Source organism: Phycodurus eques, chromosome 17, assembly GCF_024500275.1.
Source record: "Phycodurus eques isolate BA_2022a chromosome 17, UOR_Pequ_1.1, whole genome shotgun sequence".
NCBI lineage: Eukaryota > Metazoa > Chordata > Actinopteri > Syngnathiformes > Syngnathidae > Phycodurus > Phycodurus eques.
In genome coordinates this window covers 21,676,774-21,799,922 of record NC_084541.1, presented here as the reverse complement: position 1 = coordinate 21,799,922, position 123,149 = coordinate 21,676,774, and the positions used below count along the sequence as shown (strand labels likewise).

At 49.0% G+C, this 123,149-nt stretch overlaps 10 protein-coding genes across 39 annotated transcripts; 4 read left to right on the top strand and 6 right to left on the bottom strand.

Moving 5' to 3' along the window:
- Positions 1 to 3,066: 3,066 nt before the first annotated feature.
- LOC133416255 (protein NipSnap homolog 2-like) lies at positions 3,067 to 10,423 on the bottom strand. The gene is made up of 10 exons (XM_061703044.1): positions 10,079 to 10,423; positions 8,798 to 8,922; positions 8,675 to 8,720; positions 8,504 to 8,598; positions 8,129 to 8,199; positions 6,017 to 6,157; positions 5,889 to 5,920; positions 4,587 to 4,681; positions 4,430 to 4,513; positions 3,067 to 3,579 (listed from the first exon to the last, which is right to left on the bottom strand). Exons 1-10 carry the CDS (start codon positions 10,177 to 10,179, stop codon positions 3,515 to 3,517), a joined length of 855 nt encoding a protein of 284 aa, XP_061559028.1. The 5' UTR covers positions 10,180 to 10,423; the 3' UTR covers positions 3,067 to 3,514.
- Positions 10,424 to 10,717: 294 nt separating this feature from the next.
- mrps17 (mitochondrial ribosomal protein S17) lies at positions 10,718 to 12,900 on the bottom strand. The gene is made up of 3 exons (XM_061702583.1): positions 12,152 to 12,900; positions 11,813 to 11,954; positions 10,718 to 11,470 (listed from the first exon to the last, which is right to left on the bottom strand). Exons 2-3 carry the CDS (start codon positions 11,933 to 11,935, stop codon positions 11,189 to 11,191), a joined length of 405 nt encoding a protein of 134 aa, XP_061558567.1. The 5' UTR covers positions 11,936 to 11,954; positions 12,152 to 12,900; the 3' UTR covers positions 10,718 to 11,188.
- A 16,116-nt stretch (positions 12,901 to 29,016) lies between these two features.
- LOC133416404 (uncharacterized PE-PGRS family protein PE_PGRS54-like) lies at positions 29,017 to 49,290 on the top strand. The gene is given in 56 exon segments (XM_061703254.1): positions 29,017 to 29,022; positions 29,142 to 29,144; positions 29,247 to 29,427; positions 30,974 to 31,029; positions 31,220 to 31,379; positions 33,920 to 34,078; positions 34,178 to 34,255; positions 34,331 to 34,351; positions 34,492 to 34,743; positions 34,835 to 34,923; positions 34,991 to 35,113; positions 35,175 to 35,323; positions 35,365 to 35,519; positions 35,610 to 35,657; positions 35,751 to 35,813; positions 35,895 to 35,924; positions 36,047 to 36,109; positions 36,192 to 36,236; positions 36,328 to 36,594; positions 36,717 to 36,752; positions 36,927 to 37,193; positions 37,277 to 37,309; positions 37,382 to 37,726; positions 37,811 to 37,840; positions 37,927 to 38,091; positions 38,246 to 38,422; positions 38,506 to 38,538; positions 38,630 to 38,956; positions 39,150 to 39,185; positions 39,288 to 39,386; positions 39,464 to 39,505; positions 39,602 to 39,649; positions 39,840 to 39,893; positions 40,115 to 40,210; positions 40,404 to 40,424; positions 40,499 to 40,525; positions 40,603 to 40,647; positions 40,743 to 40,934; positions 41,028 to 41,312; positions 41,406 to 41,453; positions 42,226 to 42,273; positions 42,365 to 42,637; positions 42,734 to 42,772; positions 42,895 to 43,125; positions 43,242 to 43,280; positions 43,366 to 43,413; positions 43,496 to 43,857; positions 43,860 to 43,899; positions 43,974 to 44,237; positions 44,315 to 44,884; positions 44,986 to 45,240; positions 45,332 to 45,394; positions 45,667 to 45,717; positions 46,100 to 46,123; positions 47,442 to 47,507; positions 48,495 to 49,290. Coding segments are annotated over 56 exon segments (6,768 nt in total). The 3' UTR covers positions 48,536 to 49,290.
- Positions 49,291 to 51,394: 2,104 nt separating this feature from the next.
- Positions 51,395 to 59,488, top strand: LOC133415802 (LIM domain kinase 1-like). 4 transcript variants are annotated; one of them, XM_061702213.1, is made up of 16 exons: positions 51,395 to 51,563; positions 51,685 to 51,758; positions 53,210 to 53,348; positions 54,903 to 55,012; positions 55,087 to 55,254; positions 55,324 to 55,429; positions 55,513 to 55,760; positions 55,834 to 56,008; positions 56,085 to 56,171; positions 56,230 to 56,361; positions 56,734 to 56,793; positions 56,868 to 56,933; positions 57,027 to 57,213; positions 58,530 to 58,585; positions 58,778 to 58,935; positions 59,005 to 59,488. In XM_061702213.1, the coding sequence occupies exons 2-16, from the start codon at positions 51,715 to 51,717 to the stop codon at positions 59,468 to 59,470; spliced, it is 2,202 nt and encodes a 733-aa protein (XP_061558197.1). In that variant the 5' UTR covers positions 51,395 to 51,563; positions 51,685 to 51,714; the 3' UTR covers positions 59,471 to 59,488. The 4 variants fall into 4 exon arrangements, with proteins under 4 accessions (XP_061558197.1, XP_061558196.1, XP_061558199.1 ...); XM_061702212.1 differs by having other exon boundaries at positions 51,395 to 51,574; XM_061702215.1 differs by having other exon boundaries at positions 51,395 to 51,758; positions 55,840 to 56,008.
- Positions 59,489 to 61,675: 2,187 nt separating this feature from the next.
- LOC133415803 (septin-5-like) lies at positions 61,676 to 69,999 on the top strand. Of its 16 annotated transcripts, XM_061702232.1 has the most exons (12): positions 61,676 to 61,858; positions 62,051 to 62,311; positions 63,724 to 63,820; positions 63,893 to 63,979; positions 64,370 to 64,493; positions 64,566 to 64,700; positions 65,436 to 65,553; positions 65,689 to 65,793; positions 65,856 to 65,952; positions 66,863 to 67,025; positions 67,095 to 67,197; positions 68,797 to 69,348. In XM_061702232.1, the coding sequence occupies exons 1-12, from the start codon at positions 61,676 to 61,678 to the stop codon at positions 69,097 to 69,099; spliced, it is 1,776 nt and encodes a 591-aa protein (XP_061558216.1). In that variant the 3' UTR covers positions 69,100 to 69,348. The 16 variants fall into 16 exon arrangements, with proteins under 16 accessions (XP_061558216.1, XP_061558215.1, XP_061558201.1 ...); XM_061702231.1 differs by lacking the exons at positions 65,436 to 65,553; positions 65,856 to 65,952; positions 68,797 to 69,348 and adding exons at positions 63,435 to 63,632; positions 69,763 to 69,999; XM_061702217.1 differs by lacking the exons at positions 65,436 to 65,553; positions 65,856 to 65,952 and adding an exon at positions 63,435 to 63,632 and having other exon boundaries at positions 68,876 to 69,348.
- LOC133415804 (max-binding protein MNT-like) lies at positions 68,986 to 77,138 on the bottom strand. 5 transcript variants are annotated; one of them, XM_061702234.1, is made up of 6 exons: positions 76,757 to 77,138; positions 74,319 to 74,859; positions 73,192 to 73,233; positions 71,930 to 72,041; positions 71,205 to 71,397; positions 68,986 to 70,661 (listed from the first exon to the last, which is right to left on the bottom strand). In XM_061702234.1, the coding sequence occupies exons 1-6, from the start codon at positions 76,878 to 76,880 to the stop codon at positions 70,132 to 70,134; spliced, it is 1,542 nt and encodes a 513-aa protein (XP_061558218.1). In that variant the 5' UTR covers positions 76,881 to 77,138; the 3' UTR covers positions 68,986 to 70,131. The 5 variants fall into 5 exon arrangements, with proteins under 5 accessions (XP_061558218.1, XP_061558217.1, XP_061558220.1 ...); XM_061702233.1 differs by having other exon boundaries at positions 68,986 to 70,641; positions 76,757 to 77,134; XM_061702236.1 differs by having other exon boundaries at positions 68,986 to 70,641; positions 74,367 to 74,859; positions 76,757 to 77,133.
- Positions 77,139 to 80,711: 3,573 nt separating this feature from the next.
- LOC133415655 (lissencephaly-1 homolog A-like) lies at positions 80,712 to 100,325 on the bottom strand. Of its 6 annotated transcripts, XM_061701875.1 has the most exons (11): positions 100,206 to 100,325; positions 95,731 to 95,911; positions 88,391 to 88,475; positions 86,770 to 86,844; positions 86,500 to 86,706; positions 86,076 to 86,244; positions 85,903 to 86,005; positions 84,313 to 84,541; positions 84,108 to 84,209; positions 82,470 to 82,626; positions 80,712 to 81,536 (listed from the first exon to the last, which is right to left on the bottom strand). In XM_061701875.1, the coding sequence occupies exons 2-11, from the start codon at positions 95,760 to 95,762 to the stop codon at positions 81,463 to 81,465; spliced, it is 1,233 nt and encodes a 410-aa protein (XP_061557859.1). In that variant the 5' UTR covers positions 95,763 to 95,911; positions 100,206 to 100,325; the 3' UTR covers positions 80,712 to 81,462. The 6 variants fall into 6 exon arrangements, with proteins under 6 accessions (XP_061557859.1, XP_061557855.1, XP_061557858.1 ...); XM_061701871.1 differs by lacking the exon at positions 80,712 to 81,536 and adding an exon at positions 99,613 to 99,676 and having other exon boundaries at positions 82,533 to 84,209; XM_061701874.1 differs by lacking the exons at positions 80,712 to 81,536; positions 100,206 to 100,325 and adding exons at positions 99,613 to 99,676; positions 99,747 to 100,152 and having other exon boundaries at positions 82,533 to 84,209.
- A 2,568-nt stretch (positions 100,326 to 102,893) lies between these two features.
- LOC133416179 (coiled-coil domain-containing 92B-like) lies at positions 102,894 to 105,422 on the bottom strand. Its single transcript, XM_061702910.1, has 4 exons — positions 105,202 to 105,422; positions 104,938 to 105,112; positions 104,266 to 104,313; positions 102,894 to 103,585 (listed from the first exon to the last, which is right to left on the bottom strand). The coding sequence occupies exons 2-4, from the start codon at positions 105,068 to 105,070 to the stop codon at positions 102,951 to 102,953; spliced, it is 816 nt and encodes a 271-aa protein (XP_061558894.1). The 5' UTR covers positions 105,071 to 105,112; positions 105,202 to 105,422; the 3' UTR covers positions 102,894 to 102,950.
- A 1,379-nt stretch (positions 105,423 to 106,801) lies between these two features.
- LOC133416403 (F-box only protein 40-like) lies at positions 106,802 to 113,580 on the top strand. The gene is given in 8 exon segments (XM_061703252.1): positions 106,802 to 106,828; positions 107,679 to 107,917; positions 107,961 to 108,204; positions 108,269 to 108,543; positions 112,225 to 112,356; positions 112,669 to 112,787; positions 112,790 to 112,925; positions 113,421 to 113,580. Coding segments are annotated over 8 exon segments (1,332 nt in total).
- A 218-nt stretch (positions 113,581 to 113,798) lies between these two features.
- liat1 (ligand of ATE1) lies at positions 113,799 to 119,248 on the bottom strand. 3 transcript variants are annotated; one of them, XR_009770191.1, is made up of 4 exons: positions 118,762 to 119,248; positions 116,288 to 118,039; positions 116,140 to 116,197; positions 115,781 to 116,048 (listed from the first exon to the last, which is right to left on the bottom strand). XR_009770191.1 is itself a non-coding variant. In XM_061702471.1 (2 exons), exons 1-2 carry the CDS (start codon positions 118,877 to 118,879, stop codon positions 117,663 to 117,665), a joined length of 495 nt encoding a protein of 164 aa, XP_061558455.1. In that variant the 5' UTR covers positions 118,880 to 119,248; the 3' UTR covers positions 116,204 to 117,662. The 3 variants fall into 3 exon arrangements, 1 of the variants encoding a protein (XP_061558455.1); XR_009770192.1 differs by lacking the exons at positions 115,781 to 116,048; positions 116,140 to 116,197; positions 116,288 to 118,039 and adding exons at positions 113,799 to 114,284; positions 114,406 to 114,563; XM_061702471.1 differs by lacking the exons at positions 115,781 to 116,048; positions 116,140 to 116,197 and having other exon boundaries at positions 116,204 to 118,039.
- Positions 119,249 to 123,149: the final 3,901 nt, after the last annotated feature.

Below are 123,149 nucleotides of genomic sequence, written 5' to 3'. Positions count from 1 at the left end.
TTTTGATTATGTTAGCAGAAGCAGTAGTGCTCGTGACGGATGTAGGGTGTGGGTTAGTTCTAAGAATTCCGACAGCATGGGAACGCAACACGTGTGAAATGAACGAGCTTTATTTTATTTGACAGTATTTCATTACATGAAGGCAAACAAGCAGACACATGCTTCCATGAAAACAGAAAAAAAGACAAATCTATTCTCTTTCCATTTTTACAGGAAAAAAAACAATAAAATACCCTTTTTAGCCTTTTAAATGAAAACAAATCACCATCCACCCATTTTCCATACTGCTTACCCTCACTAGGGTCGCGGGTGTGCTGGAGCCTAGCTCAGCTAAGTCCAGGTGAGAGGCAGGGTACCCCCTGAACTGGTCGCCAGCCAACGGCAGGGCACAAATAGACAAACAACCATTCACACATTCATTTAACCTAGCATGCGTGTTTTGGCCATGTGGGAGGAAAGCCACGCAGGCACGGGGAGAACATTGCAAACTCCAGCCAGGTGAGGCCGGATTTGAACCCGTGACCTCAGAACTGGGAGGGCAGACGTGCTAACCAGTCAGTCACCGTGCCGCCCAATGAATGATTTTGAACCTATATTTGAACCTAACCTGTTTTGATGAACGATTTTATGATGACTTAATACTCTTGATTTAATGAGCTTCCTTCCTTCCATTTTCTGAGCCGCTTCTCCTCACGCGGGTCGCGGGCGTGCCGGAGCCCATCCCAGCTATCATCGGGCAGGAGGCGGGGTCCACCCCGAACCGGTCGCCGGCCAATCGCAGGGCACATCGGAACAAGCAACCCTTCGCACTCACATTCACACCTTGGGGCAATCGAGAGACGTCAATTAACCTACCTTGCATGTTTTTGGGATGTGGGAGGAAACCGGGATTTAAGGAGCTTTTGAAATGAATTAATGCACTTGACTTTTTTTACTTTGGTTGTTCCGACCCTAACTTCAAACTTTTCACTCTATACACTCCCATCATTTGAGTTCTTACTCTTGGTATTTTAAAGATTTTTGTACCTTTCAAACTGTAGTAGCAAAAGTTTAAAGTAAGTAAGCATACTTACTTTAAACTTTTTTCAATAATTATTGTTCAGATTTTTTTTATTAGCCTTATACATTGTAATAAATTTCAATCAACTAAATCATAGCATTTCAGTACCTTGTATTTTATAAATAATGCTTTAGTGGGATGTCTGTGGCGACTGTTACGAATGATTGTAATGTCTTAGTTTCGTAGGTTTACTGACAAATTGAAGAAAGTTTCACTTGTATAAACAAAAAGTGAGAATGCATGTTGTGAGGCAAGTGTCATTATAGGGCTGCCCCATTACGGCCAAAATAATAATCACAATTTGTTGTTTGATCACGATAATTCCTCGTCAGGGAAAAATCCGTTTTTATTGCACTTCATTTTAACAAGCAATATATTTGTAAGTCTTCAGTTCAAAATGAATCTTTCAATAAGAAGGAATGAAAAAAATATGAAATATGCTATTACACAGTGCAAACACGAATTGCAACTTCATGGAGGCCAATAGGGCGGCACGGTGACCGACTGGTTAGAGCGTCAGCCTCACAGTTCTGAGGACCCGGGTTCAATCCCCGGCCCCGACTGTGTGGAGTTTCCATGTTCTCCCCGTGCCTGCGTGGGTTTTCTCCGGGCACTCCGGTTTCCTCCCACATCCCAAAAACATGCCTAAATTGGAGACTCTAAATTACCCGTAGGTGTGACTGTGAGTGCTGAGAGACTGTCCCCGTCGTCACTGTCAAGGAAGGGCACGTCTCCGTTGTTCTGCTTGACCGTTGGTCAGTCGTGCACGCTCACGAACTGCAAAGAACACGACACTTGGGATTTCCTCCCCACGTTTTTATGAATGAAAACAGCGATTGTACATCGTGGGTGCATCTCCAAACATTGAACGCAACAACCCGGAAGTTGCTGTCACGCGCGGGGAGGAGCGGCGACTTAGCCTCGGCGGCGAGCTTGACTCCAACTGCCCTGCGTCAACCGTCGAGACCTTCGAGTTCCTGGCAATTACAGTCTCTCGGGAGGTGAAGTGGAGAACAACATCAACTCCGTCCTTAAAAAGGCCCAGCGGAGGATGTACTCCCTTGCGGCTTCTGCGGAAGCACGACCTGCCACGGGAGCCGTTGAGGCCGTTCTACACAGCGGTCACTCGAATCGGTTCTGTGTTCATCCATCGCAGTCTGGTTTGGTGCTGCCACAAAAAAGGACAAACTCCGACTGGAACGGACAATTTGGACTAGCGGAATAGGCGCTACCCAACAATGCAAACTAAAACGAGCAGACATTCCAACAGCTTCTCCCCTCTTGCCATGAACTCCTTAATCAGTTACAATTCCATTGTAACTTGCTGGCAATTTTGTCTTGAGATTGCAGTCACATCTCTGTCGGGCCAATTCTACGTTCCGTATTTGTGCACTCGCTGTAGCGGTCTCGCCACGCTGCACTATTTGCATATGTGTTGTTGACCAATACTGGCCACTCATGTGCTTGACAAGTATCTGCACCATTTGCATAATCGACGTTGTTCCAAATTGTTGCACTACTAGTCACTTTAAACTGCTTTGCACAACGGTCACTGTACCACATTATTGCTTTCGGAGTCATTTCAAACCGCTCTAAATTGGTATCAGCATTACCGGTAACCTTTCATTGCTGAGTGACTCTCCGTACTGTTGTACTAGAGCGGCTCCAACGAGAGGAGACGCATTCCTTGTGTTTTTGAAATGCTTGGCAAATAAAGATGATTTTGATTGTGAGCGCCGTGCCAGAGCTTAATGAAGCCTTAACCATGCGTTCGCCCCCCACCGGTGACTGGCTGACTGGCTGACTCGGTTGCTGGCACTGCCGCAAATGAAGCACTTTCCATACGCAGCAGTGCCCGCATTTGAAATGTAACCCTCCGAAACAAATACATAAATCGCAGCCGATCGGGCATATTTAATCTTGGCAGTCAAAATCACCATCACAACTTGATCGTGCGGCGCTATGTCCTTATTTCAGTTATTTGCTGTGAAATAATACAAGTAGTCTGTTCATTAGAAGTTTAATGTCATTATGTACAACAATGTCATTCAAGCACAGATTCTGTCAACATTTACCACAGTGCCACGTTCCTCCAGTCAGGAAGTGCTAACAGCCCCGCCGCCCGATTAGCAGTTCATTTAAGTCATTAAAAACACAAACAGACCTGCTCAAACCATCGTCAGAAAATAAACAACATGCAACTTTTTGAAGCTTCAACCTGTTTAACAGAAAAACTAAGAAGAGCATCACCATGAAAACCAAACTGGGACTTATAACATATTATTCTCCCGTTTTTGATTACTCGTTGCAAAAACCAATCAAGGTGAATCGGTAAACATTTCTGTCAGCTGAGGTCTTCCTCCGTGATGAAGGCGATGATGCTCACATGTCATAAGCTCACACTCAAAGCAAATTCAAGCAGAACATCCTCCCGGTGCCACAGGGTCACACGGCTTACTTTAAGGGCGAACTCTTCAAGGGAATCATGACTCGAGATTCCATGTGCTGAATGAGCGGCACTGCAGGAACCCAAACGCCACCACAGAATACATACTGTTAGCGCTACTTCAAACTTCAAATGTGCATCATGCACACGGAAGAAACATTAAATACAAAGTCAATGTGCTACATAAATATGTACAGAAGTTGAAAATATCGTGTAAATATGCAACATGAGATCCAAAGGACATTAAATGTGATTTCAATTTGCTACAATTCGAGATTAGATGCAGCGATCGCTCATTTATCGTGTCTCAGCGAATGAGAAAAGAGTTGTCTGGCTGTTAACGGTCACTTTTGCATGTTTAATGAGGGTGTCAGTTAAGAATGTGCTTGTGTTTATTGGATTTTGTTACCCTTTGTTCAATAAAGCGGTTGAAAGTGAACCAGCGGCTGCGTCTATATTCCTTCTATCCTAACCACCTGCCGAGGGACTACAAGTGGTTGTAAGTAGTGGTGGTATTAAATTAGCTAACGATTTTTACTTCAGCGTAGACGTGCCGTTGTATAACTTTACAGATGTGCTTTGCAATTGGCTCATAACATTTGGGCTTCTCTCATTAAGTGTGAAGTAATCCCAAACTTTGAACATCCTGTCCTTTACACACGCTTTCCTCTTGGCTCACGCATCTTGATCTGCAGTAAGAGTCCATGTGTAAAAATAATCACCGTCATATAGCTAATAATCCATGATATGATTAAAACGATTTAAAAAAAAAATAAAAAGTGCAACGCAGTGAAGCGGCAAAACGTGAACGGCAATGTAGCGAGTGACGACCGTATGTGGTCAACTGTCAACATGCGAGCCGTACAGACGTGAAATATGTTGCGAAGACGGTCCGATGGCAACGGGGTCATATGCCGACCTACCTGTGTAGTAAACGACCTCGTCCCAGCCTTCTCGCTGCCAGGCTGCGTTTCGAATGTTTTCTCTGGACTGAAGATCTTTGTAGGCTGTAAGGTGAGAGAGGATCAGAACACCAAAATGTGATCCAATCAGGTCAAGACAAAGTTGCACTGCGCTTACCCCATAAGTGGTGAACTTGGTACAAACTTCCGATCTGCGAGAAGAACCCTCCGACGGCTTCCTGGTTCTGCTGCCGAATCTCGATGGCGCGCGCCCTGCGGACACGAGCGGAACACACGGTCATGCCGTGCTAACCATCGCGGCGCTCCGCTCAACTCCACTAGTTCAAGTTGATTCGCAGACGCCCAATCACGTGGGAACATCCAACCCCGCTGATGCTCATCCTCCTCATCATCATCATCATCATGACGACTTTGATTCCAACAAGTGCACATATCAACTTAGCCGAGGTGGGCAAAATATGGCCCGCGGGCCACGAAAAAGGGCAGCAGGGAATTATCAAGAGTCCTGGAATATATATATATATATACACTCAATGACTTTTCTAAAATTGGTTCTCTTTAAGTCATTAGTTAATTGATTTTTTTTGTAAATAAAATACAATCTCATTTTATTAAATAATTGGTTAATTGATTATAATTTGTGAATTATTCATTACAGATAACCCAAAAAAATAATAATTTGTTGCCATGAAAAACAGCTACTTTACATGCACCACATACTCGGGCGTTATTATTTTAATAAATCGAATAAATCTGTTGCTTATTTTTTTTAGACTATCAATGACTGGGGGAAAAAATCCATCCCTTTATTCAAAAACAGGAAATTGTCAAGTTGACAGTGCATAAAATTCACGAACATAAATTGATTATGATACAGTTGCTGTTTTGGTCCGTAACATCTGTCAGAAAATTGCCAAAAATGATGATTGTTTTCCAAAGTAAAAGCAGATGTTTGCAAATGTCGTATTTTGAAAAAAAAAAAAAAACACAAAGATGAGTCTGCTTTCATTGAGGACAACACAAATCGGAAAAGATTTACTGTTGAGAGGCTGAAATTCCGAGCATTTGGACAATTTTAAGTTAAACAAGGTCTTTCAACGAGTCGATTAGTTGATTAATCGCTGCACCTCTACTACATACACATGTTAACTTCTGCCTGTCCTTCTGTTTGTTTTAAAAATCCAAAGTTTGCCCACCTCGCACAATCCCAATGAATGCGTGTGCGTTGGTTTTTAAATTGTCAGTCACATATCACATGACAATTAAGTGATGTCAGTTATGCTCATTTCATTTATTATGCTTATTTTATTTCATTCAGTCATGCAGAGATTGTGATGTAAAAATACCATGGACTCAAACATCTGCTACAATCTGCAAAAGTAATTCAAAAAACATCAAATATTCATCACCCCATCAGAAGTTGCCGAACTGCGGACGAAGGTGGGGGGGAAGGACTCACCAGTAGTTGCCCCACTCGATCATGGTGCCGGGCTGCAATACAAGCAAACCAAAGCGGCAACGCGTCAAGTCAAGCGAGGCGTGTTGGGAAAGAAGGGAGGAGGGGGCGGGGCATGAACAGGAAGTTACCCTGAGCTGGTACGATCGCAGCTCGTAGATGTTGGGCCCCGCGCGGGGGGCCGGCTCGTTCCAGAAGCTGAACTCCAGCAGCAGCTGATTCCTGCGCGACAACAACATCTTCCCGCGCTCCCGCCTGTACTCGCAAAACATCTGGCCACGCACGCACACAAGAATCAACACCATCAACATGAACAACACAAGGTGGCTGACGCAAGGGCTGTGTCGGAAATCGTTCACTTACTCCCTACTCCGGGTCGCACGACTTCGTGCGCTGTATAGTGAACACATTCGTTACAGCTTTCGGACACCGCATGCCGCTCTGTTTATGACGTCACAGCTATCGCACATTAGCGACGTCGTTTGTTGCAGCGGTAATGACAAAAAATGCATGTCATTAAAACTAGATGATTTTAATAATATACATTGCCATAAAAATGCCATGTTACATTTATATGAAAAATTCTCCCATCAAGTCCCGCTATTCTTTCTCTGAAAATGCAATGCATGATTGGTATATCACGACTCAGTGAGGGACCATCGGTTGTTCACTACTTTTTGCAAAGCTTCGTGGGAAATTTGGAGTGCACTATAAAGGGCATTTAATTTGTTTTTTGTTTTTAAGCATTCGGACACCACTACAAAATGTCATAAGCGCTATTCGGGAGTGATTTCGGACACAGCCAAGGTCCGTGTCGGGAATCCCTCTCTACCCACTATATAGTGAGTCGGCCATTTTGTAGTGTTGTAGGAACGTGTCGTGAGTAGAGCTTACCGGCGCTATCGTGACCTCGATGCATCCCAGTATACGTCACTATACTGGAGTGCTACGAACGAATCGGCAATCATTCGGACTGACTCGCAAATCCAAACGAAAAAACTAATCCCAAACCACAATTTTTGCATTCAAATCAAAACGAGCCGAAGAATAAAACACTGCTTACTTTATTCTAACAAGTGCTGCAATGCTGCCCGCAGGTGTCGCCATTTTGACTTGATGCCCATCACTTCTGCGCATGTAGACATTGCAGCTTCAGAGATCTCCATAAAGTTTGCTTAAAAAACCCCACAACAACAAAACAGCTTTCCACTGAAGGACGTTTGCGCTTAGCCTCGCTCTCCGTTGAGCTGCACGTATAACACGGAAGCGCCACATCGGAAGCCAAAAAGGAGCCATGGCTGGAGAAGGCAAGCGCGCCACAGCGGCCGATTTAATGGGAGAAACTTGATCCAACACAGCGTGAAGCTTGAGTGACTTGCTCGTCAGCAGGCTAAGTAGCAGCAAGCTAGCTGGAAAGGCGACAGCTCGGTCCGGTCTGCCAGGATTTATGGCGCTGACAACGAGCGCAAACCAGACCCGGCCGGGATTGGGCCCGTGGCCAACATACGGCAAGGGATCCTGGTTAAAGGAAGCCATTTTAAAGCATTTTGGAATAGTACACGGAGTAACGATTCAATTGTGATTTGCTAGTCGTTCGTACTGTAAAGACGATGAGTGATTGGGATTTTAGGGGCCGAGTTTGACCGCTACTATACTGTACAGGGATTTTGAGATTTTTAGTGAAATATCCATCCATTTACAATATCGCTTATCCTCACTAGGGTCGTGGGCTGACTCTGGGGGAGAGCCGGGGTACACGCTCAACTGGTCGCCAGCCAATCGCAGGGCATATAGAAACAGACAACCATTTGCCCTCACATTCACACCTACGGGCAATCTAGAGTCTTCAATTAACCTCGCACGCATGTTTTTGGAATGTGGGAGGAAAGCGAAGTACCCGGAGAAAGCCCAGGCAGGCACGGGGAGAACATGCAAATTCCACACAGGCGAAGCCGAATTTTAACCCGCAACCTCAGAACTGTCAGGCAGATGTGGTAACCAGACGTCCACCATGCCGCTTTCATAAAAAAAAAAAAAATTTGGTCCACGATATCAAAATCCCTATATAGTGATCAGGGAGTATTCCATTAATTGTTTGAGCTCTAGAGTCAAATGTATAGTCCACAATGTAAAAATCCTTGTTTAGTGATGAGTAGGGAATGAGTGAATGACCCCCAACACAGCCAAAGTGCCATTCTTGTACAAGTGTGGTATTCCCAGTGATCAACAGGTGGCGCCCTTACCTTATTCTGCCTGAGTTTGCTCATGACTTCTGTGAGCGCCGGGTACCCTCCACGATATCTCCACAAGTGGACTACAACAGGCAATGGGAACGTTCCACATTACGAGAATTCAGCAAACTCTGCCAAATACTGATTCCGATTTGTAGTAAATACGATGTATTTTCAGACCAATTTATTTATTTATTTACATCGTTATTATGGGATGTTAAAAGTACAATTTGAGTATTGACAAAAACTAAATCCCCCCTGCCTCAGTACAATTCAGTTGTATTTTTTAGTGTGATACCTAGTGTACAAGGTTTGAGAAGCACTGCACTATATTGTTCATTATTGCATAACGTGAGTGCGTGTGTCACAAGAGCGTTGGAGTCTGACCTGCCTGGTCCTGTTCTCCGTACCACGTGTTCCAGGTTCCTACAAGCTCACAAGGGTATTCCGGGTCCGCATGAATGGAAGTCAACACACCCTCACTATACACACACACACACACACACAGTTAAGGAGAGGTGATCAGATGTGTGTGACAAGATGAATAAAGCGCGTCACCAAAGTTGGTTGTAGTCATCCAGACACTCGGGCTTCACGTTGTGAACTGCAAGAGTGACGCAAAAAAAGTTTTCATGGAAAGCTTCAGAGGAATGTCGACATTGCGCACAGCGTGACGCTCACACTGGATCTTGTACAGGTTGCTGTCTTCCTTCTTAGCCAGCAGGTGAGAGTGGGCGTCCTTGCGCGGGTCCACCTTCCTGACAAACAGAGATTTGAACCAGCTATCCTGGAACCCCGACAAGCTCCTAGGAGACAAACGCGCAACACATGATATTTAGACCTCGTGCAAAAACAACTCTCCAGAAATAACACCATACTCCACATACACAAGCAATGAGTCTATTACGGAATAGAGTTCTTTATTGTCCACCAAGGTGGAACATTGTCTTTGCTCACCAACACAGAAGACAATGCAGTTATTGAATACATAAAACTTATAATAAACACACTAAAAACAGATGTAAAAGATATTGCAAATAGGAATAAAGGTAAAGGTGGAATAAGATCGAGTAAAAACATCATCTTGGAGCAGTTCAAGACAGTAACTGTGGATTGGTCACTTTGCTGAGTTCTGGATTACGATGGCCTTTCATTTTAATTCCTTTGTTTGGCCAGTGGAGCTCTGTAGCGCCTCCTGGACTTCAGAAGCGCCAACTCGAGGAGGAAAACGTCGCCGTCCCGGCCATCACTGCAAGTTTTCTGGGGGTTTGCCATAACAAGCACGGCGACGAAATGTTACGAACACGCTCGCCAGTCACTTATTTACCATCGTAGTTCTCATACATAAGCAGCTTGTATATTATTCAACACCGTACTCCTCATACACAAGCTGCTTGTTTATTCCTGCATAGTGACAAGCAGCTTTAGAAGCTATAAATAGACTACTTATTTAAGGGAAGGTCTAAACAAAACAGTTAGTACAGAGGTTAGCACTAGTCCACCTCCTTTATTATCTTAGAGAAGCTAAGTTACGTGTCTATGTAGTCCCCTTTACTGCTTTAACAAGCGACCCGTGAAAAACAACTTTGTGTTCGAGCAGCAGCTCGCTGGGAGCCGTTCAGCGCATCGCTCCACACAAGTTGACGTTTCACTTCCATATTTTGACCTTGAATGCGCTTTGTCAGTCACACTAACTTTGGTGCTACTTCTCCACATGACAAGTACAAAAAAAGGAAATGTTCTTCAAGGAGGAAAACTACAGCTTGATTGTGACGTTTAAATAGCAAGAGGCGAGTTAGCAAGCACGACGTCGCCAGCCTACGTACGTTAGCCTTAGCTACCGAGACTAGCGTTAGCTTAGCCACCTAGCACGCCGGAGTTTAACATTGATGCGGGGGCGCAGCGGAAATAACTCAGTTTGTGTGACGGCCGCGACCGAGTTGGGGGTCGACGGAAACTCGCCTGACAGAAACACCAAGCTGTCCGCTGGTGGCGACGGATTGTTGCGATAGCTTGACACCAGCCAACCACTTGGGCGCCGTGCGAAGGACTCGCGCCGCCATCTTGCTTCAGGAAGACGCCGGCGTACGGACGGAAGCCCGCCAGGACCGAAAAGTACTCTTACCTTGCTCCAGAGGCCCAATTATTCCTGAATAGTTACACGTTCTACTTGTGAACGGGTTCGGAAATGCAATATGACGCCCTAAATCTGTTCGGATAGTCAGCGCGCCGCTCTCTCGGGTGCCGGAGCGCACTCTTGCCCCCCCGACTGAGGGAACAGAGCGGCCGCTCTGTCAGGCAGGACAAGGTGTTTACAGGCAGAATGACACATTCAATATGGCGGACGCACTGACGTATCCCTGCCAATGGCGAACACGCCCGTTCGTAAATTCATAGAAAATGGAGCGCGCCCTCTCTCTCTCTGAACACTGCGGACTCAGAGCGCAACGAGAAGAGAGTCAAATTTAATTTCAGGACGAGCGTACCCCGAGTGCGCGTGTTCGGCAACATTCCAATAACGCTCTCCTAAATTTAAAGCACACAATCATCGCACATAATTAACATACAAACATTTATCACAAATCTGAAGTGTCAAACAGGCAAACTTGACAGTAAAGTTTATTTGTATGATAAACTTGGGATTGAATTCTAATAATTAGGACATGAAAATACAGGATGTACAGAATATTGTTAAAGATTACATATTGAACCTGTAACCATGCCATAGAAATACTTTCCAAACACCCTGTAGAAGGGCAGTACGGCGATCTTCGTGATTGGCACATCTGCCTCACAGTTTTGAGGTTCCGAGTTCAGAAAGTGTGGCGTTGGCGCGTTCTCCCCACGCTCAAGTGGTTTTTCTCCGGGTAGTCCCGCATTCTCCCACATTCCAAAATTGTGCGACGCTGGCGATGGGTGTGAATTGTGAACGCTTGTATGTGCACTGCGATTGGCTGGCAACCAGTCCCGGCTGCATCCCACCTCTCACCCAAAGTCAGCCGGGATGGACTCCAGCTCACCACAGACCCAAGCGAGGCTAACGCACGTACGAATATAGAAGTAATGATAACGTTAACGTGACGCGTCCGCCGAGATGTTCAAGCTTTGCACTTTCTGAGCCAAAGTCACGTGACCGCCGTGAAGGTCGTCCAGCGGCTCCAGGAAGTCGGCGCCGGCGACCCGCTTCCCCGTCAGCGGGTCCACCACCCGACCCACCTTGTAGACCACCCGGGCCAGCTCGTGTTTGACGTGTTTGGAGCGCGGCTCGGCCAGAGCCTGGAGCAGCACCACGTCGCCCGCCGTGCACTGCTGCAGCGCGTCATGAGCGAAGTACGTCTTCCTCCGGTTGTAGTACTGCCAGGGAGGAAGCAAAGTACAGCCAGCAGCGCTCACGCTTGTTTCACGAGAAAAGAGCTATCGTCACCTCACTGTGCTGTCTGGTAACGCCGGCGTCGTGTAAATGATATCAACCTTTGACGTTTTACACACATACCCAATTCATGTGTTCGTACAAGACTCAAGAAGCTCGATTGATCCTTTTACAGTCGTGTACAAATAAGAAGGACTCTGCTGCGTCACAGTGAGAGCCGCTTCGAAAATCCGCAGCCTTTCAAGTCGTTTAATACGTTTTCCCCAATATTACAACCAGCTCGCCGTCAGTCCGGTGCACGTATGCCACCGTTTGTGTGTGCTCACCTTGAGCAGGTAGGGGTCGAGCACGAGCCTGGTGACGCGCACCTTTGCCGTCTTGCTCATCTTGGTTCCGATGACTCTGCCAATGATCCACTTGGCGTGGACGGACGCCTGCTTCGCGGACATTTGTCCTATTCTTCGTCTACTAAAGTGAACCAAGAGAAGAGGCACCTTCGATCAATAGTCGCTTCGCATTCACACAGCGCTAATGCTAAGCTAAGACCTCTGCGCCTTCATCTGCAGCGAGGCTAACGTTAGCTTCAGCTCAGGGACGAATTTGTGTGGTCACGTGATGGAGACTACCGCGTGCACGCCAACGTGTGATGTTAAGAACAAACGTACGGTTGAAGTGAACACGTTCAAAATGAAAAGGTCACAGACATCCGGAACGTGCTCCTGCTCTTCTTCACGCTGCCAGACGCGGCCTCGGTTGATGACGTCATTACGGCAAAGGAAGAGGGACGAACTCATTTCAACGATGTTACAAATACAGCAAACGTATAGACTAAAAACTAAAGAAAAAAATAGCCACTCAGTACAAAGCGTGTCTCAATAACGACGAGAAAATATATCCAAGAGGTAACGAACTTCCTGCTTGGCTGACAGAAGGGAGCGAGCGACGCGCGAATCGCCAAATGTTTGCCATTTAAGGCAGGCAGCGCTAACACAACTTCTTTCTTTCTTTCCCGATGACTTCACTCGTGGAATCACGTCATCAAGCACACGCCGACTCTTATTATGATTACTATTATCATTATTATCATCACACTGCTGCCTTGTATCAAATACTCCAATATTTATGCGCCAATAATCTCCCGTCTGAGACACGGTGCAAATATTTGCGCAGCGTGTGACGTTCCACATGTATGTTATGTTTCTAATGACAACACGCTAAGCTCCTTATCATGTCTGCTACAATAACAACTTTTCCTTCTTTTTATTTGTCGTCACGTTACAAGATGAAGGCGGCGGCGGCGGCGGCGGCGTCTCCTGGGAACTTAGTGGCGACCGGCTGGGAATGTTTTCTCAACACATCAAAAAGTGAGGATAACCGTCGAAAAAACCCTCGTGGAATGCAGATGATTTTGTGAAAGTTTCACGTTTCAGTCTTGGTTCATTTACAATCGCGACGCCCCACTGTTGTGCTTTGCTCTGATTGGCTGGCTGAAGTCATATGATTCTCCTGCTTTATAGGGCGTCTGGGTTATTTGGACTTCACTTGACGTTACCAAATATGGTTCCTATTAATGTCTGCATTCTGCTTTGTGTGTGAGGAGGGGGCGGGGCTTAGCGCCAAACAAGAGGAAACACGTGAAGTCAATCAAACATCAGTGGAGAGCTGAAGAACAAAGCAAGAATACGTTTGAGAGCTTCCCGACACCCAAATTGAGGGCAGCGCAGTGACCAGTGCTTCGCATATGTGCCTCCAGGTTCCAAGTTAGCATGTTGCCTCTGGGCGCAAATTGATTTTTTTTTTTTTTGCTTCACTGAACCCCAACAAATTGTCCATAGGTCAGTTTGTTTTGATGGTGACCAGGGTCCACTAGCTGGCGACCATTCCAGGGTGTACGTCGCCTTTCCCCCGACTTCAGCTGGGATAGACGCCGGCGCGGCCGCAAGGTGCGACACCTCCGGCATTGTGCTGCATGATGAAAGGGCGCTTTTTACAGCGGCCCTTTATTGTGGGCAGCCAAAGGCGCACCTGTGCCGTAATCGTCGCTATCCGATCGGCATCCTGATGTGGCGCACATGTGAGGTGGAGGGATCGTCTCGGCAAAGGACAAGCGCTCATGAGCACGGATACTTGCGACAAATATTTGGGAGAAAGTCCTTTTGAGCAACCAGTCTGGCAACCAGTTCAGGGTTTTTCGGAAGAGTCAGGACTCTCGAGAGCGACTAATGTGGTTTGGTTGGCCTAATTTCTGAACGGTGCTGCAAAAAAAAGAAAAAAACAAACCAAAACAAAGTGTGGACAGGTTTCCAGCCATTTGAGGAAGAAAAACCATTTTCTACGACTTGAAAGCGGACACACGATGGGTTTCATCATTGCGGTCTCAGAGGTAGTGAAGAGCGGGAACCCTCCGTCTGATTGGCCGCGTGCGTGTCCGCGCGCACCTACGTTTGAAACGGCGGCGCTCGCGTACACGAGCCACTTTTTTTCTGACAGCGAGCCGGTAGCTGCACAGTTACAGAAAATTGAGCGGCACAAATGGAATCGGTTCGCCACCGCAACGATGTGGGAACATTTTGGATTGGAGCAAGATGAAAGCGGCCATCCCGTTAACGGCAACGAGCTGCTTTGGCGAATTTGTGTGAAGTCGCAACAAAGACAACACAACTTAAAACCTCAAAGTGACCAAATCCATTTGGAACACAACAGCAAAACAACAAACAACACCGTGCGACATTTCCCGTTTCCCGTCAGCTTGCAATTGCGGAAGCCTTTGGCTAACAATGCAAATCCCAACGTGGCGCCCGTACGCTTTACATTTCTACAGCAACGGGCTACTCGCTATTGTAAGCGGTTGCAGCCACTGAAAGCAGCGTTTAAAGAAAGGCTGCGGACTTTTGAAAAGTCGTGCAAATCTTGAATCAAAATACGTTGCTTTGATCTACTTATCCGCTTTCTGAGCCGCTTCTCCTCACAAGGGTGGCGGGAGTGCCGGAGCCTATCCCAGCTATCGACTTATGTCGTTATTAATCTTGCTACTCGGCACTTTTTCTCAACCAATTGGAAACTTGATTGGCAGTCTATTGCCTGTTAAGGCATTAATGACAGTTTATAACGTATTTTATTGATTGCTCTCCGTTACAATGTTTGCATTGACGGGTGAGGGGGTCCGGCTTGCGTAGGCGTCCCGCATGGGACGAGGGCGCCGCAGTTTTCATAGTGCATACGAAGCAGACGGCATGAGAAGGAAAACCGTGATGAGAACATGAGCGGAAGAATAGAAGGATGGATGATGAAGGATAAAAAGATGGAAGTTTAGAAGAAGGACAGAAGCCGATGCCCACTTCAGCCTCTTGAAATATCAGAACGATGGCAGCAATATTTTGGGATTTTATGGACGTTCAAGCGTTTTCCTCGGAAGAGGACTGTCCCGGCGTGCGTGCTCCGCCCACACAAAAATATGCATAATATACATTACATATATGTACATTCTTAAAAAAAAATAGATAGAGAGAGAGACAGAGAGAGTATATAGGCCCACCAATCATTTCAGTTCAGAATCAGAATCAGAATCAGAATGTATGTCCCAAAAAAAGAACACACGAGGAATTGGCGTCCGGTCGTCGGAGCCGCTCGAGTACGACGACAGACGGTCCGTTGACAGAGAACGCTTTGGAGACAGAAAGACATTGAGGAGAAAAAAAAACAGTCGCTGAGCAATAAAGTTTTGCTCCAATCAAAAAGCTGCAGATGAAATGTTTAGCTGGTCCAACGTCTTTGGCTCCTCCTCTTCCCGGTAAACAAGCGCGTTCAAAGTCAGCACGTTCACACCTAAGAAGAAATACGTCCCGAAAAGTAAGCCGCTTGCGTTGAGATGCGGAGGCCTCGGGGCCACGGGATGATGTCATCGGCCTGGCTTCATCCCGTCCCAGTGAGGCACACAGGAAGTGAAAAGTCAAGAGAACAGGTGGACAAAAGTATTGGGACGCACAGCGGAAGTGAAAATTCACGTGGCTTCATCCGATCCCACTGAGACAAAAAGGAAGTGAAAAGTCAAGAAGATGAGGACAAAAATATTGAGGGAGTGAAAAGTGAAGTGCGGCAACGTGGAGTTCACACAAAGTTCAAAGTGCGACCGACTGATGGAACGGTCGAGAGGCCCCCCCATCCCGGTGTTTGACGTGTTGTGGTGCGGATCAGCGCCAGCCCGTGTTGAAGCGGGCGGGTCAAAGGCCACAATGTGTTAGCGCTTCGCTCGACTCAAACATCAAGTCAGGAGGGATCGGGGGATATTCTCGAGCTGTGACATCACCGCTTGCCCCCAAACGTCCCGAGGTCAGGTGTAAGGTGACCCGCCGCATTTACTCGGTCACCTCTTTTCTTTGTCTTTATCTTTGGCAAACACAAACACGATGTCACGGCGGCGCCGGGGGCCGGTCCTTTCAAGCTCGCAAATGACCAGTCAGCAAAAACAAGAGGCCGACAGAATGAAAAACATATTTCGATGCACTACGCTGGACACGCCCACATGCGGTACACGCGTCTCTCTGACACACACGCACGCACGCACACACACAATCAACACACGTTCGAGTGCATTTGAATGGGAAAGTGTCTCCAAACGTTTGACTGCATGAAATGCTCGTGACGATTATGGATTCATGTCCTGCATCGGCTCTTATTATTTGATACAAACACTGGACGACACGTCCAAACAATGCTCAACAATATCAGAATGAAATTCAACATGTTGTTATGAGCCCATAGAAAATAAACGTAAAGTTGATTAGCTTTCCGAAAGTCACGTGACACTTTGGATATTTCCATGCAGCCGCCATCAAAACGCATCAGCTGCGCCTGCAAAACTTCAAGTCCAAATTAGCAGTCGTCCACTCTTACTTTCGACACGGCCAAAAGTCTTCAACGTGCGCGACGTGTTCATCTATTTAAAAATCATAAAGTATGCTCATAAGTGTATGAGAATCTGTATGCTCATACGTTTCTCAACGTGTACGTATGCAAGTGGAGACATGAATAAAAGTGATCGTCGACATTGAAAGTATGTTGAGTGTTCTGTTAAAGCGTCCACACACACACACACACACACACACACACTTTACTGTAGCATAGCTTTGCTTTTAGCAGTCGTTATTGAGTATTTGCTGGAAACACACACACACACACACAACATGCTATACAGTGTGTGTGTTGTTGCGTATGACTTCATCCAACATTACTGGACAAGTGACTCATGTCTGCTACGGGACTTTTAAAATATCACACACAGTTGTCAACTTCGACAAGCTGACATTTGATTGAATGGTCGATTCATCTTTTGTAACGGCCAAAATCAAAAGAAAGTTCAGCGCAACGCATCTTTGTCCGCAGCGGAAATTATAATCCCAACAATCGAACGGCTGCCGTGCGGGACGACGACGAGACAGAACCTGTCAACTTCTCATTCGGTTCCACGTGACTGACAAAAGTCTCGATGCCTGTATGGATCATAAACGGCATCTAAAAAAATATAGAATGTACATGCATGTTTACGTCACATGGAGACTTTACAAACTGGAGTCGAATGTCCAGTGGCCCTGCTTCACATTTTCACTGGCAGCCGCCGCACAAAACCAAATATTGTGCAGACGAGCTTGACCCCCACCGCACACCGCCCCTGCCAAACAACCCCCCGACCCCCACACGCGCTTCATAACGTGAACGTGTTTACCGAGCGTGTCGTCATTCTGCGCCACGGCCGGCGTTGTTCGCACACGGACGAGCACACACGCCTGCGCTTGCGCCACCCCAGTCAGCAGGCTCTTCGACATAAAGCGCCACTTGTCACATACAAAGATGCCACACAAGAAAACGAATTATTTGCGAAAAGGATTTCGAGGGAGGCGGCACGGTAGACGACTGGTTAGCACGTCTGCCTCACAGTTCTGAGGTTGCGGGTTCAAATCCGGGCCCGCCTGTGCGGAGTTTGCATGTTCTCCCCGTGCCTGCGTGGCTTTTCTCCGGGCACTCCGGTTTCCTCCCAGATCCCCAAAACATGCACGCGAGGGCAATTGAAGACTCTAAATTGCCCGTAGGTGTGAATGTGAGTGCAAATGGTTCTTTGTTTCTATGTGCCCTGCGATGGGCCGGCGACCGGTTCAGGGCGTACCCCGCTTCTCGCCCAAAGACAGCTGGGACGCCCGCGAGGAGAAGCGCTACGGAAGATGAACAAATGAATGAATGATTGCAAGGGCCTGCCTGAAATGATTGCTGCTGCCATCTTTAGTTTCTGACACACAAACCCACACGCATCAGCGTCACGGTGTGGCCAAGCAGCAGAGAGCGACCGTGAAGGCTCCTCAGAAGATTGCGGGTGCGGCCTCCCCACCACCGACGACGTCTCCAGCGGCAGGGAAACCGCATCATCGAAGACTCGAGCCGCTCTCGGGCGGGAGGCTACGGAGCATCCGGTGCACAACCACCAGGCTGAGGAACAACTTCTTTCTGGAAGTTTTTCGATAGAAACCGTTTCTTACTTTTTAAAAAAAAAAAAAAAGGCAAACTGTCTCTATTAAAATGCAGATTTCCAACCCTAAGCGAGATGATTTGTCAAGTCATGTAGTTCAACTCAGTCAAGTCATTTGACTCAAGTCTCTGAAATTTGGATTATTCAATTACATGGATATAAAACATACAAATGGGAATTGAAAGAAAATTTGGATACATGGAATTTCAATATTTACATGAAAATGGTACTGTATGAACAATAGGGATCAGGATAGATATTTTTCCCGTTTTTTTCATTTTAGATTTGAAGCGCGGACGTAATTTAATATTCTTAAGTTCCGGTGTTAGTTCATTCCATGATTGAGTTCCTTTTATTGAAATAGGCTACGGTGCAATTTTTAGATCTATATTTTACATTTTGAGTTTTTAGATTGCGCAAGCAACAGCAGAGGAATACAAATCAAAATAGCCAGTGAAAGGTAGCTCCAAAGTATTGTTTCTTGTTAACAAAGTACTCAAGTAAAATGTTGCGTTAAAAGAACTCAATAAAAAGGAGACGTACAGTTTCTCTCCGAAACGACAGGTAAACGTATGGCTTGACTTCCCGCGTGCGTTGATGCGTTCGCGCAGCAGAGGGCCATCTTGCCGGCTCCGATAAGCGCGAGAATGTTTTGCTACGAGATACGCCGACGCCGACGACGATAACGCTCCAAACGTCGCCGTCAGATAAGCAAGCGCGCAAAAAAACATCGCTTTCGATTTCAGGCCTCGGCATTGAATTCGTCATCGCAGCTGTGGGACGCGCACGGGCACGCGCACGCGCACGCGCACACACACACCGTTGTCATGCGTCTTGTTGTTGCATGCTGGATTGTTGTGAGTTATTGTTGTTACCGCGTGCATTGTCATCAAGCGTCCGAGGGGTTCTCACGGCCGGCCGGCGCCAACAAAAACGTCGATAACAGCTGCGAAGAGTAACAAACGCACGACCGAGCGGTCGCCACCCGCGAATTCCAACTCACATGGTAAATGGTAAATGGACTGCACATCTCTAGCGCTTTATCTGCGCCATCACAGTGCCCAAAGCGCTTTACATTCGCCCATTCATTCGTCCACATCTGATTCGGATGACCTCCCGGACGCCCCCCCGGTGAGGAGACCCCGCGGGACGACTACGTCCTTCGGGAACGCCTCGGGATCCCCCCGGAAGAGCTGGACGAAGTGGCCGGGGAGTCCCCGCTAAAGCTACCGCCCCCGCGACCCGACCTCGGATAAGCGGTAGAAAATGGATGGATGGATTCTTCCATACACCAATGGGCTGCTGCTGCTGCTGCCCACGCGAGGCGCTGCCGGGCCCACTGGGGGCAAATTAGGGTTCGGTGTCTGGCCCAAAGACCCTCGGACATGCAGACAGCGGGAGCCGGGATTCCAACCGACGACCCTTCGGTCACCGGACGACCCGCTCTGTCTACTGAGCCGCCGCCGGCCACATCCGCAAAAAAAGCCCTCTAAAATCCTTCATAACAAATACAGTTGAGGTGGAACAATAGATCAGTTTAATCAACAACTCATCGATTATCAAATTAATCAACAACTATTTTGTGGATCGATTAATCGTTCGGAGACCTTGTTCAAATTGAAATTTTCAAGATTTTCACCTCTCAGCAGGAATATTCTCCGATTTCTGTCGTCCTCCATGGAAACAGATTGCTTATCTTTGTGTTTTTTCAAAATAAGACATTTGCTAAATCATCTGCTTTTACGTTGGAAAGCAATCATCATCAAGTTATGCTTGCGCATTTTCCTGTCTGCTGTTGTGCTGCTTTACTCGTATTTGAAGGCGTTTTTGGAGCAGACTTTCTTTCGGCGATATCACACCAAAACACTCTCCAAAAAGGCAAGACGCAAAAAACTAAATTCCTCTGTAACCCGTCATCCAGTTTTTCAAATTCTTGCTGCTTGTACACAGGATGACGTGGCCGTTTTGGGCAAATATTTTCACGTTGCAGATTCTCGCAGTTGGGGAGTTGGGAAAGATGAACGATTTAATCATTCGTCATTCCAGACTCTTCCAACGCTACAAAGGGATTTTAGGTCGATGTTTTAAGAAAATCCACTCTATAAAAATGCACAGCATAACACAGTTTGCAATCATTCATCATTCCTTACTCCCAAATTACTAGAAAGGGATTTTTAGTGGACCTTTTAAGGGAATATCTAGGTCCCCAAGATGAAGACCCAAATCCAGAATCTCAGAAGTGGAAGCAGACATGCTAACCACTGCCCCCCCCCCTCTGCAAATACATGACGACTCTTGTCAATACTGCATATACTGTAAATACTGTTTTCTAACAGCGGTGAGCTCACCAAGTGATGCGTGAATACACGAACGAATTTCGGAATGATGTCGTTGCTCGCGTCATCGTTTGGTCTCTTGTCGGCTTCTCCGGTGCGACGGTCAACATTTGCTCAGGAAATTTTAAAGAAGAAACGCACCTGAACAACAACACAACCCACCTCATCTTATAACTCCCGTTCAACAACATTTTCACAATGTTACACAATGCAGGGCAGCACGGCGCCGTAGTGGGTAGCAAAAGTGCCCCACAGTTCTGGAGTTCAGGGTTCAAGATTTTTTTCCCCCCTCGGTTGCTTGAATTTTCCCTCCTACGTTCCAAAAATCGGTTGAGCTTCATTGTCCATAGATTGGACTGGGGACCAGTCCATCGTTTGTCTATATGTGCTCTGCCGCAGACTGGCGACCAGTCCAGGGTGTCGCCTGGGATAGGCCCCAGCTCACTCTCATGCAACCCTAAAGAAGAAGCGGAAAGAATCCATTGCATGGTAAAAGCCGAAGTGGAAATATCATGAAAAGTGCTCATTCAATTTTGGAAGTAACATTTCAACATTCGCGTGTCGTGAAAGTGTAAAAATAAGTTATCACCGTCATCATCACAATGTGTAAGCCGAGCGTATTTTTGCTGCAAATGTTGTCGGCCTGGGGAGCGAGCGCTCGTTTGTTTGACTTGGCTTATGATCGTTGTTGCCAGCATGTTGCTGAGCTCCCGCCCGCAGCGTGATGGATGTTGTTGCTCGAATCGAGCTCATTACGGCCGCCGTGAATCATGAGACTTTCCAGTGTGCGTAATGGCGTCCTATCCGATGTCAGTCTGCTTGTAAAACGCGCCACTCGAGCTGCGTTTCCTGTTGCGGCGAACCCGCCGCCGGGTCGCTCGCCACCGGCCGCAGGTGGGCTTGATTGACACTTTCAGCACCTGCACAAATGAATGGACAGACTCATAAACACGTCAAAGTTGACTCACAAGACAGAAACACACACACACACACAAACAGAAACGCTGACTCACGCGCTGTCAAGGCGCACGTGAGCAAACCCTGCCGGGGAGCAGCCCCAATACCCCCCAAAAACACCAAGAACACCACCGCAAAGCAAGAAGACAAATGACACCTGGCAACACGTGACCACACGTGACAACGCGACAACACACGATGACACGTGACAACGCATACCAAAACGTGGCAACGCACGACGCCAGATGACAACGTCTTGATACGTGACTACATACGACGATATGTGACAACACATTGCAACGCGTGACAGTATGTGATGACGCGTGACAAAACACAAGTCAGAACATGTGAGGACACATGACGAGGTGATGGCACGTGACAATACGTGATGTCACATCATGACAATATAGAACAACGTGACGACAACTGACAAAACATGACAACACGTACAACAGACGCAGAATGAAAAGTGACAAAATGGGAAGAAAAATGATAGCAACTAAGCCTATGCGATGACTCAACATGTGACGAAACATAACGCGATGACACGTGACAACACACCACAAAACGAAACATGTCACAGCGTGTGATGACACATGACAATACAACAATATTTCACCACACGTGAAGATACACGACAATATGTGACAACACGTTACAACACGTGACGCTGGAGTCGAATTGTTGAAAGACATGGTAAAATCCAAAGAAAAAGCAAAAGCCAGGGGAGGAGTTCCTACTTTGATGTGGTAGGCGCGAAGTGGGAACAAGTTGGCGTTTTGTTGTGGTGAGGAATGCGACACCGTCCCAAAGCCAGCAGACGTTAGCTCTGCTTTAAGACGCGGGGGCAGCCCCCCATCTCGCACCGCCTGCCCGCCACGTATCGCCCCCCCCCCCCCCCCCACCGGGCAAGCGCGATGCTACGAGTGCACGTCCGGAAAAACATGCGCGCACGGCGCTACAGGAAATGCGCCGCTTGGCGCAATAACGCCGACGTGGGCAAAAAGTGCGCCAACGCGTCTCCACTTGATAGCACGTCCCGCCCGCTCGGCATGCGGCCGTCCGTGTGGCATGCACGTAATCATTGGCCTTCAGTTGTTATCGGGGGAATTTCTTGCAAACGTTCTTGCCAAGAAATGTCGGCGTTGCTCGCGGATCCTTCCCATGACTCATTAGGACCCCCGCTGAACAGCCCCCCCCGCCCGCCCCAGAGGGTTGAAACAACAGGCAATCGAGCAGTCAGCCTTACATAAACACTGAACACAGACATCATCCATCATCATGTCAACACTAATACAGCCTCAAATGTTTTCTGACACCACTGCAATCAATTAATCAGTCGATCGAGCTGTCAATCACCTCGAGGCCGGCCTCCACGTGGACACGTTGGAAGGACAGTCCCCAAACATCGGAGGGAATCGGGAATAAATCGACTGCGTTCACAATTATTCACTCATTCCCGACTCAGCAATGACCAAATCATTTAGTTGACTCCTAAAATAGTTTTGGAAGCCTGTTCGGGCGCTACTAATGACATCATTGCTCTCGCGTAATTACAACGCAGATGGTGGACCTTCCATTATAAATATTCAACAAATAAATACATGATAATAGTGCGGTATTGTATATTTTCCAAAGTTTGCACTTTCTGCCCATCCGTGTTGTGACGTGTTGCTCCACTTACATTTTGGCACCACGATTCATGAATATGCCGACGAGCAAACAAAACCCGAGAAACGGAAGAGCTGTGCCCGTGCAATGCAACATGGGATCTATTTGATTTGATTTGACCCCAGCCTATCTTGGCTCTCTGCTTACCATGCATACCACCACCCGCACTTAACCTTCCAGCAGTTTTATCAACCTCTTTATTCACACACTACTACTACACTACTTTTGGTCCATCTCTTCCATTTTCTGCTCAAAACAACTGGAAAACTCCACAACAAATATTCAAACTCACCTCATTCATCCCAATATCAGCGTTTAAAGTTAGTGATGGATACTGTATGTGATCGCTGCACCTGTTTTTAGAGTCTACTTGAGTTGTGGTATTTTGCGGCTGCAGACATTTTCGATGGGAGACAGGTCTGGTACCCGCACTCTTTTACTACGAAGCCACGCTGTTGTAACACGTGCAGAATGCGGTTTGGCATTGTCTTGCTGAAATAAGCAGGGGCGTCCGTGAAAAAGACGTCGCTTGGATGGCGGCATATGTTTCTCCAAAACCTGTTTGTACCTTTCAGCATTAATGGTGCCTTCACAGATGTGTAAGTGACCCATGCCATTGGCACTAACACAGCCTCATACCATCACAGATGCAGGCTTTTGAACTTTGCCTCCATAACAGCCCGGATGGTTCTTTTCCTCTTTGGCCCGGAGGACACGACGTCCACAAGTTCCAAAAACAATTTGAAATGCGGATTCGTCGGACCACAGAACACTTTTCCACTTTGCGTCGGTCCATCTTCGATGAGCTCGGGCCCAGAGAAGCCGGCGGCGTTTCTGGGTGTTGTTGATGAATGGCTTTTGCTTTGCATAGTAGAGTTTCAAGTTGCACTTACGGATGTAGCGCCGAACTGTATTTAGTGACATTGGTTTTCTGAAGTGTTCCTGAGCCCGTGCGGTGATATCCTTTACACATCGATGTCGGTTTTTTGATGCAGTGCCGCCTGAGGGATCGAAGGTCACGGGCATTCAATGTTGGTTTTCGGTCTTGCCGTTTACATGCAGAGATTTCTCCAGATTCTCTGAACCTTTTGATGATATTCTGGACCGTAGATGATGAAATCCCTCAATTCCTTGCAATTGTACGTTGAAGAACATTGTCCTTTAACTGTTGGACTATTTTCTCACACACTTGTTGACAAAGAGGTGAACCTCGCCCCACCTTTGCTTGTGAATGACTGAGCAATTCAGGGAAGCTCCTTTTCTACCCAACCATGGCCCCCACCTGTTCACCTGTGGGATGTTCCAAACAGGTGTTGGATGAGCATTCCTCAACTTTCTCACTCTTTTTTGCCACCTGTGCCAGCACGTGTTGCAGCCATCAAAATCTAAGTTCATGATTATTTGCTAAAAACAATCAAGTTTATCAGTTTGAACATTAAATATCTTGTCTTTGTAGTGTATTCAATAAAATATAGGTTGAACATGATTTGCAAATCATTGTATGTTCTCCCCGTGCCTGCGTGGGTTTTCTCCTCCGTCCCACATCCCAAAAACATGCATGAATTGGAGACTCTAAATTGCCCGTGGGCATGACTGTGAGTGCGAATGGTTGTTTGTTCCTATGTGCCCTGCGATTGGCTGGCAACCAGTCCAGGGCGTACCCCGCCTCCTGCCCGATGACAGCTGGGATAGGCTCCAGCACCCCCGCGACCCGCGTGAGGAGAAGCGGCTCAGAAAATGGATGGATGGATGGATGTATTCTGTTTTTATTCATGGTTAACACAATGTCCCGACTTCATTGGAATTGGGGTTGTACCTTACAGCATGAATGGTGCCTTCACAGATGTGCAGGTTACCCATGCCATGGGCCCTAACACACCCCCATACCATCACAGATGCTGGTTTCTTTCCAGCTTTGCGCTGATAACAATCCGGATGGTCCGTTTCCTCTATGGCCCGGAGGACACCACGTCCATGATTTCCAAAAACAACCTGAAATGTGGACTAGTCAGACCTCACACTTTTCCACTTTGCGTCTGCAGTCCATCTCAGATGAGCTCGGGCCCAGAGAAGCCGGCCGGGGGCGTTTCTACCTGTTGTCGATATGTGGCTTTCGCTTTGCCTGGTAGAGTTTTAACTTGCATTTGAAGATGTAGTGACCAACTGTGTGAACCGACGATGGTTTTCCGAAGTGTTCCTGAGCCCACGTGCAGGCAATATCCTTTACACAATCATGCCGGTTTTTAATGCAGCCCCGCCGAAGGCTCGAAGGTCACGAGCATTCAATGTTGGTTTTCGGCCTTGTCCCTACGTGCAGAGATTTCTCCAGATTTTCTCGGACTCTTTTGATGATATTTTGGAGCATAGTTGATGAAATCCCTGAATTTCTTGCAATTGTACATTGAGAAATGCTGTTCTTCAACCGCTGGACTATTTGCTCACGCAGTTGTTGACAAAGTGGTGAACCTCATCCCAACTGAGCCTTTCGGGATGCTCCTTTTATACCCAAACATGGCACTCAGCTGTTTCCAATTAACTTATGATTGTTCCAAACAGGTGTTTTTTTTTTTTGAGCGTTCCTCAACTTTCCCAGTCTTTTGTTGCGCCTGTCCCAGCTTTTTTGGAACATGTTGCAGGCATGAAATGCAAAATGAGAAAATATTTTCATAAAATAAATAAATAAAATAACATTCATCAGTTTGAACATTAAATATCTTGTCTTTGTAGTGTATTCAATTGAATAAAGGTGGAAAAGAATTTGCAAATCATTTGATTGTGTTTTTATTTACATTTTACACAATGTCCTAACGTCATTGGAATTGGGGTTTGTATTCGTATTTGCTTTTATTTTGCTTTGTGTTATTTTGCTGTGTAGTGCCAGGTCGCCATTGCAAATGAGAATATCTTCTCAATTGCCCTAGGTTAAATAAATAAACAATGACAACAATTTCAAGGAAGCATCGTTGTTGACTACTTTTCTAGATGCATTGTGGGATACACTGAGGGAATTGCAGCCTGAGGCGGAACCTCATGTGACCAAACCGGAAGAAAGGTTATCAGATCAGATATCAGTATCAGATGCTGACAGTACGATAACCTTGAGCAAAAATACCGCAGGTATCGGGGTATTTCAATTCCAGCTCGAAAATCGATTATTTTGAAAGATTTGGGAAAATAGAACTCACTTTTTTTTTTGCACTGAACATGATCTATTTTATTTGTAAACACAATATAGAATATTTGATACCTTAATAAACATGTTCCCATGTTTAGTTTAGATAAATACATTTTCACTCTTAGTAAATCACAATGTTCCATCAGTGGTGAGCTATTTTTAGAACAGACCCACAGTCTACCCATGTGGTGCTTGGGGGCTACCTGGGGATCCCTGCTTCTACAGAGTGCTAAAAGAAATATATAAAATACATAAGCAAAAATAAGTATTTATAATTCAACCTTTCACTATTTCAGGGCTTTTAGTCTGCATATCGACAGGAAGCGGAGCGGCCGTAGCCGCGGTGCGGCCGACGCAACCTGGAACACGCTCGAGACTGTAGAGATGATGGTGGACTTCAGGAGGCATCCTTCGCCACAGCTGCCCCTCACGCTGTCCAGCTGCCTTGTGTCAACCGTCGAGACTTTCGAGAGTAGCGCCGCTGCTCCTTCACATCGAGAGGAGCCAGATGAGGTGGCCGGGGCATCCGATTCGGACGCCTCCCCGGTGAGGTGCTCCGGGCACGTCCCTCCGGGAGGAGACCCCGGGGACGACCCGGGACACGCCGGAGAGACTACGTCCTTCGGCCGGCCCGGGAACGCCTCGTGATCCACCCGGAAGAGCCGGATGAAGTGGCCGGGGAGAGGGAAGTCTGGGCGTCCCCGCTAAAGCTACTGATCCCGCGACCCGACCTCGGATAAGCGGTAGAAAATGGATGGATGGATGGATGGAAGGACCTGAAGTGGGCGATCAATATCAACTCCGTCCTCAAAAAGGCCCAGCAGAGGATGTAGTTCCTGCGGCTTCTGAGGAAGCACGGCCTGCCACGGGAGCTGCTGAGGCAGTTCTACACAGCGGTCATCGAATCGCTCCTGTGTTCTTCCATCGCAGTCTGGTTTGGTGCTGCTACAAAAAAGGACAAACTCCGACTACGACGGACAATCAAAACTGTCGGTACCCCCCTACCCGCCCTTGAGGACTTGCACGATGCCAGAACTAAGACAAGAGCGTGCAAAATCCTCTCGGACCCACCGCATCCCGGTCACCGGCTCTTCCGGCTCCTTCCCTCAGGTAGGCGCTACCGATCAATGCAAACTAGAACTAGCCGACATTCCGACAGCGTCTTCCCTCTTGCCATCAACCTCTTAAACAGCTAACCTAAAATTGCATTGCAACATGCTGCCAATTTTTTGTCGTGAGTTTGTTGTCACATTTGTGTCGGGCCAATCATACATCACTCGTGCACTCACTGTGGTAGTCTCGCCACGCTGCACTATTTGCATATCTGTCGTTGACCGATACTGGCCACTCGTGTGCCTGAGTAGCATCTGCACCATTTGCACAATCGACTGAGGAGTATCTGCACCATTTGCACAATCAACAGTGTCCCAGATGATCGCACTACTCGTCACTTTAAACCGCATCCGCTCCTTGAAGTCTCGGCGCCCTTTGCACAATGCTCATTGCACCGGACTCTTGCTATATTAGTCCTTCAAACCGCTCTAAGTGCTACAGGACTCTGCATCCTTTTGCACAATTGTCCCCAAATTGTTTTTTTTAAAGATTTTGTACCGGCATTACCAGATAACTAACTGCTCAGTGACTGTTTTTTTTTCCTCAATGTCTTTCTGTCAATTGACCGTCTGTCGTCGTACTCGAGCGGCTCCGACTACCGGAGACAAATTCCTTGTGTGTTTTTTGGACATACTTGGCAAAATAAAGATGATTCTGATTCTGATGAAGGTCAAAGAGGCTGATTGTTTAGTGCGTGACAGTCTCATCTTTGCAAGCAGCCAATCATATTGCAACTCCCCCAAAAAGCAAATGACCGCAAAATGACAGTGTGGTGGTATGCCAAACCTTGACTTTTCAAAACCCCCGCATATCTTCAACACGGTAATCGGCCCATGCTTAAATACTTGTACAGGATACCATTTTTGTCCACAAATAGGATATGATATATGTAAAGACTGGTAGCTCTTGAAGGCAAGGCAAGGCAAATGTATTAATATAGCACATTTCATAGACAAGTTAACTCAATGTGCTTTACATGATTGAAAGCATTTAAAAGCAGAGCAAAAAGACATTTTAAAACAAAGTCAAGAAAATGAAAAGACAGCTTGCTAAAATTACAACAACAGAAATGCACATCGAAGAAATGGAAAAGATCTAAAATGCTCAATTCTAAGCGTGAGGAAAAAGAAAAGTGACACTTGGGGCTGACTCGACTTCAGTTGGCAACTTCTTCCATTTGTGTGCAGCATACCAGCCAAATGCTGCTTCACCATTTTCGCTTTGGACTCTGTACTCCACTATCTGATCTGAGTCTGCAGATCTCAGAGCCCTACTGGGTTTATATTGAACTCAGGACGTAAACCATTAGCGGAACTTGAAAGTCTATTCTCAAGCTGACTGTGAGCCAGTGGAGAGACTTTCGAATTGGAGTAGTATGTTCTGACCTCTTTCTTCGGGTGCGAACCTGAGCTGAAGCGTTCTGAATGAGCTGCAACTGTTTAACGCTCTTTTTTTTTGGGGGGGGGGGGGGGGGTCTAGTCACAACAGACGTCTCGTGTAAAACAAAAGACATCGTAGACGTCGAATATTTCGACAGGTGCTTTGTCCCGCTCTCCCGCCATAGGGCTCCGCCGGTCGCCCGAATCGAACGGAAGTGCTTGGTTTTATTTTGCCGAACGGGGAATTTGCTTGCGTGTAACCCCCTCGGGGATGACCTATACTCGCTACGCGTCCAAACAACTCGACACCATCGCCAATGTACTACATTCGGGGACCGTATAGTAAGTAGGGAGGGATCCCCGACACAGTCATGAAGGAGATATGGAGGTAAGAAATCATAAATAGCTGAGTCCCTGTGGAGAGTCTAAATGTGTGCGTGGAGCTGAAGGCCACAATAGTGTCGCTTGTGTGAGAAATTGTGTGTTTTGTGCGCATGTTGTTTTCAGACGGTGACAAACAGCAAAGCAGGATGGAAAGCGAACAAGTGGAAGCGGGTCACTTCCTCCGTGGCACCACGAGTTTGTTATTTGCAAGCTTTTACGACACAATAGCCACCCACGAATGCCCGCTCTGTGGCCCTCGCGCCATCTTTCAAACGTCGCCGCATCCCGCCACGCTTCTGCGAGGACGCACGCACACGCTCGCTGTCATACGTCAACACGCACACGCGTGAAGGCCACAACATGCAGCGCACACGTGCAGCTGACGCGTTGACGCCGTCGACTGGCGCAGGTGTGACTGCGATGATGTCACACTCGCTCGGGGAGGTGAGCACAGTGGAAAGCTGCGCGCACACACACAGAATGTTCCCGCTACACAAAGTGTGTTTCTGCATGTGAATGCTTTCACTGTTTGTTAAGTGTTGCTGAATGGGGTCATTCTTTGGACTTTTTACACACAACAAGAAAATAAATGTAGCCACATGACAAGAGCTGCCAAAAATGACAGTCTGTCAAAATGCTGCGCCTGCTCGGATCGGCCACTTCAACTTGTTAGGCCCCTGAAATGTCCACTCAAAATCCCTTCTATCCCTTCATGAGTCCAGGAATCCAAAAATGGACAGCGATTGGTGAGAAAAGCAGTCGAAGAGCTTGTGTACTTTCCTAAACAATGATGAATTTATTTGTTATGGAGGATTTTCCAGGCGTTTGAAGCGCTCATTGCACGGGTTTTAGAAACGTCCACAACGATGGCAGCCACTCGTCACGTTGCTGAGAAACTCATGCTAAAAGCAGCATAGCAATGTCCACATCAAAGTCCTTTTGTTGACAAAAAAAAAGGCTGGAGAACAACTCGACAGCGCGAATGAAAATGGAACGGCCCATTTGCTTGAGTTTTCCTTCCCCATAGAGAAATGCCAAAGTTACACAACCAAAAAGTCCAAAAAGTAGCACCTCCTAGTAAGTGTCCAATGTTTCCACTTTATCTGGGGACTGCTATGATATTATTACATTTTCTTTGGTGACATCATCTGATGACATCGGAAGGTCGTAATGTTTAAACGCGCACGTTTACACACACACGCGAGCGGAACATGCATATGGCTGCGAGCGAGCAATACGTTTTCGTTTCCTTTCTTCTGGTGAGCGCGGCCGTGTTTCAGCACATAACTATGCGCTGACGTCAACACAAAATAGGAGACACAAACTGATCGCACACCAAGTATGGCGGCTCAGGTGGCAAGCGCACACACGCGCGCGCAATGGCGTGTACACGTTGTGCTTGACTAAAGTCACTCAGTCAAGTCACATGACCTCACCATTTGCCCTTGAGCTCAATCAACGCATTTGAGCCGACACGATGGATAATATCGTCATCACCCTCACCCTCACCTCATCCTTCATCCCACAAGAACACGACACGATCAAAAGTCCGACGTGTGTCCGTCTGTCCGTCTGCTTCCGATGGGGCATTTATTCACCGAACCTTTTCTACAGCTGAATTCGAGCGACAGAAGCGGGGTACGCCCCGGACTGGTCGCCGCTCGACGTCAGGGCCTTTAACGTACAGAGTAGACACACAGTGGACTGGTTGCCAGTTTAGTCCTCGAGGACGCTAACGCGCTAACATGTTTTGGGAATGTGGGAGGAAGCACGGAAGGTTTGGATTGTGAGGCAGACCCGTTGAGCACAACTCCGCCGTGCTTGCGGCCCTCAGCGCAGACAGGATGGAACAAAGGCTGCTTTGCGAGGTGTCATTTACTTGAACGGCTCGGTCCGTCCGTCCGTCCATTATGGTTGTGCTCCTCAAGCCCTCAATTTGCGTCTCTTTCCCTCAGACCGACCCGCCCCCGACTCGGCTCTCCATGTTCTCAACGTGGTCGGCAGCAAAGAGGCAAATAAATGCGTGCAATGTTTGCGTGCTTTACTGAGGTGATCCAATGTGTTTTCTCTGCTTGTCTATCTTGGTCTGAGAGACTGCGGTCCAATTAAAGAGTCCCCCCCCCCCCCCCCCCGACGGTCGGCCCCAATTATGAGCCCCCCCGGCCCCCGACGCGCACGCCCACCCACCGCTCTCCGCAAAGGCCCGCTGGAAGCTCGGAGGGATAAAACGGGCTCGCGCGGAGCGGCCCAGGACATTTGGGAGCAGGATGGCAGGAGGGACGTGGAGTTCGTACCTCAGCGGCATCGCCCTCGGCCCGGTCCTCGTCCTCCTCGCGTTGTGCGGGCCCACGCTGCAAGGAGGTGAGTCGCCGGCACGTCACACCCTCCGCAGCAAACCCGCAACACGACACAACTCGACATTTTCACCTCCGGTGGCGTCGTCGCACGCAACGCTGCCGACTAGTCTCGCTGCTTTTCTTCACATCTGCAAATATCGCATGCACGGTTTCGTATTCTCTACATTCGAGTTGCAACAATTAATTGATTATCAAATTCATCAACTATTTTGATCATCGATGAATCATTTAAAGACCTCGTTCAACTTAAAATTGTCCAAATCCTTGAAATGTCAGCCTGTCAATATTAAATCTTCTGAAAACAAATGAAAGCGAGCGGATTATCTTTATAACCTTTGCTGTTTTTTTGGTGTCTCATTTGCTTTTACTTCGGAAAACAATCATCATCGTTTTTGCAGATTTGCTGACAGATTTTATGGCCCAAACCAGGAACTGAATCACGATCAATTTATGTTTGTGCATCTTCTGCACTGTCAATTTCAAATCATTTCCTGTTTTTGAATAAAGAGATGGAAATTAAAACATGTTTTATCCAATGTTCTAAATCTAAAATAGAATTGACAGGTGAATCGATTATTACAATAAGGATTGGTTGCAGCATGTACAATATGCCCGACGCCCATCACATCTGCGTATCGCTGGCATCGGGTGAAATGTCGCATCTCCAAACGTTTCCCTTTTCAGGAAGGCCAAAAAGTGTCGAGCCGTTCAAATTGCGTCATCGTCAAAGAGGGCAACATTTTCAACACTTTCCATTGGTCAATCCTGGAGACTGACCAATGGAATCGATTTGTGGAAAAAGATGAAACGGAGAGAATTTACCCCTCCGTAGGTTTCCGCCCGACAGTGACGACATTTCATATTTCTTATTCATATAGCGCCGGCACGCACACCGCTGCTCTTCTTCTGCTCCGTCTCATTGCCGGATGTTGTCATTATGTCAAAGGATCTTTGTTATGCTTTTAATATTCTTATTCTTGGGTGCTGCTACTGTCCGCTTCGCAGCTGGAAATTGGGGTCGTTAACGGCTTATTCTCTTTTATTTGCTTCTATTCTGAGATGAGAGCCGAAGATGACGAGCTTGTCAAATATTCTTTGCGTTACAAATGTCACGCCGTGTGTTTTGGTTTGGGTTGGTTTCATGTTTTCCTGCGTTCCATCTTTTTCATGTGTTATGTGCTCATTTCGTCCTGGTGTCCACCTCGTGTTCTGGGGTCTCGTCAGCCTTCCGCTTCGTGTCGCTCGACCGCTCGCTCCATTGCACTCCTCTCCAATCTGGACTTCATACGGACTTCGCACTGCTGCGTCGTGTGTAAATCATCTTGCGGACATTTGTTTTGGCTTTGATTTTCCTCAGTGTGCGTGCATGTACGTCTGTGCGTGCTTGTGCGCGTTTGACTTCTTGTCACTTTTCTTGGCCTTCGGGGCACTTGTGATTGAGCCCGAAGAATTCTGCCTAGCAACGAGCACATGGCAAGGCGGGCCAGAGGAAATCCACACTGGCTGCAAGATTCACTTTTGCCTTCAATAATGAATAATGCATGATTTGCCTTATCATCATTCAATTCATAATTGCTTGGAGTGAACTGATCACATGATGTTTGCTGCAAGCAAATATTTTAAATGTTTTGGTGGGAGGAGTCGAGGGGTCCAGCAGCGTCTCGGTCGGTGGGCACGTATAAATGCAACAATGCATGACGTTACAATGAGATTAGTAATTCACATTCTTTAGGAATCCCAACACACTGCCAATTTGGTTTTCCTTCTCCAATTGTACATTTCCTTTTATAGCCAACTTTCTATTTATGGACCTCAGTTTTCATCCAACACAACACAACACAACACAACACGGCACTCTCAATTCACAGCAGAGGGAAAACATGTGTTCTGGATCAGGGGGCTTTTTGCATTCGGACCACTCAAGGCTTGTTTCTCACACACACACACACACACACACACACACACACACACACACACACACACGCGCACATAAAAATCAAACCTTGTTGATTCTCGGTGTTTACAAACTGGTACTTACCAACGAAAGGGTTGGCGCTTGCAAAGTCATTAAGGACCGACGAGTCCGTCCATCCGTCCGTTTTCTGAGCCGCTTCTCCTCGCTGGGGTCGCGGGCGTGCCGGAGGCCATCCCAGCTATCATCGGGCAGGAGGCGGGGTACGCCCTGAAACGGTCGCCAGCCAATCGCAGGGCACATACAAACGAACAACACATTCACACCTACGGGCAATCTAGAGTCTTCAATTAACCTCGCACGCATGTTTTTGGGATGTGGGAGGAAACCGGAGCGCCCGCAGAAAACCCACGCAGGCACGGGGAGAACATGCAAACTCCACACAGGCGGGGCCGGGGATTGAACCCCGGTCCTCAGAACTGTGAGGCAGACGCTCTAACCAGTCGTGCCGCCGACCTTTCTAGAGGGAAGGAACTAACTTCCAGAAAAGAAGTTCTTGAGCCAGACTTGAACCCAGTAGCAGAAAACTCCTAAGTCATCTAAGTCGACTCCAAAATGGACTCGGTGTGCAGGTGTGATCTTACCTGCTGGTGCTGGAGGAGCAGCTGGAACTGGCGCAGGTGCTGGAACTGGACTGGGTCAGGATGGAGCAGGAATTGGATTCAGACCAGGTGGAGCAGGCACTGGATTCGGTCCTGGTGGCGGAGGCTTCGGACAAGGTGGTGCAGGAGGTCGGTGCTGTTGGTTTTATTAGAAAACAAAAAGAAAAACCTTGTCTTCAGTATCGACATTCACTCTACCTCTTCACCCGGCTGGCTTTGTCGGTCAAGGACCAGGAGGGCTCCACCCCGGCACCTACAGTCCAGGCAGTGGTGGAGTGGGAGGTGTGCCTGGAGGTTTTGGGGCTGGTATGACAAATGTATATTTTATATGGTGCAATTTTCTAAGATTCATATTTTAATAGTTTAAACCACTTCTCACAGGTGTGAAGCCTCCTAAAACAGGTAAGACTTTCTGGTCCTGCTTGTGAGCAGTATTCGATCGCTACAAGTCAATAATATTATGTATGTATGTATGTATGAATGTAGTAAATTCCATGTATTCATACATGGCACTATTTTCAAACTTGCCTATGGTGGCCAAGGAGGAGTGGCTGGAGGCTTTGGACCAGGACAAGCAACTGCGGGTGGAGGGCTGGTTCCAGGTGGACTTGGGTCAGAAGGTCTTGGAGGCTATGGAACTGGACTCGGGGGACCCTTTGCCGCCGGTTTGGGTCAAGGAGGTGTGGTCGGAGCACTGGGATCGCAAGGCGCCGGTTTGGGTCAAGGAGGTGTGGTCGGAGCACTGGGATCGCAAGGCACCGGTCAAGGAATTGGAACGGGCCTCGTACCTGGAGGTTAGTTCAGCGCTATTTTCACGTCATCACAAGGAGGCAATGCCATCACGTTGAATGGAAAGTAAATCCGTTTTTGTTTTGTTTTGTTCAGGTGGCTTTGGAGGAGGTTACGGCCAAGCCGGCAGTAGGCAGTACCCAGGACTTGGTGGAACTGGACCCAAACCTCCAAAATCAGGTTACCTGATCAGTCACGTATGTTCACCGTATCAAAAGATGGAAAATGACTCTGATTGTGCTAACAGGTTACGGCCCAAGGGGGACAGGATTCGGACCTGGTGGTGCAGGGGTCGGACCAGGGGGTGCTCAAGATAGGCCTGAGAGAACCGGATTTGGACCTGGGGGTGCTGGATTTGGAGCTGGGGGTGGTGGGGTTGGGCCTGGAGGTGCAGGATTTGGTCCTGGGGCTGCAGGAGTTGGGGCTGGGGGTGCAGGAGTTGGCCCTGTGGGTGGTGGGGTTGGGCCTGGAGGTGCAGGATTTGGTCCTGGGGCTGCAGGAGTTGGGGCTGGGGGTGCAGGATTTGGCCCTGTGGGTGCTGGGGTTGGGCTCGGAGGTGCAGGATTTGGTCCCGGGGCTGCAGGGGTTGGGCCAGGAGGTGCAGGTGTTTGGCCTGGGGGTACAAGATTTGGACCTGGGGGTGCTGGATTTGGGCCTGGGGGTGCAGGGCTTGGGCCTGGAGGTGCAGGATTTGGACCAGGGAGTGCAGGATTTGGGCCTGGGGGCGTAGGTGTCGGGTCTGGTGGAAAGAGTGGTGGCAAAGCATCAAAACAACTTCCAGGTAAGGTCCTTTCGAAGACAACCCGTTATTTTGTCAAATTTGTGAGTTGTCGGGCCTTGGTTGCTAATACTGGGCTATGCGCTCATACAGGTGTCGGGGTTCCTGGACTGTATCAGGGTGGATTTGTTCCAAGTCAAGGTATGTAAAAAGACACGCACACCAGATTTTTCTCTGTCAAATCATTGAGACAAAAACTAACAAAGACATTTTTTTTTCATTTCCCTTGGTTAGATTTTGGAAGCCGAGGTGTGGTCCCTGGAGTGCCCACTGGAACTGGACTTGGGCCTCAGACAGGTGTGGACTCAAGACTTGAGATATGAAATCGCTCTGCAGCGCATAGCTTTACAAATTCGAGTGTTGCCTTCTACCTTGCAGGTGGCGGGGTACTCGGCCAAGGAGCAGACAGTAAGTGAGACCATCCTTTAAAACGGCAACCAAGAATCAAATTATGGCATTATCCAGATATAAAGTTCTCAAATAAAAAGTTCCCCAGCACGCCTCAGTCAAAAATGGATTTCTCTCTTAAGACGGTCGAGGACAGCAGCTGCCAGGGGTTTTTCGTGGTTATCCTCTCATATCACCAAAGTCAGGTAACTCAAGTCTGAGTTAGAATCATATTAGCGAATGGTTATTTATGACAGACAGAACTAGAATGTGCTTTTACTTTATCAGGAACAGGGAAGTCGAAAGGTCCAGCCAAAGCAGCAGCCAAGTATGGTAAAGGCACTTTATTTTGATTTCATGCCAAATGTCTCACAGCATTATCCTAAAGAATAAATGCTTGAGATAACCTCATTGTGTCCACTAGGTGGAGCTGGAGCAGGCGCTCTTGGTCAAGGTGGTGTTGGACTGCCTGGAGGAGGAGCAGGTCTCCCTGGATTTGGAGGTGGAGCCGGAACAATAGGTGGACCTGGAGCTGTTCCTGGATTTGTAGGAGGAGCTGGAACAGCCGGCGGACCAGGAGCTGTTCCCGGATATGGGGGTGGAGCTGGAACAGCCGGTGGACTAGGAGCTGTTCCTGGATATGGCGGTGGACCAGGAGCTGTTCCTGGATATGGCGGTGGAGCTGGAACAGGTAGCCTAACAGGTTTAAGTGTGTTTCCCCCGTGTTGTTTTATAAAGCAAAGCATTCATCATAAATGAATGTTTTTTTTAAGGGAGTGAAGTCCATCAATCTATCAATGTTTTGTGCCCTAGGTTACGGTCCTGGCTCAGGCAAAGCACTCAAATACGGTGAGACACATCAGAATCAGAATCATCTTTATTTGCCAAGTATGACCAAAAAAAAAAACACAAGGAATTTGTCATTTGACATTCACCATAAGTTTGCATGCTGTGACTTTAACCACCTTAAACAACCCAAGTCTGAGATTGCGGAGGACAGACTCCCAAAAATATTATGTCCAGGTCAGCCTGGCGGTGTCGGCACTGGCGCAACTGGAGGCCTTGGTGGACCGGGAGGAAGAGCTGGCGTTGGCACAGGTGGCCGTGGATATGGTCCAGGTGGTGCCGGATATGGTCCAGGTGGTGCCGGATATGGCCCAGGCTCTACTGGAACTGGGTTAGGTGGTCCTGGCAGTGGACCTGTTGGAGGAGGGTATGGGCCAGGTAGTACTGGTATTGGACCAGGAAGAGGTGGGACAGGACTAGGAGGAACTGGAACAGGATCTGGGGGTAATTATGACTCAAAATGTCTGTTTCAATAACTCAAGATGCAGGTCGATATGTGTTCAACTTGGATTATCTTCGTATTTCAGGATACGATGCCAATGCCAAAGCCCGTAAATATGGTAAGACGAGTCATGTCATTCAAAACGTATCGAAAGTTGCATTTACTACAAGAACAAAATATCTCCTGATAGGCATGTTCAGTGGAGCACTGGGCAGTCAAGGAATAAGTACTGGAGGACTTGTACCGGGTAGTGCTGCCACAGGATATGGACCAGGAGGAGTTGGACCTGGTGGTGCTGCAGCAGGGTTTGGTCCAGGAGGAGTCAGACCTAGTGGTGCAGGTAAAAGTTACGGACCAGGAGGCGCAATTGGACCTGAAGGCGGTGGTACAGGTTTTGGACCAGGAAGAGGAATTGTGCCTAATGGAGTGGGTACTGGCTATGGACCAGGGGCAGGAGTTGGGCCAGGAGCTGCTGGCACTGGATTTGGACCAGGGGCAGGAGTTGGGCCTGGAAGTACTGGATATGGACCAGGAGGTATGAAAAATTATTAAGATTTACTAAGTGAGGTCCAATGACTAATGTGGCACTCTGAGATGTTGATTTGTCTTACTTTTTCAGGTTATGCTGGTGCCAAAGCCCGCAAATATGGTAAGCGACACACAATTTTCAATACTTACAATTATACAAAACAAAATATGGTTAATTTTAGGTCTTAATGTAAACTTTGGGTGCAGGAGGACTCGGTGTTGGAACAGGCCTTGGAGCAGGAGGATTCCAAGGACGAGGTGCTGGAGAAGCAGTTGGACGAGCCGGTGCAGGACTAGGGGCAAGTGGACAGCCTGGTTCTGGTGTTGGAACTGGGGGACAACCTGGTGGTTTTGGACCAAGCGGTGCCGGAGGTATAAGAAGCTGGAAAACCTGGTTCAATTATTCATGTTTAATAATTAGTGCTGCTGCCTGTTATATTTAACTATTAATAATATCATGAACATTCATCTTACAAGTTCTCCTGGTGGTGCCAAGTCTCTCATATATAGTACCTCCCATTTTCAGGTCTTCTTGGTGGTGGAGGAGGTCCTGGGTCAGGCGGAGATGGAAGACAAGGGGGAGCACTAGGGACTGGTGGAACTGGATATGGACCTGGTGGTTACAGCCCTGGGGTAGCCCCTGGAACCGGTTTTGGACCAGGGGGAGGCTACGGTGCAGGGACAGGGACTGGATATGGACCAGGTTCCTATGACTTTATGGAGCTATACTATAGCTCAAAATCTAAATTCTAACTGTGACTGAACTAAACAACATGTCATTCACAGGTTATGGAGCTGGCTCAAAAGCTGCCAAATTTGGTACAAATATTATCTTCCTTGACTTAATTAAACATCCTGATATTCTTGTCCTAGCTCCAGTCCTCTTAAATGATCTGTGTGATCGGTGCAGGTCAAGGTGGAGGACTTGGAGCAGGAACCGGACAAGGCGGAGTCGGTGGTGGGGTACTTGGAGGCGGAGCCGGACAAGATGGAGTTGGCGGTGGGGTCCTTGGAGTAGGAACCGGACAAGGCGGAGTCGGTGGTGGGGTACTTGGAGGCGGAGCCGGACAAGATGGAGTTGGCGGTGGGGTCCTTGGAGTAGGAACCGGACAAGGCAGAGTCGGTGGTGGGGTACTTGGAGGCGGAGCCGGACGCGGTGGCGTTGGTGTCCTTGGAGTAGGTACCGGACAAGGTGGAGTCGGTGGTGAGCTACTTGGAGGCGGTGTCGGACAAGGTGGTGGGTTGTTTTTGATTATAGATATTTTTTCTCATTGATCATTATTTCTTGTAACTGGTGGAGACAGACCAAGCTAGACCTTTAACAACCTCTAGTGTCAATAGAAAGAATGACAGCAACCTCGACTTGCATTTACCTAACATACAGATAACAAACACACAAACACCGACCACTTGGTGTTTTGTCTTTTCAGGTTATGGTACTGCTGGATCCAAGGCAGACAAATATGGTAAGACATTGGGTAGGTTTTAAGTCAAGTATTCAGTCATTGAAAGGAGCACATTTGGTGGTAAATTAAGTGCAATCATTTTGTTAACCTGTGTGTCACCAGGACCAGGAAGTGGCACTGGTGCTCCAGTCAATGGCACCGGTGTCTACATGAACGGAACCAGCACAGGTGGTACTGCTCGCACAACAACTGGACCCGGCGGTAAGGTTCTGTCTGTGTGAATATATGATGAAATGTTATGTGAGGTTAGTCAGTAATCCAAATATGTGCTGGGTTAGGTCGAGGCGTTGCACGCGGAACACTGGCCCCACTAGCAGAAGGTATCTACATGTGACACACAACACAACTATAAGTTTTAGTCATTCTTCTAGGAGCATCTTTGTACAACTGTGACATATTGGTTATTATTGATGCAGGGGGAACTCGCACTGATGTCGGACAGGACGGAAAAGACTTTGATGGAGGTGCGTGTCCAAAAAAGAAGGAGCGAGAAGGAAAAAATAAGCTTAGATAGATTCAATCAAAATGAGAAAAATGAATTAAAATTCACACACATACTGCAATGCATTCTATTCTGGTTTTCAGCTATCAATGTAATCATCGCATTTTTATTAAGACCAACAGTTTTAATTGTAACAATCCGTCCTATTCCAGGTGAGGATGGTCCGGGCGGTGTGATAGAGGGCTCTGGCATTGCTGCAGGAGAAGGTGTGTTGAAATGTAACCTCGTTTTGTAGAGATACAACATTGCATTGTAAAGTCTGCAGATCCACAGCCTTCAAACACTAATCAAGGGGGTCACACTAATATTGAAACAAGGAAAATCATTTAAAATCATTTGTTTTGACTGAGTGAAAGTAGTTTTACATGTGAAACAATGTGTGCTGTTGGATAAAAGTGTGCACATGAATACACCGCTATTGCAACAGGAGTCAGCGGGAGGGTCGGTGGGAGACCATTTGGTGCAGGAGGTGATGGAGATGGTCTGAGAGGGACCGAAATTCCTATCCTTGGAGGAAGACCAGGTAATTGTTACACATTTAAAATTTTTCTTTGAAGAATCATGTCTGTTTACACTGTTGTTGTTGTTTTCTGAAACGGGTCTTGGTGGGGCTCCTCTTCCAGGTCAGTGTTCACATTAAAGATTGTGCTTGTTTGTCTTGGTGGTCTATGTCTTACGTGTGCCTGCGTGGTTGTTGTTATTGTGATGTCTTACAGGATCCACAGGAGCTGCACCCGGTAAGTTGACAACATTTGAAAAGATCACACAAAGCCTGCATGAAATTTCTATTTCTTATCTTCTCCCACTGCAGCTGGAAGAGGACCTGTCCACCCAACTGGTATGACTTTAGAGAGTCCAGTGTACTTACTATTAGACATCGCAACCAGAAGAAACTGCCAGGTCTATTATTTGCAGGGGCAAGTGGAGTCCTACCAGGTGCCAAACCTCTCAAACCACCAGGTGAACCACTGCCACTTTTGAAATTGACTGTTCCTACACCTTTTAATTTCCAATCATTAATAAACCTCAGCTGGTCTTCTGTGCTTTACCTGAAGGAGTCCCGAGAGGCGATACACCTGGTGAAGTAGAGGAAGAAGCACGTCCTGATGGAGGGACAGATGGCCGACGTAGGACAGGAGGAAGACGGACGGGAGTAGAAGGTGGTCCAACCAGTGCAGGACCAGTAGGAAGGGTTGGAGCAGGAGGAACGGCTCCAGCAGTAGGGGCAACACCAAAACCATCCAAAGGTGCCTCCTATGCCATTTCAATTTCTACATGAGATCTTTCGAACACAGGAACAACATTTACAAGCAAACCAAATCCGATGATTTTCAATACAGCATACAATCCGGATGGCACTAAAGGTGGAGCTTTACCTGGTGGCGCAGGAGGTAGTCCCGGGGTAGTTGGAGGAGGTCCAGGAGGATTTGGAACGGGACCTACGATAATTGGAGGAGGTACAGGAGGAGTTGGGACCGGACCTGGTGTTGTTGGAGGAGGTCCAGGAGGAGTCGGGACTGGACTTGGCGGAATTGGGAGCGGGACTGGCGTATTTGGAGGAGGTCCAGGAGGAGTCGGGACCGGGTCTGGCGGAGTAGGAACAGGTCTCGCAAAACCTGGAAAAAGTGAGCTTCTTAAAAACTGCTCTTTGAACCATGTGACACAATGAAGCCAAAACTGTAAAAATATTTCTACATTTCACCCCTCATCTATTGTAGGTTATGTTGCTGGTGGAGCTAGAGTTTTACCAGTTGGTGGAATGCCAAGTACGTTTTATAAGTCGATTAAAGTGACAGATTTTTATTTTTTTATTTTATTTTATTTTATTTTTTATTTTTATTTTTTTAAACTGCAGTCTCAGGCCCGGTAAACATTGGGCTTTTTTTGTTCCAAATTTGCCCCTTCTCGTCTAACCGCGTCAAACGCTAGACTGTCTTTTATCTTATAATATTATCCTATGAGATCATCTGAGGTATGGGGGCCAACAATCTTAAATATTGAACGCGTTACACCAAAACTCTTCATATGTGGGGAAAGCCGAAGACTCCCGAGTCATGACGCCGTCAATTGTGACATAAAACGGAATGTAGCCAATCAAAGCAGTGCCCTGAGTGAGGAACAACGAAGCGGCTGTAAATGAAAACAAACATGTCCTACCCTTTGTCGTTTTTGTGTTCCCCAGACGGCAAGAAGTATTTTCCAAAGCAAGTCTTTCTATTCATCTACACCACTTTCGCCTCCATTCCCTTCCGCAACACTTGGCAAAGATCAGCGCATACCCGGAAGTGTCTGCGCTTCCTCGTTTTTGTGACATGACGTGTGATCACGCGAGAATTCCAGATCGACGTCGAAATGGAATCTTTGTGTGTCTGGTGTTATGTGTTGAGATTATCGGAGCAAATCACACACAATATGACCAAAACTGTTCAATGCCTGATTTTTTATCTTTATGTGTTGGGTCTGTCACAGATTTAAAATCTTTTAAAATAAGCGAAATCCTTATGCGTGTACCAGTCCTTACCCTTTCCTTCGTCTCAGGTCTAGGCTTCCCGAATGGAGCTGGTGTAGGACAAGGAGGAAAACCAGGTAAAAGTACTTCCCTGAGGACTTTCTTTCTTCTCTGTGAAAGAATTTCATCCAATAATGAATGTTTTTCTTTTTTTTTTTTTACGATCAGCATATGGGAATTTCGGAGCAGGAAGCCAAGGTGGGGTTGGACCTGGTGGCTATGGTGGTCCTGGAGGTGTTAGTGCTGTTCCAAGAGTTGGGGCTGGGACAGGTGTCGTTGGAGGAGGTCAAGGAGGATTTGGGACTGGAATTGGTGGAATTGGTGGAATTGGAGGAGGTCCAACCGGAGTCGGGACCGGGACAGGTGTATTTGGAGGAGGTCCGGAAGGAGTCAGGACTGGGCCTGGCGGTGTAGGAACAGGTCTCACGAAACCTGGAAAAAGTGAGCTGCTTAAAAACTGGTCTATGAAATGTGTGAAAAGTACACAGTGAAGCCAATGTGGTAAAAATATTTATTCATTTCATACATCAATCGTAGGTTATGGTGCTGGTGGAACTGGCGTTTTACCAGGTGGAGGTATGCCAATTACATTTTACGAGCAGAATAAAACGACAGACGTTTTTCAGAAAAAGTGCAGTCTAACTCGTTCCTCTCTCTCATAATGAATGTCTTTTTTTTTTTTTTTTCTCAACGATCAGCATATGGGAATTTCGGTCAAGTAAGCCGAGGTGGGAGTGGACCTGGTGGTCCAGGAGGTGTTGGTCCTGGTCCAGGAGGAGTTGGGACAGGAACAGGTGTAATTGGAGGAGGTCAAAGACGATTTGGGACTGGCCCTGGTGCAGTCGGAGGAGGTCCAGGAGGAGTCGGAACCGGTCCTGGTGGCATGGTGCCTGGTGGAGTGGGAACAGGTCTCACAAAACCTGGAAAAAGTGAGATGCTTCAAAACAAATGAACCGTATGAAACGTACACAATGAAAACTGGTCTATGAAATGTAAAGCCAATGTTGCAAAAAGATTTCTTCAGTTCAACCGTTATACATCCTAGGTTACGGTGCTGGTGGAGGTGGAGTTTTACCATTTAGAGGTACAGCAATTACATTTTACTTCCAGAACAAAGAAACAGACTACATTTTTAAAAAAGTGCAGTGTAACTCTTTTCTCTGTCTCAGGTCTGCGCTTCCCGAATGGAGCTGGTGTAGGACAAGGAGAAAAACCAGGTAAAAGTACAGTACTTTCTTTGAGGACTTTCTTGCTTCCTGTGTGGTACAATTTCATCAAAAGAAATTTTCTTCCTATTAGCATATAGGACTTTCGGTGCAGGAGGCCAAGGTGGGGTTAGGCCTGGTGGCTATGGTGGTGTTGGTGCCGATCCTGGAGGTGTTGGTGCTGGTCCTGGAAGCTATGGTACTGGGCTTGGAGGTTATGGTGGTGGACCTGGAAGCTATGGTGCTAAGACAGGAGGCAGGGGTGAGGGAGGTAGTCCCGGTGGAACTGGGACCTTTGGAGTTGGAGCTGCTGGAGCTGGTCTTGGGGGTTTGGGAGGAGGACCAGGTTATGGTGGTGGTGGTGCCGGTGGACTGGGGGGATATGGTGGTAAGATAATATTTCTGAAAACAAGTTTCTATGTCTTAAGTAAAAGTTATATTGATATACTATGTTCTCTTATTCAGGTTCAAGGTATGGAGCTACAAAGCCATCAAAAAGTACGCTGACAATGACAAACATCCAGTCAGGCCTTTACCTCGAGAACTTTAACAGAAACATTGTTTATATGTAGGCTATGGGGCAGGAAGTGGCGGTAACAACCTTGGGCCTGGTGGCTATGGAACTGGAGCAGGTGGAGCCAGTTCCCGTTCAGGAGATTTCGGACCGGGTGGCACCAGGCCTGGAGTATATGGGCCTGGCACGGCAGGAGCAAGTTTGGGTGGTGTTGGAACTTGGACAGGTGGTTATGGACCAGGTGGTGGTGCCACAGGACCTGGAAGCTATGGGACTGGTGGAACAGGTCAAGGACTGGACATGAGGAAGGCCCCTAAATCTGGTATGATGACAACATCTTACTCTGACATTAAAAATGAAAAGTTTATACATTCATTGCCTTTTCTCTCCGTATGATAGGCTATGGATCGCCCTCGCTGGGAGTAGCTGGCTATGGCACTGGTGGCTTTGGACCAGGCGTTTCTGGCACAGGAACAGGTGGATTTGGACCAAGTGGTGGCTTCAGACCGGATGCTGCTGGCACAAGAACAGGTGGCAATGGTCTCGGCGGTGATGGCACGGGAACTGGTGGGTTTGCACCTGGAGGTGGTTTCAGACAAGGTGGTGCTGGCAAAGAAGGCTTAGTACCAGGCAGTGCTGGCACAGGAACAGGTGGCTTTGGACCTGTTGGTAGTTTTGGACCAGGTGGTACAGGCACTGGAACAGGTGTAGTCCTACCAGGCGGTGCTACCATGGGCACGGGAGGCTTCACACCAGGTGCTCCTGGCACGGGAGCTGGCAGATTTGGACCAGGAGGTGCTGGAACAGGTGGCTTTGGTCCAGGTGGTGTGGGCAGAGGAACAGGTGGTTTTGGACCCGGTGGAGGCGGCGCAGGAGCAGGTGGCTTCGGTCCAGGAGGTGCCGGCCCAGGAGCAGGTGGTTTCGGACCAGGTGGCCAAACATTCGGCAAAAGAAAAGCCCTGACACCAGGTGCGCAAAGATTACATTGTGGACACGCAATCACGACAACAATAGACACTTGTACCAAATGCTAATATTTCATCTCGAACTGCATGCATGTTTCCCAACAGGGGGTGCTGTTTCCAATGGAGTCGAACCTGGTGTCTATGGCCCAGGGGGATACGGCCCAGGGGCAACAGGGACGGGCTCTTTCGGCTACGGCCCAGGGGGTGCCGGACTTGGAGGCTATGGTCCAGGAGGGGTTGGAAGCGAACCGGCAGCAAGTGGCTCTGTTGGATATGGACCTGGTGGACAAGTGATTGGAGCAAGGAAACCTGCTAAATCAGGTTACGGATCATCCTTAGGAGGAGCGGGCTACGGACCAGGTAAACAAAATAAGAACTGAACTAAGCTGTTCTGAATTGTTTCCTAATCCAACAATCCGCCAGTGTCCAGCTAAACGCGATCTGTGCTCAGCAGGCGGTGCTGTCCGGGGTCTCGCAGGTGCAGGAATCGGGGGACTCAACGGAGGGGGTCAAGGTGAGTCTCGTTCTCATAAGGGTCTACTTTCAATGCAATGCACAAATATGCAAAAAAAGATAAGGACAAAGAAAATTGATGACTATGAATCAGGTGCTCTGGGAGTAGTTGGAGGACTGAGCAGCTTACCAGCTTTGTTTAAATGGACCACTTTACACAATTCAAAGCAGCAATGATTAAAATAAAAAAAATAAGATGAATGAATGAATGAAATACAATCATATTTTGAGATTTGACAAATAAAAAAATCAAACGTGAGTCTGTTTCTCCAGCAGGGGGTGCTATGAACAGATTTGGTGGACCAACTGCTGGAGGTTATCCTGGTAAACTTGCTTCATCTTGTCTCATGTATTTTCTTTTCTTCGGAAATCTTTTTGAAATGACACGCGAAGGAGAGGCACACCTTCAAATTATCCTACGGCCATTCTCAAAAAGACTGCACTTCCTGGCTGTTCGGTACTGTCAAGTTCCCGTCCAATCCAAAAGGGACTTCTATATCATATTTACCCAATCAGCACTATATTGATTCATTGTTGTGTGATTATATGATATAAATCGCCCAATAATAAATCAATGCAGTCTTGATATGGCACTTCAACGTTTGCAATAGTTCCCAGGTGAAGACGCTGCACTGCTAAGAAAAAGAATGCATCACATGTTTGCTCGCATCGGCGTGACTTAATCCTTCCTGTTTTTGTCCCGTAGGATACACGGGTGCCGGACAAAAATGTAAGATATTCCACTGCGCCTCTGGAATGTGCATGGTTCAGTCCAACAACTCCAGCTCTTAATCATCTTCTGAGGACATGTTGGACATTTGGATGCTTCCAACTTTGTGGGAACAAACCTTTCTGTTTCCGTTGCGCAAAGTAACATCACTACAAAATCTTCTCCAATGTCTTCCTTGAAAGTTTGTCTTGAAATCCTCACTTCAAAGTCTAACCCTGGTTTGAAACCCCAGGATGTGTTTGAAAAACCTCATTTGAATCCCTATTCCTGTCTTGAAACCCAAGTTTGAAACCCTAAGCGCATCTTGACACCTTAAGACTTGTTTGAAACTGTAATTTGAAACCTGAAGGCTTTTCTGAAACCCTGACCGTAAGCCTGTCATGAAACCTAAAGACTAACTTGAAAAACCTAATTTAAAACCCTAACCCAGTCTTGATTTTTATTTGAATTATTTCAAGGATAGCCCCTTGAGATGCATCATCTCGTTTTCGAGGGGGACCTTAAGACTTGTTTTGAAAGCCGAACCCTAACTCCGGCTCGAAACCCTGAGACTTATTTGAAAGCCCGATTTCAAACCCCAACTCTAAACTGACCTCTAAACCTGTAATTTGATCCTTGTTTAAAACCGCCAGTAGAGTTAAATATAGGGGGGTTTACATGGCGCTTTCTTTTCCAATTAGAATCGGTTTAGAAGCCCAAATGGAAGGAAAACGCTCCATGTAAACACCTCAATCGGAGTAAACGGGCCGAATCCCAATGGAATCTCATTCGGTTTCACAAGGGTGGAACATTCCTTTTGCCAGATCGATCAGAAGTAAGTTTTCGTCATGTAACCGTGACGTCATCGTTTAGGCGCGTCGTCACTACGGCGACCGGAGCTGGTATGCCACGGAGATCTCGCTTTGAACTGCTTGTAACTTGTTTCTAGCGGTTGTTTTACCAAAGGTGTAAAAACAATCCCAACTCCTGCGTCGAATAGACGACGGACCTCGAATAAATGACGTGACGTCTAAGTCGACGTGCGCGTGTCACACGGCTGCTGCGATTCAACGTAGCGCACGTATACACCCGATCGGAATAGATGGCGTCACGTGGAAACCGTCGACCGGAGATCTTCGATGGGAATGACAAAAAGTCTCCACGTAAACCGGCTATTGTTAGAGCTGCCGGGGGGAGGGGGACTATTGACTTGTTGTCGGTGTCGCGATACCTTTGCCCACATGGCGGCGTGGACTGTTATTACCGCACATGCTGCTGTTGCGACAACCCCTTGAGAATGAAAGTGTTGAGCTGTGCCCTTTTTCCACGTGTGCTGCAGCGAGCGCGCAGAAGGCGGCCAAGTACGCAGCCATGCAGAACTTCTTGGGAGGCGGAGCCTACAGAGGTACCGATCACACGCTCGCGACACCAGCGCTTCTCAAACCGGGGTTCTGCTGGCCACCGATCCCCGTCTGACTTTGGGCGAGAGGCGCAGTACACCCCGAACTGGTCGCCAGCCAATCGCAGGGCACATATAGACAAACAAGCATTCGCACTCACATTCATTTTAGAGTTTTCAATTACCCTAGCATGCATGTTTTTGAAATGTGGAAGAACACCAGAGTACCCGGAGAAAACCCACACCATTCGGCACACAGGGAGAACATACAAACTCCACAAGGGAAGGTCGGATTTGAACCTGGGACCTCAGAACTGAGTCACCGATGGTGTAGTGGTCAACTCGCCTGACTTTGGTTCAGTTCCCACTCCGTGACGGTGTGATTGGTCGTCGTGTCTAGATGTGCCCTGCGACCGACCGGCGGCCGGTTCGGGGTGTAGTCCGCCTTTCGCCTGAAGTCAGCTGATGTGCTAACCGGTGGGCCACTGTGCCCCCCTGCACTCCACAATGTTTTACTCGTCAACACCTTAAATAAATCGTTTTGGTTTGTAGCTCATTGAACTATAACTACAGCTCAGATTTCAAGATCCTTTTCTGGGTTGTTACAGTATATAGGCAAGTCCAACTTTAGAGTTGCACACCTTCAGTGTTGTACCATGTTGGGGCGCAACATGCTGGGCAACACCAAGTTCTCCTGGAAAAGATACAGTAAGAAGAAAAGGCAAAGAAGGTCCCCTGTGAATGTCAGTAATAGTTCCTACAGAGAAGAGAGAATACAGTATATGCCCAGGAGTATTTTTGTATGTTTGTGTTTTCAAGTAGCAGTGGTTTTAGGGTTTATTATTGCCGTCACCGTGATGCTAATGAATCTAAATTCGCGCGTCGATGGCGTTTCGCGTCACGTTAGCATTAAGCTAACGTACGCGGTGTACATACATGTGGTAGTTGTGTATCCACGGGTCGGTCGCGTGTGCGTGTGCTCTGTTGTCCTAGGCGGCTGTCAGGGTAAATACTGCGGCCGGAGGAGGAAGTGAGAGCGCGGCAGACAGGACGTGACCTCATTGCGACGACAGCGGCGCTACATCGATCCCAGACTCGACACGTCCTACCTTCCGTCGGAGCTTCGGCACATCCGGCAGACGTCGGCGGTTTCCTCAAGCCAGACAAAATACTCATTTAGAGAAACGTTGAGAAGCACTGAAGCCAAGAAGAAATATTTCTGTCTGTAACACGTATGCGTACGTGCACACTGCTGATGTCGCTGTGAACCTCGGCCAAGGAAATGCCTTGGAGGAGGTCATCGTGCTGAAGACTCATCTTACCTTTGACACTGCTGGTGAGGATGTGAGCTGAACATTTTACACATAAACAACACACAGTAAATGTGAGGTAATACTATTCCATACATACAACACCTGGTAAATCTAAGATAATAATATACATTGCATTCAACACACTCTGAGGTAATCATGTACAGTAACATTCGAGAACACCACAGGAGCCATCATGAGAGTGTGCGCGCGCGCGCGTGTGTGTTTTCAGTCGACTGTGCATCGATGTTAGTGTGTATTAGTCTTAAGTTATAGTGACAAAGAGCAGGAGAACATTCTGGAACTTTTGCTTCCTCCAATGCTGATGTTGTTTTTTGGGGGGGAATAAGAATGGTGCATCTTGCGTCACGACTTCATCATGTAGCTTTTTGTTTTGTTCTGTCGAAACATTGTCATGTTCAGTGCCAGCAAAATGGTGCGCTTTTGTATGCGGCGCTTTCCAATTAAACTATCGACTCATGAACAGACTGCAGCACGTATGTTATTTTACCACACGTTGACAAAAAGTCCAAAAACAAAACATCTGCACTGTGTAATTTCCAATCCTATCCAACCCGCTCGCTCCTCGAGAGAACCTCAACATCTTCATTTGCTCTGCTTCCTGTCGTCTCTAATCCGTCCATCATGGCTGGCCTCACCACCGCCTTCGAAACTTCACCCTAGCAGAGACTCTTCTGTCACATAACACACCCGACACCTTCCTCCACCCGTTCCAACCTGCTTGGACCCGTTTCTTCACTTCCTGACCACGCTCCCCATTGCTCTGGACGGTTGACCCCAATTATTTCAAGTCCTCCACCCTTGTCCTCTCTTCTCCCTGTAGTCTCACTCTTCCCCCTCCAACCCTCTCATTCATGCACGTATATTCTGTTTTACTTCGGCTTGTCTTCATTCCTCTCCTTTCCAGTGCATGCCTCCACCTTTCTAACTGTTCCTCCACCTGCAGATCACAATGTCATCTGCAAACCTCACGGTCCACGGGGGTTCCAGTCTAACCTCATCTGTCAGCCTATCCATCTCCACTACAAACAGGAAGGGGCTCATGGCGGATCCCTGATGCACTCCAACCTCCACCTTAAAACTCCTCTCTCACACCTACAGCACACCTCACCACTGTTCTGCTGCCCTCATACATGTCCCGTAATGGTCAAAGATACAGAACTTCTCGTCCACTCTAGACTTCCTCAGGCGGTACCTCGGTTCCTCTCTGGGTACTCTGTCAAAAGCTTTCTCAAGATCTACAAAGACAACGCAGCTACTTCTGAGCTTCTCTGTACTTCTCCATTAAAAGCCTCAAGGCAACTAACGCATCTGTGGTACTCTTTCTCGGCATGAAACCATACTGTTGCTTGCAAATACTCACTTCTGTCCTGAGTCTAGCCTCCACGACTCTTTCCCATAACTTCATCATGCGGCTCATCGACATTGTTCCTCTATAGGTACCAGGTCTAATGTGCACGAGAGCTATTCTCAAACACGGCCGTTCATCAACGCTAGCATGAGTGCTGTGAACAAGCTAACGTTAGCCATGGCTGTTACGTTGGTAGCATGATTGATTTGTATTACAGTTAAACTATAACACTAAATGTGAACTGTTTAAAGATTTGGGGAACGTGCACTCACTTGAAAACTAAAAAGTGGTGATAAACCTTCCTGTTGAACAGAAATGTTGCTAATTCCGTGTCACTTCTGAATCCACTCGGCTGCCTGTGGCCCCTCCACCTGTGAACGGCAGCTTCTACGTTCATCATTGGTTTCTCTCGGGATCTGTCTAATTCCTTCTTTTTCACTTTTGTTGCAAACCGGAAGTGGGTATTCCATAATAGTTCGAGCAAAGCTCCTGAAGATCAAGGAAACAAGTCAGTGAGAGACTGCTGGGGCGGGCCCGCGAACGCACCGCAAATGATTGACACCTCACAGGTCACGGCTTCTATCTCTGATTGGTTGTTGTTCCTCGGGCGTGCGGTTTCTTAAAAATCAAATTAAAGGTATAAGGTGAGGCCAGAGAGGGATGATTTTTTTTTCACAGATCATTTTACTCATGTAGCTACTACTGTCAGGTTACTGACAGTTTAACAAATTTGCCAAAACGTTTTGGGTTTTTTTTTTTTTTTTAAATTGCAAACTCCTCCCCTAACATCCATCCATCCATTTTCCATTCCGCTTATCCTCACAAGGGGTCGCGGGTGTGCTGGCGGCCATCTCAACCGACTCTGGGCGAGAAGCGGGGTACATCCTGAACTGGTCGCCAGCCAGTCGCGGGGCACATATAAACCACCATTGGCACTCACATTCACACCGATTGCGAATTGAGAGCCTTCAATGAACCCAGCACGCATGTGTTTGGAACCCACGACCTCAGAACTGTGACGCAGATGTGCTGACCTGTCAGCCACCCTCCAACATGTAAAAGTTTTATTAGTTTGGACTTGTTTGCGTTTATGACGAATTTGTGTGGGTGATGAAAAGAATTCTTGGCTTGAGACTAAAAACACACGCGCACACACACACACACACAAGCATGCACGGACGCACTCGCAACCACAAGGCAGTTGCATGTGACTTCCTGAAAGAAAGCTCCAGATGAGACTTGACTTTTTGGAAGTGGATCCTGAACAGGACGTAACAGTACCAGGAAGGCGGAGTCTCAGTTCTATACCGGGACACGTCCGACAGAGGAAGAGCCGCCATCTGGTGTCAGCGGGTCACTTCTTTTTTTTCTACCACTCACGTTAGTAGGAGGTCGGCACACTCACGCGCACGCACGTGCACACGCACACACACAAGCAACCTGCGTGAGCTAGCACGAGATGTTCCACATGAGCCGCTTCTTCTTCTTCTGACAACTTCAGCGGGACAATCGTTAACGGGATTCTACGAGAATGTCTCGGCGGGACCAAAGGTTTCAACGGGGGATGAAAGGACGGTAAGAGATGGCGTCATTTGTCGGCTGAGGCGCCATGTGCAACTTAGCCTGGCGCAACAATGCGCAACTTAGCCTGGCGCAACAATGCAAACAAGCTGCAAAACAACACGCGCGCGCAGGCGCACCCACACACCCTTACTTCCTGAATTTGGCAAGTCGACATCTCTACTTTTGACTTTAAAGAGCGTTTAGAAGTACAGGCTGTCCAAAAACTGTCTCACAAAAGCAATAGATGTGATATTTTAATGGGATTTTCTCTGCCTTCGCGGCCGAGGCGGGAGAGGAAACGAGGCGGACCCGCACAGGAAGCGCTTTGTGCTGCTTCACGGATAAGCCGCCCAAACTCTTTCATGCTGGACATCGCGTATCGTTCTCCAATGTTCGCTCACACCCGCAATGGACCCAGTGAGGCGCACGCACACACACCTAACATACATACGGAAGAAGGTCTTCTTTCTGCGAATCGCAGGCTGAGCAATCGTTTCGCATGATCAAAACGTTGTTCGTATTTGCCATGATTTATGCGCGCGCGCTCCTATATTTGGACATGTGACCATTCATTTTGGAACTGACAATATCAACGGGCAGCTTGTTGAACAAGGCCCATCCATTTTCGAGGACACTTGTCCTTATTAGGGGCGCGGGTGAGCCGGAACCTACCCAGGCTGATTTTGGGGCGAGAGGCGGGGGTACAAACCGGACTTGTCGCCAGTCAAGGTCAGGGCACTGATAGAAGCACCCACTATGGACATTTTGTTGCTCTCCACCGAAGCTAAGAAATGTGGGAGGTTGCTGGCATACCCTGACAAAACCCACACAACCACAGAGAGAACATGCAGAGTCCACACTGGAAAGGCCAGAGACCAGTTTCTCACCGCAAATCTTCTAACCGTGAGACTGACCTGCTATCCGCTAGGACACTGTGCTGCGTTTCCGTAAATAATGAAAAATCATTTAGAGCAGGGAGTCAAACTCATTTCGTATTTCATCGTAATTGTGGTTTCGCTCGGACGGCCGTCATGAGCGCGAACACCTATACGGTAAATGTACAATTGCCTCGTGTTATTACATATGCACACAAAAAAAAGATGAATAACTATATTTGAAACCAGAAGCCAGTGAAAAGTTGTGAATTCAGTTTATTTTGAAACGCGGACTGGTAGCAAACATGTTTGCAATCAACGTGACATGAAAGGGAAGACGATTTGCAATGTTGTTATTTTAGCAAGAAACATGAAGTCGACGCACTTGATTTGCTTTCGCGGGCCACATAAATGGATGTGGCGGGCCGAATGTGGCCCCCGGGCCCTGACTTTGACACCTGTGATTTAGAGCATGTATCGGGCCACGGATCACGATGTACCTGAAACTGTAAAGACTGTCTGGGTTTGACTTTGTCTCTCACTGATGAAGCTTTGCAATCGCTGACACTTCTGCCCCCTGGTGTGCAGGTGCTGGGAATGCAGCTGCACCCTGTCTCACTGGTACTACGAGCGAGAGGGACAACTGTTCTGCAAGAAGCACTACTGGCGGCGTTATGGCGAGAACTGTCAGGGCTGCGACGAGACGCTCCAACCGGGACTCGTCATGGTGACCTCATCGTTTCCGTTTCTATTTCCTGACATTGCGGGACTGTAAGATCAAGCCGACTCACTGTCGACACAACTGAGAAGTTATTCGTGTGCATTTAGCATAACAAAAGGCAGCCCGAAGCCAATTTCTTAGCGAGAGTACTTGGCGTGACTTCCTGAGGTTGACTAAAAGCGCGTTTGTATTGTTAAGTCGGGGAAGAACGTATTATGAAAAGCTCCTGACAATGCGGCACCGTTAAGCCTTGATGCAGGAATTGTCACGAGGGGGTACGCTGCGGCGGGGCGGGGCGGAAAAGAAGGGGAATCGCAGAAGCTTTTACATTAGATAACCTTATATTAGTCCCGCAATGGGGAAATGTACATCATTTCAGTCGAAAAGGAATAGCAAGCATGGAGGACACAGAAACGTGGGCTTCCCGTTGTACGTGGTCCAGCACATCAACACAGCCTACGTGAACCTGCGCACGGCGCGGTTCACGCAGTGCCCCACAAATCAAGCGAGTCTGAGACCGAGTCCGGTGCCGGCGCTGCCAGCCACCGCTCCGTAAACAGCGGCAGGCTCGCGTCCCCAAAGTCCCTCCCGTCTCAGCGCCGCTAGCCCGGATCCGACATAACCCGTATCAACAGACGCGAGGACGGGCCCACGGGGTCTCCTCCCTGCTCGAAGCTCCGTCCCGGCACGATATCCCAGTCTTGTCCTCCTCGGTCCCCGGGGAACGCCGAGTCACCTTCCAGGGGCCGCGGCAGTGCTAGCACGGAGCGCCGAAAGACTGCAAACAGCAGTCGTGGCTCCGAGCCGGCACCGATTGCGCGTCCGCGTCCGCGTCCCCGCCCGCGCCCAGACAGCGGAGAAAAACACACCGAGGCTCCGAAACACAAACAAACAAACAAACAAACAGCAGCGCCGGCCGTTGATCAAAGAGTAATTGGAAAAAGGCAAACAGAGGTACCGGAAATGGTGAAATGGTAAATGGACTGCACTTCTATAGCGCTTTATCGACACCATCGCAGTGCCCAGAGCGCTTTACAAAGCCTCACATTTACCCCCTCACGCACACACACGTTCATACACCAATGGGCCACTGCTGCCACGCAAGGCGCTGCCAGGCCCACCGTCTCGCCCGAGGACACTTCGACATGCGGACGGACAGTCGTAGCCGGGATCCCGACCGGTGACCTTTCGGTCACCGGACGACCCGCTCGACCTACTGAGCCACGGCCGCCCCCGTTGCATAGGGTAGCAGAAACAGAATCAGAGTCAGATTCATCTTTCTCGGCCAAGTATGTTAGAAGCATACGACGAATTTGAATTCCGAAACGATAGTCCAAAAAACTGAGAAACTAAGACGGGAGAGACACGAACAGGAGACAGGAACACTAAAGTAAACCGAGGTTAAAACCCGATACCAAAAGAGAATAACTCATTATAAATCCTGCATAGCAACTAAAACACGACAGAAATGCATGTCAAGAACCCATCTGACCATGACCTCCATCAACGTCACACTGTAAGAGTCCACCTGTAGAAAAAAAACACTGCATGTGCTGACAGGTCGCTGGAGAGCAGAAGTACCACCCTGAATGCTTCACATGTATAAAGTGCCAGCTGTTCATTGGAGATGGAGACAGTTACACACTTGTGGAGCATTCCCAACTCTTCTGGTAAGCCAACATCTTTCCATCTTCCAGGTCTTTTTCAGTTCCTTTGGTGTGTTGAGTGGACGTTTGTCTCGCAGCGGTCAATGTTTCAGTCAGCGTGCAGCATCATCACCTTCATCGCCACCCGTCAAGAGCCCCCACACGGTGGCGCTGGTGTCACTTCCTCCGCAGGCAAAAGGCCATCGAGGTCTGATGGTGGCCACTGAACCCGGCCAAGGAAGCGGCCCTCTGGTTACCGTGACTGCGTGAGTCAAACGTGCGTAGACCTCCTGAACTTCAGTCTTTTACTTCCATCCTTCATCATCCTCCTTCAGGATAAACTCGGACGTCCTTGGTCCTGACCTGCTGTCTTCGGTCCACATTGGAGACAATATCCTGGAGGTCAACGGCATTCCCGTCCACAACGTTTGCCCAGACGAGGTTGTTGATGGATAAAGGAACGATCCGTGAGCGATAAATCAGACAAAGTGAAGCCGACCTAAGGCTAAACTTGCTTCCTTTAGGTAGACCAGGTGATCCAGGACACAAGCAGACCGCTGCAGCTGACCGTTGAACACAATCCACAGTCCAATACTTCCACCAAGGTCCATCAAGACCTCACCCGTGTCTGTGAAGAAGTGCCTTCGACACACATGCTCCCGAACCTGGCGGAGGAGCCTGGCTTAGAGGTGGAGATGCTGGAACCAATCACAATGAGTCTCTCCTCGCCTCAGCACCGAGGAACCATGGGAATGCGATCCCGAAACATCCTGTAACGTTAGCTCCCGACTGTCTATGATTCTCCAAAGCCACCTTTTCGGGCTAAGTTACTCTTCCTCTGTCAGGCGCAGCTGCAGCATCGAAAAGTCTTCCTTGTCGCTCCTATCTCAAAAGAAAGACATGGTGCGCTCCGAATCTCTGCGTGCCGACCCCGGAGATCGAACCCATCGCATATTCAGGCCTTCGGACCTCGTCCACGGAGAGGTGCTCGGCAGAGGCTTCTTCGGACAGGCCGTCAAGGTGGCGCCGTATTCTCACGATCGTGCCAGACCGTTCTGGACGACCTGTACACTTTGATCTTCGTGTCGCTGTCCAGGTGACACATCGGGAGACAGGAGAGGTGATGGTGATGAAAGAGTTGATACGTTTTGATGAGGAGACGCACAAGACTTTCCTGAAGGAGGTAAGAGAAGCTACATGTTCTTCAGTGATTGTTCACTGATCTTCCGTCTGGTCTTCAGGTGAAGGTGATGCGCTGTTTGGATCATCCCAACGTCCTCAAGTTCATCGGACTCTTTTACAAGGACAAGCACATACACTTTGTGTCCGAGTACATCCAGGGAGGAACGCTGAGAGAAACCATCTCCAAAATGGTACAGCAGCGTTTTCTGCGCGACGCACACTCTTAGACGTTTCCGCAAGGTCCGCTTCAACTCGTCACGGTAGGATTAGGAATTGAATATCATGTAGGCAGGATGGCCCACTCTTTGGTAACCCAACAGAAGGTACCGACAACGGGAGGGAATAACTTTGACAATAGAGGCACGCCCAAAAACAACAACACACAAAACAATGACATACCATTCCGAAGCAAACTATGGGATGCTGAATACCCTGTTGACTTGTGTTGTGTCACTTCCATTTCTGTACCAGCGTGTAGGTTAAGTTTATCTGGCGATGGGTGATGGGTGATGGTGGTGGAACGCATGCTAATGCTAACATTGAGCTCCAACTGGCTGTTTTAGGACAATAACTTCTCATGGAACATCAGAGTGAGTTATGCCAAAGACATTTCAGCTGGAATGGTGAGTCATTATGCACTATAAGACATCTGTGACAATAAGATCATATCACCTTATGTAATATCTCTCCTCGTTAGGCTTATTTACACTCCATGAACGTCATCCACAGAGATTTAAACTCACACAACTGCCTGGTCAAAGAGGTAAACTCACCGATCTAGTTGTTTGCGCTAAGGTAAAGAAAACTTGTGTTTTGGATCATTTCAAATTACAAGGGTGTCTTTTACCTCATTTAGAATCAGTCCGTTGTAGTGGCAGATTTTGGACTCGCTCGTTTGGTGACCGCAGAGAGGAATCGCAGCAGAACTTCTTCTCTAGAGCGACCCCCAAAGGGAACGCTGTCGGACCTCCGCAAACCGGACCGCAGGAAGCGCTACACGGTGGTCGGAAACCCCTACTGGATGGCCCCGGAGATGATCAACGGTGACTCTTGAGGATGGAAGGATACGTGAACAACTGTGAAATAGGGCGTTGCCTTGAGATACGAGGGACCCCGCTTAAGAGTTTTTCGAGATACGACCCGTCGATCGGCCGAGATTTTGCTTTGACTCGCGAGCCCGAACTTGAGTAACGAATGCCGTACGGCGGCAGGAGCCTCCGCTCGCTTGGCAACAAGCGGCACTTGGCGGGTATACGGAAACGTTCATTCCAAAACAGCCTTCGAGCGGTACGGTGCCACGACCGGTTCGGGTCGACTCAAAAACTAACCGCGGGACAAAGAGAATGAAGGACGCGTGTATTTGAAACAACCACGCAGCCGCCACGAAGCGTCCGATGCCAGTCAGCCAATTTTTAAAAAAAAAAATGAAAAAAAGGGAACGGGAAAGGGAATATCCCATACCAATTTCACTGCAGGATTTCGGAGTTCAAACGTGTTCGTGAGCGAAGAGCGTATTTCAGGCCGAGCGGCGAGCTTTGAAACGGAGTTACGTCTTGGTAGATCATTTTCCGATCGGCCCAAAGTGTGGGATGGTGCGACAGTGCGACGATGATGCCTTCCTCCGCCATTTCCCCCTCGCCGTTTACGGTCTCAGACCGCCAAGACACTCCGCCGGCCTGTCTCTCGTTGCTCACGCCGACGCCCCCTCGGCGCACACGCAACGAATGGCAAAGCGGAGGCCGTCGGGCACCTCGCTCAGTGCACAAAGTAACGCCAGCCGAGACTGTGGAAAACTATTTGGACAAGAGATCCAGAGCTACGTCTGCAAAAGACGCAAACGGGACGTGGAGGAATCACACGGAACATTCTGAAAGAACCGCTGGTCACGCGAGGGCGCAAATGTAGTTAGTTACCGGGTCTCGGGACTCATAAAACACCTTGTCGATACCCGCGAGTCTTCTCGTTAAAAGACGGTTTAGCAAACGGAAACACCGATGAAAGACACGCAGCTTGCTGCACGCCAGGAACGCAAGAGGGCGGGGGTCGAGTGAGTACGAGCGAGAGAGAGCACGCAAATCGAACTCCGTGCGCGCGCGCGCACGTGTGAGGCTTTTGGCTCGATTGTACTTCCTAAAACCGCGTCCTATCTTTCCATTGTCTTCCATTACGAGACACTGCCGCTTGTCTTTTTTAAAAACGGTGGTGGTTTTTTTTGGGGGGGGGGGGGGGGGGGGGCGGGAACAAGTGAATTGCCTTTCCATGTTTTGCGATAGGAGCACGGCACTCGTATCTCAGGGCAGGGCCGTATAAGATCTGAACTTCGCTGTGGTTGACATTGCGTCATCTTTGCGCCTCTCAGGGAAAAGCTACGACGAACGCGTGGACGTCTTTTCCTTCGGAATCGTGATTTGCGAGGTAGGCCCGTTTCCGTGGACGCGAAGGCTGCACGAACACTGCGTTTTCCCTTCTCTCTCCCCACGTGGCTCGGTCTATTTGAGGCATATCGAGTAACGAGCTATACTTCAAATGGAAGGGGGAATGAAGAGTCGGTCCGGAGTGTCCAAACTCACGGATATGGAATGTGTGAAGCGCTCTGAATCTTTTTAGATCATAGGAAGAGTGAGCGCCGACCCGGACTTCCTTCCTCGGAGTAACGACTTCGGTTTGAACGTGGCCGCGTTCATTGAGCAGCAGCAGCCCTCGGCGTGCCCTTTGACCTTCCTACCACTGGCCGCCCTCTGCTGCGACCTGGATGCCGACGAAAGGTAACCTCCGTGCGCTTTCGTCGCAGCGCGAATACTCGGCCTTTAATCTTGGTGAAACTGCCGCCGCAGGCCTTCCTTCTCCAAGCTGGAGGAGTGGCTGGAGAATCTGCTGATGCACTTGGACATCGGCCTGCCGCTCCTCTCCGAGACGGAACAGCTCCGCAGAACCTTTTGGCACGAGCGCCGACGCGACTCCAAAGGGGAAACCTTGTCCGCTTCTTCTCCACGTTCTCCCAGTCCCGAGCCATCTCCAGACAACGGGAATAATCCGAATCATCCTCAAAGTGCAAACGGCACACCTCAGAACACAAGTGAGCAACTGCATCGAGAACGTGCGGAGCGAACAGCCGACGCCAGCTCGTCTTCAAACGCTTCCTCGGCGTCAGACTCTCCCGAAAGCCACGGCCGCGGACGAGAGCGCTCGGGAGAAATCCAAAGGCGACCGGAACCCTCGCCAGTCGACGGTCCGGCGGGTCCGGAAGGATCTGCAGAGTTTTGTGGAGCAGAACCACACAGGACCGACCCTCTTTTATAGGATGAGCGCCTCATCTTGTCAACACATCAAACACACGATGGAGGGCACGTGACACTCGGCTTCAGGAAATGACATCTCGATGCAATACTCCCGAATCGAATTTTGTTTTTAGGAAGAATGCGAATGTCGCTATTCAGCAGATACGATATTGACACGATAGTGAACGAGTATGTTACCAAACCCGGAAAACCGGGCGCCGCTTTCTTTCCATTTCACCGCGGGGCGCTTGGATTTAGCGGAGGTCCACCGAAGTCGCCTTTTCTCCTTCTTTCGCGCAAGCTAATCTTTGCTCTTTGCCGACGATGTCGTAGGCAAATCCCTTAGCCGCCTCGTTTTTGAAATGTTCCATCCAGATGAGATTTTCGGCGGTTCTGACAAAGATGAAACCGCGCCTCCGTTTCGGGGTCCGAAATCACCCGTTCTTAGGATTGCGACGCGATTGAAAGGTAGATTGACATGATACATGATCACGATTGTAGTTTTCTGTGAAATGTGATGGAACTCTGACGATTAGTTTGCTGTCGGCGTGCCCCGGAATGAGATGACTCCAGCGGACGCCGCCATTGAAAAATAAAGTAAGGATATAATAAGCGAATAAGGAAGATACGGGCCTTGCTCTACCAAAGACTCGAGGTTTCGGTTCCCTATCGATTTCCACGGATTTCTGCACGAGTACATTTGGCCCGATACAAAGTGGCAGAAAATCCTTCATCCTTATCCGATTCTTAGAAACTTGGGCTCCTTTGAGTCGTGATTCAAATCTCAATCAACGACAGCCTCTCTTTTGACGTACAGGTGGTTTTAGTAACACGCGTACTGCGAACGGGGCAAACGTCTGATGAACCTCTGGACCCGTTCCCACTAAGTTCAAACACGAAGCTAAGTTAGCTCAAGACAGCCAAGTCGGAAACAAAAAAAGTCAAGAAACCCACTTTTGTCACTTCTTTTGGGTGTTGGTCCTTTCACGTCGAAGTTTGGACGGACTGCGGAGACATGAATTTGTCCTGTAAATACTGAGCTGCGCGAAATAATATGACTTCAATCAAATGAAAAGCAAGAACGCTAAAGGACGACCAAACGTTCGGTCCCCTTTGCGTTTCATCTGCCTGTGTGTTCAAGTCATCTCAATTCAAATGAACAAAAATCAGCTCGACATAAGACAAAGATGGAACATGAGCGTAGGTATCGAGCAGCATTGTTAAGGTTGTTCGCCAAAACTAGCGAGCTGTTTCAGGTGCAGGCCCTTCAGCGCAGACTAAATTGCTGCTGCGACGTTCCACCCTGTCGTGTCCCTCCGCGCTATCGTCGGGCTTATTGGACTCGGCGACGTTCCTGTTGATGAACGGAGCCTCCGGCGCGCTGCTCGCCGGTGAGCTTAGCGGCGCGCTCGTCTTCTCGAGCAAATAAGCTCGGCGACGTCACACGCGCGCGCGCGCGCTAATAGCGCGGTGCGCGCACCGTTGTTGTGCGTTGTTCGCGTGGCCTCGGCATGGAGCGCATGTCCTCGCCGGTTCGCTTTCGCAGCAACGCTAGAGGTATGTCATGCGAAATGTCCCCTCGAGGATGAAAGGGTTAGTTCTCATATATTGAGATATTTCCACCCTCCGCTGCACTAGCAGCCTATTTTACTAGCTTCCAGGATCCTAGTTTACACCTGCTGCTACATGTGACTGTTTTTCCGCCTTCCTTTACGCAGGCAGGATTCATTATTGTTCCACTCACTCGTCTATACCAATAAATCGACGCCTGCTTATTTGCTGGCATTTTTAACAATGCTGCTTATGCCCATCGTGTGATATATGTGGAGCATGTTGTTTGGAAAAGATATTGATATCCCACGTCTGTGTGTTGATTCAAGGTTGCGTGTATTTGTAATCGGCAACAGAATAACGTTTGTGCGTTTGTGTGCACGCACACTAACGGCTGCAACTTTGTCAGAAAAGGAGGTAAGACACTTTCGCGGTTGTCCGCAGAGGTAGTGTTTGTAGCGAACGTGTTGTGGTGTGCGTGCGTGCGTGCGTGTGTTAAATGTCAGCCCCACCCCCGCCCGAGCATTAGAAGCGGGATTAAGCGGCTGCAAAGCTTTGCGGCTAATGAGAAACGACGGCCGGTCGAGCCCGCGGCTCGGTGAGCCGACTTGAACGACGCGTCGCGATTGTGAGACGCGAGCGTTCCGAGGTCACGGCGGACATTCTCGGAGCTGCGATGTCAGAGGAGGAGAAACGGCCGTGCGAATCCGTCCCGTCCTGTCGTGCGCAGCGCGCGGCGGGTGAAATGAGAGCGGAATTGGGACGAGACGGCCTTCCGACGTCACGGCTCCACGCGTCGCCGAGGAAAGAGCGGACGGACGGACAAACCGCGAGTCGGTCAGGGCACGACCGCACAAAGGTGCTCTCCCATCACATTCGCACCTACAGACAATTTGTTCACGCAGGAAGACTGGAGATGAGCTTCGAACCGTGAACCTCACAAGTGTGAGGCAGTCACGCTAACCCGATGCCACCGCGCTGAATTGTAAAAACCCAATTTCCTTTCCGTGCGTCACGTGGCAACCTGTAACACCGCCTCTTCCCGTGCCAGCTGTCCAGTCTGCGCGTCACGGACGAGGACGGAGTTCGCTTCCCTTTCGCCGGCGTGGCCCCGCCTCCCGCCTCGCCCTCGTCGCCCTCCCCCGCGGCCGCGCCGAGGGTCCCCCTTAGGCCCGGCCGGGGGGGCTCCGACTCTTCCTTCCCGCCCGCGCGGAGGACGCCCGTGTCGCAGCGCTCGCTGGACTCGCCGCTTGGCCCCGCCTCCCGCCCACGCAGCCCCCGGGGGTGCTTCGACCCGTACGACTCGCCGGAGGTGAGAACTCAGCAAATGCTAACATGCTAGCACGGTTCACTTTTCACGCTTCGCTTGTTGCGGTCTCACTGTAACACTCACGTTTTTTTTTTTTTTTTTTTAAATCGGCAATTGAATATTATACAGCTGATGTCGGAGTGATCTTTTTTCCACACAGACTAATGTTACTGCTGACTCACGTAGCAAAAAGTGCGAGCCGCGAGGGAAGAGTGCGGAAAAGACAACGTCCAAAGTTTGAGATCATTTCACACTTCCAAAAAAGAAGTGCTACATGTCTATTGCGAAGCAAAACCGGCTTACGTCGATGCTAAAGTACACGTCGTTAGCTCGTTGAATGTAGCCTACCGGCGTTAGTTAGAACAAATGGCAATCCATAACAGGTGGTTTGGATAGATGCGGCCGCCGGTGCACTTTCAATGGCTTTATTCGACGAATGCTAATACAATGAAGACGTAACCAGCGCGTCGGTAACGCGCGACGTGCGACCGACACCGAGAGTCACTCGACACGCGGACCGGATAACGGTTAAACGGTTAACAGCCAGCCACCTCGGAACTCTCATTGGTCGACTCCCACGTCACTCACCCCGCCTTTTAAAGCCACACGCGTGCAAAGTCACGGATACTACAGTGAAGAACATGACGATGGACAAAATCGACACCTGCACTTCACGTGCATATTTTCTATTGGTATTAATCGATCAATATTTATGCAACTGCTCGAATCATCGATGGGATGAGCGGTAGAATCATCAATTCGAAAAATATTCGTTAGCCCCAGCCCTGATAGGAAGTCTGGGCAAGGCTAAGAGGGATGTGGGGAGGGTCATAAAGCTTTAAAATATACAGTGGGTACGGAAAGTATTCAGACCCCCTTAAATTTGTCACTCTTTGTTATAGTGCAGCCGTTTGTTAAAATCATTTCATCATGAATGTGCACACCGCATCCCACGTTGACAGAAGAACATTTTTGCAGATTTATTCAAAACGAAAAACTGAACTATCACAAAGTAAGTGTATAATAAGTATTCAGACCCTTCGCTGTGCCACTCATATTGAACGCGGGTGCTGTCCGTTTCTTCTGATCACCCTTGAGATGGTTCTCCACCTTCATTGGCGTCCAGCTGCGCTCGATGACACCGATTGGACTTGATTCGGAAAGCCACGCCCCTTTCTACAGAAGACCTCACCGCTCACAGTGCACGTCAGAGCAAATGAGAATCGTGAGGTCAAAGGAACTGCCTGAAGAGCTCAGAGACAGAATTGTGGCAAGGCGCAGATCTGGCCGAGGTTACCCCCAAAAATTGTGCTGCACGCTTCAGGTTCCTAAGAGCACGGTGGCCTCCGGAATCCTTCAATGGAAGAGTCTCAACTCACCGCATACCGATATCGTATTTTGGTGTATTTGTGCAGGATCGGGACAAAGAGTACGTCGGCTTTGCCGCGTTGCCCAATCAAGTTCACAGAAAAGCCGTGAAGAAAGGTTTCGCCTTCACGCCGATGGTAGCAGGTCAGCCTTCGCGCTCGACTCCGATTCATAATCCCGATCGGAATATCGATAATAACGCCTTGAAGTCCGCAGGAGAGAGCGGCCTGGGAAAGTCGACGCTTATCAACGGCTTGTTCCTCACCGACCTTTACAAAGACCGAAAGATTCCCAACGCCGAAGGTCAGCAGCTCATTTTCGTCCATTGCATGAAAATTCATTCACCGAAATGTGAGAAATAGGACTTGGCGACGCATTGATTTGAGTTTCGTAGTTAGGAGGATGTTCTTAATGGATTTCGGTTTTGCCGCTTCCGTAGTTGAAAGTACGTCTGGGCTGATGAGCGCCGCCGACACGAACCGCACGGCTGCTAATTTACAAAAATCTCAATGCAAACGTTGACACTTGTTGTTTTTCAAAATCGCAACTTTCGACTTTAATTCCCGCTCCGAAATGAGCGGAATCATTTTCACACGGTTTGGCAAGAAAGGGCGACTCGGTCGGCGGCGCCGAACGTCGCTCACTCATCCGCTCGCTGGTACTTTCGATGATAAGAAATGTGTGTGTGCGCAGAGCGCATCCGTCAGACGGTGAGCACGGTGAAGCGCACGGTTAGCATCGAGGAGAAGGGCGTCAAGTTGAGGCTGAGCGTCGTCGACACGCCGGGCTTCGGCGACGCCGTCGACGACACGCGAAGGTCTCGCGCCCGCGCACGTTCACGCGAAGGCGCGGCGGCTTTCATTTTGCAGTGTTGTTTCCTGCGTGGCAGCTGGAAGCATCTGGAGGACTACGTGGAGCAGCAGTTCCATCGGTTCTTCAGGGACGAGAGCGGCCTCGACCGCGGGAACATCCGAGACAACCGCGTGCACTGCTGCCTCTACTTCATCTCGCCTCACGGACACGGGTACGCGCACCGCGCACGTCGCGCATTGCGTAGCCACGACGACTTTCTACCTCGACTTCCCGCTTTCGTTCGTTCCGTCACCGACTTCGTACCTGTGTTTCTAAAAAAAGAAAATCATTGTATAAAATGTGAAGAAATTAACCGGTTTCGTAACGTGTACGTAGTATTGGTGTCTTGACCGTGTGCCTTTCCTGGGCGTGGCCCAGTAAGGGACATCGGGGGCTAGTTTGGCTAATTTGAGAGCAGCTCCTCGTCGGCGTTGTCATTTTGCATTTAGGCGTTCGGTTTGGTTTGGGCGAATTTGCGCAAATCTTGTTTTCTTTGTGGCTGGTGTCGTCGGACTACAGTTAAATACAAATACGACATTTGTAAACGCACGCAAAGCTTAAACATCGGCTATTGTCATCTTTGGTAAACCCTGTGGCGACACGTCGAGTTTACAACAAGACACTGTAGACGTTTAAAGTTCCTGCGGGTGCGTTGAAACGATTCCCTTTGCCGGTCGCCCGAACCGGGAGGAAGCGCTTGGACCCGTTTTGCCGAATGCGGAAGTATGTTGCGCGTGCGTCGGATTGCTCCATTTTTTTTTTTTTTTAACTTGATGGGCAGTATTTGTGACGCTCGCTCAGAATTCAAATTTGACTTGGTATGGCCAAGCGAAAAAACAAAAACCGAAAAAGTTGAGGCACTCGCAAGTCGAGGTAGCGCCGTATTAATACGCGTGCGTTTTCCCAGACTGCGACCTCTGGACGTGGAGTGCTTGCGAGCCTTGCACGACAAAGTCAACGTCGTTCCCGTGTTGGCCAAAGCCGACAGCCTGACGCGGGTCGAGGTGTGCCGGAAGAAGAGCAAGGTGGGGCGCTGACGCTAACGCTAACACACAGGCGATCATTCGACCGAGTGCGGGAAAACCGGCGAGCCCGTGAATGACCGAGCACGACTACTAGCATACAAAGGCGGAAAGTGACTTTTCCGTTTCGCGGCGTAGGTCCGCGAGGAGCTGCGTCGCTTCGGGATCAACATCTACCGCTTCGCCGGCCGCGACTCGGACGACGACGACGACGACTTCGAGAGGCGCGACCGGCTGCTCAAGGTTCCCGAGCGAGTCGACCGAATAACGCCCGACGGGTCCGCCGCGTGACGGTCGCCGTGCAGGACAGCGTCCCGTTCGCAGTCATCGGGAGCAACGTCCTGGCGGAGAGTCGAGGGCGCAGGGTCAAGGGTCGCACGTACCCCTGGGGCGTGGCGGAAGGTAGCGCCTTTTCTATTGGCTCCGTGCCGTAGCTTGAGCTCGCCAACCCTCGCGGCGCTTTTGCTCCGATGAGTAGCTTGTTTCCGTTTGGGTTTCCTTGGGTTAGAGGGATTTGCCGTTTCGACTTTGGGAGTCCTCTCCGCGAGAAGCACCAAACCAATGACGTCTCGTACCGTTTACTTTTTTTCAAGGCCACATTGATCAAATGTAAGACTGTTTAAGTCCGCTTCCAGAAAGACGCTTGTTGCTCACCTCAAATTAATGACATTTGAAGGCTAATTCGATGCAATTTAAGACCTTTAGAGGAGGAGGTTTCACTTTTGAAACGGCTCGCAATATTTCAATGTAGCCTCACTCGATTCATCCGGCGCGTGCCCCTCGATGGCGTGCGGTAATCAAAGTGTGCGCTTGTACTAAAGAGGCACCAAGACAAGAACAAAACGGGGTGGTGCTGTGTTGACGTGAGCGATACTAAGCTAACATTAGCACTGTAAACAAGCTACTACTTTGGTAGCGTGATTTAGTCGTCATACGGTGTTACTATAAGTTGTACTTTTTGGACTGCACAATCAATGTAACATCAAAAAGATTTGCGAAACTTATCTGTCGGGCAGAAATGTTGCCGATTCCGCACGGCCTCCGATTCTTCTCTGAGGTCCCTCCGCTCTTGCTTGTTTGCTAATCTTGCCCACTTCTTGGAAAATGAGGGATGGCTATATTTTTTTCCTCGGGGCGGGTAGTCCAAAATATTTCCAGAGAAGCTCCCGAAGCCTAAGCTAACAGGTTAGCGTAAGACCGCAGGAGCGTGCGGGTGACCAGCTCGATCGAATACGAAACTTTTTTAAACAAACACTTCCGTCGTTTTAACAAGTACCTGACGCTTCAGACTTCCTTCCTTCCTTCCTCGCAGTGGAGAGTGCGGCCCACTCGGACTTCCTGCTTCTGCGGGACATGCTGGTGAGGACGCACATGCGGGACCTGAAGGACGTGACCCGCGAGAGCCACTACGAGAACTACCGAGCGCGCTGCATCCGCAACATGACGCGCATGGTCGCGCGGGACCCCAAGCGCAGGCACGCCGTCGTCGTCCCGGTCAGCTCCTCGGCCGCGTCCTCATTGTCCTTTCTTTGCTTTTTTTGCAGTTTGCGTGCGAAGTGCCGAGAAGAAAGCGACGCGGACGTCCCTCTGCCGCTGGCCGCCTTCGACGCGGACAAGGATCGACTCGCCTCGGAGAAAGACCGGGAGGTACGCCGCTCGGCTCACGCGATCGATGACTCCGACGGTCTTAATCGTCGACGACTCGGTCGGTCGCTTCGTCGGCCCGCTGTTAATTCTGTCGGACGGGGGACTAGCCGACGAGCGCGTCGGTCCACGACTCTGCGAACGTTTGAATCGGGCCGCCGCCGACAAAGCCGACAGATAAGTTTCGCAAATCTTTTTGATGTTACATTGATTGTGCAGGCGGGAACTGCTTCAAAAGGTCAGCCGGTGATTTCGTCAACGGCGCCGTCCATCAGGTAGCGACACTGCGACTCGGTCAGGCAACAATTGACCGTGGCGACTCTCGGGCCCGGTACGCACACAAAGCTTTTTACACTTGAAAAAGACTTTTGATCTGCTACAGACCCCGCACACACAAAAAAAATGGCTTCTGGTCGTCACGCTTAACACGCGACTCCACACAAATAAAGATACGGTTGCACCGCCGATCTAGAAGTCTCGCACGATCGCACGTGAGTTCCAAAAAAAAAAAACAAAGAAGAAGAAACACTTCTGGATACGCGCCGATGATTCCCGAGTGTTCCCGAAGGTCGTCGAGCCGAGAGCCTCGTAAAATGGCGACGTGCTCGAAAAAACAACTTCCTTTGGAAAAGACTTCTTGCCGTCCGGGAAAGCCACTTTTCGGGGGGGGGGGGGTAGAAAAAAAAAAAAAAAAAAGAAAAAAAGAAAACGACATCGGCCGAGACGCGTTTGTTTGCATTCACGGTTGTTTCAATGTTCGTCAAGTGTCCTTTGATTGTCTGCATTCTTTTTCACGTCACCCTTTGATCGTAACTATCCAACACGTTGGTTATTTCAGATTGTCGGCCCCGCCCTAAAATCGGGACGAATCCGCTCTGGACGCGCATCTGACCTAAGGACAATCGAGAGGATCATTCGAGAAGATTTAAGTTCGTCTGGCGTTTGACGCGCTCGGCAAAAGCAGGCCGATCGTCTTTGTGTGTGTACCGACCGGGCAAGAGTCCATCAGCGCCTTCGTCGGTCACCGATGGCTCTTTCGATGGGTCAGTAAGTCAGCGAGCAACCTCGTTGAGTCATCGACTCGCTCGCGCAGGACGTAGTTTCCTCCGTACGGGAAACCGAGTCAACATTGGAAAGCTACGTTTGCGCATCCGGAATTAACATTGTCGACGGAATGACATTTTGAATCGTTGGAATATCGGGAACAGAATTGCGACGTCATTCAGTTGCCCGGTCAAAACTGAAGTTCGGATTTCGCCGAGGACGAACGCCGTCAACTTTTGTCGTGCGGGTGTTTTGCGTTTCTCGTCCCAGATAGCCACGATTCGGTTGCGGAGATCCGCGGGCGAATTACGGATATCCGCATCTGAATCGTAGACGTCCGTAAGTCCCGTCTGAGGTCTCGACAGTTCGAGCCCTAATTCCGGACAGACGGTATACAACTTGATTTGGCCGAGTCCTAATGAGATCGAAGACACGGAGATATCTGGAACGGAGGTGAATTCAAACGAGCTCGAATCGGATTATGACCCGAAATTGTCGAGAACCGAGCCCGTCCACGTGAACGGCAAAAGCGGCGAATATCCGAAATGTCAATTGCAGATAGGGGGACCTGCGACGCGGACACGCGTGCGTCGTAGCCGCCGGGTCGTCGCTCACCTCGTGCCGGTCGTGTGCGCAGCTCAGGGGGACGACGCAGGAGGAGATGCGGAGCGGCCGCGTGTGAGGCCGCGTCAACATCGTCGTGGCAACAACGTCCCCGTGTCGGTTGGATTCCTTTTCGCCCACGCGTCTGCGTGTCCTCCGTGTCACTTTGAGCTCCATTTGTTTGTAATCCACTGCCATTGTTTCTACTGCCATCTAGTGGCTGACGACAATCAAGAACAATCCAATAAAAACTGTTGACATGAGGACGCAAACAATGAGGAATGTTGTAAATGTAATCATATTTATTAAGAATCTTTTGGATTAATATCATCATCATGTTGACGGCCCACAAGTGCTCAGGCCCGATTTTATAACTTAACACTTTCTCCATAGGGAAAACAGCCTCGCTCGTATGAATATATAATATCAATATAGCGCGAGCTCCGACTTCGTGGTCCCGCAAACATGCACCGGCACGACACAAAGCGGCGTTTGCTAGCAGAAGAACCCGAAAAATCGCAATTGAAATTGCATCACAATAAAGTTCGTACACCGGATTACGCAACGCAAACGGAAGCAGAAGCAGAAGAAGAATATTCGGCGACGTGACGTGAGCCACTAAAGACAAATGGGCTTTTTTCTTCTTTTTCAGTCCAAAAGAGCAAAAATCTAAACTTGCTTGGTTGTTTTTCATTCGCTCAGTGTGTGCGCGCGCGTGTGCGGTCACAGTGATCAAGAGGTTAGGTGTGTTCGCGCGCGCACACACGCACAAAAGGATGCCGCTGCAACCGCGTTCATGTCAACAGCAAACGTGTGACGTTTCACACATTTGCTCACAATAAAAAAATGTAAGTTTGCAACAAAAATGTTTTGTTTTTTTTTCTTTCCGTCGTCGCTGCTTGTTGTTTGTGTGGCGTGCAGCAGAGGGAGCTCCAATTGCCTAGAGGCCACAAAATGGCAGAAAGCACTGATCAAGCTCCTCAACTCACGTCAACGTAGTTCCTTGGCACCAGGATGGCGCCAAAGCAATACTTTTATATTAGACAGAGCTTTGGCCTGAGCACGAAAGGTTTTTGAATTACAATGATGGGGGGACGCTGCTTTTAATAAAAGGTATCTGCGCTCATCCATCGTCCTGCTTCTTCTCTTCTTTTTCCTTTTTTTTTTTAAGTGCCTCTACGGTCCTTCTTGCCCGGCCGCGGCCCCGGTGTGACCGGCGACGTCGTGTCCCGCCAACGCGTCCGGGCGTTCAGGCCAGTCTGATGGTGCTGACGGGGAAGGTGGGCACCGTTACCATGGTGACGGCCGCCTGGCCCACCAGCTGAGGGTGGGGCGCCAGCACCGCGGCGGGTTTCCCCGGCGCCGCCGTCGCCCCCTGCTGGCCCGCCGCGGCGCCGGCCGGTGTCGGGGCGAAGGCGTGCGCGACGTGGCCCACCACGGCGGGCTGGGACACAGACACCCCCTGCGGGTACAAGGCGGGCAGGCGGGACGGGAGGGGCGCCCCCAGGCGCGCCGCGACGTGTCCGACGGGCCGGGCGGAGAGGGCGGGGCCGGGGGAGGGGGCGATGTGCGGCAGGTGCTTGTGATTGGCCGGCAGGGCGCGGCTGACGGCCCGGATGACAGAGGGGTGCGACACGGCCGAGGGGCGGGGGGCGACGGCCGCGCGGGCGATGACGGTGGGCGGCGGGACCGGCGCCCGAGGGGCAAAGGAGGACGGCGACGGGCGGGCGGCCGGCGGCGGCGCTCGTGGGACGGCGGGGGTCGCCGCGTCCTCGTCCCGCTCCAAGTTGTCCTCTCCTTCTGCGGACCCCGAAAAATATCTCAGGAGACGGCGAGAACGGCGTGATGAGTCAGCATATGTCGACGTGAGTGAGTAGCAGCGTCATCACGAGTCGGCACGAGTCACGATAAGTCGGCACTTCGCCGTTAGTCGGCGGCGGTGTTGTGACGAGTCAGCGCTTTTTTTGGACAGATTTTTTGGACAGTCGACATAAGTCGGCAAATGTCACGATGACTCGGCACGTGTCGACATGGGTCAGTTGCAATGTCATGACGAGTCAGCAAATCCCATAAAGAGTCAGCAGCAATGTCAACACGAGTCAGCACGTGCCAGCAGCAATGTTGTCATGATGAACACACGCACATGAGTCAGTCGCAGCGTGTCAGTAACAATATTGACATGAGTCAGCAACGTCGCGCCCGTTAAGCGCAAGTCAAGACTCGGCGAAGGTCACGACAAGACTGATGCAGACACGACGCGGCTACGAGTTAGCGTCCACGACGCGATGAGCCGATAACGTTTGCAGACTCGTGTCGACGCGATGACGACTCGGGATACGCGAGCGCGACGCGGCGCAACTTACCCGAGGCGGTGGAGGTGGACGCCTGGTCGTCTTCGGGCTGGACGGTTTGTCGGATGACGCGTTCGATCTCGACCGCGTCCATTCGCTGACTCAGTTCTTTCTTGAGCTCGGACAAACGCTGCTGGATGGCGATCTTCTCGCGGGCCAGGCGCTCCATCTCGTGCTCGTACTCCTTCTCCTTGCGCTTCAGCGTCTGCGCCGCGCAAAAGGCGAGCGTGGTCACGGCGGGAACGGGACGACGACGCCCACGCGCACGCCGCTCCGTTTGTGTCAAACGCTAACAACGCTAATTGAGATTACTGCGAGGGGGAGGGGCCACGAGGGATTGACCAATCACGTGACTATGGCAACGGCCTAAGCGCCGCGACGAGGCACTTGTGATGCTTCGCCACTGTTTTCTAAAATATTTCACTTTTTGGGAAATACAGCCTCTTCAAAAAAGGATGGGGCCTTTATACTTTTTTGGAATATAAAATATGAAAATGTACACGATTTTTGTAAATATCTTTTTTTAAAGAAGCCTTTCTCGAGAATACTTTTTTCAAAAATATTTATCTTTTTTTCAGAAATAAAACTGTAAACTATAAATGGTTTTTCAAAAACTTATTTTGGAAATATGACTTTGTTGGAAACTAACTTTTTACAACTTTAAACAACTGCGGCGACGTCGTCGTCGCGATCGGAGCGCGAGGCGGCGACGTACGCCGTGACGGCGCCCGCGGTACCTGAATGTAACGCAAGGCGCTGCGCAGGACGCTGAGGTTAGACGTCTTCTTGTCGTCCACGTTGGGCACGTTCTTCTTCAGCGTCTCGAAACATTCCTTCAGGTGAGCGCGCCTGAACACAACAAAAATGGGCAATTTTTCACAAATCTCTTCCGCTCGTCGGTCACCGCCCGCGCGCGCGGCCCAGGTTGACCAATAATCGAGCAATCCAAAGTGCCGAAAATGGTTTCATCGCTTTGATGCCGACGCCACGTTCGCGGCTCAACAAACGTCGGGACGATTTTTTGCGTTCCTGAAAAATGAAACTTTCGGAGAGGCGACGTTTGCGCCGGCTGTTTTTCATGGTTTGAGCTTGATCTGAAAAGCACGATACAGCATTGCAAGTTTGCTTTCGTTTCCGGGACGCACCGATATTCACGGCGTCGGCGTGAGTTACCAAGTGCGACGGTTGCGTGTGCCACGATTATCATCAGGTTTACGATTATCTTCATTTTTCTAATGGACAATTATTGCGGTGCCTTGAGATACGAGGGACCCGAGACGGGACCCGTTGGCGATGCTGATTTTTTGCGCCGACTCGCGAGAGCGCACTTGCGATACGACGCGCATCGCAACCATTTTGGCAGATAGTAAACACTTCTTTTCAAAGCCGTTTAGTTCCAGCTGAAGTTTCCTCGAAAGCAAAACATACAGCAAAGAGAATTACGCGTTGCGTATTTCAAACACGCAAACTACTTTGCCTTAAGAAGAGCCCGCCGGCTTAATGCTAACATCAAGTGCTAACGTTAGCGTCGATAGTTGTGATTTTACAACTGTTTAAGCAAAGGCTATTTACGCATAAGGTGAAACAAAGGCATAAATTCTTCCTCTTCTACGAAAATGACAAATATTACAGCAACTTACCGAGTCGTGGAACAGAAGAAGTCTTCTTTGACGTCTGCATTATACAGTACTGACTCCTGGTGGCCAAGGCGGGTACACCAGAAGGAGCGGCACGCTGAATTGGGTTGCAACTTGACGACTGTTTCACGCTGTTTTCTTCCAATTCAAGAATATCGAGTGATGTTTTTCGTCATTAAAAAACCAAACACAAAAATTGGCCGCAACGGATCCCGATTGGAGATATGAGCGTTTTGCACTACGAGCGTGGTCCCGGAACCGATTCAAGTCGTATCTCAAAGCAACTTTGGAACACAGAAATTGAAGAGTGCCGAGGCCGCCCGTGTTCGCGACCTGACACGCAGCGACAGTAACGCACACACCTGTTCTGCTCCAGCTTGTTGTGGACCTCCCTGGTTCCGGTCCTGAAAACACAAAACAGCAACACGTTGCGGTCAACACACGTACGCAAACTTTTCACGTCGGCAATCGCGCGGCGATGACAGCTGTTGACGCCCGCTCGCCGACAACAACAACAACAACAACAACAACAAAACCCCACGACGCCGCGTCGCTACTTTTCTCCACAAATATGGAACTTGTTTTTATCAAATATTGCAAAAATCGAACTTTTATTGTGGAAAAGATCAATTTACTTTGAGAACCGACCGCCAGACGGACTTGAGGAAAATTTTGCGGTGCCTCCGTATGAGGCTGCCATTTTGGGGGATCGCCACCGGGTCCCGCGGGACGGGATCGTGCGGGAGCGACGGTCGTCGGGAGTGGGCGGGAGCGGGAACTATGAAAACAAAGTCGCAGGAATGGAAACCATGACGCAGTTGTATTTTATTTTTAATCATACTAATATTTGAACATTTCCCCTCAGCATGAAGCTAAACATTTCTCAACGAAAGGACTAATACGGCTTTTGAAGAAAAACGGAGCAGGATGGACAGGGAGTCAAAAAAACATTTAAAAAATTTTAAAAAAGGGGGGCGGGGGAATGGAAGTGGGATTCTGTAAAATTTTGGCTCGGGATTGGGAGCGATCTGTGTGGGAGTGGGAGGGGCCCGGGCGGGAGTCACCATCCACTCCCGTGTCAGCCTCGACGAGTGCTTTGACTTGCGCGTTTTCCGAGCCATTTTGTCTTGAGATACAAGCAAAATTTTGAGATACGAGTGCGCTTCAGGTGGCGGCAGCCTATCCCAGCTATCTTCGAACCGGTCGCCAGCCAATCGCAGGGCACATACAAACAAACAACCATTCGCACTCACAGTCACACCAATTTAGAGTCCCCAATTAATGCATGTTTTTGGGATGCGGGAGGAAAGCGGAGTGCCCGGAGAAAAGCCACGCAGGCACGGGGAGAACATGCAAACTCCGCACAGGCGGGGCCGGGGATTGAACCCGGGTCCTCAGAACTGTGAGGCTGACGCTCTAACCAGTCGTCCACCGTGCCGCCCTTTTATAGAATATATTTATAGAATATACAACTTTATAAAATATTCACCTTTTTGGAAAAAAAAGTACTTTTATTGGGGGGGGGGGGGTTACTAACCCTCCAGACCTCCTCTTGCCGTTGGCTCCTCCTCTCATGTCGTCCAGCGTCAGTCCGTTGGACCTCAAGTGGGACGTAGGCGGAACCTGGTGGGACGCCAGGGCGGCCTGCGGGGCCGGCCCGTCGACTCCCCCGACGGGGGGCGGGTACTGAGCGTGAACCTGAGGCCGCTGTTGCGATTGGCCGCATCCGATCGGCTGCTCAGCGGCGTCCGCTTTGACTTGGGAGGAGCACAGCGGCTGATGGGGGACCGGGGGGGGCGGCGCCCGCGGGGGGGAGCCGGGAAGCATCGCTATGAGAGGGAGGGGCGTCGCCGTGACGACCGGCACCATCGGGACAACGGCGACGGGCACTCGGGGGTGGGTCGCAGGGCGGGGCGGCCGCTCGCCCCAGCTGACGTGGTTGGCTGCGAGTGGCTGCAGAGAGACCGCCTCCGAGCGTCTCGACTCCGCCTCCGTGTTGATGAGCACCTTCACCTTGCTTTGATCTTCCTCTAAAGGGGGGAATAGGTTATGGTGTCATCTTTCTATTTATAGCACACATTTGACAACAGTGGACAAGTGGTTAGCGCGTCAGTTTGAACCTTCCAGGGTGGAGTTAGCATCTTCCACATGCCAAAAACACGTTAGCATGTTAGCTTCATTGAAGAGCAACCAATCCGCTATATGCGGAACGTCACGTGGGCCACCAACGCGGAACACGGGATGGCGGACTTCCTGTGTATGCTATGCTAACGAGCATGACTACGGTCTGATGATATGATTGTTTGAAGACTAATTTTCTCAAAAAAAATAAAAATAAAAAACATTTTTTGTGACTGCTGTCTTCGGACAACTATATCATTTATTTATACAAATATGATCCATGTAAACAGGAACGAAGCCCAAACATCAAATATTGTATCGATCTTTGGTGGCTCTGCAGTGACACCTTGTGTTCAAAAAAAGAAGACCTCGTCGACGTTTCAAGTTTCCCACGTGTGCTTCGAGACGGTCGCCTCCGCCATTCGCCCGAATCGCCAAGAGGCGGCGCTCCGACGCGCAAATCGGTTTTGGATTGGCCGCAGGTGGGAATGCGACCAGTCCAGGGGGTACGAAGTCGGCCGGATGGACCCCGACTGCCAGAAAATGGACGACGGCCGTTTACGATCAGGAAGCAAACTTTTTTTTTGAGCATTCCTGCGAGACAGTGGGGGAAAAAAATTCAAAAGACTGTGTTGCCATGGAGACAGCAGCCAAGTCGGGAACGCCCCCTCCCGGGGATTCCGCCGACACGTTTGATCAGCGACATCGAACGCGAACACCGTGTGAGTTACCTTCACGTGGATGAAAATTGTCGTCGAGTTAAACGTTTGATCTTTTTGCCTTTGTTGCGGTCATGTGACAATACAGCTGGGGGTCAAAGTCCACTGGCACACGGGCACATTGGACTTTTAAAACGGGCACGAGGGCCGGATCATTCGCACGTGGCAATGTTTTTCAAATGTGTTTTCAGAATAAACCCAAGGAATTTGAGAGCGGATCAATTCGAGTTGACTGAAGCGAAGCCCGAAAACGTCTTCGGTCGCCAATCGATCCATATGAAGACAAACGCGCTTGTCGGGCATCAACGATGCTAATAACGGGCTAATAACGCGTTTTTAGAAAATAGGCGTGCAAAGACAAGCGAGCACGAGCGTCAATTACAAAATGGTCATCATGTTTTGTACAACGGTACAAAATGTTCATCTTGTCATTTTGGAAAAAAAGAAACGCAAAATGGGACAACAAAGTTTGCCAAATGTTCACAAAAAGTCAACAATAGATGGGGCGCGTGCACGTCACTCTCCACGGACGTACATTACGTAAGTGTGTGCAAGCTTCCGTGCGCGTGCGTGCGCGCGGGCGGGCGCTATCTAAGCGAAGCCACGTGGTGGCGGTGGAACAAATATGCGGCGGGGGGGGGCGGGGTCACACCGGACTGACACGTCATCGGAGGAGGAGTCACGCACGCCACCGCCCCGCGCATTCCTTCCTTCCCGGTCTTCCACGCTAGTGCGCGTGCTCGTCAACGCCAAACGAGCACGGACGTGGTGCGTGGGTGCGTGAACGTGCAGGCGCGTTTCAGAAGCTCGTGTCAGGCTATTATGTAAGGCGTGCTTGCACGCGCACGCGGCTCAAAGTGGGACAAGTCGAACGCGCGCGTGACACAGCGATGACGTCACGAACCCAACGAAAAACAGGGCTCGTGACGAACTCCTTGCGTGACGTGCACGCGCGTGTGCGTGAGGCGCGCTGCTCTTCTGACAAAAAGCAGAGGGGCGACACTTTGGACCGGAAGTGGAGGCTCCGCGGGTCCGAACCGAACCTCGAAAACGGAGAGGAAAACACGACGAGGCGGTTCTTACTTACCGTGCGAGAGGCGTCTCGGTTGCGGTTCGGCGGCGGCGGCGTGCCGGTCGATCCGCTCGGCCCGGTCCCGCTCGGCCTGCCACTCCAGGTACCGGGCGGCCTCGAGCAGCGTGTCGATGCTCATGTCGGACGAACCCGGCCGGCCGGGACCGACCCACGACGACAGGGGAGGGGGGCGGAGTTCACGCTCGTCCTGCGCGCCCCCGCGGGCCGCTCGGGAATCCGGCTGGCTCGGCGGACCGGACCGGACCCGACCAGACCGGACCGGGCAGATGCTGTTCGGCGTCTGGGTGGAAAAGTGTTCGAGCGTCAAGATGGCGACGCTGGCTCGAGCCGACTTACAACAAGCACGCACGCCCCGCCCTCCCGCAGGCAGGCCCCGCCCACTTACTACGACCTCCGCAAAACGCGGACCGCGGCACGTGCTTCTCAGCTCCGCGTCGGCCGCTTTCACGCCCCAAAAAGCCGCCAGAAGCCCTTTGATGTCCTCGTGCCTACGTGACGTCGGCATGACGTCGCCGCGTGCTGGCCCGGGGTCGTGGCTACGCGATCCACTTTCGGTTTTGGCGAAGACCGAGCGGTCGCGGCGCGTGAAGGCCGCCGATTGGCTGCCTGGACGGCTGCCGGCCAATCGGCGACGAGAACAACAAGCGTGGTGCTGGTCCACATGGTCACACCCCACCCGCCCCCCGGAACCGAAGCGCGCGTCTATGTGAGATTTGCACAATTGCATGACGAGCGCGTGACTCTCAAGCCCCGCCCCTGAGGAGGGAAGCTGTCAGTCAAAGCGCGCAGGGGCGGGGCCAGTCGCAATGACGTCAACGGCACGTTTGTGAGGCGGGATCACTAAAACGGGGAAAAAAAGCCCATCCATCCATTTTCCGAGCCGCCCGGTCGGTCCCCCGTCCCTCCTGGATCGGCCATCACCTCGGGATTCCAAACGGACCAGAACAAAGAATTACGGTAACGAATTCGATCATTTTTGATTTGACATGGTAGCGTGTATTGTTTGGAGCATCCTTGTCGTCGTACTAAGTGGTATTGGTAATTGCTCTCCCCACATTCCATTGGTAAGGTTTGAGTCCTTCAAGTCCCCTTCTTTGAGTTCGAGGGTTAGGGGTGAGGGCCCCCAGGTTCAGGTTTGATAAGCAGGAGGGGTTAGGGTCTCCAAGTTCGAGTCCGACGGTCAGGGATTAGGGGCCCCGACAATTTCTTAGACGTTTGAATATTGTAAAAAAGAGAAACGCTTCTAACGGGTACTGGAAATGGGAAGAGCCAGAAAGAATTCCCTTGAGGAAGAACAAAAAAAAATTTAGTTTTAGAAGAAATTGAGAAAAATGCCAAATATCTGGAAATGGGCTTGACTGTTAAATTTAGATGCCAATAGGGACAGAAGCTTTCCGGCTAAAACTACCTGTCGGGCAAGTTACTGATAACAGCGTTTCGTCTGATCTGTCCGAGTTGGCCTCGGGGAGGATGTCAGGTGGCGGTCGCGAGCCGCAAGTCAGCCACCCTATCCGAAGATGTAGAAGAGTGCAATCAGAATCAGAATCAGAATCATCTTTATTTGCCAAGTATGTCCAAAAATTGTGTCTCCGGTAGTTGGAGCCGCTCGAGTCCGACGACAGACGGTCAATTGACAGAACACAATCTGGAAGAAGACCAACAACACGACCGTCTCCCGCGACCCACAGCACGGCCCTTCACGCACAGCGATTCTGCGCTCCCCTCCTCTCCTGCTGGCCTCGCGGAATGCACTCGACGGCAGCTCGTGGGCAGCAAAGCATCGCTGAATCACATTTGAGGAGGTCGAGGGTTAGGGTTAGTACTGGACAATGGACGGGGCGCGGAGGAGGGGAGAAGACGCTTCCCTTGTGCAACGAAGGGACATCGGACAAACACTGTCCGAAGAAAACGAAAGGGCTTTTGCACTCGTAGTGGCAGTCGATGGCGGGGGACCCGGTTCGCCCGACCTCTGGCTGAGTCCCGGCGTCCTCAGAGACAGAGCGACGCTTAACTGGTGATATACAAACACACACACTGCAATCAACATTGCGGTTTCTTTTTATTTTTCTGCAATGACGACACGCTTGGCACTAATAACACTGCTTTGCTTTATCGAGTCATTGAATTAAGTCGCCACCAGACATTCATTTACACGCTTGTGGAGTTAACGTACGCAACTATGAAGTATAATTGACGGATCCGTTTGAATTAAAAAGATGACCTCCCACCCCTCTCTCCCAAACCAGTCCAAGCTGACAGAATTACCATTATATCTGGATCTCTTAGCGCTGTTTTTGTTGTTTTGTTGTCATGACAACAAAAGACAAGGGACAACAAAGATGACAACCATTAACAACGACCGAGACTAATACGGATGGGAATATAGAACTACATAAAATGTTTGGTCTGGGACCTAAAGTGTATCAGTTTCGAACCGCTTGAACAAATCTACAGTGGGCCGGGGATGGTGACCTGGGGCCCAAGTGAAGGTGCTAGAGGAATCACCTGGAATGGAGGACAATTATTTGAGAAACTATCCCGCTCGTAGGCATCGGGTCTGGGGAAAAATAATGGAAATGCATTGATGATTGGAACATTTTCAATACACCGAGGTTTATTATTTTGGTATTAGATCTTCCATTGATACAAATTAATAAACAAAGATTTGACAAATACACTAGGCTAGGGCTTGTTTATGGCAAAGGTTCATCCCTAAATCTTCAAACATGTCATTGATCCTAATTGTGATCGTTAGCAAAGCATGCACAGGAAGTCAGCTGTTCCGTGTTGGTCACGTGATGTTCCACATATTTGCCAGCATTCTCAATCCATTTTCTTGCGCGTATCCGGGGTCGGTCCGCTTAAGCAGGGAAGACTTGCCTCTCCCCAGCCACTTCGTCCAGCTCTTCCAGGGGATCCCGAGCCGCCGGGAGACGGACGAACATTTCTCCGGCGTGTCCTGGGTCGTCCACGGGGCCTCCTCCCGGTGGCACGTGCCAGGAACACCTCACCGCGGAGTCGTCCGGGGGCATCCTGACCAGGTGACCGAGCCGCCTCACGATATAAACGCCACTACATCCAAGTCACTTCTTTTACTGTCTGGAAGCAGAAGGGCATATTCTACAGCAGCCAATTACATTGGAGCGGGGGGTGTCCCGCCTACAACACTAGCGGGATTCCTAAGAAATGTGGCCTGCCCCCCCCGCCCCCTTCCTTGCCACCAACAAAGACAAATGGAAACCTAGCCTGTGTGAGGAGGAAGACATCGGCGCTCTTCCTCTACGTCGTCCTCGCATCAACCCGGCCTCACCCCTGCTCCTCCTCTTTGTCGTCGATTTTCCCTGCCGGCCGCGGAGGCCCTCAAGCGCGGTCGCCCCGGCAACGGTTGCCGGGTACCGGTGAGCGGGAAGTAGGCCGGGGGAGCGTCCGTTATTGATGAGACAACTCCAGACGCATCGCTGCGTTTTCATGTAGTCGGCCGAAACACGGAGGCAAAATCCCGTCGCGGGGATCGGAGTCGCGAACGATTACAAACCCATCAAAGGTCATCGTTCCCGACTCCCAAATTACTATATAGCTGTTGCACATACACACACACAAATGTATCTTTTGGATCATTGTCAAAAAATAAACAAATATCGACTTTCAATCCTGAGGTGACATAACACCGCACGGCTCCCGCAGTGGGGGCGGGCCAACTCGTGCTGTTCCCTGGTGATGTCAGTGCGACCCTGTTTTAGCCCCGCCCAATAAATTCTAAAACCCCCAAATAAATTGTTCCCAGTCTTTACACATTTTCAGCACTGTCATGAAACTTATTTCATGTATTTAGAAATAAAACACGTACATGACTGAGTTTCATTTGTGTGTCAAGCAGTGACTTGTCACATGTAATTCTTTTTTAGTGTAGCCGTCAGCTGGGAGAGGCACTAAACAGGTTGAAATCACCGGTTTTTAAAATTTTTTTATTAATGGAATTATTGTTCACTATTTGCCAAAGCGCTCCTTGATTTCAATGAGCAAATAGCAAAAGTGCTATTTACATGATTTTATTTGATTATGTTGCAAACATGACATCCACAAATACAGGTACACAACTGTTAATGTGCGTGGATGTGCATTGTGTGTGTGCATATGAGAAGGTAATGAGTGTGTGTGTGTGTGTATGTGTATGCGCGCACGCACACGTGAGGCAGCAGCCCTCGTCGGGTCAGCAAGGCAGATAGCGAGCACTGGACGACAACGCACGCACACGCTGCAAACTGACGAGTAGGCGTTTTCCTCCACTTGGCAGGCGCATGTGGGGGATTAAGGTTGGGGGCCGGGAGGGTCGAAAGATGACGTCACACTAACGCACACGCTCAGTTACACTGATTCAATCTCACACACTTTCACTTTCCATTTTTTCATGGTGTTTAGTCTGGACAAGCCGTCAATCATGCCGCACGTCCTCCCCCCCTCGCCCCCCCACAAGAACGCGGCCCGGGCGCTAAAGGGGGGCCTGGCCTATGAAAACCAGGAAGCAATTAGCCATGCAAGGACAGACACGAGCGGTCGCTCGGCCGCCGACGGTTCGTGCGCGGACACGGGACGTCCGCAATAATTTACATAAAAGGACGATCGTCATCTGGGGGCGGGCATAGGGAAGGGGGCGGGGTCACAAGGGGATGTGAAGCAGGACTTGGGGACAGGAAGCGGACTCAGCGACACTGCCACACTTTGACCGTCTGGTCCACGCTGCCCGTCACCATGTAGGGGGCGCTCTTGTGGAAATCTAAAAGAAGAAGAATGAAAGTGTTGTTCACCTCTTGCACTAATAAACTGCTAGAAAGGCATCAAACATTTTTTACATCAAACTTGCTCAAAACTACAAATTATTTTTTCGGGGAATTAAACCCTTTAAAGTTTTATTGTTGTGTTTATTTAGTTGAACTTTGGTGAATGATCTGAAAGATGAGAAACAAAATGGATTTGACTGCTTTAGTACTTTTTCCAAACACTCCCTCCAGACTCCATCTCTGTGGCCAAACATGTACATTCTGTAAAATTATATAATTTACATTTTGATTTTTATAACTCCAATTCAAATTAGACAGCCGTTAAATTATCTAAGATTTTTTTTCAGCTTTTTTTTTTTTTAATAAAAAATAAGCAACAGACTTTAGACTTAAATATTTTTTAAGTTAACCCTTTAAAGTTTTATGACTGAATTGTTTTTTTGAGTGAATGAGAACAAGGTTAAAAAAAAAAAAGTCAATTTCCGTACTCTGAAATTGTCAGAGGGCAAATTGTCTTTCGATCGCTTGTTACGTAATATTCTCGTTTCTAGAGATGGTGAATTTTGGCTTTTCGTTTGCTTGTAGCTACAATCATCCAAATTATACACATTTTAAAAAGTCATTAAATATTTCACAGTGCGTGTAGTGCATCTCTGAAATGAGTTCCACGTTTTGACCTGAACTACGCAACGAAACGAAAAAGGTTTAACTTCCTAAAAATTCTTTATTCTTTGTTAGATTCGAGCAGATCTGAAGTTCTATTACGTAGATGTTCTTTATGCTAAAAAGCAGAAAAGGGGTCTTGTTTTGTGCATCCTCGAAAGCTGCAAAATACATCCAAGTAAAAAGTGTAAGAGAGAGGAGATTTCGCCTAAGCTGACGAAAGACTGACGAGAGGAGGAAGAGGAAGCGCCGAGGATCTGACTGACCCAGAGAGGTGACGAAGTGCTCGTGAGCGCTCAGCGTCTTGGTGCAGCGTTTGTTCTTGTAGTCCCAAACCCGCAAAGTTTTGTCGTCGGCGCAGCTCAGGATGAAGCCGCCGCCGGGGTGCACCAGCACGCCGCGCACCCAGTTGTCGTGGCCCACCTAACAGCGCAACACACAACACAATATCATTCAGGTCATTTGACCCCTTTTCTCCGCTATCACACGCACTCGCTCACGGCAGACGACGAGGTGCTCTAAAGTGGCTACGACGGCCCCAAACCCGGATCCACACGCTGGCTGCCGAGTCGCGGTTAGAAATAAAAATTCCGCCTTCCTCTTTGTGACGTGCGCATACTCGTGACCAACAATGAGGCGCTCTGAAGCCGTCGCACCACCGGAGTATCTGACGGCAAGATGGATTTTCGGGGTGTGGGAAGGCGCTCGGGTGGTTACGTCGTGGGACGGGGAAATTCCAGCCGGGCGCCAAGTGAGTCATCGGGGGCAGTTTTCGTCATGCGCCTCCCCCGCCCAAAAAATGAATCAGGAGCACAGAACGACATAGTTCTGCAGAGCTGCAGACCTATCAAAATTCACTTCCAGAGCAATTTGTCCAAATTTGTCGGAATTTTCATATTTTCAAAATTTTGTCAACAATATTTCCGTGCGCCAATCATAATCGTCATTACATTACTAACAGTTGCAGCCTGAATCAAAGTACCAATATATGAGATTTCGCCGTTCCTTCATCAAAGATATGTCTATGGATGTAATCACTTTTGCCAATTGTTTACAACCATGGTAACACACAAAAAAAGCACATTAATCAGATCTCACAATTCCAAATTAAAATTCATTGGCGGTTCAGACGCCGCGTCCTGTGTGGACGTGTATTATTTTATAATTAAATCTCTAAATGCGCATTAATTGGCCTGTTATTTTGTTGTTCGAAGTTGGTTACTCTCCGGAAAAACGCGGTTCCAGCCAGACCTCCGTGACAAGTGTACCGTTTCACCAAATCACTTCTTTTGATGTTTTGCGACTGCGTGTAACGATAGTTAGCAATTAGCGTGACTTTGACGTGGTCTTGGCCTATCCACTCCTCGTCCTCCCTTTGGGACACTTTTGGGAGAAGCACGCTAAGAAGTGTAGTTTCTTTGCTAGCACGGAGGAGATGATGAGTGACTTTTAACGCCTTGACACCGGATGAAAAGAGAACTTTCGCCTGCGTGGCTTGGCAGCCAGAAGGCGGAATAAAATAGCGTGCACGGAGCAGCTGTTCAATGTGGACGCGGCGGGAATGTCAGACGCTGACTTCCCAATCAGTGTTACAGCCGTAACAAAATAGACGTTCCGTAACATTTGGCAGCTCTGGTTCGGTCGTCCTACATAGACAAAAATATCTCTGTTGTAAAGTTAAACACTAAAGAACAAAGAATTGTAAAACAGTCAAATGTTCTGCCTGTAATTCTTATCAAAATACACCAAACCTGTTTTGAATGAAGTTGTTTGCTTTTATAAGCGAAAGTGAAAGAAACATTGCAATTGGATATTTGAAGGCCTATTGCCCAGCCCGAAGATTGTTGTGTGTAAGTGGATGTTTGTGCATGTCGTGTAGCGGTTTGGTTTGTGGGCGTCTTCACCAAAGTCATGACGCAGATTCCGATGCCGACGTCCCACATCTTGATGGTTTTGTCTCGGGATCCAGAGAGAAGGAACGGACCGGGCTTCCCACTCTTCTTGTTCTACGGCCAAACAAAGGAGGAAGGAACATTTCAGGCATCGGCCGGCCGGCCCGCCCGCCCGCCCGCCCGCCCGCCCGCCTGCCAGCCCCCGCCGACGGGGTACCTCTGACCCGGTGGCCTCAAGGATGGTGGGGTGCGCGCTGTCGGGGGCCCAGGACACGCACTCCACCACGTGCTCGTGCTCGCGCAGTTCCGCCTTGCACTCCTTGGACGACACGGCCCACACGCGCACCGTCTGGTCGTTGGAGCAGCTGGCGATCAGCGAGCCGTCCTGGTTGGGCCGCACCATGCGGACCCACTCCCGGTGGCCCGTGAACGTCTTCACGCAGTACCTGCACACGGACGCAACCCTCAAAGGGTTATCGGTATGCGCTTTCCAAACGGATAGATTTACCCTTTCGATTCTCAATTACCGTCAACACCGCATACTAGTGAACATTTGGGAAATTTGACTACTTCTGCGTGAGATAGAATGTTCTTGGCAATACTTCCACAAGTCTGAATTTTGTCCGTTTAAAAGCATGCTGCCAAGCAACACTGACGTCTACGCTGAAGGTCAAGAAGAAGAAGAGGAGGGCATTTTGTCCAACAAGCTTGAGAGCAAAATGATTTTTTTTTCCTCCAAGAAGGGTTTGAGCATCAGAACCCCACATGGGAAGATTGTCAAAGGTCTCAAGGGACGTTAAAGACTCCATGTGAAGCTCCCGTCTTACTTCCCACCAGAGGGCAAAACCGCTGCAAACCTCTTCGACCAATTTCTTCCGAGCCTCCTCAAAAGATGACGAAACCTCGACTGGCCGAGAATAGCAAGTTGACCGCCTTCTCCTCCAGTTGTCTTTTCAACGCTCAGAACATTTTGATGACAGTACAGTACGATTTCCACCTTATGCGGAACGTCACGTGATCAAACCTGGAAAACTGGTTTGCGGTAATGTCGCGCCGATGACGATGCTTTCAACCCCAATTGCTCAACTGCGGTTTTCTTTACGGACAGAAGCGAAACACGTGTATCCTTTGTAGCATGTACGGCAGAATCACAGATGCACGTAGCCGCCTCCCCCGAGACGATAACGTCCGACGGCCGCGCCCGAAGAGCTGCACGGGCGTTCGTGACTGCTAGCAGCTAGCTACCGGCTAAAGTTCTCAGCCAGCGTGGATTAACGCATTCTACTGCACCGAGACCATAAACGCTCTCTAAAACCGTTAGGCAACCGCCAAAATGCGTCAACATCCCCTCTTTCAGGTGTTGTGCCAAAAAAGCTGCCAGGACGTAACTAGGGGGCTACAGATCACTATCAAATAATCCAATTGGATTTGTCATTTGTTGGACAGTGACGTGTCTTTATTTCAGAATAGTACAAGGAGTAACGATTCGATTGTGATTCGCTAGTCATCCGCTACCGTCAACGCGAACAGCAAATCGAGATTTAGACGGCGAATCCGAGCTCTACATGTCACTGCGGTCATTTGAAGTATTTTGTGGGGTCCCTCACGTGTGTGACAAATTAATTTGGGTTGGTTTCTAATGTCACAAAGTACAGAGATGCTTATTTTATGGGGGTTCTTTGTATTCAAAATAAAATGCCTTTGCAATGTTTTCAGAGCATGTATCTGGCATTTTGGGCACAGCGTTACTGTCAGACTACAAAGAGAATCCCGAGGAGAATAAAAGTAGTTCCTAGGAAGTGCGTACCCGGTGGCCACCTCCCACATCTTGACGGTCTTGTCTCTGGACGCGGACACGATGTGGTCGGCGTTGGGCATGATGGCGACAGACGACACGTTGTGGTCGTGGCCTGCACATCAAATTGCTTATTTAGCATGACCTCATCGCAATTAATGAGAAGCGTTGGCGTGCGTGCCCACCGTGCATAGTCCTGATGCACTCGAAACCCTGGAAGTCCCAAAGTTTGATGCTCATGTCGGCGGAACACGAAGCCAGCAGCTTGCCCGTCTGGTCGAACGAGATGTCCTGAACAGAATCCGTGTGGCCCTTCAGGGTCCGCTCAAAGTCCCCCGCCTCGTAGTCCCACACCTGACAGACAGAGACACACACATACACACACACACACACACACAAAGCTGAAAACGACACGAGCGTAAACATTTTCACATTGTTTTGCGGACGACAAGAAAGGAGCCTGCTGGAAGGCAATCAGAGATGCGTTTTATAACACAAAAAAAAAAAAGGATCCAAGTTAATTGATTGCTAATTATTCAGCGGAGCTCAGACTTGTGGGGACCCCAGTTGGAGGACCAGCACACTAAACCCAAGCTGACGTGCGATCACCTTGATGGTGGCGTCCTCGGAGGACGTGACCATGACGGAGAAGACGGGATGGAAGATGACCCTGGTGACGGGGGCGCGGTGCCCGCTGAGGGCGTATCGCTCCGGGGGGCGAGGGATCCACTCTTTGGGGTCTCTCTTCTGAGCCACCGGAACGCCGTGTGTCATCTCCTCCTTGGCTTCGTTCAGCTTGGACTCCAACTCCATCACCTCCACACAGCAAGTTGGCACTCAGCACAACAACAACAAAGTCCGCATCAAACATCTTTTCACCTTCTTCTGTAATCTGATGACAGACGTCCATTTCTTTTCCAGAAGACCCGCATACTTTTTGTCCACGTCTTCATTCTGGACATCAAATACACAAATTACTTCAGGCCGATTTAATATATGATGCGGTATACAGGGGTAGCCAGACTTGCGAGTGACCTCAGTTACGAGCCGTTAATTGGTCGATTTTTTTCTTTGGGCGGCAAGCGAGCGAGCTTCAGACTGGAGTTGGCGCTAGGGCTGCCACTCATGATGATTTGAATAAGCGAGTAATCTGTCGACTATTTTTGATTAATCAATGAAGCCGATTAAAAAAAACAGATCCCTTTATTCAAAATCAGGCCATCAATTCAAATGGACATTTTATATTCCTATATCTAAGTGGCTGGGATGAAAACCAGCACCTCCAAATCTGAGGCCACGGTCCCCAGTCGAAAAAGGATGGCGCGCCCTCTCCTGCCCTTAGGAGGAGGAGTTCAAGTATCTCGGGGTCTTGCTGACGTGTGAGGGACGAACGGAGCGGGACAGCGACAGGCAGATGGGTGCAGCGCCTTCAGCGAGGCAGACTGTGTGTCGGTCTGTCACGGTCAAGAAGGATTCTCCGTTTCGCGCTCGATCTGCGTTCCTCCCCTCACCTGTGGTCATGAGCTGTGGGTCGTGACCCAAAGAACTAGATGGCGGATACAAGCGGCCCAAATGAGTTTCCTCCTAGGGCTGTCCGGGCGCTCATCCCGTAGAGGCTCCGAGGCCAGCCGCTGCTGCCCCGCATCGAGCGGAGCCAGACGAGGCGGCTCGGGCACCCGCTTAGGACGCCTCCCCGGTGAGGTGTTCCTGGCACGCGCCGCCGGGTTGAGGCCCCGCGGACGTCTGGGGAGACACGCTGCAGAGACTACCGTCTCCTGGCTGGATCCCCCCGGAAGAGATGGACCAAGTGGCTGGGGAGAGGAAAGTCTGGGCTTGCCTGCTTCAGCTGCTGCTGCCGGCCCCGCGACCCGATGGATGTATGAATATATTTAAGCGCAGTGTTAATGTTTTAAACTGTGCATGTTAATAAAATATTTGCTTGGGTGGAACTCGATGTCAAAAGTTTGAGAAGCACAAGATGAATCTATTAATTGTTGCACCTCTACAATACAAAGCAATTGTTCTGTGTCTTAGGGGGGCTCAGCTGGATTAATGGCATTTCAATTCAGTTCAATGGGCAACACCGATTTGCCATGACAGCAAATTGAGTTTGGTCACAGAACAAATTGAACTCGCAGGTCAAGGCACCATCGTATAATTGCACTTAACAGGGCCCGACCGAGTCGTAGACTGGCTGATATAATCGGCCGATATTAGAGCTTTTCGAATCATTTTTATTGTATTTTACACAACATAAGACAACGATAACGACAAACAAAAACAAAAAACAAAAATCAGCAAACTAATTGGCCGAATCTTGTCAATTTGTCCCTCTGTTGTGAAGTTAAATACTGAAGGGCGTCGTCTTGTAAAACAGTCCAATTGTTCTGCCAATTGTTAATTCATACTTTTAAAAAAAGAAGTTATTTTTGGGTTAGGGTTTGTCAATTCATCTACTGAGGCCCTCATAATTGGGAAGGGTTGCGAGTGAGTTACTGACCACGTCCAAGTCGGCCTCTTTCTTGAAGGTAGAGTACGCGCCCTCGTAGCCGTTGGAGCGCAGATAGTCGGCGATGGCCCGGTTTCTGATCAAGCGGTGACATGTTGCCATGGAAACCACATACACAGACATTAGGAAGTACGCCACATTTACACGCAACGGTCCCGCATCGGTATTTCACCAGTCAAAATTTTAGAAAATTCTAAACTCTTAATTTAGGGGACCCGTTGAAGCGCGACAAGACGCAATTTGATCCGACAAGCTGCGCTGTCACGGATCAAAAGACGAGCCGCCAGAAAGGTGGCAAGTAGGGATGTCCCCAGACTACTTTTCAGTTTTGATACGATATCGATATTGCGCCGATACGATATCGGCACCAATTATACATTCTTTCGCTTATTTTGTAGTACGGAATGATAGAAACGGCTTCAATCAAGTGATATTTCTCAAACACAGAACAATCGGCGGCAACAGTCGCCATGAGAAAAACAAACATCTATTAAAAAATGGGTTACATAAAGTGTAACCTTAAATATAAGCATACACTACACTTGAATCAAAATAAATCTAATAAAATAAATAAAATCATCAAAAATATTTGCAACATAACCAGTTTATCTTAAGCACATCGTACAAACGAATAGATTCAATCAAAAATCAATTTGAAGACCTTAAAAAAATAACTAACAATAAATACAAACGGCATTTCAATTCTGTCAGTAGAGGGTCGGAAGAGCATTTGCTTTCTCCAGATGTGCGGCAGGACTACGGCTGGAATGCTTCACAAAATGCACCATTGCGTCCTAGCGCGCGCGTTTGTGCTCACGGTTTTTGGTTTGGTTCGCTACACGTTGACGCTTCGGAAAATCTCATTTACTTTGATACATTTTTTTGACGTTTACTTTTTTCTTTAATTATACGGAAAGTATATCTTCGCATTATTATTCATTTTTATCTTTGTATTTGTTTTCATGAATCAGAAATATATTTCCCGGTGTGAATACACCCTATTTGTTTTTTGTTTTTTTACTAATCAGAAATATATATTTGCTGTTCTATCTATGGCCGTGGCATATAGTGACAGGAAGAACAATGAAATGCGCTTCCACTGGATGGCAAAAGGTGCAATAAAGTTTTGTATCCAGCAGGTGCCATTCATACAACAGAATAAGTCATGGCCTCCTGCAAATACAGTCGCTTTGTGTTCAATTAAACAACTGCTACTTTTGATATTTTGGTGGTTTTTCTAATGTACAAGAGGTGACTTGGCTGAACAAAGGTTGAAAAACACTTAAAAGTTCAAGGTATAAATAAATCATGTGACATACAGTGGGGCAAAAAAGTATTTAGTCAGCCACTAATTGTGCAAGTTCTTCCACTTAAAAAGATGAGAGGCCTGTAATTTTCCTCATAGGTATACCTCACCTATGACAACCAAAATGAGAAAATAAAATTTAAAAAATCCAGAAAAACACAATGATTTATAAAGAGTTTATGAGCAAATCACAGTTTGGTCAGTAACAAAAGTTCATCTCAATTCATTGTTACATACCCTTTGTTGGGAATGACACCGGTCAAACGTTTTCTGTAAGTCTTCACACACTGTTGCTGGTATTTTGGCCCATTCCTCCATGAAGATCTCCTGTAGAACAGTGATGTTTTGGGGCTGTCGCTGGGCGACACAGACTTTCAACTCCCTCCAAAGATTTTCTATGGAGTTGAGATCTGGAGACTGGCGAGGCCACTCCAAGCCCTCGAAACGCTCGTTGTCCGGGCGCTGTGTTTGGGATCATTGTCATGCTGAAAGACCCAGCCACGTTTCATCTTCAATGCCCTTGCTGATGGGAGGAGGTTTTGACTCAAAATCTCACCATACATGGCCCCCTTCATTCTTTCCTTTGCACGGATCAGTCGTCCTGGTCCCTTCGCAGAAAAACAGCCTCAAAGCATGATGTTTCACCCCCATGCGTCACAGTAGGTATGGTGTTCTTTGGATGCAACTCGGCATTCTTTCTCCTCCAAACACGACAAGTTGAGCTTTTACCAAAAAGTTCTCTTTTGCTTACATCTGACATTCTCCCAATCCTCTTCTGGATCATCCAAATGCTCTCTAGCAAACTTCAGACGGGCCTGGACATGTACTGGCTTAAGCAGGGGGACACGTCTGGCTCTGCAGGATTTGAGTCCCTGGCGGCGTGGTGTGTTACTGATGGTAGCCTTTGTTACTTTGGTCCCAGCTCTCTGCAGGTCATTCACTAGGTCCCCTCGGTGTGGTTCTGGGATTTTTGCTCACCGTTCTTGTGATCATTTTGACCGCATGGGGTGAGACCTTGCGTGGAGCCCCAGATTGAGGCAGATTATCAGTGGTTTTGCATGTCTTCCATTTTCTAATAATTGCTCCCACAGTTGATTTCTTCACACCAAGATGCCTACCTACTGCAGATTCAGTCTGGTGCAGGTCGACAATTTTGTTTCTGGTGTCCTTTGACAGCTTTGTTCTTGGCCATAGTGGAGTTTGGAGTGCATGTGACTGTTTGAGGTTGTGGACAGGTGTCTTTTATACTGATAACGAGTTCAAACAGGTGCCATTAATATATGTAATGAGTGGAGGACCGAGGAGCCTCTTAAAGAAGAAGTTATAGGTCTGTGAGAGACAGAAATCTTGCTTGTTTGTAGGTGACCAAATACTTATTTTACCGAGGTCACGGGGGCAGTAGCTTTAATAGGGAAGCCCAGATTTCCCTCTCCCCAGCCACTTCATCCAGCTCTCCGGGAAGGGGGGGGAATCCCGAGGCCTTCCCAGACCAGCTGAAGGACATAGTCTCTTCAGCGTGTCGTGGGTCATCCCCAGGGTCTCCTCCCAGTGAGACGTGCCCAGAACACCTCACCAGGGAGGCGTCCAGGAGGCATCCTACACAGATGCCCCAGCCACCTCATCTGGTTCCTCTCAATGTGGAGGAGCAGTGGCTCTACTCTAAGCCCGATACGAAGTCCGCATCATACAGAAGCTGCACCGATCCGCCTACCGCTCTCCCGTTCCATTCTTCCATCAATTGTGAACAAGACCCCAAGATACTTGAACTCCTCCATTTGGGGCAGGATCTCATCCCCAACCTGTAGTGGGCACGCCACCCTTTTCGGACTGAGGACCGTGGTCTCAGATTTGGAGGTGCTGATTTTCATCCTAACCGCTTCACACTCGGCTGCGAACAGCTCCAGTGAGAGTTGGAGATCACGGCTTGATGAACCACATCACCACATCATCTGCAAAAAGCAGAGATGCAATACTGAGGCCACCAAACTGGACCCCCTCTACACCTCGGCTGCGCCTAGAAATTGTGTGCATAAAAGTTATGAACAGAATCGGTGACAAAGGGCAGCCTTGATGGAGTCCAACCCTCTCCGGAAACAAATCTGACTGATTGCCGGGAATTTTAACCAAACTCTGACACCGGTCGTACAAGGACCGAACAGCCCGTATCAGTCGGTTCGGTACCCCCATACTCCCGAAGCACCCCCCACAAGACTCCCCGAGGGACACGGTCGAACGTCTTCTCCATGTCCACAAAACACATGGAGACTGGTTGGGAGAACTCCCATGCCCCCCCCGAGGACCCTACTGAGAGCTGGTCTACTGTTCCACGGCCAGGATGAAACCCACACTGCTCCCCCTGAATCAGATATTCGACTTGCCGACAGAACCTCCTCTCTAGCACCCCTTAATAGAATACACCTTACCAGGGAGGCTGAGGAGTGTGATGCCACTGTAGTTGGAACCCCTCTTCCGGTCCCCCTTCTTAAAAAGGGGGACCATGACCCCAGTCTGCCAATCCAGAGGCACTGTCCCCAATGTCCACACGATGTTGCAGGGGAGAGTCAACCAGTACATCCCCACAGCATCCAGAGCCTTTAGGAACTCCCGCCGGATCTCATCCACCCCTGGGGCCTTGTCACATAGGAGCTTTTTAACTCCTACTTTACACCGATATCAGCCTGATCGGTATCGGCCGATAATTTGAATTTTATGCTGATCGGCTTTAATGTCATAAAGTCGCCGATCCCATCAATGCTCCACAAAAGACATTTACTGTGCGTCGCCATCGTGCACAGTATATTTGAATTCAAAAGCTAGTTGCGTTTTCTTTTGAAATAGTAAATCTGACGGCCAATAAAGTTATTTAAAAACAACGACGACAATAATGGATCACGCCGTGCGTTTGTAAGAACAAAATGGGGAAAAAACGTGTGCTGGTGGTCAACGGGACGTTCGTTTCAGGCTCGCTTGAGGTATGTTCACGTACTTTGAATACGATACGGCTCGCAAGCAGGCAACAAAAACGTTGTCGCCTAGCAAGCGAATGCTAGCACGTAGGGTTGTACGTAAACATGCCGCCGTTCTGTCGAATCATGCTCTCGCGTTTCGGTGTGGGTGAAGTAATTTAATTAAAAATAAAGTAATTTAATTACAGTCAGTTAGCACCCATTATTTCTGTCATGTAATGTTGGTTTGACCTGGCTGATTAGAATACATGATCTGATTAGAGCAGTGATTTCCAACCTTTATGGAGGCAAGGAATATATTTTATAATTGAAAAATCTCACGGCACACCAATAACCAAAAATGTCACAAAATGTGGATCCATTAATTACTGTATGTACTTCCTGCCATCTAATAGAAGACCATCCATTTCTTTCTGTCTGCCACTATGCCTCATTGGCATAAATAGATGAACAGATACATTATTTATTGGAAATAGAATTTTTTGAGCAATTAAGTATAGTAACAAGTATATACAGTAAATGAACAGGTCATTTAAATCGACACATTGCTCCATCTTGTGATCTGATCGGTTATTGGTTTTTTTAAACTCGGTGATCGGTCTCAAAAATCCCGATCGTGTAAAGCCTACTTTTTAACCACCTCGGTGACCTCAGCCCCAGAGATACGAGAGCCCGCCTCAGAGACCCAAGACTGCTTCCTCATGGGAAGGCGTGTCGGTGGAATTGAGGAGGTCTTTGAAGTATTCTGCCCACCTACTCACAACGTCTCGAGTCAAGGTCAGCAGCGAACCTTCCCCACTGTACACAGTGTTGATGGTGCACTGGTTCCCCCTCCTGAGACGCTGGATGGTAGACCAGAAATTCCACGAAGCCATCAGGAAGTCTTTCTCCACACTGTAAAAACGATAACTAGTAATTGTTGAGCTCATTAAAGTTTTCAAAATAAACCGACTCAGAAATCAAGGTTTCGATTTACAACCTAGAAAAACTTGTCTGCCCAACAAATGTCTCTCATTGTTGTCCTAACTAATATTTTCTAAATAGCACAACAAAGATGATTGACTTTTTAGTAGATTTTTTGAGTTAAATCAGGAACCTGTGAGAAACTCCACATCATTACTGAAGTGCGCATGCGCACACGGGCTGAACTAGTTTGAACTCGACCTAGCGGCGAACTCACCTCCGACTGAACCTGAGCCGTGTGACGATAGTCCGTCGACAATTTCTTTACTGAAACCCCCGAAGAAAACTTGACCGAACGAATTGTTTCTACCATTACGGATTTGTCTGGTCTGCAGTTTGTTTCTAGCGTTTGAACAGCTTCTTGAAAGAAGCGGGAACGGACAACCATTTTGCCATAGCGGGTAAGCTAACCAAAATATTTCCAGCCCTTCACCTACTACTATGCTAAGGTATTATTTTAAAAAGTAATGTTTGATACTGTTTAATATAACAAGAATATCTGCATTTGGTGAAGGCAGAAATGCACGGCATTGAAACCAGAATTTCTTCGTTAGCCTTACAGGATTATCTTAATTAGGTCAACAAAAAAATCCAAGTTGGCAAAACTTGTCATAACTTGTAAACCTTAGTTAAGTCAACAACAGTAGGCAAAACTTGAGAAAACTCAAAAATCTCTTGCATCAAGTTACCATGATTACATTTTGTCAAGGTTTTTTTTTTTTTTTTTTTTAACAGTGTATGGCCTCACCGAACTCCTCCCACGCTCAAGTTTTTGCCTAACGGTATTGAGAAGTTATTTTTAATTTTCTGTTATGAAAGAATACAATCAATTGACAGCTGCACAAACCTGCATCGTGACTACGTTACCCAGAGTTCAACACTGGCTCAGGGACGCTATGCGTGGGTTTGTAAATGCCCTCCGAGCACGCTCTGCTACGCTCCGCACCGTTCGGGAACTCAGGGCGATGTTGGATTGTACACGCTCAGAGTATCGTTGGGACGACAGGTAATATTTCCGAACGTACGGTATACGCACCGCCAAAACTGACCCACCGCCATCTTAGCTTGTATTAGCGCTGCCTTAGGATTCTCTCACCGCTTTACCACATAAGTAAAATGTGGGGGAAAAAAGTGCACGTGCCTACGAACCGAATGGGACACACACGGACCGAACCGAACCAGTCCAACTGAACCGTTTTGACGGTTTTCAAAAAAACTTTCCATCCAAGACACTTTTGAACTTGTTGATGCATCTAGGGTAAAGTCGGATCGACAATGTCGTGGAGCAAAGGAATCATCGTGAGGCTCGAGGTGCTTGGATTGCGCCAGTTTGTGCGTGCCTTGTTGGGAGCGCTATTCCTGCTGTTTCTGTCTTGACCTCTGAGGGGCAGTACGGTGCACACATTATTTTGAGAATTCAAGTGCCGCGAGTTTGACGCAAATTTTCATAAGCCTGTCAATGGTGGTTTTCATTCTGTGTTAGCTTGGAGCAGAAAAACATAAAACAAAAAAACTAAATGCATTTTAACCAACAACAAGCATAATTTCCGTTGGGTTTAGTTTTATAGTGAACTTCAACTGGAGTGTCAGTAATTGAAATTAAGCACGTAACATTCACGATGACTCCTTTGTTAGTTAGTGCCTTAGCACACTGTTGTTGTGATCATGTGGGTTCTTCACGGCATGTAGGATACAAGTTCTGGGGCGGCGCCTGGAATGGAGCCCTTGTATAAGAGCGCTTATATCTTTTAGATCGATTTTGGATCCAGCCCGACATAATCCGACACATTTTTTTGCCGATATCAAATATCGGATCGGTACACCCCTAACAACAAGCATGCGGCGAGCGCATCAACTTATCGGTTGCCGTCTTTGTGTCCCGCCCCTCCCTCCTCTGCGATGTGCATTCACGCACCATTCAATGAGACATTGTTACACGTCACACACTTCACATGCACACTGTCATATACATTACGGAGTGTCGCACACGTCTCCCACGCACGCGCACACATACTATTTCAGATGCACACGCACATCATATACACAGTCACACACATGATCCGGGCACGCACGTTGTCAAACGCACACGCACTCACAGTTCGTCTTTTTGTCTCTGCGACAGCACCATGATGGCGGCGGCGTCTCTCTCCCACTCGGGGAGCCCAGGTGGCTCGGGCGACCGTACGGCGCGTGAACCTTCGCGGACAGGAAGTGGAGAAGCAGCCCGGGACGAGAAAGATGGGAAGTGCACTTGCTTTCTCACCAGTCAGCGGCGGCCTGAAGGAAGGACGAGTTGCGAATCATTCACTCATCTCTAAATTGTATTGGCGCAATGTATCATGGGATATATTGATTTCATGGTAAGGGTGGCTTGTTTGCTATTTTTGTGGGCTACATTGAGGGCACCGTCCAGGAATTAAGCTAAAAAACAACCAGCACAGTCAAAACTCGCTTTTATATGGTTTAAATTTGTTATTACATTAGTTTCCCCCTAATGTCAATATGACTCAAGATTTACTGTATCAAAGTTTGCAAATGTATATAACCGGACAAGACCAAATTGATTTACATTATAAAGCAGAAGGTTTATTTAACAATTATAAACATCACAAAGAAATAAATGACTTTCCCCTGATGGTATTTCAAAATATAATCATCTCCAAATTAGTGATCGAGTGAAATGAAAATACTTGACCAAAAGCAAAAACATTGAAAATGAGAAACCCAAGGCTGAAAACCGAAAGCCAAAAGAAATGATTATATCAATTATTAGTCATTTATGGCTCTGACTGCAGAGCTGCCAACATATAGAAGTTCACTTTCAGAAAGTGTCTGGGTTTCCAGAGTTTGTAAATTATGTCAAGAACGTTACCGTGGGACAGCTATTGCAGTATATTATGTAATAGGATAAAAAAATAATTCTGCATACTGTTGAACTGCGCAACTCAGTCATTACTCGGGCTTTTGTCGATTCTGCGACATAAATCGATATTTTTTCGATGGATACATTAAGTCTCATTCAAATCCCCGTCGTTCCGCTCGCTGGCGCCCCTCCCCTTCGCGGCGTTCGCGGATCAGTCAGCCGCTGGTGTCGCTGGAGTATTTCTAGCAAGTGACGCATCTAGATACTGTCTTTACACAGAGCGAGGGGATTCAAGAAAATGCCGGCAAATGTAACTCTGGCAACGTCATCCTTCAAAGCAGAAGTGCGGGAGCACTTCCGTTTCAAAAGGAAGGAAAGCGTCGATTTGGATAAACGTTTGGCGGTTTGCAAGCGGCAGACGAGGCAATGCCAAGTGAGGAACCCAAGACCCAAAACAAAGCGTGCAGGACAGCGATGGCGGTTGTTCCCGCAAGTTCCCATCTACCTCACCGAGGTCACAGAAGATTATTTTATTCGTCAGGATTTCTGACATTATTCGGTGGCGGAAGCCACGGAGCCCCGCTATCCCATTCCAACCCGCCAACACCTCACAAAGGTTTGTGTCCCCAGGTCCCAAGGCACACGTCAAAAGCCTCCCTGGCCGGCACGCGCTGACGTGTGACGGGCGGACCTCGCCAATAACCCGTCACCGTCACGACAACCGACGGGAGCTCGTTTGAACATTCAATAGTATTGATCGATATATTGCCGAGCACAAGCAGTTCGTATTTAGGGGCGGTTGAAGGACTTCACACTTTTTGAAGTTGATGTAAGGTGACGACTGTCGTCCATTCATTGCCAACGTCATTGATGGGGTTTTTTTGTGCGCTTTCGCCTCCAAACACGCTAACCCGCTTACGATCCCGTTGTCCTCTGTTGCACTGGCCCCACCCCTGACTCTTTCGTCCAATCGTATCCAGATACCTTCATGGCCTCGCAGAAAGTGGGAACTGCAGGTGCGGTGCATAGATTATATTATTTCAAAAATGACAGGACTTGCTTTCCAAGAATTTTCTGTAACAAACCCGCAGTTGTGTTTGGCGGACTGTTGCCAGAGTTTTATAAGATCCGACTGTGCGCAAGACCACAAAGGTGTCAGAGTATGACTAGTGATTGGATGAGGAATCGGCGCATCGGGCGACTGGAAGGCGGAATAATGTTTTGAGAGATAAAATCATGAGCTTAGTTGTTGGCGACATTAACTGTTGATGTTCACAATAAACAGGATATTGAGCGACCCCCGTTTGACTTTGTTTAGTCGCTTAAGCGGCCGCTACGGCATTCTTCCGTTTTACTGTTACAGGAGCGCGTTTGGTACATTCACCGACAGTTGACGTGGGGAATTAGGCTGTTTGTCATTAGCATTAGCCTTTTCAGATGGCTGTTCCTAGCACTCGTGCTTTTGTAATATTTAAGGAATAGACTAGCATATTTTGCAAGTGACCGTGTTACTAGTTTGCCGCGCCAAGTGATGACCTGATGATTTGAGTGAGGCGCCCATGTTGTCAATGCCACAAAAGTGGCGATCAATCGACTTCAAGCGCTAGTCATCATTGTCGTCAACTAGTCTATTCAAGCACAACCGTGTCGTGGATGGGGAAGGATTCCCAACACAGCCAAAGTGTTTCAGAAACATCACTGACATCACCAACGAGTTAACGCTTTAAAAAGAACAAGAAGTCCCATACCAACGATGCCAAAAGCAGCATAAGGGCACCTGAAGACAAAGAAGCACTAAGCTGCTTAACCAGCAGACTCGTCAACCTCGAGTCACCGTGTGTGTGAGTTTGATGTCAAGGAGTGCAGCCAACCAGATTCATCTCCCAAAACCAACAATGTCATCACCAGCAGTTCTGTATTTGGACAGCTGAATATCAGGTCTCATGAATCAAACATGAATTCCACTTTAACCTAGCTTGACATACCGTCACATGGAGCCAGTGGCCACTCCCTTTTTCTGTTGTACGGCTGCGACTTGGCTGCTCGTCGTCGTCACCGTGCGATCGGCTCAAACGTACGCTTTGACGATGCCAAGTTCAGTTGGGCGCTTCCTGTACGTCGAAATCCTGCTCCTCCGCATATTCCAAGACTTTGCTCGCCATTGGGTATAGTGTGTAGCGCGCTGTGTTTGGCAATTGCAACGTCACTTCTGGGAGCCCTTGCGGTGGTTAAGAGCCACCACATTGAGCTTCGGGTATGTTCGGGGAGGACTCAATATGAGTCATCATTTTTGGCTGAACTATGGTTGAAAACTTTCTGGAAGTTACATGCATGTAATATAGGAAATAGAAACTTTAATTGACCCCATAACATCTTTGTCATCTGACCTTTAAAGCGCAGCTTTAAATTAAATGCACATGTGATTAATAATAATTAGAAGACGCCACAACGACCATCTAATCTCTTCGCAGTTGAAGAACTTTTGGTTTTCAGGCAAGCGCAGCAGTCTAGCGATTTTTACTCACTTGCTAACCCAAACACACTGCTGGCAAAGCGGGTCAGTCTTTTACACACACACACACACATCATTCTAGTTTGTTTCTAATCTCGATTAGCAATCAACAAATGAAAAAGTGACTCATTATTTTGTTTCCAACTACAGTCCTACAGGCAATTTTCGTTTCTTGTATTGGAGTACAAAAGTAAAATAACAGCACTTTTTCATTTGATTTGGGGCAAAAAGCAAATGAAACAATTTTCTTGTAGAAACAAACAAATGTGTGGTTCACAGATTTTTTAAGTATAAAAATCGAATTCCGTCCGTCTAAGTTTGTATCCAAATTGCCATGTAGACAAATCTGTTGCTATTTCGGTACGTTGTGCTACATTTCACAAGCAGTCCCAAACTAATGAGTCACCTTTTCGGTTTTCCATTGAACAGGGAGCGAAGGACGTGTTGTTGCCACCGCCTGCACGCTTGCAGATCTTCAGCTAGCTCGCCGGTTTTCCTTCCAAAACCAGAAACGCCCTTTTCGTGTGACGTCAATCTTAGCCGCCACGAGCCAGTGAGCCGGCTGCACCTGTCAGCCTTGCAAGGCGCGAGTCGTGAGCCTACCTGCTGAACTCACGACTGCTGCTCCTCCCGAACGCCTCAAACGCCAACCAACCAAGTTGAGGAGCTGCAAATCAATGACATGCCAACTTTCACTTGCTTGTTGTTAGCCGTGCACCAAACAGGGCGTCACTCACGTGATAGCTAACCACGCATGACGTCAGCCTTTCGAGCTTAGCATTTGACGAGGAGAACGCGTCCAAATGTCAACGCGACGACCACGTCAACAAATTGAACATTTGACACTTTTAGCTAGTCGTTCCCCGACACAACTTTGAAGGCTAACGTTAGCCGGATGCTAACACACGACAACACGGAAGCGCAAAACGGTTGACGACGAAGCGCTCGAGTTTGCTGTCGTTGGCTCACATCGCCGCGAGAACGTTCCAAGAAGCATCTTAAGCGAGCGACTAGCTTTGCTCAGCTCGCGGCCTCTCCGCCATTTTGATCCAGACATGAACGAGAACGAGAGCGAGAGCGAGCGCGCGTGCGCGCACCGCAGGCTCGACGAGACGTAGACAAAACACCTCAGTCTCCCGCTGTCCCCGCGGGGAACAGCCACCCGGGCGGCCGCGTGCCGTGGGAGACTCACTCACCCGGACGCGGACAAATGTCGGCGCTCATGTCGTCGCTCAAATGCTCGCCGAGGAAAACGCCAAAACGTTCTCTAGGGCGGCGCGCACGTCAGCCGGCAGCCGGGAGCGAGCAGCGGGCGTTCTGCTTTGCAGCACGCGCGCGCACGCACACACGGCGGCGCGCACGCTAATGTCACAGCGCAACGAAAACTTGTTTGATTTGTTTACCTTGATTGTTGTTGTTGTTTTTTTACTTTAAGCTTTTAACTATTTTTTAACTGAATTGTTTCTACTCGGCAGGCCTTCTGGCTGACGTCACGGGAGCGCGAATCCAGCAGATGAGTGCTTCTCAAACTTTGACACATCTAAAAAAAAGATGGAACTCTCCGAGTACCAGCATGATGATAACCAACATTAACATACAGCAGCATAGTCGGCCCAAGTGTTCATCAAAAAACAAGGCACAGGTTTCCTACTTTTTGTGGGATGCTGTAACATTACACACAATTTGAACATTAACACTGCACCAAAATATAGGAAAATAACAACAAATGAAATAATGATTCAATTAAAATGTATTACGCATAAAAGTTAAATCAAATGATACCTAAATAAAATGAATACGGAACTAGTAGCTCTTACAACTAAACTGTACTTAGGCAGTCTGGACTTTACAGTCCAGGTCTGGGGTATACAGAACAGGTGAGGACATCGCGCGCCGCCATCGCTCGCATCTGCAGCCGCTTTCGTGCCTCCGCCTCCATTTGGGCCCTCCTCTTCCTCCTGGGACACCGGCAGACACAAGAAGGGGAACAGGAAGCGTTCCGGGCGGAGGGCGGCGTCCAGAGACGGCGTGGACGCGGCCAGTCCGCCGTGGATGAGAGAGTTTCAGCGGATGCATTAGAGTATTTCAGTAGTACAGGTGAGTGTTTCAGTAGTGTGTGAGAGCATTCCGCGATACGTGTCTCCATCCATCCTTTCAGGAGTAAACGAGTGCATTAAAGTAGCAACAATGCGAGCATTTTAGTGTGCGTGACAGCGTTTCTGTATTGTGTTTCAGTAGTCTGTGAGAGTAAATGTGAGCGTTTCTGTATTGTGTTTCAAAGTGTGCGCGTCAGAGTGCGGTGGATTTTTTTCGCCTGGGGTTCTGAGTCGCGAGACCACCGGCTTCCGTTTGGCAGGAATGAATGAAGACTTGGAGACACTTGGCTTTTGGGCCAATTCCATTTATTTAGTGTCATAGCGGCCGCTTCCAAAGCCAGGACAAGGAAAATGCCCCCGAAACTCCCGGAGGCCAGTTTATAAAGGTTGAATGATCTGCGCGTGGAATTAGCCCCGCCCCCGGGTTTACCCGGAAGGTGGCCGCTCCACACGACCATATTCGGAGGGCACTCTGTGTCCGTGAAATACCCACACCCGCCTGCTGGCGTCTAACAGACTGGCCCGGTCCCCAAATGGTACCCTTATCGCGTAAGATGCAAATCAGTCCTCTTTGAAGACTCGAACCAAAGGCAGGCAGGTTAGGGTCTGACAAGAGAAGGAAAACCCCAATAAACGCACAAATGGCTGAAGGAATTCCTTGGATGTTGAAATGCAAAGAAAAGACGGTTGGCTTGAATACTGATCTCCAAACATTTGGACTTCGGTCTAAACATACCACATGAGTAACTGTTTCTGTATTGTGAGTGTTTCAGTAGTGTGTGAAAGTAAACGCGAGAGCGCTTGAGTAGCGTCCCGAACACGATCGCTGATGGCTCCTCAGCGTTTGTATGAGAAAAGCTCTTACAGCAGAAACTCGTCAGTCGTCAAATGTCACAAGGTGAGCTCCGCGACACGCGACGCACACATTTCGTGTTGAGTTGTGAATAAACGCCGAACAAAAAGCCCAAGTTCAGTTCAGCCGAGTTGCGCTCCGTCCCAGGCCTCGATGATGACGTCATCACTTCAAACGCCTCCGCCTGCGCGAAGCTCGCGCGCGGCGCAGCACACCAGGGGGCCGCCTGCATGTGCCGAGCGTGGCGTCACTTCCTGTCTCCCTCAGTGGCAACCTCGAGCAGGAGCTCACATAATCGTTGCGACAGGTCGCGGGCGCGCGTCCTCGATCGTCCGCTGGCCGGTTACCACGGCAACGCTGCATTCCCGTTCCGAGCGCAGCGTCCGCTTCCGGACCGGGATGGACGCCGCCGTGGCAACTCGTTAACTTAAATAAGATTTGGAGACGATGATGATGATGATGATGATGTGACCCTTATCTTGACCTTCATCTTCAAGTGTGGTAAGGATTCTTTTGAAAAAAAAGTTTGGAAAAGGCATCGTTCAGGATTACCTCTCGGGCACGCGACCGAAAAGTATACGAGTGCACGAGAGAGCATTTGTACGTGTCGATTTCAGGACATCGTATGAGAGCGTCCGGTTTCAGCAGTACGTGAATGCGAGTCAGCCATTTTCCAGTCGGATGCGAAAGCCTTTCAGAAGCTGTGACAGCATTTCACTTGTGTTGCAGGAGTGTGTGCGTGGTGGATTGTTTGCGTGTCAGCAGCGTGTGAGCGCGCACGTCAGTATGATCGTGGACTTCATATTTAAGTTTGTCAATCTAATGATTCTTTTGGCTCAAAATTTCAAACGAAGACAGCAAAAGTTTGTCAAGTTGTGATTTCATTTTTCATCATCGAAGAAAGCGCAAACGACACGTGCGCCGACTTCCTGCCCTTCCAACATGACAATCGACCGATCGGCACAACACGCGGCGGTGGCCGGCGAACGCCATCACAGGGCCGTCTCCCCCTCGGCGCCGCCCATGTCCACGCGCCCCCGCAGGCCGCCGCCCTCGTCCGCGTCCTCCCAGTCGTCGGCCCCGCCTTCTCGCAGTCCGATTGGTCGGCTCCAGCGGAGGAGGCGGTACCGCGGCGGCACCAGGAAGAGGGCGGGGTCAGGCATGGGGCCCGGCCTCCGCGGCGACGTCACTCTTTCCCGGGGGACGCACGCTCGGACCCGCTCCGCCCTCACGCCGGGTCTCGCCGACGGGCCCCTGCCGGGGGGCGGCGACGGCGGTCGCTCGGCGCCCCCTTCCTCGTCGCGGGGACCATCTTCATCCTCCGGGGTTCGCGGCCCCGCCTCTTCCCGGTCGCGCAGTTGGGCGCGGGCGGCGTCGAGCTGGCGGCACAGGGCGGCCGTGGCGCCCTTCTGCCGCTGAAGCTCGCGATCGAGCATGGTGATTTTGTGGCTGCGCCGCTTCAGCTCTTCCAGGAAGTGGCGCTCGTCCCGGCGCAGGCTGCGCCCCAACTGGGACGCCCGCGCGCCGCCCAGGCGCAACTCCCCGCGGGTGGCCGCCGTCGCGCCGCGCCGCTCCTCCAGAAGGCGCTGCGCGGCCTCGCAGCGTGAGGCCAGCTCCGCTTCATCCTCTGCTGCACACAAAATCAGAAGAACTGCATTCCGCCGTGTCGCAGGTTCAAGTGGCGGGTGGGCCAAATATTTCACGCTATTGTATTTGATGGCTTTCGACTGCAGCGCTTCCCATCATGTTAGCTAAGGCTAACACACAATGCTTCATGGTTTGGTGGTTCAATACAAAATGTTTACCGTGCACTTCATCTGGGAGTGACAACACGCTCTCAAGAAAACTGGAAATAAGAATATCTTTCAAGCTTCAAAACTATGAAATAAAACTACACCGCAGATTTCACCAATTGCGGGTCGGTCGAACGTATGAACGGTGGTCCCCGTGACTGCGTGCGGACGCGACGATGAAATGCTCTCGAATGACACGAATCCCGCCTCCGTCGCCCTCACAAGAAGTGCAATTAGCCAGATAGAAAGACCCCAGTGTTTGCAGCACTTACATTCTTTAGGGTCTTTAAACACACTTTCAAAACAACACAAACACATTTAAACATACGATATTGACAGAGCGCAAAAAAATAGGATACAAGCAGTATGGAAAAATAAGAGTACCACACCATCGTCCATTTTCGGAGCCTATCTAATAGCACCCCAACAAATCCGTGCTCCGGTCGGCGGCAGTGCCAAGCGTCAACCGCCGTGCCGCGCCCGTCGCGCTCATCGGAAGTTGAAAGAATCTCACCTGCCGTCGTCCTGCGGGGGAAGCGGGAGTCGAGCTCGCAGCTCAGCTCTGCGCGCGCGCACACGCACACACACACACACACGCACGCACACACACACACACACGCACACGCACACAGGAAGTCATCAATATCGGATTGAATGAAATGAATCCACCTCCCGACACCCCCACTATCAGAGCACAACTCTACAAGGCATCAATACTACCTACCGCAAAAGGCAACCGAAAAAGTGGGCCACGGACATCACTAAGCGTCAATATTAATCTCACAACATGGCAAAAACATAAAAGGAAATCAAAGACGTGACGCCCCCCGGATGTATTTTGTGTACGAATGTGTGCAGACCACAAACATGCTTGTCCTCTTGCCGTCGTCAAGGGTCCGCGAATTTCAAAGGCGATTGGTCGAAGACACGGGAAGTTATCGGGCAGATTAGACGGACGGGGCAACGCAGAGAGGCTGAAATCGGATTGGACGAAAACATCTAGCTCGCTGGAAGCGGTGCGGCCAAGAGAAACGGAGAGACTGATATCGGTGAATCCAATTCCACGGAAAAGATTCGAATTCCGCTGGTCAATGTCGGTCAGGTTTCGGCCGGCGGAGGCCCCGCTGGCCCTGACTCTCCGCCGCTGGGATGCGCGAGGCGTGTGCGCGCGCGCGCGTGCACGTACCCTGGCATCTCCTCTTGAGCTTTGTGATCTCCACGTGCAGGCCGGCCAGCAGCGCGAGGTGCTCGTGCTCGAGGAACACCATCCCTCTGTGCACGCCGGCCACGTGACGCTCCAGCCTACAGGTGGCCTCCATGGACGAGCGGAAACCACGTACGCGCACGCGCCTGGAGGACGTCTGCCCCTCATCGAACACACAAAACACGATTTCATTCGACGCATATTCGCATATTCAGAAGCTGCAATAGCGCGCGCGCGCTGGCCCACCTTGCGACGTGACGCGGAATCGTCTTGACGGCCCCTCGCCCGCCAGACAAAAGATCCACGCCAGGCGGACTCCACGTGTGCGCGCTCCGAGCGGCCGCGGACGAGCACGCGCCGGCGGGCTGCGGACGTCGCGGATAAAATGAAGAAAAAAAATAATAAATCACCTCGTCCTCACCTTCTTCGTGGACGCGCTTAGGCGACACCGTCGCGTGCACGACAAAGCAGCCAGCTACGTGTGTGTGTGTGTGTGTGTGTGTGTGTGTGTGTGGGGGGGAGGCCAGCGCCACCTTGCGGCAGGAAGAGGAACTTGACAAAGATAGAACGTGAGAATGGAAGCGAGCGACCCGACCTCGGATAAGCGCTAGAAAATGGATGGATGGAAAAAAACGGAACTGTTCTCAGGCAGTGACTGTTTCCTCCACTCAGTCACGTACGGTGGCCAGGAAGTGCAAAACAATAGAACAAATTGGGAAAGACTTTTACATTTCAGAAAACCCTCCGCTTCCGGAAGAGTGACACAAGCTCCAAAGCCTCGGTATCATTCGGCCATCACTACTTTTGTGGGAAAGGTCATGGGGTCAGGGCCAGATGACAAGCCGCTTCCTTTTCCCGCACAGCAAAATGAGATGAATTCTACTCCCCTCGTCCTGGCCGACGTTATCGCGCGACGGCCGGCGTCGTGACGGAAGTCTCCAGCGTGAAATTGCCGCAAGCCCTTCTAACAACCACAATGGATATTTGTCGCAGATACCCCAAATTCAGTTTTGTCTCGTCGAAACGATTCTTGATATCCGTAACTCCGTTCGACCCGTCGGCCATTTTCGGGCATTTCGGATATCCTCACTTGGGCCGTTCGCGGTCTTTCCAGATATCCGCTATGTGAATTACAGATATCAGATGGTGTATTTTAGGTTTCAAAATAGGATTAGGATGAGGGTTTGAAGACGGGGTGAGGGTTTCAAATTAGGGCTTCAGGTCTCAACTAGGGTTTCAAGCAAGAACTAGGGTTTTGAGTTAGAGTTTGAAGCCCAAACTAGCGTTTTTAAGTGAAAATTGGGGTTTCAAATCAGGGTTTGAAAAGCACAGCAATGATAATAATGTAGGGTTTCAAACCAGGGGTCTGCTTTCAAAGAAGAGTTTGAAGTCTTGGTTCAGGTTTCAAGTTCAGCTTTCACAGGGTTTCAAGCCTGGGTTCGGGTTTCCACGTTTGGATTTCAATCCACGTTTACGAGGATTTCGAGACAGGGTTAGGGTGTGTCGTGCGCGTTCGCAGGTGACCTTGAAGGAGCGCAGGGTCTGCACGGGGATGGGTTCCGGGCTCACGTAGACGAAGTCCTGGTCTCTGGGCGTGCAGGCGCGGATGTGTCCCGCCGACACACAAAAGACAACAAGTCCGAAAAGTTGTTTTAGTGTGACTTGTAAAGTTCAATACTGTGCGCGTGTATTCAAAATAGAGATGGTATGTGGCCACCGTGGAATGTTCCACTGGAGGTCAAAAGGCAGGTTTGTGTTACCAGGAAGACAATGTTGTTCATTTGCGTGTGTTTCATTTGGAGGCGATTGTTGCTTTTTACCACCAGCATGAAACGTGTATGAAAAGATGAGGGTGCAGGTTATGAACGTGAAAGTCTGTGAAGGGCTGAGGAGAACAGAGTGACAACTCGCACAAGCGTTTATGTGCGTTTGGCAGCTGTTTGAAAGCAGAGGGAGGAGTTTGTGCCGCACGGCTAATTTGAACTTGAACGACTTGACCCCTGCTGGAGATCCGCGAAGGAAAACGAGCACACACTTTCTGCTCCTCGCAGAAGCGCTACTGCGTGTATGCGTGCAGTCGTTTGTTGACGGCAGCTGGCACGATTTGGAGCTTGCGAGGACGTCCGTCAGAACAAAACGGTGAGTAGACACCATCATAGAGAGACGTGCATAGACGCCGCCTTGAGCACTGAATCGTACGCGGATGTTGACGCCATATTGGATAGGGCGAAGGACAAGCAACGTGTGAAGATGAAACCAGGCCCGGATGTTCGGATGCCTCGTTCATGTGGAGACGAACTCTTGCAACTGTCTTCCACTCAAAGCCACACGACTGTTTACGACTGAACATCGACTTGCGATTGTCTTAGGCCATATTATTTCCTCATTTTGACTGTTGGCAGAGGGATATGTTGATTTGGTGAAGTTGAAAGTCACAACTACTACTTTATATCCCAGAACATACTGTGTGTGTGTGTGTGTATAGTAAACCTTTTTTAACCATAAGATTAAGTGACAAACGTCGTCTTGGTTCCTGTCTGTATCCCAAATCTGAACTTTGTAGGTTAGACATGAACAATTTCAGTCCATTGACCTGAATTAGTTGAGATCTGCCACATCTAATATGGCGGCTGCACTAATGTAGCGCTACAATAAAACTTCCTGCCTGACAGATGAATGACAGGATGCGCCCGCGTGCGTGGGCGTCAGCATGACCACTGCAGGTCCTGCTACGACAGGCGCTGCCGGGCGTGCGCTGCGCCCTGGTGGCGTGCGGCCTGCACTGCGGGGCGCTTTTCCACTTGTGCAAGGAGGAGGGGCACCTGCCGCTGTGCTTGTTCCGTTCACTGGAGACGCGTAAGCTTTTCCCAGAACTGACCCGGTGCGCTGGAGAAGAGGAAGAGGAAGGAAGAGGGAAAGAAGAAGCAGGAGAAGAAGGCCGCCTTGGGGAAGGAGGACCTGGGTGTCTTTTAGCCCTTTTCAACTTAATGTCGCTCCTGAGACAGCAGCGGCCGGGCGGGATCACGGAAGGGGCGGACACCCCCCGGGGTCGCCCCCTCGTCGAGAAGAAGGCCTTCCGATGAAGCCATGAAGATCGTGGCCGTGAGGACCTTCAAGGTTCCAAGCAGCTTTATGGCCAAGCGGAGTCGCATCCGCAACCCGGGATTCTATAAGAGGGATAACAAGGCCGTGGACACCGCAGACCCACAGGTGGCACCGCAGGATGTGCCTGTCTGGGAGGAGGTTCGGGTCAGACAGCACTTGACACGATGATGCTGATGAAGATGATGACGATGTGAGTGTGGGTCCTCAGGCGTCGCTGCTGTGCTCGCTGGAGAAGGAGCAGCGGGGTCACCTGATCACAGAGCAGCTTTGCACCGACGGCCTCCCGCAGGACGAGGGCACGCAGACTTTCCGATGCCTGACGGCGCCCTTCGCCAGCACCGCATCCCAGGCGGACCTGACGGCCGGCCGGGAGCCGCGCCTGCGGCTGGAGAGCGTCAGCAGTCGCCACCACAAAGCCAGCTCTGCCTTCGCCGTCGTGTGCGGGCACGCCGTGCACAGGCGCGAATACGCCGCACATTACAAGTTAGTCACGTGCACTACACACTTGGGACTTGACCACCTTGATACATACATTGATTGACCTGTTGATGATCTCTTTCTATCAAGGCTCTAACTCGATGGTGTAATTCTCTGTCATCATGTGGCATTATAACACCATGATGTTTTGGATCCCAATCTCCACGGCAAAGATGCCAATCAGGCCCCATTGCAGTCATCCAAATTTGTTGTGTTTCTGCACCGTTTAAATGGTAGGAATGTCTAAGATTTTCCATGTCCTCAACAAACTGGACAATGTCTACTTTGTAGGATATGAGGTCGGCTACGGCCTTTTTCACATCCTCATTAGTCCAAGTTCTATAGACCAAAATAGTCTCTTTGCGATCCTCTTGTACATTTGGATTTGCCACCTCAATCATCGGATATAAATCCATGTCCCCCTCGTTTGAGGTTGTATTTGCCATTTTGGGAACGGGAGAAAATGTTTCCCCCATATTTTTAGACCAATGCATTTGTACTCCTCCTGATCGTAAAACTCGATGAGTTTCTGATTCACAAGTTGGAGGATGCTCATGAGGTGGCAAAACCGGGTACAAGGGCGCTGATGCTTGTGTCTCATCATTTTTTTCACTTCGTTTTTCAACTATCTTTGTTTTAACATTTCTTATCTTTAGTCCTGTGTCGTCATCTTCCTGTCTTTGGAACAATATATTTTTATCCTTTTCTGTTTGCTCTTTTAGTTCATCTGTTAAGTTTTTCTTTTTCTCTTCTTCCTTTTCTCTTTTAGACGCCATATTTAGCCAAAAAAGTAAGTCGTCAAATCCATCTTTTCCCATTTGTGATATATTATTATTGTGCCGTTCCTTTATTTTGTTTCGAAGTTGAACTAATTTTCTCGAATTCAGCTGGCCAGCGAAACTGTATTTGGTTATCCACGTGTTTAAATGTTTTATTTTGGAAGGGTTTTGTAGTTGTACATATTTCCAATCTTTACACGTCAGGCTTTCTGTTGGATTCGTTTTACTGTTATTGTTTCCCATTTTTGTGAATTTGGAAGTCAGTTTATTTGCACCTAGAGTGACCTAATACTGACTTTATTCAAACAATGACTGGGTGACAATGAATGTCTGAGTTATGGTAAACCTCAACCTTCTACCCCGAATGGGGCGGAGGTTTCTTGCCTCTGCTTCCAAACTCAGTTGTCACTTACAATCCAGTCTCTTACATCCAAACTTTTACACACACACACACACGATATTAGTAACGTTTTAACAAACACACGAAAACATGGAAACACGGAAACACGAAGGCACGGAATTTTAAGTACGTCTAGGACTCCGCCGTCCTTTATTTTTTTTATTATTTTTTTTTATTTTAACACGGAATTTCAGCACGTATAGGACTCCGCCGTCCATGCGGAATTTGTCGGACTCCGCCGTCCATCAGTTACTTGCCAGTGACTAGTATTACACAAGGTTTATTTCGCCGCAGACTTCTTTGTCGCGCGATACATTCATTCAAAAAATTTTTTTTAAAATTTAACTCACCAGTCGTCTTCAATCCTGTGGATTGTCGTCAACCTTCAGATCCCAGTTGAGAAGAACGAAGACCAGTCCCGGAAAGGGTCTCAATTGCCGTGGCCACGGTCTCTTAACTGGGTGTCGGCTCCACAACTGGAATCCTCGGGTGTGTTGACATCCGGCTCGAAGGACCAATTTAATGTTGGATTTATCTCACCAAACATTATAATGAATAAACACAAAAGGAATGAAGACGTTGGTCATTTTACTCATGAGGAGGGCGCATGGGAGATTGTTCAGGTGGCAGCCTCTCAACACGCTCGAAACAATCTCCCCCGTCGCTCCTGCATTGATTTGAAAATAGGAGGGTTCTACAAGACATCACGTTCTAAGCATTAAGACACAACACGAAACATAGGACCGGACGACACCCGTCCCGTCCCCGACCACATCCGATCACGTCCTTGGTCAAGGCGCCTTTCCATCAACTGTTGCTGAGTCATCTTCTTGAAGGCGAGACATCTTTCTATCTAAATATTGTCCATAATTCTAATGCAGGCTACTAATGCAAAATACTAATGCAAGCTAAGCAAATAAATGATAACTACTAAGATATATCTAACACCATCACATGACTGATCAATGCAACTTTCCCATCCGTCCATTTTCGTTCGCACTTGTCCTCGTTAGGGTCACATGGCTGACTTTGGGTGAGAGATAGGGGCACACCCCGGACTGGTCACCAGCCGATGTCAGAGCACAAACACAAACAATGGACCGATTGCCAGCCAACCACGCGGCTTTTCTCATATAAAATGCGCTGTTCCAGGGTCACTCCTCCTTGAGACACCACCTTGTTGTGGTTTTGGGGATTGCGTCTCAATGATCTTAGGAGCTTAGTTGTCAGGGGCCTTACGCCCATAGTCAGATCACCCAAACCCACCCATCCGGGTCCTAGGTGAGGGACTGGACAAGGCGTGGCTAAAGCGACATCTTATGATGCCGAACAACGTTGGAGCTAAATTTCCTTCGCCCAGACGTGGGTCACCATTGAAGCCACCCCTAAGGAAGGCCTGGAAGCGGGGCTCGATTGTGAGCGCCTGTGGCCAGCCTTGTACCAAGGGGGATGGGGCACAGCCCAAAGAGGCAATGTGGGTCCCCCTTCTCGCGGGAGGGCCAAAGAGGGTCGGTTCCAAGGCGAGCCGGCCGGCGGCCGAAGGCGGCGACCTTGGCGGTCTGATCCCCTGCTACAGAAGCTGGTTCTTGGGATGTGGAATGTCTCTGGCAGGGAAGGAGCCTGAGCTGGCATTTGATGTCGGGAAGCTCCGACTCGATACAGCAGGACTTGCCGTGATGTACGGCTAGGGCTACGGAACCGGGAACCGGTCCTCTGGAGAGGGATTGGCTCTTCTACTCCGGAGTTTCCCCCGGTGAGAGGCGCCGAGCAGGTGGGGGCATACCCGTTGCCCCCCCCAGCTCGGCGCCTGACCGTTAGGGTTCACCCCAGTAGACGACCAAAACCCGAGCGCTGACGACATACTGTGAAGGGTGTCCATACGCGCACTCGGCACCAGGACGCCCGTGGCCGCAGTTCCGCGATGGGCTTTGTGGTCTTGTCATTGGACTTGCAGCTGCATGTCTTGGACACTTGGGTGGAGAGAGGGCCGGCGCTGTCAACCAATCACCACCTGGCGATGCGATTGCTCTTATGGGTGGGGGGATCTGGCAGTCCAAAATGTAAAGCGAGAGTCTGCTGAGAAGGTCGGGCCTGGTCCCCCTTTTAAAGTCCCACCTCGGGCGAAACTTTGACCACCTACGGGGGAGGCGGAGGACATTGAGTCCGAGTGGGCCACGTTCCGTGCCGGCATTGTTCGGGTGGCGGGGAGCTCTTGAAAGAGCTGGACCAAGTGCGTGGGTAATGGGAAGTTTTGGTGAGACTCCAGTTAACTGGAAGAAGATGGATGGATGTTCCAGGGTCAAACTGTGACCATCGTAGACTTAACAGTCATACAAGTTCAAAGTGGAACCACAAGTAAGACCAATAAAACAGCCTTCAGGCTTATCTTTAAATGACAACGCAAATCCAGCAATATCTTTGAAATGTCACAAGCGTCCTCTGTCCTCAGTGAGCAGTTTGACTTTGTTTTAGTTGTACGATGCAGTGATTGACTCGCTGTCGATGCAGGAACGTGCACGGTGACATCCAGATGAGCGTCGACGGATGGTTCCGGCACAGGTGTCCGCTGGCGTACTTGGGTTGCACCTTCAGCCAGCCCAGGTTCACGCCGTCCACACACCAGGCCGACGTGGTCCTCACGCAAGATCGACGCAGCGCTAAACGCGCGTGGCGGCAGCACGGCCGCGAGCGGTTACAACATCTGCCTCACGTTTCTGGGTCGGAACCTCAGTTCTGGCCTTTCTGCGCGAGGTGTGCTTCTGTGGGTTGTTCCTCCCATATTCCAAAATACATTTTAGCCGGTTAAGAGGTCGCTGAAGACGACGAAAGTGTCCACAGGTAGATGTGAGTGGAAAAGCTCGCTTGTCGGTATGCGCCCGATTTTATAGGCAAACGAGGCAATTGCACGGCACATATTGGCTGGCGACCACCGAAACGGAATTGTTCCTTCAGGGAGGATCCGGGCTGCTTCCAACTGCGTCCTGTCGTCCCGGCCGCTGAAAGTCGCACCTCCTCCTGCCGCGCTCTGAGCTCGCCGCCGTACGAGCTCCTGCGTCACGTGGCGGCGTCCCTGGCCGGCGTGTGGCTCTGGCATCTCGCCTCGTGAGGCAGGTTTGCGCCACGTCGCTGCCCACACGAGGGATGGTCTCGCTGCGCTGGGAGAGGACAGCCCAACCTGGAGGGGGGTCCGATGGAGTGCTGAGCACTAGGTGAGGGGAAGGACGGGTCAGTCCAGTTCACTTGCTTCAAATTGGGAACTAATCATAGAAAATGTTCAGAAATGTGTCTTTGAAAGACCCCAGGAGGTGGCCAACAGGGGCCTAAAATGGTAGCTTCAATACTTGCATCATATTTCCTGTGTCTCTTCAGCCATAGACTTTGTTGCGGGCCTACTCCAGGTGAGACATGCCTCCCACAAGCTGCCTTGAGGGGCTACATTTTCTAAGGACCCCTGGAAATGACCAACATGAGCCTAAAGGGGTTACTTCAAAGCAAAATGGCTGACTTCCTGTATCTTTTCAGCCACGGCTTTTTGAGACTCGTTTGCAGGTCTACTCAAGATAGACATGCCTACCAAATTGCATGTAGCCAAGTTAAACTCGTTTCAGGGGCTGGCTTTCCAAAGGTTCCTCAAATTGTCTCGGTGACGAACACACGCGTGAAATGTAGCGAGGAGGGTGGCGTTCGGTTGCGTTTGCGCGCAGGTGTGGCACTTCGGCCTGGAAATTCCGTGACGTTCCATCCATGTCGGAGCGCCTGAGGTTGTGTCCGTTCTACGAGCGAGAGAGCAGAAGCGAGCGCTTTCTGCTGCCAGACGCAAAGTGTAAACGTCATCGTGTAATGGACTCAAACGATCGCCAATAACTCGTAGTACATACTAGGACAATAATAAAGTCCTCTATTGTGTCATCATTTGTCAACACAACAATCATCAAATACACGCACGTGGCTATTTCCAGCATTTTCGTGTCTGTCTCCACAACATAGCGTTCGTCGTGATTGATTCCCGTTAATCACGGTGGCACACAAATTCATTGTTTAGTTAATTCAAACAGAATCAAACTTTTTTTCTACCAGTAGTTTTTAACAATTGTATACAATATGTAGTATAAATAAACAACAACAATCAATATCGAATATTTGAACGAACTGGAAACATTATCGGCAGAAATGTTTTACTTTTAAACGGATAATTGCACTTCATGTCCATCTGTTATTGGATAGCACAACATTTAAGTGTGTGTGTGTGTGTGTGTGTGTATATATATATATATATATATATATGTATTTGTGATCGTTGGTGAGTGATGTACTTTTATCTCACTTAAAAAGTGGTACGAACAACAAAGTGAGTGAGCGCATAAAACAACATCTCTCTCACACGCACGCTCTTCACTAACTGTAAAAAAAAAAAACTAAATAATAAAAAGAATCTTCTTTTACTTAGTCCAGTCGTCCACTTTGTGGGCCTGGAGGGAAAGGCTAGTGTATGGCGATGAAGCCGTTGCGCCTTGGAGACCAAACAGCACCCCATCATTGAGCTGTTGATTTCAACTTTGTGAGTCTTTCTGGAACAAAGATGGACGCCAAACATCAACGCAAGTCAACCAGGTCAGAATGTCCTCTACCGACAAACTTTTATGATGCAATATCATTTGATGCTTTGTGTGCGCGCCTGCCAGGACTTACTGGACTCTGATCCAGAGGAGATATATTGGTCCACATATGCGCATATCCGGGATGAGTCCGTCCGGAGCGAGGAGGAAGTCATCGTGGCAGCGAGCCTGAACTTTGACCCGGCGGTGTCTGTCGTGGAAGAGGCCGCTCTCAGGACCGTCACCCGGGAACTCGAACATTTCCAAAAATTGAGAATTATTTTTTTTTTTACATCATTTTACAAAAACAGACCAAAACTGTAAATACACGAAACTGTGGCAAATATTAAAAAAGGTAAAAATGTCAATATATTGAAATGATTTAGAAAAATACACAAAACGTTACAAATCTAGAAAATCTGAAAGAAATATAATTTGGACAGAAATAGGAAACACATAGTTGTTGTTTTTTTAAATAAGAGAAAATATAGAGCACTAAATAAATTTGCAAATGTACACCAAAAATTACAGTCAAGAAAAATGTTTTCAATCTGAAAAAATACCTTTTTGACCTATAATTGTAAAAATGTACAGTACAAACACTCCAAAAATGCACATTTGACAGCACAGAGAAGCGGAACAGACAAAAATGCACAGAAATTTTGAAAAACAGGAAGAGCAACAACATTTACAAAAGTAGAACAGAATTGCAAAGAAATACAGAAAACTGTATACGAGCTACAGAAATAATTGATGTAAGTGTCGAAAAATAATCGCTTGTGTTCAGTCATCCTGAAGTTGCGTTTGTTCCAGAAAGGTGGTGACAACTTGCAGCTTGTGGATTCACACGACAAAAAAAAACCCCAAAACTGAGCGAACGAACACATACTTCACTTTGAAAACGTGATGTTTTTTGTCTACGACGTCATAATCATGATTGTGATTCTTTCATGTTGCCGTGCGGAAGACACGAGTTAGAGAGTAACTGAATAGATGAGGTTGTCTTTCGAAGTGTTGCAGCTTTCGTGACAAAGTCCAAAAGTCATTGGTGAGTTCATTCTTCTGCCGCTTAACGTCCAACATTGGGACCGTTCGTTGTACGCGCACTTGAGTACCTTCAACTTCCTGGAAACGCTCATTTAACTCCGGAACTCTGACTTACTCTTTTGACGTTTAACAACGACCCCAAAAAATCCTAAATGTCCTGCCAGGCATTTTCAAGCCCCGCAGAATATTGTGTACTATGACAATGTAAACACCAAGAGATCAGACTCTCTTCTTTCATCAGAAAAAAAAAATGTGCGTCTCCATCTTGTAGGGTCCTTTAGTAATCGGCTGTCCAATATCCGCTCGGCTACTTGCGGCCAAATGTGTTTCGGCCTTTTTGTGAAAGCAGAACGATGACTTTGACACCAATATTGGTTTTCTTTAGTGAAAATCTCAAACATCTGAACATAAAACCACACTGAGAAAGAAAGTCGTTTTGACAGGAAAAAAAAAACATTTTACAAGAATTTCATTTACATTACAGAATTTACATGAGACCAAAATGCATGGACAAATGGGGACACTTGCACTTTCTTCCTCCTCCTCGACGGTTTGCTCAATAGTCCAGGTTTTGATCAAATCTAGCCAGGTTTTACCCACATCTGGATTTTATTCTATGGTGGCAGAGAACGGGCTCGTGTGGTTGTCGTCGTCCTTGAGACCGGTCCCTACTTCTGCTCGAAGCACAATCTGTGCAGTTTAGAAATACAGCTATTACTATCAAAATACATTGTTGAAATTGCGGTCGTGGTACGTGGAGGAAAAAAAAGCTTCCATGGACCTTTTTGGGGTCGCACTGCGTACTGGAACGGGAGTTGAACGTCTGCGAGATGCATAACCTGTAAGTTTGAAAAAATACATACGATTCATAGAGAATACCTTTTATCGATGACGTGTTTTGCACGGGTAAAAAATAAAAACAACATTACTTTTCTTCGTCGCAATCCTAAAAGACGGTCGACACGCGGGTCTTGCGTTCCTGAAAGATGGACGAGCTGGAAACGGAAGGCGACCCAGAGGGACTCGACTCATCCGACGATCCGGGACCCCATTTACTGAAATCCTGGCCGGCAAGCGGCCGAGAGCATCTCGCCATATGTACGGCCCGGCATTTTCGGCGATAGCTTTGCTGCAAAGGGGATCGGCTCGGAGCGTCATCCTTTGTTCCCCGCGTGATCTAAGGCGTCATTCCCGTCGGTCGCAGGAATATTTTCCTTGCCTTGGCGCAATAAACGTCTAGTGCCGAAAGCTTTTTTTTTTTAGATTTTTGTTCCATTTTTTCTTCTCTCTTTTCCACCCATTATGCTTGCTTGGCTCTTCTCATTGTGTCCTCCTCCTCTTCTTCTTCTTCTTGAAGCTGAGGGAGGGACGTTCACCTTAAGGCATCGTTGCCCTCGACAGGGCCCATTCCTCAATGCGGGTATCCAGAGGCTTGACGATAACACATAAACTGCACCGGAGCCCCCCTTCCCTCCCATTAAAAAACGCCATTGACGACTTTAGACGGTATCGGCAGGGAGTAGCGCGATTCGGAATGACGTCTTCGGACGGCATTGGCAGGGAATGAGTTTCAAGTTTTCAAGTAAAAGTGCAAAAATATACGTATAAAAAAGTACTTCAGTAAAAAAGTACAAAGTCTTTCGACAACTGCAAACACTTGTGATTCTGGTTTTTTTTGCTGTTCTGCTTTTTATGTTGCGTCGTTGCTAATTTTAGCTTTTTAATTTAAAACCTTTAACTCATTTAAAAAAATCTAAGGATTAAAAAGTAGAGATTTGTGTTTAAAAAGTAAGAAGTTAAAAGTCACCAGAAATATAAATACTCAAGTTACAGATTCCTGAAAAATCTACTTAAGTACAGTAAAAAAGTACAAGTACTTAGTTACTTGATTGACTGCATCAAGGAAAACGGCGTGAAAGCGTACATGCCGAGAGGAAGCCAGAACAAGTCCCGAGAACCGTTTGTGTTGCCGCCAGTTGGTGAGGACTCGCTAAATGGTGAAAGAGTGAAAGAGTGCTCATGCATTTGAAAGTCACACAGAGGTCAGAGGTCATGCAGGTGTCTGCTTGTTATCCCAACACACGCACAGTTTTAATGAGATTGCTGAAACAGTCTGGCACTGAACTTCATATTCTTTACACAGCCTGAACATGTAGACAAAGACAGACAAACTCTTTTCTCAAGAAATGATTTTCCTCCAAAGCTTCTGATGTGTTTGTTTAAAAAATCATAAAAATGAAATTGTTGTTGTTGAAGTCAGCATGTCCACGCCGACGGTGGCGACCTGCAGAGCGACTTTGTCTTTCAGAGCGCGTCGCGACTCGAGAGAGGCGGGGGGCCCGCGGGCGGGGTCCGGACGGCCGCCCGCTGAGCGTCTCGCTGGGCTGCGTAACGGCGCCTCCTGTTGGCCCGGTACGCTTCCAGCCTCTCCTCCTCCGCCCGGGGGTCCCGCAGGACCCCCGCCCACCTCAGGCACTCCCTCACCTGCGCGTCCTGCGCCGTCTCGTCCGGCGCCGCAGCCGGATCTTTGCCGGGGGGGATGTCGTCGGCGGGGGGCGGAGGCTCTCTCGGGGGCTCTTTGCTCTTCTTGCACGTCGCTCGCCGTTTGGACGTTTGACCTCGGGGCACCGGGGTCACCCGCGCGGCCGGCTCGGGGGGCTCGACTGCCGGGTTTGGGTCAACTAGGGTTAACGAAGGTTCGCTAGGGTTAGGGAAGGGTCACTGGGCGGAACGAAGGCGACGTTCCCGGCCGCCACGGCGGCCCCGTTTCGATGAAATCGGTGTCTTTTATTTAACCAAACTCATTTCAATCCTCTTTGAAATCACAACTTGGCGCACTAGAATTTTGACTTGTTCTTTCTTCTCCCCACTCAAGTTTTTTCACACGCAAGTCCCGCTATCCGTGTTTTTCAGTTAAAGTTTCAATGTGTATGCAAATGAAGGGGAAAATCATGTCAAATAGCGATAATGACCCGGTATGCTGGAAGCGCACCGGGGAATGAAGAAAAAAAAAAAAAAAATGTTTCCAATTGTTCAATATCATTTCACAACAATTGTTTTACTATTTCTCATTTTACATAATCATGAACCCATTATGGAATGAAATGAATAAAATCTGAAATGTACGTGTACAATTGTTTATTTGACTAATATTTTTTGTTGTAGTATTTCATTTACAATAAATGTATGAATTATCATCTGAGCTTAACGAATTTGAAAAATAAATTTTGACTAAACGGTGTTAGAAAAGAATGACTAAATCAATGCAGCAAGTCTTGTTAATGCAAAAGCTTGGCGGGCCGGATTCAAGAACAGAGTCGGGCCTGCTGCGGCCCACGAGCCATACTTTTGGAGAGCAAATTCATTTCCATATCAATAAAAAAAAGCATCTCGTTCGTGTCACCTGGGTATTGTGGAGGTGTGTGTTTCTTCCTCTTCTTTCTTTTCTTTCTCCTCTTCTTCTTCTTGTCGTCCGAGCTGCTTGAAATCTTCAGCTTGTGCTGCTCCTCCTCCTCCGACATGCTAACAAGCTAACTGGTCGTCTTGTGGCAAAGAAAGACAAACAAACAAGTAGCCAGGATGTGGAGGTCTTCAGTCCCGATGTATTCTCGACTTTGTTTGTGGCAAACTTTGCTCTCGGGGTACAAAATGTTCAGGACGCTTTAGCTAACGCGAAGTTTGGCAACTAGCTCGCGCCACGTGACGTTTCCGTGGCAACAGCACGCGAACCGGGGCGCCGTATTCTTACTTGGCATAAAAGTCGTGTTTTACATTTTAGAACATTAAAATGAGACTCAAATGGCCGTAAAAATACAATAACATCCAATCGTGTGCGTTTCAAAGGCTACTACGTCTGTATGCGGTCAGCCAATATTTAACTTCCGGTTTTACTTCCGTGTAGGGGAAGTACAACAGTCGCGCTGAAAAACGGAAAAATAAAAGCATCATCAAAGCTTCACCGTGACGTCATTTCAACGCGAAACCTTCTGATATGGAGGCACGCGCGCTCCCAAGTCACACAAACAATAGTTATTTCTATGTACAATGTACTCATTTCCTCATTAGAATGTACACTTTATCCTGTAAAACCAGTTGCACGGGTCACTCTTTACAATATGCCGCCTGAGCTCGTTAGCGATGCTATTTAGTTGAATGTCTGCTTTTTCACCCTGTATTCCATGTGGTTGCGTACCTCTTTGCGTGTTCTCCCCGTGTCTGCGTGTCACACTGCAGATTGATTGAAGCCGAAATTGCCGAAATGAGGTGCGACTGTTGAGTGTGCCCTGCGATTGGCGGGCGACCAGTTCAGAAAACGGATGGATGGACCTTTGGCTTTTTTTTTCGGCATGTGCAGGCTTGCGCTGCCAAAATTGAATTGTACCTCTCCAACGACAATAAAGGTGTCTTATTCCTATATATCTAAAGGTATCTATTTATAGAAGTGACGCCCCTGGGATTTCACCCCCCATGACTTTTGATGCTAAAAATAAAGTCACCCTTTGACCTCCAACACGCCGAGTCCGTCTGTCCTACTTCCACGTCTCGTCCGTAGCCTCCACGTGCTCAGGTGACCGTCTGCCGCCGAGCCGACCCCATCGGCGTCCTCATCATCGATAACTCGATCAATCGCTCCATCGATTCATCGGTCATTTTCAAATAATGTTAAGACACAAATCATAACAATCAGCCATTGTTTGGATGCCACCTTGGCTTTCCCTGGCTAAATGTCTCCCATGCCGAAAGAGGCACGCTTACAAGTTCTCTTTTCAAGAAGCTATTTATGATTTCAACTTCGGGGCATTCATAGTAAAGGCAATCCTTATTGGCACAGAAAATGGGAAGCGGCCTACTGAAATATATTTCTTTCGTAAAAATGGCACAATTCCCACATATCCCTTCAAACTCTGCGGATCAAATTGCATATGTGATCCCGACCGCTCATGAAAGCCGTCCCGGTCTTGTCTTTATCCCGTCGGAATAACGGCAAAGACGTGCAATATCTCCGTCAATTTCACACATTCATTCGTATCTCAGAAATGACAGAATTTAGTTTGCAGTCTGCGGACATATCCCAAAACGTCATCAAAGTTCATTTGGAACACATTGCGGCATTCGAAGTCTGAAAAATAGCTTGAAGAATTCAAATGCTGATATCAGTCAAATGAATTGACGATCAAAAGTACGCGCAGTAGAGCGGGTCTTGATCGTTAGGAATCAAATGATATGAAAATGAGCAAGTCGTGCTCGATGACGTCATCGGGGAGGCCGCTGATCGGCGAGGGAAGTGGGCGCGCGCAAAAGTAGATCGCGGAAGCGGAGGGACGGTCGGCTTCGGCCGGTTCCGAACGAGGCGGCTCACGATGGAGCGATTGGTCATGTGACGCACGGATCGATCCGATCGTTCCCGTTGGCTGCCGCGTGAGCGAGAAATTCGGGCGGTGGTTCTGAAGACTTTTGAGTCCACTTGGCGTCCGCAGCGGCGTCACGTTCCCCAGGGCGCGAGAGGCTCGGGAGGCTCGGGAGGCTCGGGAGGCTCGGGAGGCTCGGGAGGCTCGGGAGGCTCGGGAGGCTCGGGAGGCTCGGGAGGCTCGGGAGGCTCGGGTCCGGCAGCAGACCCGCGCGCTCGCCGCTCCAAACGTCTTGACAACTTGACACGCACGCGTGTCTACCGCCGCGCATGATCGCTCTGCGGCTTCGATTCTAAAGTCAACATGCCACATACAGGGTAGGGTGTACGGCGGGGGAGAGTCGGACTCCGTACTTACTGGATGGATTCTATTTGCATGAATTTGTCCATATTTTGCTGTGCCATTCCAAAAAGAAAAGAAAAGAAAAGAAAAGAAATCAATCCATAAGTACTGCAGCCCTATGGGGGGCACAAGCCAGTGCGACCTGTAGCGTCAGGGACGGCGTCCCGCTTAAAGGTTCGCCAAACAAATAACGCTTCGGCCACGCGCGAACAAACAATCTTTCACGCAATTTACAGTTTGAACTTCGCATGCGTGTTTTCGGGACGTGGGAGGAAACGGGCGAGGCCGGGTTTGAACCCGCGACCTCAGAACTGTGAGGCAAACGGTCTCGGCGGTCGACCGCTGGAGAATCAGAAGAGAACGATAGATGGCTAAAATGTGTTCAAGAAAGCGATTCAAATCTGTCGAATGAGCGCGCTAAAGAAATGTGAATACGAATCGCGTTGATGGCGTGGAGGCGAAGCGAGTGGACGAAGAAGAAACGTGAGCAGCACTTTGCTGACTGCGGAGGGGAAAAAAGAATCAATAAGCCTTTCTACTCATCGGGCCCTCTTCCGTCCTTCCGTCCTTCCTTCCATCCATCCATCCCTCCATCCCTCCCTCTCTCTCTCCTCCCTCTTTTCAACAACCCGTCGCGCCTTCGGGGCGAGTCGGTCGAGAGCGAGCGTCCCGACGAGACGAGTCACGTGATCGCGCACGCGCAAAACGTCTTTTTTGACATTGAACCGAAAGCAGGTTACGAGTTCGCGCGACCTTCTTGCAGCGTCGCGCGCGCGTTTCGGAGTTTTCCGCTCACGAGTCGCCACGCCTCCTATCGCAGGCTCCAACATGCAAGAGGCCATCGCGCAATGTGCTCCCTCTACTGGCGACGCGGGGAAGCACAAATATCAGGAAATAGGAAGTAGCGTCGCAGCCCAAGTCCAAAAGCTCAATGCGACGAGGGCCCGAGCGATACGGATTTTTGGACGCCGATGCCGATTCTGATATTTGGCAGGATCACATTTCGATAACCGATGAATTGGCCGACTCATTTAGAAAACAGTTCATGACTAAAACGACTTCTTTTCGGTCCCTTAACGCTCACGACAATGAATATGTGAATTACGGGCAGATCTTCTGACAGTTTTTTTGTCCTTTAGTATTTGTTGAGCTTTGCAACAGAGGGAAAAACAGTTTTTGCTGATTTGTCTCCCTTCAGTCAGTCAGTCAGCGACGGCGTAGTGGCACACTGGCCCGACTTGGGTGCGGGCGGCGTGTCGCCCGTGTCTAGAGGCGCCCTGCGACTGACTGGCGACCAGTTCGGGCCGTAGTCCTGGACTGGGATAGGCTCTGGCACCCCGCGACCCTGAACAGGATCAGCGCCAGTGAGAATGACCGGATGGACGTCTTTCTTTGTCTCATCTTCTGCTGTGTTGATGTGCAAAAAATCATTCGGCAGTTTTTTTCATTTTTGCAACCACGGCGCTGACTTGACTTACAAGTTTAATTCATTCCGTGACCAATCTCGTAACTCTAAATGTACTCGTATATCAGATCGATTTTCCCTCATGAAATAGAAACATGAAATTCCATTGATCTGTTCCGGCCCCCAAAACTACCACAATTGTAATAATACATTTCATTCATAAAATTGATCATTTTACATCAATGCGACTTGACTTGACTTGACTGTTGTAGGAGAATAAAAAAAACAACACTGTCAAATGAATCATAAGTGCTTTAAAACGCTTCGAAAAGTTCACTTTAGTCCAGGTTCACTTCACAAAAGTTGCTGCACCAGGCGGTCGATCGATCAAGAAAGATAGTAGTTCAGTCAGAGCTTTCTTTTTCTCGCAGTGTTGCGCAACCTGAAATGAAACTCGATTTTTAAGTAAAAGACATCCATCGTGTGAAAGCGAGATAGTCGATGACGTCGTGCAAAAGAAGAGACGAGAGCGACGTGGCGCCGGCGTCGGGTTTGCCGCTCTTGGGTCTTTATTCAAATATTTTGAACGGAGACTGACGACAAGGTGACGAGCACTTCCTCTTCTTCGGCCTTTCA

Excerpts from the sequence above, each read along its gene's own strand:
- liat1 (XM_061702471.1), bottom strand. The coding sequence starts at position 118,879 with ATGTCGGAGGAGGAGGAGCAGCACAAGCTGAAGATTTCAAGCAGCTCG. Across the intron at positions 118,040-118,761 it reads CACACCTCCACAATACCCAG|TTGACCCAAACCCGGCAGTC; the intron begins GTGACACGAACG and ends CGTTAACCCTAG.
- mrps17 (XM_061702583.1), bottom strand. The coding sequence starts at position 11,935 with ATGTCCGCGAAGCAGGCGTCCGTCCACGCCAAGTGGATCATTGGCAGA. Across the intron at positions 11,471-11,812 it reads TCGACCCCTACCTGCTCAAG|TACTACAACCGGAGGAAGAC; the intron begins GTGAGCACACAC and ends CCTCCCTGGCAG.
- LOC133415804 (XM_061702233.1), bottom strand. The coding sequence starts at position 76,880 with ATGAGCATCGACACGCTGCTCGAGGCCGCCCGGTACCTGGAGTGGCAG. Across the intron at positions 73,234-74,318 it reads GTACTTTTTTTTCCAAAAAG|GACCGGAACCAGGGAGGTCC; the intron begins GTGAATATTTTA and ends TTGTGTTTTCAG. Across the intron at positions 72,042-73,191 it reads AACAAGCTGGAGCAGAACAG|GCGCGCTCACCTGAAGGAAT; the intron begins GTGTGTGCGTTA and ends TGTTGTGTTCAG.
- LOC133415802 (XM_061702213.1), top strand. The coding sequence starts at position 51,715 with ATGTCTCGGCGGGACCAAAGGTTTCAACGGGGGATGAAAGGACG. Across the intron at positions 55,761-55,833 it reads ATGCGATCCCGAAACATCCT|GCGCAGCTGCAGCATCGAAA; the intron begins GTAACGTTAGCT and ends TTCCTCTGTCAG. Across the intron at positions 56,794-56,867 it reads AAGACATTTCAGCTGGAATG|GCTTATTTACACTCCATGAA; the intron begins GTGAGTCATTAT and ends TCTCCTCGTTAG.
- LOC133415803 (XM_061702216.1), top strand. The coding sequence starts at position 61,676 with ATGTCAGAGGAGGAGAAACGGCCGTGCGAATCCGTCCCGTCCTGTCGT. Across the intron at positions 63,821-63,892 it reads CTTCACGCCGATGGTAGCAG|GAGAGAGCGGCCTGGGAAAG; the intron begins GTCAGCCTTCGC and ends TGAAGTCCGCAG. Across the intron at positions 63,980-64,565 it reads AAAGATTCCCAACGCCGAAG|CTGGAAGCATCTGGAGGACT; the intron begins GTCAGCAGCTCA and ends CCTGCGTGGCAG.
- LOC133415655 (XM_061701871.1), bottom strand. The coding sequence starts at position 95,762 with ATGGTGCTGTCGCAGAGACAAAAAGACGAACT. Across the intron at positions 86,707-86,769 it reads TCATCAGATTACAGAAGAAG|GTGATGGAGTTGGAGTCCAA; the intron begins GTGAAAAGATGT and ends TGCTGTGTGGAG. Across the intron at positions 84,542-85,902 it reads ATGTGGGAGGTGGCCACCGG|GTACTGCGTGAAGACGTTCA; the intron begins GTACGCACTTCC and ends GTCCGTGTGCAG.
- LOC133416179 (XM_061702910.1), bottom strand. The coding sequence starts at position 105,070 with ATGGAGGCCACCTGTAGGCTGGAGCGTCACGTGGCCGGCGTGCACAGA. Across the intron at positions 104,314-104,937 it reads GCTCAAGAGGAGATGCCAGG|AGCTGAGCTGCGAGCTCGAC; the intron begins GTACGTGCACGC and ends GCGCGCGCGCAG. Across the intron at positions 103,586-104,265 it reads CCCCCGCAGGACGACGGCAG|AGGATGAAGCGGAGCTGGCC; the intron begins GTGAGATTCTTT and ends TGTGTGCAGCAG.
- LOC133416255 (XM_061703044.1), bottom strand. The coding sequence starts at position 10,179 with ATGGCGGCGCGAGTCCTTCGCACGGCGCCCAAGTGGTTGGCTGGTGTC. Across the intron at positions 8,599-8,674 it reads GATGACTACAACCAACTTTG|TGAGGGTGTGTTGACTTCCA; the intron begins GTGACGCGCTTT and ends GTGTGTGTATAG. Across the intron at positions 6,158-8,128 it reads GCAAACTCAGGCAGAATAAG|ATGTTTTGCGAGTACAGGCG; the intron begins GTAAGGGCGCCA and ends GTGCGTGGCCAG.